Source organism: Chanos chanos, chromosome 3 (assembly GCF_902362185.1).
Source record: "Chanos chanos chromosome 3, fChaCha1.1, whole genome shotgun sequence".
NCBI classification, from domain to species: domain Eukaryota; kingdom Metazoa; phylum Chordata; class Actinopteri; order Gonorynchiformes; family Chanidae; genus Chanos; species Chanos chanos.
In genome coordinates this window covers 53,359,265-53,490,562 of record NC_044497.1, presented here as the reverse complement: position 1 = coordinate 53,490,562, position 131,298 = coordinate 53,359,265, and the positions used below count along the sequence as shown (strand labels likewise).

At 43.6% G+C, this 131,298-nt stretch overlaps 1 protein-coding gene across 1 annotated transcript; it reads left to right on the top strand.

The window, feature by feature from the left end:
* Positions 1-12,750: 12,750 nt before the first annotated feature.
* LOC115807370 (cAMP-specific 3',5'-cyclic phosphodiesterase 4D-like) lies at positions 12,751-123,292 on the top strand. The gene is made up of 16 exons (XM_030768314.1): positions 12,751-12,842; positions 96,327-96,518; positions 98,130-98,192; positions 102,957-102,993; positions 103,845-103,921; positions 104,157-104,206; positions 109,698-109,810; positions 118,823-118,916; positions 119,162-119,337; positions 119,804-119,902; positions 120,030-120,194; positions 120,552-120,651; positions 121,584-121,738; positions 121,830-121,952; positions 122,088-122,270; positions 122,567-123,292. The coding sequence occupies exons 1-16, from the start codon at positions 12,751-12,753 to the stop codon at positions 123,065-123,067; spliced, it is 2,220 nt and encodes a 739-aa protein (XP_030624174.1). The 3' UTR covers positions 123,068-123,292.
* The last annotated feature ends 8,006 nt before the right edge of the window (positions 123,293-131,298 follow it).

Genomic DNA, 131,298 nt, shown 5'->3' with positions numbered 1-131,298 from the left:
CATTAATGTTGACACAGAAAAAACAGAGTAGCTCGTTTTCATCCACAGCACACACAAGATGGTAGAAGAAAGAAATTTTTAACATCATGAGACAATCTTTGTGTGGAGAATTTAATCTGGAAGTCATGACTGTGTCCAGTTTGAACGAGCCAGTGATTAATACCAATCTGTCTTCGATTCACACACACACACACACACACACACACACACACACACACGTCTTTTTGCCTTTGGTTTCTTTTTCCCCTTCAGACTTCTGAAATGTGTGTGTTTTCTGTAGGATATTCATTATATGGGTATGTAAAACAACTGAAAGTGTTGGTCTATATTTTATTTGAAACTCGTCATATTTATGGCTTTGCACCTTATTTGTGTGGAAAGGAGCAGGGTACGATGGAAATGTCCCTGGAAGCAAAATCACTCCCTGATTGAATTCCTGTGAACAGCGCAGTCCGTGCGAGTCACCCCTTACACAATGGACAAAACAAAGCAGAAATGTTCCATTAAAGGATTCTAATGACACTGAATATGTATTATCTTTCATTTTCCTGAAATCTGTCCAGTTCAGTTCAGTTCAATTCAGCTCAATTCAGTTCAGTTCAGTTCAGTTCAATTCGACTCAATTTGGTTGAATTCAGTTCAGTTCAAACCAGTTCAGTTCAGTTATATATTTGTTTAGTTTTTCATCGCCACAGAGGAGGCTTGGAGAATACCAGGTCTAAAACCCTTCAGTGAACAAGGGTCGACAGTGACAAGGAAAAACTCCTTTTAGCTGTAATCAGAACTCAGAAAGGACACCCATACTCATCTATCTCAACAGCCTGGGATTTGATAGGAATGACATGATTCCAGACTGGAATGTTCCAGAAGGTTCTCATATTTGAAACACAAACATCACGTTTAGATCTCAGAGGCTTTCTGAATTTCACATTCTTACATTAGACTTGAATTAATATTTTATGGATTCTGATACAGCCTGAGATTACTCGAGGAAAAAGTGTTGTGAGATCCACAGTTAGATTTCGCTCCATATCTTGTAATGTTACTAAGCCTTTCAAAACTATTGCAGCTGTCTTTTGGGAGTAGTTGAGGGAAATTTACTCGTGTTTAACTTTATAAAGTATTAATGTTTCGCGCTAACATCGACTACTTACTCAAACACTCCAGTCTGGCAACCCCAACCAGATCTGGATGGTTTTGTCCTTCCAGCCATTCAAGGTTTCATCCTGTGTTTGCCACAGAGAATGTTCCTTTGCACCTTAAGCTCGCTCACGGACACTCTCAGACCCACTTTCGACTGGAAAAGGGGCTACGCATATAAAATGACATGTAAATGAACTGAAACGTGGAAAAAAAAAAAAATATTTTGACCCATGTCCGATTTTCTGCATTTTGCATGCTTTATTTCTTCTTCTTCTTCTTCTTCTTCTTTTTTTTTAAATCCAGAACCTGATATGAGATACTAGGGCGAACACATAACATAAGACTTTGGATAAAACCTGGCCACCTCGCATTCCCTTGGCCAAAGTCAAGCCGTGCGTAGCGGTCATAAGGGTGCCCAGGCAATGGGAATATTGGATTTCCTTTCTTGACTGCTGCTACTGTGGCAACTGTGGCAATGTCCCGAGGGCTGTAACATCTTCATGTATGAACCTTTGAGGATGTGAATGTTTTAGTGTTTAAAAAAAAATAAAGAAAAAGACTTCGATCGACGATCCTCAAATAGCACCGACTCGTACCAGGAGCCATTACGGTTCAGTTGACGGCATTTCCTTCATTAAGCAAACTACATGCAGAGACAGCATAGAGTAACACCAGTGTTTTAATATTTGAAAAATCAAAAGGTCCCTCCCCAACATGGCCCATGCCTCTTGGCTGTACATATTACCTTGTCTCTCTGTGTCAAACCAAATAGACGCCTTATTTGTCCGTGATAACAGAGAGAGTATGTGACAGGTGCTTTCAGAATGTAACACAGATATTTCACCTTTTTTTTTTTTTTTTTTCCTTTTTCTTTTTTACTTTCGCTACAAACTCAATCTCGCCTGCGGTGATAGTTTTTTTTGTTTTGAGGACGGAGACTGTGTAGGCTGAAAATACCAGACTTTCTTCCCTTTCTGCCCCAGTAAACTTAATCTTGGCATGTCTATGCCCAGCTGAACCTGCTACATGGTCTGCCTGTTCTCAGCTCTGCTCGATCAAAACTCCCAGCGCAGGCTGGAGAACACAGGGATGTCACGTAAGGTGTCCCTGCTGAGGGGAAAGCATAGTCTGATGTACCATCAGTGCCTGGTTCATATACAGCAGTCTTTCTCTCATTCTCATTCTCTCAGTCACAGTGAATCCATCAAGCCTGTTTAGAGCCGAGGGGTCCGGCTGCACGTCTTTGAGCGAGCTGACCGACAGCCATTTGGAACGAACAGGGAGTGTTTGCAAATTTGTGCCTGAAGTGATGGAACGAAGAGTTGCTTACAATAAATTAAACGTGCATATGTGTGTGTGTGTGTGTGTGTGTGTGTGTGAGAGAGAGAGAGAGAGAGTTGTTTATTTGAGGGTTTTGTGTGTCATGTTTTGTGTGTGGGTTTTCACACATGGTTGTGGTAGCTGATCTCATGATTAGTTTCAAAATCATAACTGATTCCACCACCATCCCTAGCGTTATTAGTCTTTCACTCTTCCATTGCATTAATATCAAGAAGGACCATTATCGTCACGAGCTACGTAAACACCCCAAAGTGTGTATGCAGCATTCAGATGAAAACGAGGCTTGCACAGTGCCCGTAACGTTCATAGCTTTAATTGACTTTTTAAACGAGGAACATGTTTCCCTCTCAATTTGGAATACCCAATTACCTGTGGTCTCCTCAGCTTGCTCCCATAGCAGTCATTTTCGCTGACTGGACTGAGGCCATTACATGCAAAGCCAGTCGCTCATTTTCCCACATTACGACTTTCTTTCTCACGAATCAAGTTGTATCGTCAAGCGATGTTAACGCCCTCGAGCGGGGAGCGCTAATTGTCTGAGTCCACCCTAAATTACGCGGCCTCCTGACAGTCGGTCACCACCGCTGAGCGAACGGAGGAGAAAGAAATTGGGACTGACTCACATGCCTGAGGAACACGGCCAAGACTCGCAGCCGCAGTTGGCAAGAGCGACCGAGCTGAGATTCAATTTGAAAACCCCAGCTTTTGAAAAGCGCCTCTGTACTTTGAGACGGTGCCACCGCTAAGCTAACCGTGTGCAGCATGTGCAAGCCCGGTTACATAGCTTTTCATGAACCGCAGGCTAACTCAAAGAGTGAGTCCTTTTTAATGTAATGTAACATTTGGCGTAATCAGTGTCGTCTCAGCTGTTGAAAACTGGCAGATTAACGTGCAGAATTCTTTTTGGCAATGTACATAAAGGCCGCTTCTCAATATGTGTTCTTCTCAGTACTTGCGTTCTCATGGACTTGCGAAATGTCATCAGTCACGGCCTAAGTAATGTTCTAATTCACAGTTTGCACCTATCAAATGATCAAATGCCCGGATGTGTCCTCGATTTGTGGGTTTTATCAAGGATGCACCAGGAGGTGACTTGTGTGGACTTGGGTATTCAAGTTTCCCAGACTGCATTTCAGACAAAGTCGGGACTCCCGATCTTAACTCCCAAGAACAGGAGCACATACTTGACATACTTTGTATTGAGAAATGGCTAAAGCGTCCTGGTTTTAGCTATAGCGTGAGCCATTTCAGGATACCGCCTTTCCAAAAAGCAAATTCACTCACACTATTTATTTACCACCTGAGGTCTCGTTTTCCATTACTAAACCAAAGCAATAATAGACGTGTAGATCACGTTCCGTCATTTTGAACAGAGTGAATTCAAATGCGCATTTCAGAATGTAATGAACTAGTCTATAATCTAATACGGCCTATCTCTCCGCAAAGAAAAACGTTCTTCAACACCCCCGCAGCTATTCACCCGTGGCACCGACTGTGTCCTAAAGACATATTTAAAGAACGTGTCCAACATTGTGCAGGTTCCTCTTTATTCACTTTCAGCTCGACGGTACCTAGTTTCATGTGCAGTCACGTGTCTAGATTTTATGCTCCCAGATCTGGTAGAGCCTGAACCCATGAGACTGCCCTGACTACGAATGACCCCTTTCATATGTTATGTTGGGGTCCATCAGCATGCAACCCACCCACCCCACTCCCCCCCAAAATGGAGGATGGGAAATTTAAGAGAGGCAGAAGGACAGAGAACCAATACACACTAGATGGTTTAGTAGTAAATATTTTTGATGTATTTCTCTACAGCATTCTGTATGATAAAGATTCAGTGCTAAAAAAGAGAATAGGAAATACTTGGGAGAGAGAGAGAGAGAGAGAGGCAAAGTACTCACTTGACAATTTAGAAACCATGCAAGAGGTACATATTTATGATGTATTGCTTTACCTTGGGCATAATACATTTAAAAGTGAAATGTTTTCTGCCAGAGAAAAGAAATGTTTTGTTCATCTTCAGAACTAGTTGTCAGGGTTTTGTTTCCACTCACCACTCATCATACACAATAACTATTTGCTGGAAGCCCCCACTTCAATTTTGTGTTGTCGGGTCGGCGTAGCTATTGACTTTATCCAGTTCATCATCCTGTATGTCTTCATGTTCCTACACAATATCAAACGAATCCCATGGCTGAGACGGATAGAAAATGACATGGGAAGAGAGAAGTGCCTTTCATGGTTACGCATTTGGAGCAAAACAACAAGAGGGGAAAAAAACAGTTCTACAGCGAGTAACTACAAAGCAAAAAAAAAAGAAAAGAAAAAAAAGGTGCATCTGATGCATGAATCAAAATGTAGCCGGGGGTTTTATTGTGCGTATTTTTAACGACAGGAAATGCTCCGTCTCCTGAATGCGGGGCAAAAGTTTTTTTTTTTTTGTATGTTTTTATGTTTTTGGTTGAGATGTTTGATTTACCACCCCCCCCCCCCCCCCCAGGAAATTGTTGCTCCTCTTCTCTTGATTTTTATGCATTTATCCATCCATCCATCCATCCTTCCATCCTTCCATCCATCCCTCCATCCATTCTACAGTAGCTCAAGACCTGCCCCTCGAAATTAGAGCCTACTTGACTCCCTCTGGTGAGCTGCCAATTTTTAGCGCGAGGGTACTCAGGGAGACTCGCTTTTCTCTCGGAGGCAGGTTTGGAGATTGGAGTGAAGATGCTTGCAGTCTGCCTCATTAACACAGGGCCTCAGGGCCCACAGCACACACTCATACAAATCCGCACGAAATTTCCAACTCTGAGAAGGCAATGGAAGACTAACAAATGACTAAACGGAAAGTGGGAAAGGAAAAATGAGTATCTGTAATGAATAAAATGACAGGAATAAATGGGCGTAATAATTAAAGACATTATAATATTCACCAATGAAAACCGCAGAGCAGTGGTTGTCATGGAATAGTCTGGAAGTTTGACTGAGACTAACATCAATATCAACATTATTAACAGACACAGAGAGACTAAAACTACAGAAACATTATATCATGGAATATTGTTAATGGTATTATATTCTAAAGTTATGATAGGACAAAACCAAATCTCTCATTAAGGATCTTGGGCAAGTAGTTTTCCCAACATTCACAAAAAACGATCAAGCTTATTTTTGTGCTAAACAGCTCAGGTCGGCGGACAGAGACTGACTGTGTGCATGTGTGTCACTGAAGTTCACGTAATGTCCTGTTGAGTCTGCAATATAAATTTGATTAAAAATGATAAGTTTAGTTTTGACATTACAGAGCTCATTAAAATATCAGATTTAACGAAAATGGAAAACCATACGAACAGTTCTTAGATAAAAGCCAATTATCTGCAAGATTCATGTCTCATTCCACCTTATTCTCCACTCTGTCTAAAGCTCAGGGTTGGGCCTGTGTGCCGTTCTTGCTTGGTCCTTTGTTCCCCTTAATAAGAAATACAACTAAAGAACAGATTATTCTATAGATAAAAGTTTACCTCTTCCTGACTTCAGTTGTGTGTGTGTGTGTGAGAGAGAGAGAAAAAGAGAGAGAGAGAGAATTAAGATTTCTTTTTTACCTTTAAATTAAAATATTACATTGTCAGAACAGAGCAGAACGCTGTAAAAAGATTTGCGAGTGCATGTGTGTGTGCGGGTGCACTAGTCTGTATGTGTGTGTGCACTTGTGTTCCGACTTCACTTTAACTCCTAATTTAATCTGTCCTCCTCCGACTTCCATTCCAATTCAGTAGGTATACACTCTTCACCTCCTCTGTCAACCAAGGGCAACCGCTGAAGCTCCTTTTCCTCCTCACCATATGCTCCTCTCACCGCTTCACTCCTCTTTCTCCATGTGTATGAAAATGAGACAAAGGGTCGTGATTTCTAACTAAGGGCTTTATGATGTGTTTTGAGGACAGCAGAATATTTGATGTAAAATGTAAAACAAGTGCTCTGATTCTTTGGTAATTGTGGGTTTAATGGAGCTGGGAGTGAAAGACAATAAATGCCCTTTATCTGCAGTGCATGAACAGAAAAAAAAACCAACCAATAACTGATTGAGTTTAAGTATGCTTAATTTTTAGCAAGATAAAACAAAGAGTCCATCAATTTTCTTTACTTAGAATTGTTTTTTTTTTTAAACACAAGGGTTGTGAGCTGCTATTAATCTCTGTAAACTGAGTCTAAGTCTAAAAACCGATTTTGCAAACTACTATTTGGATTTTAGAGTGAGTCTATACGAACGGTTACACATGAGGAAAATGATCCAAACGCAATACTCCACTGACAGACGTCTCTATCTGTGTTTGTTTCTTCTTTTATTGACTAGGGCCATAAAGTGGGACACTAGGAAACTAAGACCACTTACCGCAAAGGACCATCTTTTAAGATGATAACTGAATATATTAAACAGATATATTTAATCTCTTACTTTTATAATTATAGAAAAGTCATTATAATGTTAGTCATTGCAAAAATACAGTATTGTATTTAAGTAGCCAGTGGTGCTCTCTGCAATGCCTGACCATGTTGGTGGTAAAGTTGATTGTCAGTTCAAGATTATATTAGGGTTGACAGTACAAGCATTACGTCTAGATTAACTTTAGATGGAATCAGTGATTATATAGTGAGTTTTGGACATGCTTTATACTGACTGTATTTTCATAACTGCTTAGTGGTGCATTCGAAGTGTAATTTATGCAGATAATACAGCAGATATTTCGGCCTGCAGCACAGAATCCATTTACCTGTCCAGCCCTGAGACAGCAAATGGCATGTTTTTGACTAGTGTCATTTACATTCAGATGTGTGTGTGTGTGTGTGTGTGTGTGTGTGTGTATATACACACAAACACACAAACACACACACACACACACACACACATATATATACTGTGCTGTATACTGTGTATATGTATACACACACACGCACACTTATATGTGTGTATCTATCTATATCTATATCTATCTATCTATCTATCTGTCTGTGTATGTGTATATATATATATATATATATATATATATATATATATATATATATATATATATATATATATATACACACACACACACACACACACACTACAAATGTCTCAGAATGTTTATATTATGAAATTTAATTTGTATTCTGGGCTCAGCTCCTGTCCATGTTTTTGGTCTTATGAGAAATGAACTGGCTGAGGGAACCTGTGTTTGAGATATGGATTTTCTTTTGCTCAGCTCACTGACTAATTTGAAGTTTACAGCAAACATGCAGTTTTGAAAGTGATAATACATATCTCTTGAAAGTGATAATAATTGTCGCCTTAAAGCAAAACAGGGAAGAAAAGACTGGAATTAAAAAGGCTGTAAGCAAAGTGAAAGGCATGTAAGCAGGACCTAAGCCTTCGCAGTGTTCTTCATTAAATCAGTATTTGCCAGATCGTTAAAAACTCATCCCTTTGGCTTTTGCTATATTACTCTCCAGAACTTTCTGTGTTTTAGGATGTCAATACGCAGTCCCTGAATGCACAGTTTTTGTTTTTGTTTTTTTTTGTAATTGTATGTCAGCTCTGTTGATTAAAGAACTTCATTAACTTCAGACTCTTCACACCAGTTTTTCAGTGCTTTGGTCGTCCTTAAAATCCTCGTGGATACCGGCCCTCCGGGAATAAACTTGAACACCTCTGCTACGGATGCTGCATACGCTAAACACTCATCCTCCGTTTGTGGATTTTTTCTTCATCTAAACCGCCCACACACACACACACACACACACACTTCTCCTTCTCCTCCTCCTCCTCCTCCTCCTTACACAAACAACCACCGCTTTTCCCTAAGACTCCTGAAACCTCTTCTCTTGTTGCCGCCCCTCACCTGTGGGGACTGAGATTTATTTAGGTATTCCACCTAGGAAAGCTGACACCTGCCTCAACTTTGCATCATACGCGTGCCAAAGAAACAAGCACCAACGACAAGTAATCTTGCCAAGCATCCATCGTGTGTGCGTGTGTGTGTGTGTGTGTGTGTATGCGGCATTTGTGTACGTCGAGGCAGAACTGCTAGTTCTGTACAGTTTGTACTGAATGTACTGGCTTTGAATGTCGTACTGAAATTCAGACATTGCCTGTTAGTCATCAGAAATATCCTGCAAAAGCTGTTTCGCAGTGCAGACGCTCGAAATGTTTGTTTGTTTCAAACAGGTTCTCGTACTTATTCGTATATAATTGACTTTGTGCAGGTCAACAATGCCTCCCAGCAGATACGAGATACGCGTCAGGTTCACGATTCAGCCCATTTATTTTTCTGTTTGCTCTAATTTAGGTTGAGAGGAGTGAGCACCTGATCTGTGTGTTTGTTTGTTTTTTTTAATCGATATTTTTCTGGCACCTTCTTGCAGAAACCCGCCAAATGTTCATTTTCGTGTTGGTTGCTGTTGTGTTGTAATAGGCCTCCAATGAATCAGAGGAATCCCCGGAGACGGGCCCGGCTTTGGACCTGGAGCCCTTCCAGGTGCGTAGGCTCTCCAACCGAACTCTGCAGCTGCCCCCCTTGGCGTTCAGACAGGCCGAGCAGTACGACTTGGACCGCAGGGAATCGGAACAAATATCTCGACCTACCAGCTTGGCCATTCTCACTCCTCCTCTCATAGCCATCACTTCAGCTGACACTAGCAGGTGAGAGTACCTAAGTACCTGTGTGTGTGTGTGTGTGTGTGTGTGTGTGTGTTTTCTGAGAGAAAATGCTTATTCTGTCACTCTTCAGGATGTGTTCCTGAGGGGAAAGACATATAATGAAAGAAAGAGCTGGGTTGCTTCTTTGCTGTGTTGTATGTTTGCTACCACTTCTGTTACAATATTTACTTATATCTTATGGTAGACACAGTGTATTCACACTTCAAACACTAAAGTGGTATTTGCGCACTGCACTTTATAACTTTGGACACCCCCCAACAACCCCCCCCCCCCCAGTGGTTGTTTAGTTTACCGCCTTTTTTCTTGGAACATGCCCATCATTTTCTACCCCCCCCCCCCTCACCCCCCAACTCCCCCTCACGGTTATTTCTTCAGCAAAATCTCAAAATATTGCATCGCCTCTGTAGCTGTCCTCTCTGTGTACGTGCACTTCCTAAGTAGATTCGAGCAGCGGTGAAACACAAAGTGAAAGAATGAGTCTTTAAGGACATAGCTTGACATTTTGATCAGTTTTTTTTTTTTTTTTGGCTCTACTGTCCTAGCTGTACTGCTGACTACGCTGTGGTCTCTAGCCTCCTGAGGAAGAAGGCCGTCCCTTACTTTGATGGATACTTTAAAGGAGCAGGGTTGAAGGGTGATCTAAATGCTGGAGGGAGGAAGATGAAAGAGAATTCATTCTGTAAAATATATTTTTCTCCTCCTGTCCATCCTCTTGCAGCAGTAAACCCATGACAAGTGCGCAGAGATGTTCTTTTGAAAGCGATTCTCGCCGTACAAATTCTGCAGCTTACTCTCGCTGTCGTATTTTGTTCTTTTCATTGCAGGGTAAGGTAATTGACTCTCCCCTCCCTTTCACATTTTAACATTTTTGATGATGAAAATGACACTTTTTTTTTTTTTTTTCATTTGTCTCACATGAAGTGCAGTGTTAAGTGCAATTTATAAATGTATGCGTCGAAACATTGTAATTGTCACGTAGGGCACAGTTGCCTGATCTAGAATGTATCATTTCAGGTAAAGGTTTCTGGAAAGGTCTGCGTTTTTTTTTTTCTTTCTTTCTTTTTTTTAACGCCTAGCTGCGAAGCTTAGCCCCCACACACCCACACTCGGACACACATGTTCTTTTCCATTTTAGTGTGGTCTCATTCTGTGGAAGAGTGAAAAATCAGAGACACCCCACTGCTAACAATCAATGTCTTCCTGCTGCTTTTCCATGAAAAAAAGGTGCTTTGGTTCGGTCCGGAATTTTATTTTTAGTCAAGACTTGTCATAAAAATCGTAGTGAGACGCAGTGAGCAAAGGAGAGGAGAAGCTATAATCAAGCGGCATTGACCAGAATTGTAGTACTAAAATCAAACGACAGTTCAAATGTCAGAAGATCAGTATGGCTTTAACAGACGGTGAACTGGCATTTTCACAAGACACCTGCTCTGTCAGGTATTACCCATGATGCTCCATAGTCTCCTGTGGGCCCATTGCAAATGCAGGAACCTGCTCCTTTTCTCTCCTTCTGCAGGACATAATGATTTTGTGCATGGTTGTAGATTATGTCATAACACATGTGCCTGCTTAGACCTCTTAGGGTCTTATTATTCAATAGTTTAATAAATGAAACAAAATTGCATGAATAAAACTAGAACTAGACCTTAATAGAGTGAATACTCGTGTTCAATTTATTATTTTAAAACTCTTTCTGTTCTAGCTGTCATTTTTTGGGGTTGGAAGTCAAATGCACTTTAAAATGAATGATTGGAAATTTCCCTTCAGTTGAGTCTCTCGGTGGATCGTAGATCTCTCTGATTGAACTTTTTTTTTTTTTTTTTTCCCCCACTTCGCCACAAACTGCATTTCAATGAGCGGAGGAAAAGATTTGTGCAGCTCCCAGAAGGGTTTCCTAACATAGATCATCCTGTATCACTCCAAGCTCGACTCATTTATAATTCATCTAACGAGGGAGAGGAGCTGTTATTGAATTCTCTAAATGTAATGACACATTTTCTTTAGACGTGTCACTGATCAAACCATCACAGGTTCTTCATCATCACAGCCATTGGTCTCCCAGCCAGTCGCCGTAAGATGCATTGTTCTCTTTTGTTTTCCATATTTTCATTTTTGCTGATCCTTGTAATTTTGGTTTTGGCAAGGTGCTGTATTCTATCAATACAGACCCTGAGCCTCTGCCATCATGGCCAGCGTTTGTCATTGTGTCTGCTAACTTTTAGCCAGGCACAAACAACTTGACTGACAACCCTTGGATTTGGTGAGTCAGGCTACAGTGAGCTGAAATAACCAAGGGCCTATTCGGAAATGCATTTAGGTTATTGTGCAATCAACACACACCACTTTGTCTGTGTGTGTGTGTGTGTGTGTTTTCAGTTCACTGAAGTGTCCTTACTCTGAGGTTATTGTGCAGTCAACACTCACTGCTTTATGTGTGTGTGTTTTATATGCTCTGTTGCCTAGGGATACACTGGGGCGTTTCCATGTTGGCACTTAAGTGGAAAATAAACAGCATTCACTTTCTTGTGGAATTTTGATAAGTGGATGGATGGATAACACTGTACATGGGTAATACATTCCCAAAGTTATGTCCATAGAGTCAAATCCAATCAGCATTCTGGAACTAGCATTCTATCTAAGGATAGGTTACTGTGGTGGTAAATTTATTTAGAAAGATAAATTTGGAGTCAACAGGCATAGCAAACGTTTGGCTTACAACTTAGTACCATCAAGAGCAACACCGCCATCACTACCAGAACCAGAACCAAAATGACAATATTAATAATTTCAAATAGAACAAGGAGTTATGCCTCTTTGCACTTGGCGGTAATCTTGATTTATTTAGACATTAATTGGGCGTGTTTACAGGGGGCGGTTTAAGATATTGCTTGAAAGCACCGGCGGTGCAGGAAATCAGTTTGGCTTACAGTGTCCTTACCATGAGTCAAAATCAAGGTACCAGCAGTTTGATTGGCTGCCGCCTAAATGGTTTTATCCTGCGCAGCGCAACAGTTAATATACCGTAGATAAGTTAATATTATCTTGAGGATCCAACATCAGCCCAGATTATTAGTTGATTCATTCTCGATACTTTTCTAATTTAAATCTGAATAGTGTCCGTTATTCTTTTTTTCACAACTTGTTAGCGTTGAAGGGTCGGAACCAAAAAGCAGTGTTCTCAAGAAGTTGCATACATGTTTTGAGCGAAAGATTCACGGAATCGACTCCCTCTGTGCGCGTCTATTTGATATGGAACTTGTAAAACTCCTGGCAAAATCATTATTCCAATTCTGAATCACGTTACAAGTCGACCTTGACCTGACTTCTGCGAGCCGTACCCTTTTCAAGATCAGATGGATCCCGCCAGCTACAATGTGACAGCGTCCTACGCTGGCAGCAGCAGTGGCCACATCCATGGAAATGCGCGAGCGTCTAAACATTTGTGGAGGCAGCAGCACCAGCAGCCGCCTCAGCATCCTTACCACAACTATCTGCACAGAGCGAGGGAGCAGTACGGAGAGAGAAAGAGGGGTTCTTCTGACACAGAAAGATACCTGAAAACTCCGAAAATGGATCGAACCTACGCCGTAGACACAGGTCACCGACCGGGTCTTAAAAAATCAAGGATGTCTTGGCCATCCTCTTTTCAGGGATTTAGACGGTAAGCACTCTGCGGAGAGTAGCAGAGAGGGTGTGTGCGTGTGATTTCTGCCTGTAAAAATGAGCTCTGTCTGTTCCGTTCTGCCGAGAACAAACGTTTTAATGTTTTCATAAGAAGTGTTATCGCGGCTTTTGTTATAGGGATAAAACCTTGCCAGCGCGTTTTTTTTTGTTTTTTGTTTTTTTAAATTTTTTTTGTCAACTTTAGTGTTGTAAGTCCGTCTTAACGGAAGTAACTGTTTTGTTCCTTTGTGCGCTAGAATCGCTTTTATGTTTTGGGAAAATGTTGATTCGAAGGCTTTTATCTTTTAGTTTAGTTTTTTTAATTGACAAAATATCACGGCAAGACATTTCTAGATCTACACATAAACGCAGCCTTCTGGGAGAGAGTGAGAGAGAGAGAGAGAGAGAGAGAAAGATTATGTTAGCTCGTGATACAATGCAATTAGACAGCGATGGTCAGTTTGTGAAACATAAGAAAAAGTTGTAGCTTGCTGCATTTGATGACGAGATGGACAAGAGGACACGATGTTATTAAATGTTGTTCACACTCTAAAATGAGCGAGGTTGCGTCCAGTCAAGCCCGGTCTATTGTCTGTTCTGGAGTCTATGGGGTTTCACATAAGGCACCAAGCGGTTATACGCATGTAAACTAGCACAAGTTGGCAATGGATTTGGTGCGAAGCCATAACGTGGCATAGAATTTACACACTTTGATGCTACATCCAAAACATGTCTCATTCAGTTTCACAAATGAAGAGTGAATCACGTGGATCGTTTTCTGATATGCAGTGCGCAGCGACAGCTGAGAAAGACGTGCATGTTTAATTTATGGACTCATCTCCCTAATATGAACAGAACTGGCGAAAAGGAAGTCTAGCCGAGTACACGAGTGAGCTAGGAAAAAAAAAAAATCACTTCACTGAGTAAATGTGATTGCCTTATCAAGACGAATTTAATAATCAGACTCAAAAGGAAGAGATAAAAAAGACGTATCACTTTGATCTCCGTAGGATCCTTTTCAAAGAGACAAACTATTTTGTGTGGCTGTTCACACAAAGCCGACCATAAATCTGAGATGTTTTTCCACCTTGAATTGTCCTCAGCGACACAACCCTTTTCACTTAGACACATAATTAATATAGGTTCATGTCTCTCTCTCTCTTTGTCTTTGATGCAATGCTCTCAGTCACCTCCATGCATGGGAGGAGAATGATCTGAATCCAAACCTGAAGTGCATTTCTCTTGATTTTTTGTTGTTGTTGTTGTTGTTGTTGTTCTCTATCGGTGAGATATAGGTTGCTTCACTATTTAAGCTACACGGTGTAATTTCGTCGTTATAATGAGACGCCATCTTTTTCCCTGGAAAAGACCCGTGAACATTTCGCAGATGTCACAAAATGAACTGTACTTTGGTGGATAACAAGGTGATCTCTGTGTAGCGTCAGGACATTGTCTGTTGGACGCTGGCAACACACTTCGTCTTTGTGCCAAAATACTGTCTAGATCCTGAGCATGGCTCTGGTGACTGTGTAAGGAGCAGTGACTTTGACAGTCTTGTCCCCCCCCCCCCCCCTCTCTCTGGGGGTTTTGTCCTCTGAGGGTTTGTATGTAACAGGACAGGAATGGCTCTGAACTAGAAATGATGTGAAGTGGTTGTCAAGAGGGAAAGAGTCCCCTAATAAAGGAGCAGAGATACAGCTGACTTACTGAAGTGCGCAGATATCGTACTGGAATCTCTCAATTTGCTGTAATTTCAGTAATGTGTTTTCTTTGAAATCCCCATCTTGACTTATCACTGGAATCTCATTTCTGTGCTCGAAATGAAGGACCTCCATAAACTCAAAACCTTTTACACCAAAATGGCATCGTTCTACTTCGTGCGCCTGTGAAAACCTGAAGCCTGGAATTCACAAGGACAAGAGCTTCTTAAAGGAGATGACAGCACCACTGTGTTTTAGATGTATGGATTGGAGCAGAGCAGTGTGTGTGTGTGTGTGTGTGTGTGTGTGTGTGTTTTCAGTTCACTGAGGTGTCCTGACTCTGCTGTTGTAAGCTCTTGGCAATTCACTTGGGTCTCTGAGTGTCCCCTGGAACCAGGCCAGAGCGAGATTACATAAGGCCTCTCACATTAATATTAAGTCACATACATCTTCACTGGAGATCATTGAATCTATCTATCTATCTATCTATCTATCTATCTATCTATCTATCTATCTATCTATCTATCTATCTATCTATCTATCTATTTGTCTGTCTGTCTATCTATCTATTTGTCTCTCTGTCTTTCTGGATAGATAGATAGATAGACAGACAAATAGATAGACTGATGGGGAGCAACATTTGGGTGATGTTCATTTTGATTCTCAGTGAGCAGTGTTTATACAGCTATCGTTCTGATTCTTTTTTTGTGATGTTTGCCCAGTAACAAATGCAGTACCAAATGTATCATTTTCCCTTGATGTGTTTTAGCGGTTCACAGTGTCACCAACAGGGGTGTGTGTGTGTGTTTGTGAGTGTATATGTATGCGTGTGTGTGTGTGTGTGTGTGTGTTTGTGAGTGTACATGTATGCGTATATGTGTGTGCGCACGTGCACGTGTGCGTGTGTGTTTGTGTGTTAGTGCTTAGGAGTCGAGTGTTGCCTTGGGCAGTGGTGTCTCTTTGTCTCAGCGTGCCGAGATGGGTCTTGGTCAGACTTCCCCTGCCACACTAAATACTGCTGGATTGGTCCTGACTCTGTGAGATGACCAATTAGAGAGAACGGCCGAATGAATGGAAACAAGCTTTGAAAATCGGTTCTTCGTGTTCAGCTCGTTTGTCCAGGTCGGAGTCAGTTATCATGACAGCATTAACAGAGAGAGAGAGAGAGAGAGAGAGAGATTTGTGTGTTTAATCATCTAGTGTGTGTTGAGAGAGTCTGTGAAGCACACAACAGTGAGTCTTTGTGAGGGCAGTTATTTGATGCCAACTGTGACTTCAAGCCACTCTACTTGAAAGCCACTCCCTCTCAGTGTCAGTGGAAATCACTGTCTTCTTTTAAAAGCAAACAAACAAACAAACAAAAGAAAGAACGAAAGGCTTACATGTTAGACCTAATTTTTTAGACTGTTAATGTGGTGTTGTTGTTGTAGTGTGAGTGTAGAAAGGAATGACTCTCAAACAGTGAATTTGTTGCATCATTATTCAGAATGGATCGAGTCTTTTGGACTCTCTCTCTCTCTGTCTCTGTCTCTGTCTTTCTCTCTCTGTCTTTCTCTCTGTAATCTGACAGATTTGGAAGTCATAACTTGTATTAATCAGTTCCCATTTTGGTTTTTATGCATCATAGCAGCCAATACATGGGGGAATTGTGTCTCAAACCTGCATAAAACTGTCCTGCATCTTGGCTTTCTTGCCTTTTATTCTCCCATTATAAACCCTCTGCTGTTTTACATATGTCAGAATTGTCTGTCCGTGCTGAAATACACAAGCTTTACGTTAATATTTTTGTTACTGTGAGAGGTGAAAAGGTTAAGATATCAGCATTGTAAGGTGGATTCTATACCACTGTCTGCTCCAGGGCAACATCCTGAACTTGAGTAAATACATTTACGTTGAGCGTCCAAGCTGATTTTGAGTTTTCATTAGCCCGAGTGTTTTAAATGCTCACTAAGCGTTTGCTGAATTGTGCTTATGCAAAACAAATGGTTGGTTCTCAAAAGGTTGTATTGCCATTAATCATTCCAGGTCTACAGCGATAATGATTTATTGAAGTGCATTCACAGACTGGTTTTTAATGAGTGAGCTGTACTCTGGAGATTATTTTGAAAGACTGGCCTTTGTTGTTATTTGTGCACAGTTTAGAACACAGTTCAGTCTTGGGGTTTACTGAGGACCTGTGACTTATGAGAAATGCACTCCCCCACCCCCATTCTTCTCTCTGTGGGGACAGATTTTTAGCATGGCCCTGAAATATACTGCTCTGTAAACACCAAAGCTTCATTAACTGCGGCTGCATGCTTGCCTCAAGAACAATAGCGTTTTGTGACAATTATCGAGGTCCCTGGACGTGTGTCAGCGCAGAGTTTGGCAAGAGGAGGAAGAGCAGGCTTTTGCTGCTAAAACTATGTTCGTTTGTGTGTTGGCGTGTGTGGGTGTGTGTGTGTGTTGTGTGTCATTGCAATAGGTCAAGAGTAGAGTGCACACTCTGTTGGGTAGCAAAAGCAGAGCTAGAGAGTGAATGTTTGTGTGTGTAGGTGAGTGAGTGTGTGTGTGTGTGTGTGTGTGTGTGTGTATGTGTGTGTGTGGGTGAGTGCTCTCTGATGGCTTTTTGGGTAACAGGTTTGGATACCGTAATGGATTTCTAAGCACACGGTCTCATCTGACCCTTTACTGCACGTTAAAAAGCCGCATTCTAATGAACGATCATTATATCTGACAGGGCAGCTCAAGACACTGTGCTGCCTGGAAGACAGCACAGCCCAGAAAACGGGACGCAAAGGGGGGGTCGGGGGGGGGGGGGGGGGGGGGGGGGCGAGATGACCTGCCACAGTCTATGGTACATGTCAGCAGTGCGGCTGCTGCCTGCTTTACCTTTGTACTTGCTCTGCCTGCCCGGTTAAAGCTGGAAACTTTTTCTCCTCTCCCTCAGTCAATACTGAAAACGCGAGGCGTAGAAAAAAAGTGCCCTCAAGTCTTAAAAAAATGACACTTTTAATCACACGACGGAGCTTTATTAATTTCCATATTTCTTGGTGCTGGATTTCAAATAGCTTTTGGGTTTAGGTGAGATTACCCATAATGCATCATCATTACGGGAAGGACAGCTTGAAGAAGCTCTCTATTCTAAATGACCTCATTTTTGTAGCCTCACAAGGAGAAAGCGTTATGTAAATAGTTTACTCCATCATTTGTTAAGGCAGAGCTCCATTTTTTCTTTTTTTTTTTAGATTTTTTTTTTTTTTATCTTCCACGACTGTTAAAGTTTTAGCCTACTATAAAAACAGACAAGGTCACACTCACAGGCGACATTCTGAACTTCTCTCCTGCACTGGGCAGCGTGGGATGGCCTATGGTACAAATAGGCTTTTATTTTCATAGGATGAATAATTAAAAGGTCATCTCAGGGTACGGCCTGAAAAGTATGGAGACCTCTCTCTCTCTGTTCCAGGATAACAGTATAATCTGATTTCTAATGGGGACACATGGTTGCAGTATCTCTCTTTACCCGACACACAACCATAACGGTGTCTTGGCATTTCACTGACATTTTCAAGTTTTTTTTTTTTTTTTTTCTTTCTTTCTTTTTTGCTCAGAAGAATAATTTAAATACCTCTCTGCTCTCCCAAGACATTCAGCATTGCACATTAATGTGAGTAATGAGGGCACTCCCGTATGTTTTAAGAAGGCTCCACTCTGTCTTCCCTTTGTCTGACTGAGTCTCAGCTCGTTCATCAACACCGTATCTCCTTTCCGCAAATTAAACTTACTTCAAGGCCGGAATAAAAGTTCTTCTTATTATTATAACAGATAAAGATATCCGTTCATTGAATATTCATGATCTTTCCTCCAGCCCCTGGCAATGAGCTCTTCCTGCAACCCCCCCCCCCAAAATCGGCTGTGTGAAGCTGGGATTCACAGCTGTAATACCTGAGTGTGGTAATTGCAGAATAGCAGTGAGGAATACTCTTCCCTGTGCTCTTGGGCTCGCTGCCATTCCACCCTGGGCTCTAGGGAAACTTTTCTTTTCTTTTTTTAAAATAGAGAGAGAGAGAGGGAGGGAGAGAGAGAGAGAGTGAGAGAGAGAGTTGTCAAGTTAGATTGAGTTCTCTTCCACTCCACGAAGCTCTTTGCTCATCCAAGATTAAAGAGATGTCTCGTCTGCTTTTATTTAAAGTGGAACATATATGGAAGGTGGCTCTAAGCTGAGAACATAGAAAAAAGGGACAGATTCACATGACAACTACAACAACATGTTCTCTTACACTGAAACCCAGTAGTCCCAGTGAAACCATTTGTGGTGAGGTTACCTCACACAGCACTGGTGTGATGCAAGTGCTGACTGCGGTTGGAAAGACTGTTCCTTACGGAAACCGCTGTCTCACATAATACAAAACCCATAAATTGCTTCCTCGAAGCAGGACCGATTTTTTTTTTTTTAAAAGCGTGGTTTGATTTTACGGTCCTTTAGCTCGTTCTTCACTCTGTTACGGCTTTGTCTGTCTGTGTGCTTGCGTATTCACGTTTAACCTATTTTAGCAAACTATTCTGTGAACCAATATGTTAGCGTGTGGGTGTATGCGCCGGACGCTGGAACGTTCTACTGATTATTCCTCTCGCCCGTCTCATCGGAGCGATAACGACTGCCAAGGCACATTTAACGACCGTGTCTTTACGTTTCTGAGACACATCCACTGTTTGCGGTTCCATCTTGCCATTAGAGTCCCACTAGTACGAGTGCATGTGCGGCAGTTACTCCCAGTTGCACCATAGTAGCTCAGTACGCCGACAAAAAATATATATATATATATTTCACCAGTGACTCACTTCCTCTCCCACAGTTTTAAGTGAAAAAAAAAGTATGTGAACGTACAGTAACTCTCCAAAGCCTTAAAGTATCAGCAGCTCAGACACTGTCAGGCAAATGGACAAACGCACACGTGGACTGACGCTGTGAGGTTTGTTTGCCTCCCGTCTCCCTAGACGATATGTAATGTAAATGAGCCTCATTACGGGAGAAGCAGTAATGTCGGTCATGACTCTAACGCCCCTCCTTTGGCTTCACTGTTTTGTCGAACGCATTATTACAACTATAATTTAATCTCGCATCATCCTTCTAATGGTCTTCGTCACTCATCATGAATACTTACTGTTCATCTCCGGGGGGGGGGGGGGGGCAGCGCATTTTGAATTCCCTCCATTTCTCCCTTGTTTAATCAAATTAAAATGACACTTGAGAGAGAAAGCATTAGAGACACTTGAGTTACTTCACAAATAGAAGTGATTAGAAGAACAATCGTACGTCGAACGCGTGGCGGACGCAAGACTTCGAGACTCATTAAGGAGGGAGGGAGGGAAGGCGGCAGCGGCAGAGGTTAAATTGTTTGAGGTGTTTCAGTATTAACTTTTTGACATGGGGATTAACCAAAGGCGTTTTGGGGGGGTGGGGGTGGGGGGGTGGATGGTGTAACTGAATATATATATATATATATATATATATATATATATATATATTTATTTATTTTTTTAATAAGCCTTCGTTTACGGCAGCGAGGATAGACAGGTTAATTAGTAGCATCAGTAGCCGTAAGAAACGGCGGTTTGTTAAACAAGCACAGGAAATAATCACACCAATTGTTGTTTACACAGTTTGAAATCTTCGGTAATTAAAAAAGAAAAAAAAAAAAGGGAAAGTAAAAAAAAAAAGAAAAGAAATCCTCTCACCTTACTTCAGAGCTCACCCACGCGAGCATATGCCCAGAGCTGCCTCTCTCTCCTCTCCTCCATTTCGGGAGCTGCAGTTTCCCCTTCACACAATTAGAGGTGATGATGGATGGATGGCTGGCTTCCCGGATCCACTAATTGATGATTACATTTCATTGAGTCTGTTAAAACATGGAAATGGGATCTGTCCAGTATACCCAGTGTTTTAGTCCCCGGAGAACTTCCTCAGCGTCTTCTCGGGTTTACCATCTATGCTTCCAACGCTGCGGAAAGATACACCATCGTTCCTCAACCTCGATTAAGCCTTAGGTACTAAGTCATTATCCATCATGTGATTCGTATCTGGAAGGGTTGTTAAGCACAAACAAATGTTTATTATGATCAATATATGTATGTAGAAATTGTAGGCCCGTATGGATAACCAGTAATGGTTCATTTCTCTGACTGTTGCGTTGTTTCCCCTCATCCTCTGGTTCTAAATTACGAAAGATGCTGGCAAAGTGTAATTACTTGCGTTACCTCACTGGTAGATTTGCCAGTGGATTGTCTGGGTTTCGTGTCATTTCTAAGACGCAGTGCAGAACAGCAGGTTTGGGGTTTGGATTGGGGTGTGAATATTTTTGTTCCCATGTTCTTCACTGTGAGTGAATCGGAAAAATAGATTTAGACTGAAGATATGGCCACATGGAACCAGCACTGTTTAGAGATGTGACAGCCCTCATCAGTCAAATTCAGCCGCGAGTCGTTTGAATCTTGAACGAAAATGACCATAATTTGTTTATTGGATTGTAGTTCATGTCTCCGCCGGAATCTGGACGAAAAATGCATGCAGATACGAGAAAAGTTGCTCCTGAACTTTGAAAAAACAAACAAACAAACAAACAAATGAATCAGTCAAAAATCATGAAATATGACTAAAAATAACTTTGAAATATGGTGCACGTCATATTTCCTCAACGTCAACATCGGCTCAGCGTCAACGTCAGCATAGTAGTGTAATATATTCTGGTTTGATCTGATCAGGTTCCCTTTAAACGGGACGTGTCTGGTAATAGTACCCTCATTCACTTCACATCACATATGAATAAATTTTAAACGGCACTCTGCGGAGAGAGGCAACAAACACAAGGGTGGGTTTTATGCGTCGTCGTAGGAGTCGGTTTTAATTTAAACATTTCACATCCACAAGGGCATTTCTTATGGGTCTAATTACTCCTCCTAACTTCACTAACTAAAGTTAATGGGCGGACGCTGGAGGTTTTGAGGCTGGAGGTTGGAGGTTTTGTGTGTGTGTGTGTGTGTGTGTGTAAGTTAGAGTATTCATAATATGGTGGCGGCGTCTGTATATGTTGATAGTTGCTATGGTTACGGGAGACTTGATCAAAATTACATGTTGAATGACTTGTGTGATAAGGGTCATAATGTCTGTGCTCTGTCCTTCATATGTTTATCTTTTTTCTTTTTTTTTTTTATTACTATTATGTATTTATTTTTTATAAGAGCATTCCCCCCTCTGCTAATCGTATAATGAATACGGCAAAAAGGTCTGTCTTTGAATATGCATTCCAACATGTAGTCACATCCATGTGCCCTTTGCACCTTTTCTTTCTTTTTTTTTTTTTTCATTTGGGTCGACTTGTTTATGACCTTTACGTATTCATTCCTCCTTTGGATAGCACGAGCGACTTGCTCTAATTGCTCTTGTCGAATAAATGAACGTGACTGAGTGGTCCAAGCAAAATCAGCACTAACTGAAGAATTAGATATCTTAGCTGTAGTTACCATGCAAATCTCAATGTGGTGTTATCTTAAAGTATCAGGTGTGATTTCTCTCTCTCTCTCTCTTTTTCTTTTCCAAACACTTTGCGTTGGAGTCACCATCAATCAGACTGTAGGCGGAGAGAGAGAGGTATATTAAGCCTGGCCTTGATTTTAGACTCATTTCTGCAATGAAACCTCTCTGTGCAGGCAGCGAGATTATCCTTCAGTTTGCTTCTCGAAATTCTATGCTTTTCTCAGCCTGTAGGTGTTTGAAAGGTGATGAAGAGACCAAGGAACATTTCTGGGTTAATCAACCACATTTTCATTTCCTGAGAATTATCCACCCCTCTGCTGTTTACCTTCCCTGAACATCATTTCCCGTGGCCTGAGAAATGGAGTCTCCTAGAGCCGCGTGTACTCTGTGCTCTTGTGTTATATTTAATCGACACTGAACCCAGATCAGTCTTTGACCTTCGCAGACCGAGCTCATGACCTCGGACTTGTTCTGTCACATTCAGAAACATGGCTGATTTTGGCCTTGTCCTCTGGCTCCTTCTTACTTTTATTTTTTTTGTTGTTTTTTTTTTTGGCTGGGCAGACGTGTGACATTTGTCCAACTTTCTTTCTTTGGCTTATTATGCACTTTGTTTCGTCACCACTTAAAAGCTGATTTTTAATTAAATATGAGACCGGGGGAAACTACTGAATATTTTACCTTGCAAACACGACACGTTTCTCTCACAAACCTCAGACCTGGGGAACATTTAATGTCTCCTAATGATTCTGTTCATCCTGCACATGTAAAATAGCATGATCTTTCTTTCTTTTTCTTTCTTTCTTTCTCTCTTTTTAAAGTAGTCAATTTCAGATCCACCTCAGTGCAGTGCTACTCATTTGCCATTCCAGTCGTCACAGAGAGAATGTGCTCAACCTGACCAATGTACTTTTTATTATAGCTTTCATACCTGATTTCTCTTTAGCATCAGTCAGTTTTAATTCAGAATGTTCTCAGCGTTGGACCGTTTGATTTCAGAATCTGTTCTGGTCTCGTAATCATGCAAAAACGTCTTTTATTTTTCCTGGGTTTTTTTTTCCCTCTTTTAAATTCTGGAATCGCTGAGTGCCACACATAATGAAAGTGCATGTTCTCCTTTGCCAAGCCGAAAGCACGTGGACCCAAGCTGTCCTTGACACACTGAAGCGTCTACAGCACAGGGACAGCACTGACTCATGTCTTCAAAAATGGCTTTTCCGTTTGGTTAGAAACCTATTAGAAAAACCTCATTAAAATCTGCGTAGGATTCTTATGCGCTTTACAGAGGAATCGCGCAACGGATCGCTTTCCGTTTTCGACAGCGGTGACGATGTTGCATTTCGGGGAGGAGAACCACCCCGCCCCCGCCAAAATATAAAATGATATCACTCACTCATTCAGTATGGTTTGAATATTGGAGGCAATTATGTTCTCGGTCACACCATTTTACGTTACATCACAGCCCAAGTCAATTATGGAGGGAAATGATTTGCTGTGAAGTCTTACGTTGCTCGGTATCAAGCTGCTTGACCGTTTAAATCCACTTAGATGTCTGTTAAATGCCTTCTAAGGTCACAACATTTTATGAGTCATGCTTTTAAATGGACAGAAAGGTGTTTTATGAACTGGTCGTTTTAAATTATTCTTTTTTCTTCTTCTTCTTCTTTTTTTTTTTTCTGTTTTGCTATATTTAAATGGAAATGAACTTGCAGCGTTCACAAAGTTAGTTAAGTTAAGTTTCCGCGATTGCACACACACTGTGAACAGTGAGCAGTGAATTTGTCCTCTGCATTTAACCCATCCAACACCCCAGTAGTGAACACACACACCAGACGCAGGAGCAGTGGGCAGCATTCCTTGCGCCTGGGGAGCATTGGGGTTAAGAGCCGTGGATGTTGTGCCTGGGAATCGAACTGGCAACCCTCCAGTCACAAGCCCGGTTCTCTAACCTTTAGACCACGGCTGCCCAAGTTGAGAAAAATCTCACTTTTTTTTTTTTTTTTTTAAATTTTGAATGCATGTGGGCCACAGATTTGGTTATTATGACTTATGTACATCTCTGCCGTCGAATAATATTTGAGCGATTTTTAATGGACATGCTCTCGGCACAGTCTGGATGAGTCATCGTTTATGTACACGCCACACGAAAAGCATTTTCCTAATAATCTTTTTTTACGACTGATTTCTCAGACGTCATGAAACATTTAAAGCTGTTTAATGATTAATACCCGTTACTCAGTAGAGTGTTGCTAATGACCGATGCTCTGTGTTGAAAAGATTGGGAATCACTCAGCTAGGAAATCAAATCAGGCCGAAGGTTGAGTGTTTTTCAGATTTCTTAACGAGAATGTGAAACGCATGTTTCCCTCCGTATTTGTCCAGAGAATCAAAAACCAAATATTGACAAAGGAGTTGTCTCTGTATCACATTACTGTCCTGTGTCATGTATCTGAGCTGGTGAGGGATGATGAATATCTTTTAAAGGGGCTTTTTTTTTTTTTTTTTGGAGTGAAATTGAATTTGCTACCAGAGGGGTGATTGAGACATTCATTTAGTTGATGACAAATTTCTCGTCAGGAAAAACAGGCAGGCAGAAGGAACAAAAGAGGTCAAAACTGTGGACAAAAGGAAAAAAAAAAAAAAGACACGTAAATTAAATCAATATAAAATCCACCCACTCTCTGCACCAGCCGTCTGTATTTCTCTTGAACTGTTTCTGTTTATTTTTATTTTTTTCCTCCCTTTGGGGTCGTACCCTGCATACCTCATGCTGTTATGTCTTCCGGGAGAGGAGAATATTCTAGAACATCGCCGTGGTCCTCAAACAGTTGCTTCCCGGATATGACTTGATAGTGAGGGAAGGTCACATTCTGTAATTCCTATGAATTAGGCCTACTAAAGAACAGCGCTCATTAAGATTCCAATGACCTGTTGAATAGTTTGGGATTACAAAAAAAAAAAAAAAATCCTCAGTTCCACCTCAGACAGATCTTGTAATACCTGTCACATATCAGAGATGAACTCCTTCTTCTTAGAGCGGTTGCTACAAAATTACTCTCAACCGCAAACACGCTCACGAATAAGGCACTTGTCCTGTCGGGGCATCGATTTCCAACATTTTGTTGAGAAATATCAGACAAATATCGAGCAACATATGGTGAATGTGCCGTCTGTCTGCGTGGCAGTGAATGCGCTTAGAGCAGTGACTCCACTTGCAGTCTGTAATCTGATAAAGGATTGTCCGTGTAGCCTCATTTAAACGAATCAACGGAGCCAAATCCCATGTTCAGCGTCGTCGTGGTACCAGTGCGTTTTCGTGTGTGTGTGTGTGTGTGTGTGTGTGTGTGTGTGTGGTGGGGGGGGGGGGGGGGGGTGATATTACTGGGGTTTGAAAAAAAAAGAGCTGGGGGCTAGTTCCCCAAAGCCAGCGTATGCTAACGCTAACACACCATAGGTTCTACCCAGCGGTCTAACTGTGAGGGGGAAGGAAAAAAGAAAACTCTCGACGTCGTAACGACTTTTGTTCTGTGACGCGAGCTGACTCTTCTCTTTCTCTTCCCCATTGGGCTCAATTACAGTATCTGCTCTCCCAACATACACTGTGACAAATGAGCCAAACATGGAAGGTTTAGACCTTTCTGTTTTTTTTTCTCGGGCAGATTGCAGACTCTCAGAGGACTGGAGGGAGAATGAAGGAAAGAACAACTGCCCTTAAGCAAACTGGTGTCTAGCTCCTAATCTGTTCACGATATGGTTACCGTACATGGAACATATGTACCTGAAGACCAAAGGATGAAGATGAAAATTCACTCCAGGTTTTTGATCCGCGCGTGGGTAGTCTCTGATTTCAGCGACTTGGTTTTAAATGATATATAGATGCTGGGCACTGTGCCACAGGGATAATGAAAATGGTGATTATGTTGTTGTTGTTGCGTATCATTGCATACAGGAAGTGTCCCCGACACGATGAACCTTTGTTCAGTCTTTCCCCTGGAAGACAACGTTTATTTATTTATTTGTTTGTTTGTTTATTTATTTATTTATTTATAGTGTAGTTGTATCTGCAATAGGAGCTGTTTGCTACTTGTTTCTGGATGCTGCCTTCCCTAAGTGTAGAGTTGGGTGTTTTTAACTGTACAACAAATACCTGACCCTCAAGCACAATCCCTCCTTCAGCTGAATTTGTTTTTTTCTTTTTCTTCCTCTTCTTTTATGAGCAAATGCTGTTGCCAGCACTCGATAATATCCCTGCAGAAAATCATATCAAAATGTCTTGGCCGGCTTATTGCTGAAGATTCCTCATCTCTCGTCTTTATGAGTGTACAGGTAAAAGCACAGAACCTCATTACATGGTGCTTGTTCAGCAGCTGCAGAACTTCGCCAGTTGAAATTATGATTTTGCAGCGAACGTCTACTCTTTTAACACTCAGAAGCAACAGCGAAAATGTGCGAATATAACTTCTTATATTACACACTCGCTGAAAAGGCTGTCCAAAAACCTACCTGCTCCTTCACTGTAATTAGCTTAAGTAGAAAATGTAGCAATTTCCTTGAATGTCACAGCTGTCCCTCTGAGAGGCTGCGCTGAGGAATCCTACGGACCGGGCGTGGTAATGGTTTCCACACGCTGTGGAATGGATGCGATGTGATCGTTGTCATGTTCTCATTGTGGTGGAGCTGTGAGTTGAGTGGTTGTCGAGGTCAGACTGGGAAATGACACTACATCACGTCAAGGCTGTGGAAGAGAAGAGAAGAGAAGAGAAGAGATGAGAGGAGATGAGAAGAGAGGAGATGAGAAGAGAGGAGAGGAGAGAAGAAGAGAAGAGAAGAGAAGAGAAGAGAGGAGATGAGAAGAGAGGAGATGAGAAGAGAGGAGAGGAGAGAAGAGAAGAGAAGAGAAGAGAAGAGAAGAGAAGAGAAGAGAAGAGAAGAGAGGAGATGAGAAGAGAGGAGAAGAGAAGAGAAGAGAGAAGAAGAGAGGAGAGGAGAAGAAGTGATATTGGTCCGCACACGGGGGATATAGCAGGGAGATCACACTGATGAGAGAACTGCACTTGATAAAACTGTGGAGAAACAGGGGAATCAGCTGGTTCTGCCAGCGTCAGCAACACAGCAGCACACGCACACACACATACACACATATACACACATAAACACACACACACAGGCATGCACACATACACCACTTATACACACACACACACACACACACACACATACACGATAACCTTTCCAGTCCAATTATATTTTCTCAAAATCACCATACACAGTGTAAAATCTGACAATTACATTATGATAATGGGATAGAAATAAAAAAAAGCCTCAGTAGTTTGTGTGGTTGTGCTGTGGAATTGTTCAGGGTGTCTCTCAAGAACAGCTGATTGGATTTTAAGGGAAAACGTGAACAAAAATCAAACATGCAAACATGTTCCTTTTACGGTGCACCCTTCAGTTGGTCACTGCTGTGTCAGGTGCCTGGCTGAGGAATACTGAAGGTAGTTTGCTGATTAGAGTCTTTCTTTACAACAGCTGTCATTCACCCCCCCCCCCCACCCTTCTTCCCCTTCCACATGACCCCCACCCACCCCAACTCTTTGTTCTTTAGTAAATTTAATTACTGGCACACTCTCCTCTTTGAATGAGTAATTCAGCAATTTCTTAGCCTGACTCTTGATTGAGGTGCTGTTGTTAATTTCATACGCTGGCTGAATTTTCTACACAGTACTTTTATGTATTTATTTATTTTATTCAATGACATTGAAATGTAGGTAACTGAAAATCTGAGCTGTGGAGACAAAAAAAAAAAGAAAACAAAAAAAAAAAAAAACAGTGTCTGTAATCAGTGTATGTTTTTGTGAAATTCGACACAGCGTCATTCGTGTGAAATCTGTGACGGTGCAGCTGTGAGGTGGAGAGTCTCTGTGTTGTTAGGCTGTGATGGAACCTCGAAACAAGACTGCAGAGACTGGAGAGTTGTGATCAAGCTTTCAGGCTCATACGCAGAGCGGAGACCAAAGCCATTTTCGCTGTTTTGCATTTTTTTTTTCCTTTTTTTTTTTTTTTCCTTTTTTTTTTTTTTTTCCTTTTGCTTTTTCAACGCCCGGGATCAAGTTTGCATACTGTATTTTTTTTCTAAATAATATCAATAACGGATCTCAGCGGATGTCGAGAATGTATCTTGCGTGATCGCAGCGGGCTTAGGAAAAGAAAAATAAAATGTTGCGTACTCTTCAGTTATAAACTTCCTGCGTGCTACCTGGTCATTAGTTGCATAACCTTAAAAAAAAACAAAAAAAACCCCAAACCACATGTATTTCTTTCGGAGGATGTCAGCTGTGCGATGTCATAGAGGAATGGACAGAGTGTGTCTGCGGAGTTGCTACTGTGCCAAACCACATTTCCATTATACAACAGACTGATTCCTTAAACCACTTTATTCTTCTGCAAAGCAGTGCAGCCTAGTTTGATCACAAGCACCATATGCGCAGATACATACACACATGCATACATACATACATACCATTATGTGGCTCTTGAGTACTGTGTATTGTGATGCAGGCATGAAATATGAATGGTTTCTTTGAGAGCTGCAGAGAGGAAGGTGTTACAGTACCTTCATTATCACATATACATGAGGCAAACCGACACAGGATGTCTCTCACAGCTGCCAAACATGCTTATTCTTCACCCAATTAATACTTACTTGCTACAGACACAATTAATTGGTAGATGCATCTCAATCACAAACATCAATGTTTGTAAGTTGCTGTAAACTAGCCTCTTGATCGTCAATATTTCATAGAATCTAACAGGCGACTGTTTTTGTTTTGTGGTTTGTTTTTTTTTTTACTTTTAAGAGAGTATTGGGTGAAATTTGAATGGCGTCTCTGTTGCTGTTCTGTGTGACAGACAGAGTCTACAATGACAAAGTCAGAGGGGAGCATGAGAAATTAAACAGAATCTCAAAGCAACGTGAGGGTGGAGAGGCTTTCGTGAGCACTGAGCAGATATTTGTCCAGCTTTCTGCTCTGCGTTGGCTTTTTTTTTTTTCCCCTTTCTCTCTTTTTTTTTTTTTTTTTTTGGTGGTGGCCAGACTGTGTTGTTGGAGTTTCTAGCTGTCAGCAGAGAATCTTCCTAATTGAGTTAGAGCTAGAGGAAAAGGTGCATCGTTCCTTGGGGCTAGTCACGATACGTGGCAGGCTGTGTGTTTGCTCTCCTCCCAAAGGGGGGTGGTATGGGGTGGGGGGGTTGGGGAGTGAGAACGGGCTGGGCCACGCGGGGAGGAAGTCAGCATTTCCAGCTGTAGGCTCTGTCGCCGCATTGCTTAACCAAAGCCTCGCGGGTGATCCTCCTTCCGAGCTGAAGGTCAAACTCCACATCCTCAGGATTCATTCAACACCCCAAAGCTACCTACACACACACTGTCACACACACAAAGAGACAGAAAGAGCATAGGAGGGGGGGGGGGGGGGGGTGGGGGGAGAGAGAGAGAGAGAGAGAGAGAGAGAGAGAGAGTAGCGAGGTGGAATCTGGAAGGTTCTTTGGCAGACGCTCTCTCCAAAATAGGTTTCAAAATAGGTTGCTTGAGTGAAAATGGTCTCTTCATTATCGCTGACCTCTTTCAAGGCCTGCGCTCTATTGAGTAGGACAGAGAACGCATTCAAAATGTTTCAGGAATCTAAACCAAACCTCATACATTTCAAATGTACAGCAAAATGTACCAAGCATACTACTCAGTCTCACACAAGCACATGCAAATCTAGAGATACGGTTTGCAATTAACACACAATGCTTCCCTTTTTATCTCATGTTTTTTCATATTCTGTATATACATCAGCATACCAGTGTCTACACATGTTGTTAAATGGATGCCTGAGGGTTGGTCATGGCTTGATTTTGTTGTCTACCTTTTCCATGTTATGGTAATTCAGAACATGAGTACTACATTATAATGGTGTATTGTAATCTAAAACATGAAGGCAGCTGTACATGGCTAAGGGATTGTGAAGCTAGTAGTGGCACCTGGTGAATAAAACATGGAAAGATACAATGTTTCATTACATTTTTGATACAATACACAATGATGCAATGTTTCATTACATATTTGGTACAATACACAATGATACAATGTTTCATTACATATTTGGTACAATACACAATGATACAATGTTTCAGTACTTATTTGGTACAATACACAATGATACAATGTTATTTTAGTTATTTGGTACAATACACAATGATACAATGTTTCTTTAGTTATTTGGTACAATACACAATGATACAATGTTTCATTGCATGTTTGATACAATACACACAGGGGTTGGACAACTGATTGTTGATAAAGGGGTTTTGTCTCTGTTTGACTTTAGAATGACTTCAGTCTTTCTCGGGGTGAGGTACATTACACAAGCTGTGAACTGTGTCTATTGAATATTGGGCTGTTTTTCGTGAATGGATGATGGATGAAGCAAGTGGAAATCTATAGTGCACTCAGTACACCAAAAACTTCTCCTGAAGGTCTGGTTAAGTTGACATATGCTGATTGAAGAAGCCATGGAAGGCATTTGGCTTCATTCTGAAATTCATGAAAGCAGAATCAGGTCACTCTCTTCAGCTTTGTCTGAGTGTGTGTGGGTATTGTCATCTGGGGACATCGTGAGAACATTTATAGACGCCGGTGTTTGCGTCGTGTGGGGTGCACCTGGTGGCCTGAAATGGCTCCGTGTTCCCTGGACGTTATTTTACTATGCGTAGTAATCTTTGGATCTAGCCACTCCCATTGCATGGCTTCACACACACATACACACACACACACACACACGCACACATGCGCACATTTAGGACAGGTCCAGTGCCTGGACTATCAGACAGTAACAAAACCGTGTGAGTTGAGGACATCATTGGACTATCAGGAAATACAAACCCATCTGGATGTTGGAAGAAGGCCTAGAGATGAATCATCAGTCCATCCTCAGATGATGAGGAGTCAAGGCTTTTCTTTTTGCAGTTTTATGAAGCCCACAACTTGGAGTTATTTATTTATCTGTTTGTTATTTGTTTCTTTTCTATCAAGAGCAGTTCACAGGGATTATATTTGGCTCCACGATTGTTTCAAAGACTCATATTCTGGAATTTTTTGAGCAACTGTGAAGCGTTAATCGTTGAACATGGACTTGCAGACACATTTTCTTTTTTTGTGATGCGATTCTTGTGATGTTTTTGGTAAATTCACTTGAAATCCACTTGTCACATTTGTGGCAGCAACACCTGCACTTCAGGCAGCAACTGGTTGTCCTCTTTTGAACCCTGCTAGACTTGTCATGTTGCTTTAGAAACTCCTGTATCAAAGTGTCGGCTGTCAGACCCCTTTTTATAGCTGAAACATATTCAACTGAATATGACTCACCAGGGCAGGTGCCTTTGTTATTGCTACTCATTCACTTCAAAGTTTTTTTTTTTCCAGTTTTTTTTCTTTCCCGTGGTGTCTGTTATTTTGTCCACCCTCTCTGCGCACTCTGAATATTTTGGTGAAATTAGTGATTCAAAGGAAGTATGACTCTCCTATCTGAAAACCAGACACAACTTACATACAAGGGTTTATATATATATATATATGTATATATAAAAAGACTCCCACAATGCCGCTTAACTTCAGCATGCGCAGTGCGCTGTGTGATGTAATGACTGCAAAGCAGAAAGTTGGGGGGCTGAACCCCGGAATGCGAATGCGCACGTGCTTTGTGTCATGCGTGTCCTGTGATTAATAATGAATTCTCACGAAACGTAATGATTTGGATTAGATTTCCACCACGAAATTCAGAACCCTACATCATCTAGACCTACATCGTTTTTTTTGTCTGTAGGCGAGGTGGCCTAATTATCGTCTCTCTTCGTGCCGAGGGAAACATGGCCTTACACTCGGCTGGGCCGCTCCCGGTCATATCCCTGCCTTTGTCGGAGGGAAAAAAAAACCCCATAAAAAAAAAAAAAACTCCTATCTTTTGACTCGGCATCTGAAGGCGGGATGTCTTATTTGAGATCTTGCCTCGGAGATGTCACCTCCGCTCCCCTGCCGGATTGTTCCGCAGACCTGCAAGGAGCAATTAACCGCAAATCAACATCTCTCCCAGCTATGTAACGGCGCTTCCTCCGTGTCTCGTTAAAAACAGGAGGTTCAGAGCCGTAGGTCTGTTGCTTACCTGGCTGTAACAGGTCATTTGCGGTCATGTGCGGTCGCTCTTCTTGCGGCGGTTGAGCTGAGATTGGTGGAGGCCCCTCGAGAGGAGAGTCTCTCGCCCACTAAATCAGTCCACCGTTGCAGGAAGCCAGAGGACACAGGCCAGCACTCAACCAGGACGGTGATTATAGGGAAACTCTGTCACTGACAGACACTCTTCTACATAAAGTGAGGGAAGGAAAGTACTGAAGCGACACATAGCCCCTTTCTGTCCTTCTCTGTAAAGCTTTATATGGAGTTTCCTGTTGTGAACAATGCCATTTGATAGCAGTGAGGGCTAGATCATTTCAAATGGAGGTTTTTTTTTGTTTTGTTTTTTGTGGATGAAATGCAGATCTCTGTTCTGATGTATTAAAAAACGGGGTTTCGATTCGTATAAATGAGAAGCAGAAAAGCGTTTTTCTCGCCAAAAAACGGCCCGTAGTAATTATATCCAATCTGACGACATTTTTATCTCCTCTGTGACTGGATCCATTTTTATGGAAAATAAATATGCTTTCAGACACAGTCATTTGAGGAATCTGGGACGCGAGACGGCCGCATCAATTGCTCCTCGCAGGTGAAAACAGCTGGATTTCGGACAGAACAGTATTTGACTTTGTAGCCAAGGCAACGACATCTTTATTGATTCTTGTGTGTAAAAAGGGAATATTGTCATTGTGTGTGTGTGTGTATGTGTGTGTGTGTGTTTTTGAGGTTGTACGTGAATACATAATGTACAATGGATGCGAGCAGAGCTCCTTTCATCACCTCATTAGCATGTTAGCATTTTATGAATCATCTGAATTTCATGAATATGTATCATTTCGGACAAAGAGAAGGATTTGAATAAAAAAACAAAAAAAAACGTGACGTGAGGACTTCTGTTTGTTTGAGAATGTATCAACAGGGAAAAAAGTCCGCACTACGTCTCAGACATGTGCTCTCTGGTATCATTCCTATAGCACGCAAGGAGGTCGACGTTTGTGCGCATTGAAGTGACAGCAACACACATGAACTACAGGTACAGACTGCTGAACTGATTTTGATTTGTGTTTTTGTTTTTGTTTTTGTTTTGTTTTGTTTCAGTAGTATTCTGCTGCTCTGACTCTCAGGTTTTCTGTCTGTTTGAGTCCTGAATCATGTGGTTTTGCCACAGGAAATGCATGTGAATCAAAACAAATACGCTTCATTTATTGGACTTTTCCTGCGTTTAGTGCCTAATGGCTTTTCTTGATGGTATTTTACTGTTCTGAGTAAGACACTCAGTGCCATGCAAAGCCTGTCCCTCCTTCTCTCTCATACCGTTGGGACTGTGGGCTGTTCTTCTGTGATTGGACCTAATTGCCCTGTTTGTCAAGTGCTGGTCCAGGGACAAGTAACATCAGGATGATGTTGTGTGGGAGAGAACTTAAAATGTGATCGTACTCTGTACCCTGTTGGTCATAAAGGGAACTGCAGCAGTTGGATTGAGGAACGCTGTGAAACGCAGGCTCATTAAGGTCATTCACATATTAGCCCCACTGTGTGGGAAATGTTCAGTGTTGATAAGAGGTGTTTTTTTTTTAAATGCTGTAGAAAATACTACAGGAAATGATGTCAACTGGCCTTAAAGCATTGCTTTGCTCTGTCATTTGTTTACTCTCAGAAGCAGTTCTAGTGAATTCCAGCAGGTGGCGACAAAGACCACTAGGAAGAAAATGAACAATAATACTAATAGTAATAATTTGGAGAAACACAGAGCAGTGTTAGAGGTGGAAAAGTAAGTCAACTCTACCCCAGCAATAATCAGCTTTTAATGCCTCCTTTTCTTTTTTTGATGGTAACTGCTCTGATATGTGTATAGTGCTTGAATTTAAAAGACTTGACTTCTGCCTTTACCTTAGGATAATGTCGGTTTGAAGAGGGACGTTGGGCCGCTTTGCCGTTTGCCTTCATTAGACCCGCTGTGTGTCACTCTTTTTAATTAGGTCACATGTTTCCTGAGACGTTTCCCTTGATCACTGACACATGATTCATCTCTAGTCTACTTTAAACGCAAGTACATTAATTGAGGTATTTGCATAAAACGTTGCGTTCACAAGCAAATTTGACTCTGAGCCTAGCACGACGTGCTGATTGCGACTGTTTTCGACATCCGTTTGTTGTTTGGTTTTGTTGGTAAACATTCCTTTGATGGCAATTTCTTTGATGGATAGAAATGGAAACGATCCCAAGTTTCGCTTGGGAAAATTCTTGCAGTGAAAGAACTGGAAACTTTTGGAAACGCAGGTGTAACATGTATGCAATATCTGAACAGCCAAATAATAACAGGGAAACCAAATGACTGAGTCCCACCATGCCACTCTTTCCAGGTTCACCTGGGTCATGTCTGAGGTCAGTATTGTCACAGAGGTGTTTGATGGCACTGGTGTTGACAGTAGCACAAGACCCATCCTTAGCATTTATGGAGTGATTTTTTTCCTTTCTTGGTATCTCTCCCTTTTAAGCCCATAGTCACGCTTCATGTTTTATTTTTATATATAAAATCTTCTCGACCCTTCACGCTATTACAACACTAATATCCACTCTGTTATAGCGTTTTAAATGTCACCACTTTCCACTCTTTATGAAAATGTCAAATCTTTTCTTAACAAGAATACGTGTCTCCTTATTAAATTATACACCGTTTTTTTTCCGTACACAGCGCTGTGCGTCGGCCCTGTTTTGACCCTGTTTTTTTGGCAGTGTGAAAATATGTCAGATTATAGTCCGCATGACCACCAAGTCTTTTCTGTCACCTGTTACGTAATGTTCTCGGTCTAGAAATATCTCCAGCTTGTATCTGATGTCTCGTCACTTCATTTGGAAGTTAATTTGATCTGATCCCCCCCGGCGTCGTTTGGCAAGGATTAACGGAGTAACGCCGTCCGGATCCCCACAAAGGCCGAGCGGCCAAAATATTTTAGCGGCACCTGTTCTGCATTTCAGTCGCGGCTAAGCCTTGTCAAGGTCACACATCAGCTAATCCAGCGCTGTGATCAAATATGCTAACGGCAAAGTCAAGCCAGGCGTTTACGGACAATTTGGCACGGATTTTTTTTTATCTCCTCCAGGATCATCTTTCTGACGAACATGTTCACACAGTGCGTCTCTCCTGATCAGCAAAACGCTGCCTCAACAAAAAACAACAACAACAAAAAAACCATAATAATAATTTATAAATAAATCCCTAAGATGTGAAACTCTTTTAGCTTGATATTTGAGTGTCTCTTATTTTTTTATTTATTCATTTTTTTTCAAATACATATTGAAATAACTGTTTCTTCTTTTTTTTTTTAATCTGCCCATAATGGAGACAGCTGTAGTCGTCAGTGACCCTTTCTGTCCTCTATGATAATCTCATTATGTCTTCCATTTTAAAGATCACTCCATTATAAATAAACCATGGCCATGCTGTCTGTTGGCCCATCTAACAGTTTTTTGTTTGCTAAGCCTGTGTGTTGTGTGGCCAAAGCTGGGCTGGAGTGAACAGATGAATGAGCGGCAGTGATGAAAGTTACCTTCTCTGCCTGTCGTTACGCAAGCTCTCATGTCTTGACAAACACAAGTGTTCCTTTGCTGCTGGGGGAGATGGTTTATTCAATAACCCGCCGTAATGTGGCCACACTGATGTCTGTTGGTACAGCTGACAAGTGATTCACTCCTGCCCCCCACCCTCTCGTGCACACACCACACGCACACACACACGCACGCTCTCTTTCTCTCTCTCTCTCTCTCTCTCGCTATCTCTCTTGCGTATCGCGTATTCTCCTCCCCAAATCCTGCTCTCCGCCTCCTGCTAACACACACTCACACACACTCACGCACGCACGCACGCGCACACACACATACACACTGATACACACTCCTACCCCTCTGATCCTTTGCTCAGTAGCAGGAGTGGTATGTGGATTGTAGCAGAGGATGGAGTTCCAGTAAGATGCCAGTAGGACGAGCGGAGCATGACTGGGTGACGGCGCCACAGGCTGCACACTGGGCAGGGCTCTACCGGCCTTGCAGAGTGCTTTACAGCTTCCTCCTCTCACTCACACTGCATCAGCGTTGTGGAGGAGCTCACACTCACTCCTCCTCCCTCCGCTTTTCTCTCCTGCTCCTGAGGAGCGCACGGAGGAGGCAAGAGTGAAAAGGACCTGGAGAGTTTTTCTTTTTCTTTTTCTTTTTTTTTTCCCCCCCTCCGTCCATCCGTTCCTGCTCAGGGATGGCGCAGCCGGGCGGCAGCCAGGATACTCTGTCCGTCCCCGCCAAGCCGCTTCACCATGGCGACCACGCCGGACTTAACGAGGACCTGGTGCGGATCCTGCGGGAGAACCTGTTGCAGCAGGAGAGACCCCGGCGTCCCCGGGGGAGGAGGTCCCCGTCCTCCATGTCTCCCCGCTTGTCTCCTACCACCCTGTCCCCGCGTAACTCCCCTCGACTCCTGCGTCGTATGCTCCTCAACAACAACATCCACAAACAGAGGCGGTTCACTGTGGCCCATACCTGGTAAGGAGCTGAACTCCTCTGCTCCCCACAGCTGTGCTCTGGTAAACAGTTTACAACCAAAGGCCGCTCAAGTGGCCAGGGTCTCATGGCTGAATTTTTAGGCTTTTATGAACAAAAGCAGTGATTTTAAAGAGAGAGCTCCATTTTCATAGTCAAACTAAAATTTCCATTGTTGCTAAAACGTTTTTGTGTGTGTGTGTGTGTGTGTGTGCGTGTGTGTGTGCGCGTGTGTGTCCCTCTCCAAATATAATGGACATGCATTGACACCAACTGTTAGTTTCTCCATTTCGTCGCCATAGTGACAACTTTCATCCATCATTCGTATTAGGTATTCAGTCTCACAGAATGAGTGACAAAGTAAGTGTTGTTATTGATTTGGATAATTATGTTGTGGAGCCTTTTTTTTTTTTTAGAGCCACTGAACATTTCTCACTCTACAGATTTTCCCTTTTTCTCCGGGCAGTTAGCTGTCAGTCCTCACACATTAGCCAGCGTTCCCTCGTCGACTCAGAGAACGGGGAAATGACTGCCGGCGATAGAGCGTGACCCCTGACTGCTGATTTGCAGGGGTCAGATGTCTTGCTTATAACACGTATCGATTAATCGAAAAGAATATTCCGCTAGGTCTGCTTGTCGCGCCCCCCCCCCCGCGTTACTTTCGGCGTTCGCGACGCTGCGTTTGGAATGAAGACGGAGCTTCTGCCGCGGTGAAAGTGACAGAACCCGGGCAGAGCGGAGCGCGGGATGGGGGGAAGGAAGACAAGACGGTGCAGCGCAGTGCTTTGTTGTCGTTTTCTCAGAGGACCTGGTGTACTCGTATTTAATCACCCCCATTCTCTGGGCGACATACCGTTATTACCCCAGAGACAAAAGCTCAGCTCTACCGCTCGCATATTTATCAAACTCTTGCTCTGGTTTTCAGCAGAAATTGTTTTTCTTTTTCCTTACGCTTTTCTCAGACCATTTTTGTTCATCATTAAAAAAAAAAAAAAAAAAAGAAGAAGAAAAAAAAAAAAGGAAAAGGAAAAGCTCTCGAGTTTTCAATGCTTGCGGTTCCTCGTGTTCTGGAGTTAGGTGCACGTTGGCTATCGACAAATCACCAGTAATATCTCATCTTAAACATAGCCTGTTCACAGTGAGCATTCAAAATGGATGTGAGTAGTCCAGCACTCCTCTGGTGTGTGGCTGAAATTTTGATCAAAACCACTGAACATGCAGTTTGAAACCACAAAATATCACTATTGCTTGTAATGATAATTTGGAACAGACTGAGGGAGGTTTGTGTTTGATGTGCAGATGATGTGTCTGCGTACAAACTCCTAGGCTTTTTTGTCTGTTTGTGTGTGTGTGTGTGTGTGTGTATGTGTGTGTGTGTGTTGTAAAAAAGAATGTCTGTCTTAAGCTTTTTTTTTTTTTTTTGGTTATAACAAGATTTGAGTTGTAGAATGAAAAGAAGACTTTGTTCTGTGGTGACAGTACATCTGTTTGTACCTCATGCTTCTGCCAAGCGGCGAGATCACAGAACCAATCGTATTCTCTCCCTCCGTGGCCCATGCCTTTGAAAAGGTAATGCCTCTTTTCCCAATACTTTGCGAGATAGCGTTTGATGTTTAAACTCTGAGGATGTGTAGCTCGGTAGAGGGCCTTTGAGAGAGTGAGCGATTAAGGAAGAGAGAGGGAGAGAGAGAGAGAGAGAGGGAGAAAGGGAGAGATGTACTGTGTTTGTGGATCACTACTGTTCCTCTTGCGGTTAATGACCTCCCCGTGGGTCTGTCCATTTAGTTCCTCCGGAAGTTTCTCTTCCCAAACCCTGAAAACATCAGTCCTCACCAAACCGTTGATGTCAGTGCTGAAAACATCTCTTGTTGTTTTTTTTTCTCCTGTGATTTTATGTAATCATACTCTTCATGTTAGATGTACATATACATGAATCTAATTATACCGCTGAATACTGGTACATTGAACAAGGCGTTCGCATTGCTTAATAAGCAATTAAGAGCATGGCTTCATTTTAATCCAGTAAAGTAGAGATTGTTTAATGTGTCCGGTACTGGCATTAATGAGTTGACGGCAGGCTGTAAAAGTTAATGGTAAGGATGTTCGCAGGTGACTTTCCCCCGAGCGCATCAGAGTAAACACGAGGATAATGAGAAACAAACAACATGGCCAGCTGGAGAGAAGGTTCCGGCACGGCTGTTTGACGACCGCTGACAGACTGCGTGTCTAAATCCATAAAAAAGAAAAAAAAAAAAAAACAGCTCTGACCACAGCAACAGACTGTTTGCCTCTTCACTCCGCTCTGAAAAATGCCTTTTACAGGCCTGATGGGCTTTCTAGTGTGTGTGTGTGTGTGTGTGTGTGTGTGTGTGTGTGTGTGTGTGTGTGGAGCACAGACAGCTTGGGGAGCTGGAGAAAAATGTAAATCCATGGATAGACATTTGGTTGGTGACTCAGACCAGAGATTAACAAACCCGTGCAGTCATTGCACGAGACAGCTAGCGCTTTCTACAGTCCTGCCCCACTGCGAGTCTGAGATCACACTTCAGAAGAACATCGCAAAGAGTCAGCGTCGAGTATTAGTAATCGCACCAGAAACTGCCAGCACCAGAGACATAGAACGACGCACAAGGCCCTCCATGCTAGCACACACTGTGAGTTCATCCAGTGCAAACAAGCCATCGACACTTAGCATGTAAGCTAGCTACGTAGCATGCCCCCTTTTTTTTTTTCTTTTTTTTTTTTTTAGTGAATACGATACAGAGTTAAGTCTTCCTCTTAAATCATTTGTTTCTCTCATGGGTTTTTTGTGCATGGTGTATGGTCAATTTCAGAGGCATGAGAGCTGCTGCTGACAAGCCTTCCTGCGTTATTAGCTCTCTGGACTGACTCGTAAATCACACTGACAGTATTCCCAAAGACATACTTCGTTTGGTCGTCGAGCAGGGCCCCCCCCCCGGACGTGCGACGGACATGAGGATTGACAGAATGATCCGGAATGGCCCCGTGAGATTCCTGCGGCTGCTGTGTATTCCTTGGGGTTTTCAAAGCGCAAGAACAAGAAAAAAAACCCCCAGAGAAACTAAGGCAGAAGAGACGCCAGAGAGTGGCATTATACTTATCCCCTACTTTCCTCTCTCTCTCTCTCTCTCTCTCTCTCTCTCACTCTCTACCCTCCGTTCTGCAGTTTTCCTAGAAAAAGAAAAAATAATGAATCCCCATTAACTGTATACATATTTTATGCCGGATTCATCGTGATGTGCGGCATATCTGTCTCGTCTCCCTTCCTTTTTTTTTAATACATCTTTTCGCATAGAAGAAACAGCATTTAAAACGTTAATGTAAAGTGTATCTGTCAGCACCATAGTGGGATATCATCTCTGCATGCTTTCTCAGAGAGAGAGAGAGAGATGGACTCGCATCTGAACTCTTGCCCCCGAGCTGCTGGTTTGGGATTTCAGATGGATTTGGGGTTGATGCGCTGATATTCGAATGTGGATTAACGAACGCGTGGATATGCACCGGCGATGCGGACGAAGGGCCAGAGAGATGAAGAAAAGGTGATCGTCACGAGGGCGGAGTGCCAGGAGAGCCAGGAGAGCCGTCTTATCTGTCCGAACAGAGGAAGAGGGCGTAAGAAAAGAGTCTTGTGTGGCCCAACACTCAAGGCTGCTTCATTTCAATATGAAAGTGCCCAGCTGCAGCCGCTGCAATATTCTCTGTGTGAACAGAACAGCGCTCGATAAGAGCCAGCTCTCCAGTTTCCATCTCAACGTTCAGCTCTCTCTCTCTCTCTCTCTCTCCCTCTCTCTCTTTCTCTCTGTCTTTCTCTCTCTCTCCCATTCTCTCTCTGTCTCTTTTTCTCTCTCTTCTGCTCTCTCATTCTCTTTCTCTCTCTCTCTCTCATTCTCAGTCTTTCACTCGCTCTGTTTCACTGTCTTTGTCTCTCTCTCGCTCTCTCTCACTCTCGCCCCCCTTCTCAGATGCCCATTCAATAGTATTCTTCATAAATATTCACTGTGTTACGGGTTTGTGGGTATGTGTGAGTTTTGCATTATATTCGTATGTTTTTCTAGCCTCATCCATGAGTTGTCTGTTGCGTCACACTTGAATTTTTGTTTTTTCAAGCTGAACACGGTCAATATCCATGTGACATTTATATCCTAGGCAACAGATTTTTCCGGAAACCCTGGTAGCTACGGTCTTTGCCACGAGAGTCGTAACAGCACAGCCTTCTCAGTGGTGAACAATAACATGTCCTGAACAAGCAGGGGGCTGATTACAAATACAGTCCTCAATCAGTCATTTTTATGACACGGCTCCGAGATGCTCCGAGAAAAGATTTGCATCCTGTCTTTTTGTGCCTTGTGACACTGAGGACTGTCACAGCTGTTTACTACATGATTAATATTAATATTTCAACATCAGGTTTAAATTGTAGTATTGTATTCAATGTGTTTGTTGATGTCATTGACAGGTTTATGCTTGTCGTTCGGAGAAAAGCATAGGTTATGGTTGTATATGTAAGAATCGTGCTATTAGTCTTGTAAAGTACACATATCCTAATTGCATGTGTGTGTGTGTTGTGTAAACATGTGTCAGGAAAAACCTGCCTTTGTTCATGCTTAGACAAACATCTCTATGGAAAACAGTACACTGCACACATGGTAAATGTTTTTCAGCCAGAAGTAATTGGTTTTAGCGGTGGAAAAACTGTTTCCCGGCCGCCGTTTGTGACACCTAACTTTAACGTGCGTTTTACAACCCACGTTTTAACCTGTTTAACCATCATTTGAAACTAAATGTGGCATACACGTTAGCTTTTTTTTAAAAACTCTCACAAATACACGAGTGCACACGCACACATATACACACACACAATTAGGAGACACCAGGAGAGAGAGCGAGAGAGAGAGACAGACAGACAGACAGAGAGAGAGAGAGATAGAGAGCATGCGTGTGTGTGTGTGTGTGTGTGTACGTGTGTGTGTCTGAGAGAGAAAGAGAGATACACACACTCATGGTCACAAATAGAAATTGCTCTTGCGTGGTTCCCTCAGGACGTTTCCGTGTCACATTTGCTATCAGACAAATTGAAGTGTCCATTGTGTTCCGCAACATGACAGTTTTGCTCTGTCTTGGGATCTTTCAAGTTAATCGGTTCATTATCTCGCATCATAATCAAGAACCTTATTAACGGAGACACACTTCTACCACTCAGATATGGAGCACTGTTCATTTGTAGTTTTTTTTTTTCATGCTTTGGCCACTAGAGGGACCTAGTCCCTTGCCGTAATAGGGAGATTACTTTTTTTTTTCTGTACCGTTGTGTCAGATATGTCAGGTTGTCCTTTTTACGTCCTCGGAGCAGGATTTGGTGTTTTGGGGGGTTTTTTTCCACATGAGTTTGTAACCTGTCGTCTTGTGGCCTGGTCCGTGCTGTTATACAGTTACACACCTCCTCAAATGACAAGCCTCAGCATGTTTAAAAAAAAACCCAAAACAAAACAAATCTCTGTGATTTCTTTGCTACATCTCTGTGACAGTCACTCTCAATAGTCCAACTTAAACACTGATCACAACTGATTTTTTTCTTTAGCTAATACTGTAAGCATAAATGGCCCTTGCCCTGGTTACCACGATCACTGAAGTGTCCCGAATGCGCAGTCTTTTATCTGACCCCGTTTTTCTGCCTAAATAACGTAATTGCGAATTGTCACTGATTGAAAAGGGACCGGACAATGTTCACTATGTGCCCACTAATCCGGTTCTGTCTCTCCCGTACCTTTAGAGAACAAGATTATTAGGACATGAAAGTGAATTTGTATGCATCAACAGACGTGAAGTCGTGCGTAGGCTCCCTCTCTGGCTAAAGAGCCCGAGAACAGCGGTCTGGGTGGAGAGACTACAATTAAAAATTGAGCTGTGAGATAAATAGATCGGGACTTTCGACAGAGGTTTACCCCCCCCCCCCCCCCATTTTTTGGCCCGTGAATATAAACAGACAACAGATGGCGTATCAGTTTTTAGTATCATCTCGTCCGAGATATGATAACAGTAACGTGAGATAAGACATCAGAGGTCATGAGAAAAGGATTGGTTGGCTGTCCTTATTGTCCTGAGTCATATTTTCTCCTGACTGACTCGCGTTTGTGTCATTAAAAAAAAAACAACAGAAAAACGAGACAACAGAAAAACAGTTTTGTTTTGAGCAGTTACAGCTCTAGCTAATCGAATACATTATTAGCTCTAGCTTAAAAAATTGCTGACTTTTGATAGTCAGGACGCGAGTCTGTTACGAGTCAACCGAAAACAACGTTGTTCTGAGCAATCATTCGTAGCGGCTTTAGCTAATTGTCCAGACGGGCGTTTATCATGCGCTGGTAAACAGCAATAACTTGACGACCACGCGGTGTCTGGAGACCTGGAGACTTGGAGACCGAGCAGAGATGAGAGGTGTTGTTGGTTGGTTCGATTAAACAGGATATGCAGCACTGCAGCGGAAGCTTGATGGTTTTATTGTGTGCCCCCCTCAAGAGGTTTCAGTCAGAACGGATAAATGATTGAGACAGACCATAAACAAGCACAGATATGATTATTACTCTGCTGCCTTGCCAACCCACAATGAGCTGCAACTTTCATCTGCCTTCGGTTCTGTACAGCTCAACGACTGAACAACTCAAAACCCGTCATTTGGTTTTGTTGTTTTCTTCAAAGAACTGTAAAAATCCCTACCAGTTCCCAGCTGTCTAGAAAATTAGCCTAATTTTACTCTTTTATTTGTTTTTTTGTTTTTTTATTATTATTATTATTATTATTATTATTATTGCTTATTAGTACAGCCATCACAGTTGAGTGGACTTTGTGTGTCCCCAGACTGCACAGTTGGTTGTCATGGAGTCATGGTTATGTGAGGTAGTGTTTGTTTTTGCATACTTGGCATTGGGTAAACATTTAGAGTCGTCCGTTGCTGAGGAACTTGTTTGCAATTGGACTCTCAAATTACAAGCTTATAACAAATAAATGGCTTCCAGACTGTAAAGATAATTTTTTGAAGACAAACAAATGTTTGGGTGTCTGCTTGCTGAGCAAACAAAAAAACAACAACAACAAAAATAACAAAAAAAAACAAACAAACATAAAAAACCCAAAACACCAATGACGCATTAACATTCATTGGCAAAGCCAAAAGTTTAGCAGGTTAGTGTGCGATTCAGCGTGAGATTTCAATGAAAATTCTCTCGTAATCTTTCACGCCTGTTGCAGATTTCTCACCAACAGTAGTTGTATCAGGCACGTTCAGGCATGACTGTGTTCTTGTCGACCTGTCAGTGTGTTTGACAATGTGACGTCAATTACAGCCCCAGGAAGCAGTGAACCTCATTAAAACCGCTGAAAGAGTATAGCCGTGCAAAACCCCACACAGTCAGCGAGAGAGTCTAAATGCACTTAGTGACGTGTTGTTAATTCACCATTTGTTTTAAAGTCACCTCATGCTTTTAACAACTACTAATGCAGCAGTCGGGGTTTAAAAGTTCTTAGCCCAAATGCTCCATAATGAGAGAAAGAGAGAGAGGGAGAAAGAGAGAGAGAGAGAGCGTCCAGTCAACCGGCCTGTATTGCTTACATAGCTCTTGACAAACCAGCCATTACCGTACCTATGAACACGAGTATATTTCGACTCTTTTAGTGTCTGTGACCACGTTATCTTTTTAAAATGACCCGGGTTTAATAAAAAACCTCTGACTCGTGTGTTTTGTTAACGAGACGTTGTAATCTGACGCACGTTTCTTTGCAAAACTTTTATTGTGGTTCATTTAGAAAACACTCAAGTTGTTTTAGTTTTGGGGGTGGGGGGGGGGGGGGGGGGGGGGGGTGTGGTTGTTTGTTTGGTTTTTTTTGTCTTTTTTCTCTTCCCCAAGCTTTGGTTGCACTACAGCTGCATGCTTTTGAATAAAAAAAAAAGGCTTAATGAGTTGTATTTGAAAAGATTTTATTTATTTGTTTATTTATTTGTTTGTTTGTTTTAAAGCTGTGCGTTTCGTGGCGTCAGCTGGCGGCTTTGACTGATGCGGCGGGAAACGTAGCGCTGGCGCTTTCTTACGCCCGGCCCCTCTACGCTCCTCTGAGTTCTCCCGCATCGGATTATCGTGTGCTTAGCAGGAAAATCAGATTTCCTTAATTGGCTCTGGCAGTGCATAAAAGGCCATTAAATCGCACCCTTTTTCACGTCTTCAAAGTCGTTCTCCTTTCCCTCCCCTGGCCTTTTGTTACCGCGGCGTTATCATGCCAAGCCGTGCTACAACAGCAGCTTCACTCTCCCCGGGCTGGGCGGGGCTGGGCTGGGCTGGGGAGAGGAGAGGAGAGGAGAGGGGAGAGGAGGGAGGAGGGGAGAGGAGAGGACGGGGGGGGCAGCGAGGGAGGGGTGAGAGAGAGGCTGTCGGAGAGGGACTCACAGAGATCGTGGCGGTGTGAAGGAGAGGGAGAGATTGGCTGACATGCCCAGACCAGGGGGGGGGGGGGGGGGGGGGTTGACGCAGGCTCCGCGCAGCCGTGACGCAGGCAGAGACAGGCGCTTACGCGCGGCCGAGCCGTACGCCGCAGCTCCTCCGAACGCTCGGATCACGTGAAACATCTGGTTCCACTTTTTAAATCGCCATTTTTTTAAAAAAAAAATCCTCCCCTCTCCCGGTTTGACTAATGGAAGCCTGTGCATCAGCATCATTCTGAAACTGTGGAAATGACGCCATGCTTTCAGCCTAGACTCAGCTGGAACGTCTCTTTTCTCTTTCTTTTTTCTTTTTTCTTTTCAGTAATCTTGCTTCATGCAGTTTTAAAGGTGTGGTTTGAGGCATGTGCTCTCATGCCCAAAGCACCGCTTAGGCAGAGGTTTTCATGCCTCAACTCCATAAAGAATATACATGTGATGATAACAAATCGTGCATGTGAGAAACGTAGTGTGTCATTCTCAGAGCGATTTGTTTCGCCTCGGGCGAACTGTTATTCCGTGGATAGTTTTTTGAAAGCTGAGATTCTGATGGAAGCAAGCGATAATCCCACTGAGTGTTTTTTGTGTGTGTGTGTTTATGACTTATTTGGAGGATACAAGTCATAAATGATGGATCATTTGTAAATGTGATAAAACAGGCTTTGAAGAAGCGTATGAAGGAGTTCTGTGGTAAGGTGGATGACAGAAGCTTTGGTTCAAGAGTGACAGATCCAGGTTGCATTTCTGTGTGTGTGTGTGTGTGTGTGTGTGTGTGTGTGTTAGTGTGTGTGTGTGTGTGTGTGTGTGTGTGTGTGTGTACGTGTGTGTGTCTGTGTGTGTCTGTGTGTGTGTGTGTGTGTGTGTCTGTGTGTGTGTGTCTGTGTGTGTGTGTATGTGTGTGTGTGTGTGTTTGTGTCTGTGTGTGTGTGTGTGTGTGTGTGTAAGTGTGCGTGTGTCTGTGTGTGTGTCTGTGTGTGTGTGTGTGTGTCTGTGTCTGTGTCTGTGTGTGTGTGTGCGTGTGCGTGTGCGTGTGCGTGTGTGTGTGTGTGTGTGTATGTGTATGTGTATGTGTGCGTGTGCGTGTGCCTGTGCCTGTGCCTGTGCCTGTGCGTGTGTCTGTGTGTGTGTCTGTGTGTTTGTGTGTGTTTGTGTGTGTGTGTATGTGTGTAAGTGTGTGTGTGTGTGTGTGCGTGTGTCTTTGTGTGCATGCGTGTGTGTAAGTGTGTGTGTGTGTGTGTGTGTGTGTGTGTAAGTGTGTGTGTGTGTGTATGTGTGTAAGTGTGTGTGTGCGTGTGCGTGTGTGTGTGTCTGTGTGTGTGTATGTGTGTGTGTGTGTGTCTACAGCAGCTCTTTGCACCACTCACAGGTCCCCAGAGCACAGACAGGGAGTGTGTCCAGTGGTGGTCCGGAGGGTGAAGACGTGATGGGAGTTGAGAGTCTGTCTTTTACCAGCTGTTTAGACTGTCAGTCTCCAAAATGTATTTTCAAAGCTTTCACCTCAGATAACTGACGGGACCCTGACGGATCGGGGCAAAACCGCTGGTGTTGAAAGGAAGCTTTAAGTGGTTTTACCATATATATCCATGAATCCATATCTTTTAATCACACTAGAAACATATTGGATTTTTTTTCTATCCTTTAAAGCACCTGGAAAGCATTTTATGTGTCTCAGCTGCTCGGATACCGTGATTGTGAGATTCTCAAAAGCCCAATAAGATCGATTCTCCTCTCTCCCTTTTTTTTTTTTTTCTGTAATAAGATCATATTAGGTTGAAAGAAAATTAATTAAAGTCTGTGTACATCCACTCATGAGTTCTGTGAGTTCAGCTCATGCAATATTCAGAAAGCATTGAGCCAGATGGTATCATTCACTCCTTTTGTTGTGAAAGGAAAACAGAAGAGACTACGCACTCTGATGTATCGTGTGTCGTCGCTCATGTGTCAACACAAAGCACACCACCAGCGTAAACTTCTTAATGATTATTTACCTTAATGTCTTCCACAGAAATGTAGGAAGGGTCATTACAAATACACACTATTCTAAGCATGAGTCTAATCCGAGTAAGTGGTTACTGGACTCCCATTAACACTTTTGGCAGTAACCAGTGATATCAATACATAGCAGTGTATAAGGCGGTATGATGTCATAGGTTATATGTCAATACCGACTGCTGTATTAGTCTGTATGATTTAAAAGCTTGTATATCAGTACCTACCAGTGAAATAAGCTATATACTGACATCTTCTGATATATAACGTTACGTGATGTAATAGGTTATATACCGACACCTACTGATATATAAGGTTATATGATGTAATGGACTATATACCGATACCCACTGATTTATACGGTTATATAACGTAATACGCTACACACTGATACCTACGGAAGTACTAGGCTGCATGTTCATGTTTACCAATATAATACTCTGTACTTAGTTATTGTGCCGTAACACAGTTAGGCATTAGCAATGTTTTGAGGGGTAAACTGAAAAGGACATATGTTACTTATTAGTTATGGTGTATGTAAGGTGGACATAGCACGGTACAGCCAGATAATGTAAACGGTTCAGATGTTGGCAGATGAAGCCTGTTTGATGTTACTGCGATCCGTTTCATTTTAATATTGCCCTTCAAGGTCTTGGAAGAGAAGAAGTCCTTCTGTTCCATGGAGGAGACAGAGAAAATAAGACAATTAAGGATTAGGGATTAAGGATTACGAGCTACCTTTGAGAATTTCTCTTTGCCTCTTCTTTCCATTACAGTTTGTCATGTTTTTTGTTTTTTGGTTTTTTTTTTTGAATGAGGGTTGAATGAGGGTTGTCATTAGCTGAAGTGTGCTCATCTCTGTTTTCACTTCAGATAACACAGGAAGACATTAAGACATCACTTATTTTGAACAAGATAATTATTGTAACGTTCTTACTTCATTTATAAAGTGAAGGTTTGTGTTGTTTCTTTCCTGGAAAAAGTAATAGGTAATACATCTACCCAGTGACTTGGCAGAACATAAGATCAAGATAAAGATCTATTTATTTATGTAACCCTAGCCTAATCAGCATATTTACACAGAGCTGGCTTAAGCAATGTCATTTTACATATTATCCAACGCTGTGGCGAGGTAGAAAGTTTCACGAAGAACGTATGGCTGACGGACTCTCACCTTTCATCGAAAAAATTAACAGCTGTGAGGAAGGAATGTCGTTTAAGTTTCAAATTAGGCTTCAACCATAAATCTCAAGTTACTTTTGAAACGTAACTCAAAAAATTCAAACATGTATTTTTGAATTGGAAAGACAGGGAGGAAACATTTCTCATGGACAGAGCTGAGATGCACTGGGGTAGTTTACCAGACTGATTTTTTTTTTTTTTTTACCTACGGGAAAGTTTGCACTTGATGTTCTGGAGATGGGACGCGTTTGCTTTTTGTCAACAATTGTATTGGCCTCGCACGCTGAGAAACACACAAACGCGATTCAGACGAAAAAGAAAGAAAGAAGGCTAAGCGTTTCGAGCCCGGGCGATTCATAAAAAAAGGAGAGTGTAAAACTTGAGTAATCTGCTGTTAAGAATCTGTGGTGAGACTGATGATGTGAGGAGACTTGCAGGATAAGAGCGCCCTCGTGACCGTTGTGCGTCAGAACGCTTTGTGTTTGTTAATGTTTTCTCTCTTATGGCATCGCTGTGTAAACTTCTACTTTCGTTTCACGTCTCTGAGCGTAACAGCAGGTTTTGAGGTTTTGTTTTTCACCATTCGTCATGCGGATCAGAGTCAGAGGGACTTTTTGGTTGTTGTTTGGGGTTTTTTTTGGGGAGGGTATGGGAATGAGGTAATATTGTATAGCAGTTGAAATGTTAAAGTAACAGGATGTCTTACTGCACGCTGTGTGCTTTGGTTAATGACTGTTGTTCTAACTTTACATTCCTCCCAGCACCAACAACTTGGATTTAGAATTCACTTGAGTTACATTAAAACAGAAACATTTAGTATCATAATTAAACCAAAATAGTCTTTTCAAAGAAGTATACAAACGTTTCTGAGCAAACTGAAATGCTTACATATTTTATTCCTATCTAGGACAAACAGACATGTATGTAAAAATGTGTTTCATCGTATAATAGGCTTGACAAATGAAACTTATGTAATACACATCAAGCCAAGGGACAGGACACATCTCCGATACCCTGTCCAGTTTTTGGGGAATTACGTTACTCCGTTCCGATTCCCAGGTTAAGGGAATATTCTGGCAGGTGTAAGCAGGGAGAGGAGCGACTTCGCGAGGCTTTTCCTGGCAGCTGTCATCACCCAACCGTGTTTGCGTGTCTGCGTCTAACTCAGCTGAAACCCGCTCACGTAATTTCACAGGGAGCACGCGAGAAGCAGCCGTTCATTTTCCCGTGTAACTTTTTCATGCTTAGCCTTTGAGTTGGAAGAGTTGTCTTACGGAAGCCGGCCTGTCTTTACCCAGATCCCAGTTCATTCTTTATGCAGATGCTTTCACAGTTCACACATCCCTTTGGCTCGGAATCTTCCGGGCTCTGACCAGGATCCAGCACGCCACTGGGAATGTCAGTGTGTGCAGAGAGGCCATAATAAAAAGGAAAAGAAAAAAGAGGCATGGATGAGCGTTTTGACTTTAAGGGTGGTCAGCTTTGATTCATACGTGGTCCCATATTAAGATAGAAATGACATGGAAAATATTGCTTCAGTGTTCATGTTTATGTGCGTTTTGCAACACAGGTGATTTGGACATCGTATTGTGATCCTGAAAGGAGAATTGAAACGCTGATTTTTTTTGGTGTTTTTTTTTTTTTTTGAAATGCGATTAAGATAATAATTTCCAGTGACATATACAGATTACTCAGGTCTGACTCACGTTATTTGACAAGCATTGGAACATGTAAACACCTTAATCAAATTTCCCCGATGTCTAGTCTCACCGATTTCCTTTGATTTCCGCAGCTTAATCGAATGGTCGTCTATTTACAGACACACGTAAACGGTTTAATCCGACTCCCATATTAATCTGACCGTTGACAATAATCTCGTTATTCTGTGCATGGAAACACAGTCACTGTTTCTTTTGTAATGCATTTATGCACATATTTACCAATTATTTACCATTTCATATCATTTCCAGTGCTCTGAAATACTTTGATTATAATAGTATTTTACATGGTTCTTTTAACCTGTGTAACTGTTGTTTTTTAAAGTTTTTTTTTTTCTTTTTTTGGGTGGTATGGCGGGGGTGGTCACTCGTACTAATGTGTCTCACTCCTTGGCAAACTGTGAATTTGATATATTTTTCTTGGTGGGGGCGGGGGGGGGGGGGTTGTCTGATGTGGACACAGCTTTAATCGGTCTTCCATGGTTTTATATTCCCTCTGACCGAATGCCAGACACAACCCCCCCCCCCCGCCCCTCTCACAGCTCACTTAGTATGGGCTTAATGCAGTCAAATGTCACTGACCTGCCACTCATTCACACTAAACAGTCTGAGTCTGAGTCAGATCTGCCCTGGACTCAAAACACAGTGTGCACACGCTCACTTCGGATCCACAGACCAGTTTACCCATAGACGACACACTACACTTCGCAAACACTCCTCATCTGTCAACCCCCCCCCCACTGATTTGTCATGTGTGCTCTGTAGGAAGCGGCGTGTAACCTTGCTACACATCACACTAAATACATGAGCTTGTCCGTCTCCCTGTGTGCTGGCCTTTGGTGGCACTGGCGCTGTGTTTTGTGCAGAAGGGAGTGCTGCTGGCTGACTGACTGAGAGGAAATTTGGGTGCAGAGTTGGTTGGTGATACACATTATAAATAGACCGGACAGGGGAGGGGGGAGAGCTGGAGGAGGAGGAGGAGGTGGGGGGCAGATCGAAGTCTTTTTTTTCTCTTCCTCTCTCTCTCGTTCCATTTCTCTCCTGTTCTTAAGGAGCTCCTGCTCTGGATCAGCTCTGTGTGATGAGAGGGAAATGGAGAGGCCAGAGGGTTCACCAGCCTCTTCCCACAAACGCATCACATCATATAGCTGAAATATATCTGAAATCCCCCGTATTCACGTGTGCTAATGTAAGCCCCTCCGTCACACAGAGCGCCCGCTGTCTGGGCTTGAGTCTCTCGGCGTGTGAGGGAGAGCGGGCTCTCATGTCAGTCCTCGTCACTCACCACTTCTCTTCTCTCTTTTCTCTCTTTCTTTTTAGGTAAGTAACGAGACTGAAGCAATTCCCTGAGTCTTTACTCTGGGCTCTGGTAAGATGTGATATGCCATTTCTACTCAAAGGTGGCGGTGGTGGGGGAAGGGGGTGTGGTGGGGGAGGGGGGTGGGTGGAGAGGTGTCTGAATGGAGACAGGAGAGAGCTAAAATGCCACATTTACAGACATGAATATAACACAGATCACATGAACAGAGAGGAGATGAGTTCGTTATGTGACGGTATGGTTCAGACTCGTTGAGAGTTGCGTTGAGAGATGCGACTCTTGAGCGGGTCGGAGTTGTATAGGAACCACAGTATTCCCATGAGTTTTCCCCTCTCTGTAACTCAGAGGCCGGTTGAAAGATGACTCTGTCCCCGCATTCCTGGCATTAGCTCTGAAGGCCTTGGGTGTCAAAGCCAAAGCTAATGGTTATTTGTGTAACTGGTTTTTTTTTTTGTTTTTTTTTCCCCCTCTCTCTGGGCTGTAAACTCGTATGGTCAGGCACGTGTCACTCCATAAAGGCCATAACCCACTAAACCCCACCTGTCAAAAACATCTCAAAAATGAGAATCGGAATCCGAGGGCACGTGAATCTTGCACCACCGGTTCTATTTATAGTTGTTGTTGTTGTTTGGGGGGGGGGGGGTTGTGTGTGTTTGTTTGTTTGTTTTTTTTGTTGCCCTGAATCAAAATTCATTTCATTCCAATCTGAGGATGGCTCCCTGAGCTGCTCTCCTGATAAGGAGAAAGAGAGAGAGAGAGAGAGGTTTTTTTTTTTTGTTGGTTTTTTTTTTTCCCCTGGAGTATTACGTAATTCTGCACACTTAACCCTCCCCTATCTGTTCCTCTGTGTCTCCTCACAAGCAGACACACTCACACGTTTATCACTGACAACATCACGCCTCTGCTCAGACTGCGTCAAAAAACGCTTCAGCAGCCTGGTAATAAATTCAGATATGTTTGCAGCCCCTCCTCGACCACACACACACACACACACACACACACACACACACACACACGCACGCACCAGAATCAAATGATACGACATGAAGAGTTCCAGCCCCAGGGCTATTTGTAAAATGAAATGTACACCCGCACATTTGAAACCCCTTTTTCGGCCTGAGCAGTGAGTTGCAGGGGGGAGACGGCACGATATTGATTTGTGAAAAGAGGCCTTAGGGCAGGTTTTTCAAAATGCATGAGGAATAGTCTCGTCCAGCGGTGATATTATTTCGTACGCCCGTGCCAATTTTCGTAGGATATTGAAACATTTAAGTATTTGTCTGTCGATGGTTTTCTTAATGTGCCAATCCATTTTCCTTTAAGTGGAGGCCAGTAAACCCTTGTAATACCAAACAGTTTCTTTTTTTTTTTTTTTTTTTTCTGTCATGAATACCGATGAAGGTCTCTTACAAACCACTCGTTTTTTGAAGGCCACCGATCCCTCCAGTGCGTCTGGTCTCTGGAGAAACCTTTGTGCCCCATTCAGTGACACGGGACTGCGCTGTTGGGCATACTCAGCCACCCCAACCGTTCCCTAATCAGAACATCTCTGATCTGCTCTCTGTGGAAGACCTCTGTGGTATAGCGTGTTCGTACTCTGGCTTGTGTTTACAATTCGATGTTTCTCATGCTTTAATGGGTTCCTCTGGGACAAAGCTGAGTCCCTCCTCAGTGGTTCTCTAAAAAGTCTCAAGTCAAATATTTGTAAGTATCTGAAGATACCAAATTGACTCTGCTGTCAGTTCCATCCTAATTAGCATTTAATGACTCCAGCCTTTTTTTTTTTCCTTACCACGAGCATGTAAGAGCATGCTCCGCGTTACTGCACTTATTTAATTCAACACTTCTTACTTACTCTTGTATTAAAACGACGTCGTTTTTTTACGGTCAAATGGAACTGTGTGGTAGAGAGTATAGAAGCTTATCTTTTGGAGACTTGACAGGACAGTTCGTGTCGCGTCACGTAAATTATTTTCAACGTGACAACGGCTATCAAAACGACAAAACTCAGAGAATGTAAAGAAACAGCAGGTAAACTGAGTCATGTAAAATCTGGGTAATATCTCTCGATGATATCGTCGTTCTACGTTTACACTCAGTCATTTGGCTGACGTTTTTTTTTTTGGTCCAAAGCAACTTCCCAAAGAGCATAGAGAACAGGCCTCAATCGAAGCTTTCTCAACTTTGGTGGAACGGTACTGAGTTAGCATGTGCGCGACATGTTCTATTTTCGTCTTCATTAATATGTTCCGTGACTGTGACGCTATGGGGATGAGTCATTTCATTGAGACGGAGGGAGTCATGCCCTGATTTAGGCGCTGACTCTTTTAATATTAATGCTCATCTCCTTCAGAAATCTCTTCATTCATGTCGCACTGTTCTGCCTTTTTTTTTTTTTCTCTCTCTCTCTCTCTCTCTCTCTCTCGTGCTGTTCTCTGCTCTCATCCTCTGAGGTGGTATTTTCACATGGGTCCCTGTGTGTGTTTGCTGGTATTTTGGTCATCAGTCCTCTCTCATTGCCAGTGGATCTACCACAACCTCAGGAGTGTATTCGTTTGTGTATGTGTGTGTGTGTGTGTGTGTGTGTGTGTGTATGTGGCAGGAAGGGGTGGAGGAGTGTACGTGTGTGTGTGTGTGGAGAGAACGGGGAGGGGCAGGCAATTACGGTGGAATAAAACAACAAATCGTCTTCCCCAGTCAGCTGGCCCGAAGGTTCTCATGAACTAGGAACAAACCACAGGCAAAATTAGGTCTCTCCACCCAGTACTCAAGTGGTCTGTGTGTTCATAAATAAACTAAAGAGAGAGAGAGAGAGAGAGAGAGAGATAGAGGGGACTTCTGAACATTCAGCGTAACAACACTGCTGCACTAATGGAATGGCCACGGTCCTTTAGAGAGAGGGTTCAGTTTATGTCTTCATTGACCAAATGGATTTGCTCCCAGACTCACACTTTACCAATATAGCCAATGTTAACATCTAAATGCTCCGCCCGGTAACTCCTCAGACACCGGGTTTGGATTGATTACATGCCGAGATGCTCCCAGAGTGACTAACATTTGACAGTTCCGTATAGGCCTCACGCCGCCTCATCTCCACGGGTGGCGTCGTGCGGGTTTCGTGCGAACAAGAAATTTGATTGGTCAGCGCGAACGTGTGTGTCGGACACGTACCCGTACGGCCCGTAAAGGAGAGGACCGGCGGTGGCTGTAAAACGACACTGCGCGTCCACTGCCTCTTTACCCAGATCAGCTAGTGAATGATTGATGAAGACAGAGCGCGGCTTCCCTGTGTGGTACGGTTTTGCATCAGCTGGGGCATCTCTGCGTGACTAGCAGAGTTGTGCAACCCCCAACCCCACCCCACCCCACCCCCACCTCCCCATGAGGTCAGCTTCCACTCCAACACATGTCAAGGGATTTCAGAGCTGGGCCCAGAACCTACCAACACATCTAGTGCAGGGTTCTTGGCTATAAAAGAATAACTCTCCTAGGCATGTATGAATTATTGCGAACCGTTAAAACGCCTACAGCGGAGACCACAACAGAAAGACTACATTCACTGCCAATCTGTCCTGCATGCTTTGCAGCAGATCGCTGAGGGTACTTGAACACTATAGTCCTGTTGAAACGCAATGCTAAACACACATCCATTTGACCATATAAAGACGCATCAGCGTCTTCATGACGAATGAATAATTGCTCTTAGCTTTAACTACGTGTAAGGACAAACTCCATATTTTTTGGAAGAGTATATGGCTTTGAGATATACTGTTCGCCCTGTTTTTTTTTTTTTAACAAGGGTTTCGTTTTCGCATATACGTCTCCTGTGACAGAACTGACGTTTTTTTTTTCAGCCAACGTGTTCAGTTTCTCTTGGGTATTTGAAAGTACCCCTGAAGTGTCAGACTGCTTTTAAGGGAGCACGTGTGTGAACTCTGCATAAGACCCGTATTACGTTCGCTCAGAAAGCCTGACGTTTCTAACACCGCATCTCAGTCTCTGGTTTGGTATATCTTGACTTCTTAAAACAGTTCTGTTTTTGTATGTTAAACTGTTATGAGGTTATGATTATGATTGTGTTTTCACAAATACTTTAGCACCTGTAAATAGTTTCGATTTGTTAAAAAAAAGTCTCCATATTGGCACCACATTTATTGGACTGAAATTTACAAAGGCCGACCAAATTCGGTCTGTAGTTTCTAACACTGGTTAAGAATCCTAATATATGCTGTCTAACAGCTTGTGGCAGTATTGATTCAGTCTCAGGTTCAACTGAATTTCATTACTGTAATAAGGACATAATGATGATAATGATAATGGAGAGATTGTGTTCTGATGCTACTACCACGACATCTTGGCCTCTGTTGTCTGACACTCAGACTTAAAGCCCTTAAAGTCCAGAGTGAGATAACCAGGCTTACGGTTACCGGGCAGATTTTTGTCACGGGAGGGGGAACAGAGGCGGTGACACGGGTATCTGGACATTGTCCCTTCGTTCATTATTCATTGGTTGGCTCAGGACCGTTTGAAATGCAGTAAAACCAATACTGGTTCATTTGAATAATGGATTAGTGCTTTGTTTACGTTCTTTGAGTGTTCGTGGGGGTGGGGGGGGGGGGGGGGGGGGGGGGGGGGTTGTGGTAATGTTGCTTAGCGTGGCGTCTTCCATTATTAACGGCTCCGGGGACGCATGGGTCATTTGCTCTGATTAGAGTGCGTGGGTTGATTAGGTTCTGGGACACAGATGCACGACCCTGTACGTCGCTCGCTCACTCATTCGGCGGCGTCTACCTGTTTATCCATTCTTCCCACTATAGCCACCCTGTGTCATGTGGACCCGCAAGTCCTTCACCTGAGCGGGAGATAAAGGCTTGTGTCAGAATGAATGAACGTGTGATCCAATAAAAATCCTGTTTGGAGGTTTTATGGGGCAGTTTTGAGCTCTACATGATCAGGATATTTCAAAGGAAAATGGGAAATCTTTAGTCTCTTTAACCCGACGCTCAAGCTGTACGAACAGGTCGTTTTTACGATTTAGACTTCCTTACAATATCATATATCTACCCTTCCTAAATTTATTGATACGTCCTGGTGAAGTGGTGTTTATCTTTTATTATTCTTTTATTTTACACGCCTGAATGACCCATTAACAGTTCATCACTGGTATTAAATTTGATGTCTAACTCTTAAATCCTGTTACTCTTTTTTTTTTTTTTTTTTTTTTGTTTTATGTAACTGGTAATGAATCTGACAGACACAGACTGTGTTCCCTGTCGTTCGGAGCTCTCCCGTTCTCTCGGCACACAGAACAGGCCCTGTTCTGACAGATGGTTCCGGACTTTGCCTCGAGATGTACACGGTGCATCAGTGATTACACCCATCTGCTGAGAGTCTAAAGCCATGAAGACACTAATGTATCATTTATTATGATTAATAAGAAAAAAAGGGGGGCGGGGGGGGGGGGGGGTGGGGCGTCTGCATATGATGGTATATGTTCATTTCATAAGATCTTTCATAAAAAGCTATCGAGGGAATGATTTTATGTAATACCATACTGATTTTATGTAATCCCATGCCACTCAGTTTTTTTTTTGCCCTTTCAGAGGAATTTAGCTGGGGTTTTTTTTTTTTTTTTTGGCGGTAAACTGCTTTTGCAGGGGATTCGCTCCTGTAACAACCTGTTCCCTCATCCGTCTGACGGTGTTGATTAATGAGTGTGAGCGAGGCTGACGGTGTGTTCCTGTGGAGACAGGGTGTCACGTCTGGGGCTTTAGCAGTACCTGTGGTTGGAGCTCTCACTCTCTTCTGTCCTACTGTGAAGTCACTGTGTTTGACATTTGCTGTCTCCGGTCAGCCATTCCAGAACGATCTGCCACAAATCCTCAGCGTAGACACTGCTGGCCTTTCACTCTGCTCCACACCGTTATATAATCCATGACCAGCTCCGTTTTTAAAAATGCATAAGTCTCGGACTGGTTTTGGAATAGGACAGATAAGGAGAGTCAAGGAGAGAGAGGGAGAGAGAGAGAGAAAGAGAGATACAGATAGGCAGACAGAGACAGAGATTGTGTGTGTATGTGTGTGTATGCTTGTGTTTGAGGGAGAGTGACAGAGAGAGAGGGAAAGGAGAGGAAAGGGAAGAGAGAGAGCGAGGGAGAGAGAGAGGGAAAGAGAGATACAGATAGGCAGACAGAGACAGAGATTGTGTGTGTATGTGTGTGTATGCTTGTGTTTAAGGGAGAGTGACAGAGAGAGAGGGAAAGGAGAGGAAAGGGAAGAGAGAGAGAGAGTGTGTGTGTGTGTGTGTGTTGCTCTGTGTGCTTGTGTGTGAGAGGGAGACAGAGAAAGGAGAGGAAAGGAGAGAAAGAGAGTGTGTGCGCATGTATGTTTGTGTGTGTGTGTGTGTGAGAGAGAGAGAGAGAGTGTGCGCATGTATGTGTGTGTGTGTGTGTGTTTGTGTGTGTGAGAGAGAGAGAGACAGAGAGAAAGAAAGAGAGGAGAGAGCAGGAAGGCTGCTGTGATGTGTTGAAGGAAAGATGAAAGCCACAGTGACTTTTAATGGTATGGGTCTGGATGTGTGTGGTCAGTGCACTGAGTTCAGGGCAGTGTTTATGTGCACTGAGTGCAGGGCAGTGTTTCTGTGCACTGAGTGCAGGGCAGTGTTTCTGTGCACTGAGTGCAGGGCAGTGTTTTTTGGTGCACTGAGAGCAGGGCAGTGTTTCTGTGCACTGAGTGCAGGGCAGTGTTTCTGTGCACTGAGTGCAGGGCAGTGTTTTTTGGTGCACTGAGTGAAGGGCAGTGTTTCTGTGCACTGAGTGCAGGGCAGTGTTTCTGTGCACTGAGTGCAGGGCAGTGTTTCTGTGCACTGAGTGCAGGGCAGTGTTTCTGTGCACTGAGTGCAGGGCAGTGTTTTTTGGTGCACTGAGAGCAGGGCAGTGTTTCTGTGCACTGAGTGCAGGGCAGTGTTTCTGTGCACTGAGTGCAGGGCAGTGTTTTTTGGTGCACTGAGTGAAGGGCAGTGTTTCTGTGCACTGAGTGCAGGGCAGTGTTTCTGTGCACTGAGTGCAGGGCAGTGTTTCTGTGCACTGAGTGCAGGGCAGTGTTTCTGTGCACTGAGAGCAGGGCAGTGTTTATGTGCACTGAGAGCAGGGCAGTGTTTCTGTGCACTGAGTGAAGGGCAGTGTTTCTGTGCACTGAGAGCAGGGCAGTGTTTCTGTGCACTGAGTGCAGGGCAGTGTTTATGTGCACTGAGAGCAGGGCAGTGTTTATGTGCACTGAGAGCAGGGCAGTGTTTCTGTGCACTGAGTGAAGGGCAGTGTTTCTGTGCACTGAGTGCAGGGCAGTGTTTTTTGGTGCACTGAGAGCAGGGCAGTGTTTCTGTGCACTGAGTGCAGGGCAGTGTTTCTGTGCACTGAGTGCAGGGCAGTGTTTTTTTGGTGCACTGAGTGAAGGGCAGTGTTTCTGTGCACTGAGTGCAGGGCAGTGTTTCTGTGCACTGAGTGCAGGGCAGTGTTTCTGTGCACTGAGTGCAGGGCAGTGTTTCTGTGCACTGAGAGCAGGGCAGTGTTTATGTGCACTGAGAGCAGGGCAGTGTTTCTGTGCACTGAGTGAAGGGCAGTGTTTCTGTGCACTGAGAGCAGGGCAGTGTTTCTGTGCACTGAGTGCAGGGCAGTGTTTATGTGCACTGAGAGCAGGGCAGTGTTTATGTGCACTGAGAGCAGGGCAGTGTTTCTGTGCACTGAGTGAAGGGCAGTGTTTCTGTGCACTGAGAGCAGGGCAGTGTTTTTTGGTGCACTGAGTGAAGGGCTGTTTTTTTTTAGGTGCACTGAGAGCAGCAGGCTGCAGGCTGTGGGGTGGGAGAGGTGCCCACATGGTCATGCAGTTGACTTTCTCCTGCATAATGAAACAGGAACTCCCTTCCTGAAGGCTACAACCATGACGTCTCTCTGAAAAAATATGCCATAGCCAGGGGAGTCCGCCATGAGAAGAGTTCCAGGGTGTGTGTGTGTGTGTGTGTTGGTGTGTGCGTGTGTGTCTGTGTGTGTTGCGTGTGTGTGTGTTTGTGTGTGCGTGTGTGTCTGTGTGTGTTTGTGTTTGTGTGTGCGTGTGTGTCTGTGTGTGTTGCGTGTGTGTGTTTGTGTGTGCGTGTGTGTCTGTGTGTGTTGTGTGTGTGTGTGTTTGTGTGTGTGTGTGTGTATGTGTGTGTGTCTTCCTATCTCCTTGTCCTTGTGTTTGCATGTGCTTATCAGTTTTTGCTGCCTGGAGGAAGAGAGTGAGTGACAGAGACGCCCAGCCGAGGGTTCGGTTGTTGAGGCTCTGAGGTGGGGAGTGAGGGGTGGGTGGGGTTAGCCTATGTTGTGCCTCTTGAAGGAATTGTTCCCCTGTTTATCTCTCTCTCTCCCTCTGCCCACAGGGACATGTGGTGTACCACGAAGGAAAAGCACAGACCTCTGATACCATTTTCCCCAATTGTATTTCTGTCCCAGGTTCAAACATAGAACTGCTGGTGTGTAGCCAACTGCAGAGAGCGGCCAAAATGCCTCGAATGTCATTCTGCCACTTTAGCAATGTGTGAAGGCATCTAACTGGCCCCGTACAAAGCCGTTCCAGTGCTAAGAGAAATAGATTAGTGCCCCTTTTCTGATTGGCTGTTGCTACTCACAGAGCTTCATACTAGAGATTTTGTTCATGTCCACAAATATAATTATCATGCACCGAATGTACTGCTAGCTCTTTGAACTCCGCATTCCGTTGTTTTAACCAGCACCTTCTATCAGCCCAGTGCCACAGTGAGTGAGTGAGTGAGTCTGGCCCCCTCTCCTGTGTCTTTGTGCCTCTCCTCTACGTTAGCTGGGTTTTTGGTCTATTAAAAAACAGTGAGTTTGTTTTGATTGTTCATCTTTTTTTCTTTTTTTTTTTGGTCTGTCTGGGAAAGTCTCCAAGTATTCTTATTATAACGCATTCCTCACGAGGCACAAATTAAGATCTCCTTTACTGACGGGGGCGCACTTGGAGGTGACTGGATAAGCCTTTTATCCATTTTTGGCAAACTCTTTCTACCCTCTTGCTTTGCCGTGTCGTCAGGCAACTATGTGGAAATTCAGGTCTCTGCGACACAATGGTGTGCAGGGTTTCAGATGTTTTAACACACAGGTCGTACCTCTGAGGGATGGGTTGAGCTTAAGGCTGAGCTTTCTCTCTTTTTTTTTCCTTTTCTCTCTCTCTCTCTCTCTCTCTCTCTCTCTTTTCCTTTTTTTTTAACTTTTGGTGAAGTGCCAAGACTTTGAGTACCCTTGTCTAAGGGCAAGCAGAGACTTGGTGATGAAGAAAAGTGAAAGCTAGAGGTGTGAAAGATACATGTTTCCATTCCTCCTGCTCCGGGGCGCGGAATGATGTCATTGCCGCACACCCACCAGGCAGCGCGTGTGTCCGTCCATCCGTCCGTCCGTCCATCGGGCTGTCACAGCTGCCTCCTCTCTCACTCCTCCGCGACCAACGCCGTCCCACAAACCAGAAAACAATTCGCTTTGTTTTTTTGTTTTTTCCCACGTCTGTTTGTTTACCAACACTCTGACACAGCAGTTTGGTTCTTGCTCACCCAGATGTGACAAACTGACTCCAGCACAGAGATCTCAACCTGAAACCCACAGCCAATCAAAATCAGTTACATTTCGATCACAAAGGTATCACTCAACCCATATAAGGAATACAGAACTGTACTTAACTAGGACTGTGAGTAATCTCAATGGCTTTGTGGCCTCAGCGAGGGTCCGGTAAGGAGCAGATTAGGTCAGCGCGTCTCTGCAGTGCATTGTGGGCGTTCGCCCCGGCGCTTTCACGCTGATGTGAAGTGACGGTTGGCAGCAGGCTTTCGCTCGACTGCCGCAAACCGAATGTGACATGAACGCCACGCAGAGAGAGCCGTGCAGAATTTCAAATCAGCACGTGTGGTCGCCGGGAGAGAACGTTCCGTGCCGCGAGGCCGCCTCTTCAAACCGCCGCAGAACCGCGCTGAAGGAGAGGGATAGCGCGGCTTACGTAAGAGAAGTCGTTTGATGAAAAGACGTCTTTTGAAAATCTTGATAAGCACATAAGCCTCGCAGCATTTGGAAGGCCTACACCGTCACGCATCTTGCTACGGATCTAAAATAACGATTTTTCTTGTTGTCGTTGTCGTTGTTGTTGTTGTTGTTGTCAACTTCGTTTTTTGTTTCGGCGACTGGATTTTGTGTCAGTCCGGTCAGATACAGGCTATTCCTGTAGTCGGAGGGTACGAGTAGGCCCTTAAAAAAATGTTCTCTGCTTTTATCAATCCCTCTGTAACGGTAATAAACCGTTGATTAAACGCAGCTGTTCCCTCTGTGTCTATTCCTATCTCACTGCTTAACAAACACACCAACCTGACAACCATGTGCTTGTGTGATACCCGTTTTGTGACGTTGCCAGATTGTTCCCCCTTGTAGTCAAAGGATTTGTGTGTCTAACCCTCTGCTCAGCCACCCTCCGTAAACTTCGACGGCTTTGTGTCGAAGGCCTCGTTTTAATGACGCGTGGTTCAACTCTACGAGCTTAAGTTTAGCTTTTCTTTTTTTCTTTTTTTTTTTTCTCATTTTTACGTGTAGCCACATTAAAACATTGACAGTACTTGTAATAACACATTATGTAGAGTGTTATATGTTTTTCATTGATTTAAAATATGAGGGGTTTTTTTTCTGTGTGTTTCACTTCAATGTCACATCAGTCCCTGATAGCGTTGATGTTGTATTTGGCATAAAATCGTGTTTTCTCATGTCTTCAATCCTCAGTTCATTGAATAATTGAATTATGTTATGTAGAGTAATCTGTCAGTGTTCTCTTCATGCCTCTCACTTAGGGAGAGGGGGAAAAAAAAAACCCCCCCGAAAAAATGAAGATTGAAGGTGCTTGGTTTGACAACAGAGATAATTCCGTAAGACAGGCATAACTGCAAAGTTGTCTGTTTATAGTTTTTGTCCCTGTCCTACAATGGAATGAGCAAGGCATGCCGGGGATCTTTGCGGGAGGACTTGTGGCGGCATCGCTTTCGCAGAGCCAAGCTGGACACGCACGGTACGCATTCCCATAGTGCTCGCTACGCGCTTCTCCTCCCAAGCTCCTTCATTTCTGCCGACAAACAGAAGCACACCGCCTGACAATGGAGAAATGACACCTTTTAAAGGCTTTGTGTACTTTCCCGTCCGACTTGTTTAAGTATGTTTTCAGCCACTTCAACAATAGTCAAGAGGGGCAGGATTTTTAGCATTTAGGGTTTTTTTTTTTTTGTTTGGTTTGGTTTTGTTTTTGTTAGCTGTCTAGTTTCCAGCGAGTCTTGATTTGACTTTTGAATTGTTGCCTGTCCCAAGCCTCCCTCAGGGCCCCCTGTGCGAGAGCACACCGACACTCAGTCACTCAGTCTCTCTCTCTCTCTCTCTTTCTCTCTCACTCGCGCACACAAACATGCACACACACAGACACACACACACACACACACTCTCCGCAGCCAGCAGCCGGCTCTGCAGAGCAGCACAGCGCTGTGAGCAAGTGGAAGGAGTCGTAAGAAAAAACCCGGAACACGACTGAGCGAACGAGAGAAGAGTCATCCTGGCGTGAAAGAGAGGGAATAATTACAACCTCAAGCTTGGAAAGAGTGACTGAGAAAGAGAGAGAGAGAGGGAGAGGGAGAGGTGGAGGAGTGTGACTGTGTGCCTGTATGAGAGAGGGAGAGAAACAGGGCAGTATTGGTGAGAAAGTGCATGTGGATGAACACACGCTGTGGTGTTGAGAGAAAGACAGAGAGAGAGAGCTGTGCACGCCCGTTCTGATGGACTTCTTACTTTACCGTCACTGTCACCAGACCCCCCGGGCAGTGGCGCGGGCTCCAGCGTGATGCTAACTGACAGTTTGGCAGGTTGGATCGGCCGTCTGAGGCAGGGCACGAGAACACGGCCAGCCCTCAGATGACATACGGCTGTCTTTCCGCACCGGAGCTCTGTTTTTCCCTTTTTTTTTCTTTTCTTTCTTCCTTTCTTTCTTTTTTTTTTTCTTTTCTCTTCCTCCCTTAAGGCTGCTCCTCCCTGCCTTGGGCGACCAGGGCTGAATTAATCAGAGCTGTCTGTGCTAAGGAGATCAATAGCTTAGGCGCTCTGTACACAAGCGCCCTGTTGTCGGACGACGGCAGCAAATCGGGAGTCACAGACGGGAGCAAGCGTAGCCCAGCCCGGCCCGGCTCGGCTCGGCTCTTAGTGAGCCTGACCTGTTGTTGTCGGGTTTTGTTTTTTTTTTCTTTCTCTCTTTCTTTCTTTTTTTTTTTTTTTTTTTTCAACACATGGCATCTGAGCTCACGCATGGACTACATCACAGCAGGAACCCCCGTGTGTCTCCAGGCGTCCTGGGGAGGGAGGCATAGAGTTCTCCTCTGCAGATGAATCTCCTCTTTTTTTGGACGACTCGGGAAGATAGAGACGGCGTGCGCGTTTCCCTTTGCGGATAATAATAATAATTAAAAAAAAAAATAACGGAAAAACAAAAAAACAAAAACAAACAAAAACCAAACACACAAATAGATCGTCTTCACAATGAGGATGTGCCAGAATGAGTCAGATGACCAAGTGGGAAATATTCTAAGAAGAAAAACGATGGATTTACCTTTTCATGGAAGTCCTCTTTTTCTCTTTCTACTCTACTACCATGGATTAACCCACTAGCACTGGAGAAAGCTGGGACCAGCACAGGTGGAAACGACTTGTAGATTCTGATGCAGAAATACGTCTTTTTTTACTGCCTTAAAAATGTACCGCAGAGTGTATGTTAATGTCATTCTAGATTCATAGACAGAAGATTATAAATCATTTAAAAAAAAAACAAAACCCAAAACTGTTATCTAGTTGTTATGGATTAAAAACATCACAGAGAAAATGGACTTTGCCTCTGTTATACGTAGATCTGTGTGTTCGAGAAGCCTTTACAGGACTTCCGAAGAGAAACAAGAAAGGAACATGTAACGTCGGCATCAGAGCTATCTATGAGGATTATTTGTTTGTGAAAAAGAGTCAAACAAACCACATATTTGCTTAAATGAAGTCCGGCCGCCCATACGCAGGAAGAGAAAAGAAAATGATGCAGGTGAACAACTTTCCGTTCAGGAGGCATTCCTGGATTTGGTGAGTGCCTCTATTCAGCTGACAGCCTGTGACAGGAAAAACAGGATACAGAGTGTGTGTGTGTGTGTGTGTGTGTCTGTATGTGCGTGTGAGTGTGTTTGTATGTATGTGTGTGACTGTGATGACGTGGCTTGTATGTGCACTTTGAAAGGCCGGGTAACCTTGGACAATGTCACACATTATGCCCAGACAAACCGGTCTATTGTCTCCAGAAGCAGATGTATGAGGTATTGAGTCCTGGTTGGGTGTTACTCAGACCTTTTGCTGGCTCTCTGCTCCAGCAGTGTGGTAACCACAGGCTTAAACATGGTGAAGTTAAGCCGGAGTGAGCAGATCAGGTGGAAGCCGGTGTGACGGAGGGAGGGATTGTGTGTCACGTCGTTCGGCGACGTTCGCCGGCGGCCCGGGCCGCGGCACGGGTCAGCGGCTTTTCCGTTTTGGTTTGACGGACCGGGGCTCCTGCCACGGGCTCCTGTCGCTGTCACCTCACTGGGCTTCACATGCCGCACATGAGCAAAGAGGAGCACGACACCTCCTCAGGCTGCTACAACCCTGCCCCTGTTCTTAGACACACTCCAGCACCTCCCTCCATTCCCCAACACACACACACACATGCGCACACACGTAAATGCATACATACACACACACACACATGCACACACACACATGCACACACACACACACACATGCACACACACACACACACACACACACACACACACAAACATGCTCCTCTCTCTCTCGCCCTGTCTCTTTCTCTCTCTCTCTCTCTCTCTCTCTCTCTCTGTATCTCTCTCCCTTTGTGGGTCTTTCTCTCTCCTCTGTTGTGACCTTTTCAGTTCTTATTTTTCCACATTACTTGTTTTTTCCCTGACTCTTCCACATTGTTGCTGTGTGTGTGTGTGTGTGTGTGTGTGTGTGAGGGGTAGTTTAGCTGGTCGGTGAGCTGTGTCGCGTCATGCAGTCTGCAGCACATTGTTATTGCTCGAGACCACTCACTCCCTCATTCAGACGCAGCTGCTGTCAGCAGCTCCCCCGTGAAGAACAGACACCTCAGCCGTCACCCCCCCCCCCACCCCAAAAAAAGCCAAACCAACCAAACAAAGATAAAAAAAAAAAAAAACCCCAACAAGCAAAACATAACAGCCAAGCATACAAAAGTCACAACGGCTCTGAATCAAGTGTGAGAAAAGATGCCTTTGGTTTCCCTGTACTTCCTGTGTTCTTTTCTTCAGGCTCATGTGCTGAGAGACACACCAGGGTTTGAACCATTCATCACGGGTGACAAAGAATTTGCCTCTGTTCTGGAGGATAGAACAGAAACAACAGAACAGAGAAACAAGAATGCAGTGAGTGTATATATATAGAACGTGGCGTGGTCGAGAAATGATAGTACCCATGGCGTGTCTGCTGGAGCGACTAGCCAAAAAGAAAAGAAGAAAAGAAAAAAAAGCAAAGGGGGGGGGGGGGGGAGGGCAGCAGAGGAAGACAGATAACGAAAATAAAACACGGCCAACACCTTTTCTGTTGCAGTGGTTTTCTTCAGTTCTGCAGTTATCACTGCACGTGCTTCTGAATCAGAGACACTGGAGGATGCCACGAGAAACAGAAGGACACACGTCTCCCGAAAGACCCCACCCCCCCCCCACCCCGGCCTCAGAGGAGCTGGCAACTGTGGGGCCATTACTAACACGGGTCAGTCGTAAAATCGACATTTTCCTGAGTCGTACTGAAACCATAGCGATGTATTTACGTTAACTCGCCCACGTTCACGTCGTCGCAACCCCCCCCCCCCCCCCCCCCCCCCCCCCCCCCCCCCCCCCCCCCCCCCCCCCCCCCCCCCACCACCACCACCAACAGCTCGCCCCTGTCGAAAAATCGTTTTTTAATTCGTGGAAATGTCAGTGTTGCTAATTGCTCCACCTCAGTGTTTGCCTGAGCTCCATCCCCTGTGTTTTAAAGAGTCATTATCAATCATCAATGTTTGGAAAAAAAAAAAAGACTGGTGTACAAGACAATATCCTGTTTTTCGTTTGTTTGATTGTTTTTTTTTTTTTGGTATATACTCTCTTTAAACTGATGGCTCTGTTCCTTTGAACGTGGACTTGGAGCCAACAGTGAGTTTATGTGCCGTGTGAGTTATGCCTTCGCCAATAGAAAGACAACTGTTTACAGACAACAGGGTGGAGCTCGTCTCTTCTCTAGCAGATCCCGACAGATTCTCTGTTTAACCCTGCAAACACAGCTCTGACGCTTCTGCTCTCTCTGTTGCAGTAATTTGGTCTGGAGTGTCTCTGTTAATACCACCCTGGGTTTTTCAACATATTGGAGATACACTGTTTGCAACTGTTTGCATTTGACAAGTCAAGACAAGCAAACATCGTATGATTGTCTCTCCTAGAGATTTTGGGTTTTTTTTTTTTTTTTTTTTGTAAACCACAAAAGTCTAATTGCTTTGAAATCAGCGAATGCTTGGAGACAAAGACGTTAATTGCAGATTAATGCCCCGAGTGTTTTGCTGATCTAGTCAAATTAGCCTGCGTCACCTCAAATGAAAACGTCTGGTGGAACATTGAGGTAGTGATCAAGAATGAACCGAGCAGAGAAGAATTTCTTAATCTTAACTTCCAAATGTTTCTATTTACACTTTACCACGTGAGACCTGCACTTTTACAGTTGTACTTTTTTTTTTTTTCTTTTTTTTTTTTCCAAATTAAGAATTAGATTCTTCCTTCAAACCTTAAAGACAAAAGAGAGAACTTTAATCCGCAGTGAAAAAACAAACAAAAAAAAAACGAGTTGCGTCTTTCTTCTCCACACAGCCTTGTCTCTGTCAAACAGGTTAGGGGACGAGGGGCGAACGGCAAATCAGTCACGAGTATGAAAAACCGAGCACCCGAACACATGACGTGCGACTTTTTCCGCCACAAACAATCGAGTTTCTCGATTTTGACATTCCTTCTCCCTTCGGTCCGACGTCTTTGCCGCAAACCTTTCGCTCTTGACGCGCGCGTCAGCAGACGAAGAGGCATGTCTTCGGTTACGGAGAGTTTCAATACCGCGCAGTTATTCTGGATTAAGAAATATTTTCATAGAGGCTATGAACTTCAAAGTCTAGATTAAGCAGAAATGTCATGGGGCCTGCTGATTGAAACTAATGAAATAGCTGAGCTATGGACGGCAGAAAAGTTTAATTAAGTTACATCAGCGAGTAAGTGGAAACACATGGCGGTTTTACGCACTGTGGGGTTCAAGAGTCCACGGTCAGAATGACTTTCCTGATCATCTTTAAACTCTTGAGATGTAAAGCTCCTCTCCTGCACAAATAACATCCTTGCCTCCAGTATCCTCTAGACCATTTCCACTAAATGATTTTCTTTGACCTTGCTCGCCTTTGCAGATCTGCAGGTTTGAAACCTATCGCAAAAACCATCGCTTTTTGCTCAGGTTTTTGTGTTCTCGTGGAGATGGTAATCTTGTAATTCCTTATCTTGTGCTCTTGGCACAGTGCAAACAGAAAGAGCTATATTCTGAGAATTTTTTTAATTTGGCATTAAAGCGTCTGTTACTGTTTGCTAGATGTGCCAGTAGTGTCGCTATCAAATTGAAAAGGAGATTTAACTTTTTTCAGCTCAAGATGGTTATGTCTTGGCCTCTCCACCATTTTGTGTGAAAGAGCTCTGTGTTTGAAAATGTACAGACTGAGTTTTTTTTTTTTAAGTGACCTTTCAACCTCTCACATATTCCCTTGGGTTGGCTCTAATTGACCCAATTGGATAGTGCACCAGAGCTGTGTGAGAAAATAGCGAAGGCCAAGCAGTGCACTCTCTCCTTAGGCATAGTTCAAATAAATAAATAAGTAAATAAATCAGTAAATAGATAAATGATGGTTATGTGGTATAATGATGACCAATTTAAGCCATCTAAACAGTGTCGAAGAAGCAAGAGGGACTTGTCTTAGTGTGTAGCCTTTTTTTTTTTTTTTCCCCACAGATGTTCGTGATAGACAAAATTATATTATTTGTCCTTAAGGCATGAACTATTGGCTCAGAGAATGGTGCATAACAGCTAGTGTAGTGAAAAGCCCTAAAGGTTTACGTGTGTGTGTGTGTGTGTGTGTGTGTGTGTGTGTGTGTAACGTGGTGAAGATGTTGTTCAGAGATGTATTTTAGGCTCCTTCACATTAGAGAGATCCACAGTGATGTCAACACCAACTTTGATGCGGTTAGCATTAGATAAAAAGGCGTATCTAGAACATTCTTGGGGTTTTTCCTGCGGCACACATTTATTCACTGTGTCAAGTTTGAATTTTTAATTATAATCTTTGATGTATTTTTTTTTTTTTTTCTGATGATGAATGACTTAATGCTGTGTTCCTCCGGGCTTTCCCCTGGAGGCCTGCGCATTTTAAATGTCTCTCTGGTCTAACACACTTGATTCAGCCAATCAGCTAATTATCAAGCCCTTCATTAATCGAAGCAGGTGTGTCAGAGCACGAAAAACGTCCGAAAAAACGTTCAGAACCTTGGCTCCGAGACGCACCGTCGTGACGTCCGCGGGCAGAGGGAATAATGAAATTTCTGTGGAATTTCTAGCGCATGAGGTCCGAGACGATGAATCACCTTCATTCGGTTTCACGGTCTATGTTACCCATGAGGCCCCAGTGCTGCTCCTTCTGGAACCTTCTCTCTGTCGTGACTTTAGCCCCGTGTCCTTCGCGGGGGGAGAGGTGGAGCGCTGCGATGAAGCCCGTCCAAGGCGCGGATTACACCCCTGCCCAAAATCCAGAACGTTCTCTGGCTCCGCTATGGCTTCGGATATTCAAAGTGAACAGGAGTCACAAACTTTCCAACAGCCACGACAATAACAGGCAGTGCAGTTCATACAGCCCGCCTCTATGGCTCTCGAAAATGATCATACTTTCCACTCGAAAACAAACAAACAAACAAACAAACAAACAAGCGAAAAAGTAAAGTAAAGCGTGCGACCTGTAAGGCGACAGGTCTTAAAACGGCTTAATTCACAACGTGCTTGGCCTGCGCCGTGAGTCATAACAAGACTTTTGGTTATGATTAGACGCTGATGCTAAATGTCATTTGACACAGATGCGGACGGGGACGGGGGGGGGCGGGGGGGTTGGGGGGGGGTCGTAAAGAATAGCATAACGCCCGTCGTGTCATGTGGCTTGGCCCACAGGGATGAAATGTCATTGGCTGAGTTCTGTTTCGGTGTGTGGGGGTTTAACAGCTCCTCTCTCTCTCTCTCTCTCTCTCTCTCTCTCTGTCTCTCTCTCTCCCTCTCTCTCTCCCTCTCTCTCTCTCTCTCTCTCTCTTTCTCTCTCTCTGTCTCTCTCTCTCTCTCTCTCTCTGTCTCTCTCTCTCTCTCTCTCTCTGTCTCTCTCTGTCTCTCTCTCTCTCTCTCTCTCTGTCTCTCTCTCTCTCTCTCTCTCTGTCTCTCTCTCTCCCTCTCTCTCTCTCCCTCTCTCTCTCTCTCTCTCTCTCTCTCTCTCTCTCTCTCTCTCTCTCTCTGTTATACACTGATGGGGAAGCATTTTCATGTGTTAACACAAGCCACTGAATGCATGCAGTATTTATTTTCAGTCCTGAAAATACATATTGGGGGTATAGTGCATTAGTGCACTGAGTCTTAGTGCTGAAGTTGAGCTAGCAAAGGTTCAAAGAAATGTGATGGAATGAACTAAAAGAAGAAAAAAAAAAAGGAGAAAAAAAAAATCCCACGTATTCTGAGCAACATCTGCCATCAAATCTCATCAGTTGAAGCTGTTTGATGTTTACATAATACATAAATCACATTATTTCTGGATGTATCATTAAATCTCTTGCATTCCCATCGGCTCATTTACATTCTTGGCCATTCATGGTTTTGATTAACGCATCGCTTCATCATGTCTTCACACTTCTGTTAAATTAGATCACAAGTGCATCACGCACAGGAATTTCTTTCTTTTTTTTTTTTGTCCTTCCAAACATTTGTCAACAGTTTCTCACTTTTCTAAAATGTTCTTATTCTCACACTGATTCTCGCCGTCTGAAACGGCCTGATGAATGTTTTTAAGCCGTGGCCTCTCGGGAGAAGTGCGTCCCAGTGAAGACGGAGCACGACACTCGTGGGGCCGTATTTCTTAAACAAGTCCCCAGATTGATTCCAGCTGGGACTGAGAGGAGTCCTCTCACAGTCTGCCTCACGTGTGTATACGGACGTCACTGCTGGCCTTTGCATAGTTTCACAGTTTGGGGTTTAAGGTGTGTACGGGTGTGTGTGTGTGTGTGTGTGTGAGCACACACGCATGTGGACCAACCACATCACTCTGACGGCTCTTTATGTCTCTGCTCCACGTTTCAGTGTCCCAGAATGCAATGGGCCTTGCGTCTAAAGCCCTCGTATCGTTTTCCACAAAGTTCAGGCACAGTCGGAATCAGTAGGTCTTATCTGCTCCTGCCAGCCAGGCAGCACCACTGGACTGAAAGGACTACATTTCACTTCATCACTAGTCGCTAGAGTGGCATCGATTCAGAGATCTGGTCAAAGACTGTGGAATACTGGACAGATAAGCAAGAGACAAACAGCACCAAACAGGCCCCCCATCTCCTCTATACAACACCAGATTAGGTTTGATGTGAAATATGCTTTCACCTTCCAGCTATGACACCTGGTTCCTGTGCTTAACAGCAAGGCGTCCAAAACTACTTCTCTCTTTTTTAAGAGATCTTTGCTATTTTTGGTCATGTTGATTTTTTTTTTCTTGCAGTTCCTATCCTGTTTTTGTTCAAACATAGTTCTGCTCATTTGATGGTGGATTTTTGTGGGATATGCCATGTGCCTTTTATATTTTGGACAGGCAGGTCTTCAGCCGCGTGCAGTTAGGTCCCCTATAACGAGCTGTTTCCATGAAGTGTGTTCTCAGTGAATTTAAGGCAGAGCAAATTTCCATATGACGTCAGCGACCCACACCTCCCCTGCCACAAGTCCTCCCTGGAGATAATGGAATAAACTCTTACTTTGTTAAATCCACAAAGCCCTTTCCAGAAATGTCCTCCCAGAATGACTTTAGCAGCACTGTTATGTCTATGTGCTGTTTGGTTTTTTTTGGTTTATGTCAGACCAACTCTGATGTTATGAAACGTTAATTTTTTTTTGTGTTATGTTTTAGATGTATCACATCGAATTTGTGGTTATTTGTTTTGACTTTGTCTTTCTGTTTAGTGTCTGTCTTTACACAAATGGGCTCTATAGTTACCTGTCGGAACGTAAATGTGGTCCCTCCGTTGGAGGAGGCTGTGATCAGAGATTCATTGTATGTCTCTGACCTATAAAGGTAGCATTTTCGAAACTGAATAGCATAAAGGGCAAAATACGTGTTTCTCTTCACAGATCAGGAACAGCCTCAGGTCAGGTATAAAACTGCTGCAGTGTGTTCTGAATAAGCTTAAGGCAAAGTCTTTCTGCTCTGCAAAAACCCCTCATCCAGCAATATGAACAGGTTTACAGGTGGTTACCTGAACCCTTCATCCAGTAATATGAACAGGTTTACAGGTGGTTACCTGGACCCTTCATCCAGTAATATGAACAGGTTTACAGGTGGTTACCTGGACCCTTCATCCAGTAATATGAACAGGTTTACAGGTGGTTACCTAAACCCTTCATCCAGTAATATGAACAGGTTTACAGGTGGTTACCTGAACCCTTCATCTAGTGAGGTTCAACAGGTTTACACATGGTTACCTGGACCCTTCATCCAGTAATATGAACAGGTTTATAGGTGGCTATCTGAACCCTTGCTGGCACTGGTAAGTGCTTAATTTTGTCCATCAGCAGAAGTGATTTGGTGGAGATGGTTTTTAAGCTTTAAACTGTATTACCCACTCTTTCTGTGGAAGAAAAAAAAAGTCAACTGGGGAAAAAGAAAAAAAAACAAACAAATGAAGATTAATAGACGAGACGTATTAAAATGTTTCCACGACTGCAATTACTTGCCTCGAATGATTTTAAAACAGACCAGGTGTCTGGGACGCCTTTAATTCTGTCTGTGCGGTGCATTTATTTAATTTTATTTGACTTTTTTTCATGATTCCTGAGGGAACTGGATCTAAAAAAAAATTTTTTTATACCATTAAACCATGCATGTTGCAACACATTCTTGCATCAGAGATCCATAAATAAGATTATTTAATTGTTAAAAGCAACAACAACCAAAAACAAAAAAACAAAACAAAAACAAAAAAAACAACAAATAACAGTGATCAAAACAAAAAACAAAACAAACTGCCGAGCTGTGCAGGGCTTTGACTGAGTAAAGCATTGCCTTAATTAAGATCCGTGCAAACTGGGTTACTTCAGTGTTAATTCAGCGAATTTCCGGTATCAACATCAAAGTGCCTTGTGGTATAAAGGCTCGGTTTGTTCAGGCTTATCGCCGGAGCGGGGATTAAGCTGCAGTGATCTGGTGGCAGGCACACTGCATCTTTGCAGGCTTACGTTAACGTGTAGATTTAGGAATGCTGTGACGCTAGCCGTGCTTTGTGGGTTGTTTTTTTTCTTTCTTTTTTTTCGACTGGAGGAGATCCTCAGTGGTTTACCTGGGAGGCAGGGATGTCCCCCTCTAAGCCATGTGTGTGTGGGGGGGGGGGGGGGGGGGGGGACTCACACCTCTTCTGCTTTAAGCTGACCTGTGAGGTTAGCGAGTGACGTAGTGAGAAGGGTTTGATAAGATTAGGGCTAGCCTCTCTGAGACACAAGTGACTAAACCCATTAGCACAGCCCATGTGCTGGCTCTGGTGCTGACGTGGTTTTACACTCTGTAATGGTAATCCAGACACTGCATGTGTGTGTGTGTGTGTGTGTGTGTGTATCCCATGCTGTAAAAAACCAAGCCTTACTATTGTGATGTGGACAGAGACACCCACTCTTTGTGGAATGTGAAAGTTTCTACAAGATCTACACCGAAATAATGAAACATGAATGTTGAATAATTTTCTCCCAACATACATGTAAAAGTAAACTTTCATGAATGATTTTTAATTGGCTCCCCATTTGTCCTGTTTGTAAACGGGACCCCATTGCCAAATGTCTTTGTATTGCTGTCTTCATATGAAACCTTATGAATCCTTTAAATGTTTGACCGCACACAAACTCACTCTAGTGCTCAGCTATATAAAGTATGGGAGAAACTGAAGTGGATTTCTTTTTATTGCTGTCCTCTGCAATTAAACAAACAAACAAACAAAAACAAAAAAAACCCTGAGGCTCCTGTTTGCACAGAGGAGTGACTTCGTTCTTAAGAGGTTCTTAAGATGTTCTTAAGATGTTCTGAAGTTTTTCCGATTTGCTGAAAACTTAAGATGCTGATATTTCCCTTGCATTGACTAAGGGAAGTTTTTAAAATCTGACTAGAAAATGATCCATGGGACATATTACTATCGTTTTGAGTTAAGGTACTTGAGCTAAGGCAGGAATACTCACCACTGGCCAAATTCCTCTCTTGATTTGCTTCCTCTGAAAACGAAACGTCCTAATCCATCATTGTGTCCAGTCCTGCAGAGACTCTGTAAAAGTGAATTTGGCAATTAATTTAGGGACACTGAGCCTCTCTTACCAGCCTATAAACAATACCGAGCTATGTTTTCTTTCAAAATGGCACATTCCCCGTAATCTTTAGGAAATTCTGCAAGGTCAGATGAAGGTCAATGAATGCTAATTAGCTGTTTATTCACCTGGTTGATGTGATTTATCGTTATGGGGACATTTAGGCCCAGATGTTTGGTCTTTTCTTTCCCTTAAAGGCATTTGGAAGTGAAAACACATAAATTCACGAAGAAAAGACGTGGCGTCCCCCAGGGAGCTTTGTAATAATTTCCATCTGGGAATGTTATTCTTAAAAAACATTCCCAGATGCAAACGGATGGCAGGAAACAGTGGTGGCAAAAGGAGCGTGGCTTTGGTCCCGCGCCTGGCAGGGACCGAAAACAAAGTGGCCCTGAAAACAGAGGGGCATATTTTTTTGGGAGATCACCAGTTCTGTTCATACGAGGCAATATTCACGGAACAAATTCGATATTTTCTTTATTACATTTCTTCGTTATCGGCAACGAAGCCCATATTTTTTATGAGGTCAAATTTACTTCCTGTCATTGAAAATTGAATTGTAGGAAACTGCTTAAAATTAAAAACCGTCATGTGAGAAAGGCAGTCTGGCTGGCCTTCAAGCGACGTGCAATTAAACGTCCCCTGAGCGATCCCTCCGAGCGATTTAGTAAACCGCTCACACCGGTGCAGGTGTTCACTAGAGAAGCAAAGACTTCACTGTCACATTCGATTTCCTCAGATTCAACCTGTTCATTCAGTCCCCCAGTGCCAGGGGTTGGCCACGGACGTAGACCTGTCCTCAGACCGGGCGAACGTATTTAAGGAACAGATACGATTGTAATGCTTTTTATTCTGGTTCTTATTTTAGAATCCAAGTCTTTTAGAAATCTCTCTGTTGGGAGGGGTCGTATGTAGGAGTTTAACAGCTTCAACAACAAAAAAAAAAGATTAGTAATAGCCAAGTGGATAACAGAACAGTACCGGTTATGTATTTTTCAGCTCAGGTGTGTATATTGTCATATGTCAACAAACAGACTCCGCCCCATCTGTGTCAGACTGTCAAGTGGCGTGTTGCTGGCACAGCACAGAGCAGGCCATGGCGACCTGATGACAGCAAGCAAGAGAGAGTGAGAGAGAGACAGAGAGAGAGAGAGAGAGAGAGAATTAGTGGCTGCAGTCTCCTGTGACAGAGATCATTAGAGGAGTGAGACAGAGTGCGACAGAGAGACTGAGGAGTCCAGACGGCGAGGCGGGCTGGTGGAGCACGCTGCCGACAGCCTCCTCCCAGGCGATTGGCCACATGGCTGTCGCTAATGAAGCCTCCGGTTGGAGGGGAATTTATTCCTCTCATTAGAGGGCGCAGCCGGCAACGCCGCGCCCGACGTCTCCGGGACGAGAGGCGTCTTTCTGCTGCACCGTCTTTTTAATGAGTACCACTTAGGTACACCGGAGACAAACCAACAGTCCTTTAATCGTAAATGAAACAGTTCGGGCTTTTGAGGGGAAAATAAATAAAGGAAGAAGTCGTAAGCAGGGAACTGTACTTGGCGTCAGTACTCTCTCTCTCACCAGCAGCTTTATTTCCAGTGTTTTCTGCTCTCTCTCTCTCTCTCTCTCTCTCTCTCTCTCCAGGCACGTGAATTGTCCGTGGAGCACGTCAGAGTGTTCCCAGCTGAAAAAACACTCGCTCCATACTGTCGCACGGTGAATAACGCTAAAGCTTTTTAAGCGCCTTGATGCTTAACAGGCAATACTGTGTAAGTGTTCAGATGCGTCCCTCTCACACATAACTCACATGTCCCTGCTGAGACGTTCCTGGAGTTTCTCCCAAAGAAAGTTCCAATGTATCTACTTCTCTGTGGCCTCATTTTAATCTGTTTTGTGTTGGGTGGGTTTTTTTGGGGGGTTTTTTGGCTCTGGTCCTCCAAACCCCATCCTTTCCTTTTTTTTTCCCAACAGGAATAGAAAGTTTACGTTTTCCTAAGCTTCAACCCTCCTCTGATCAACTCTTGAAATGAGTATTAGTATCAACGCAACAGTGTTACTTGGTTAATAACAATTCAAGTGAGGTTGATGTGTGTTACAGAACTGGCTTTTTGGTTACACGCTACATACTTATAACTTACAAGTCAATATGTTCTTCAGAGTCATGTTTTGTTTTGAGGGTTTATCTTTGGGGTGTGTGTGTGTGTGGGGGGGGGAGGGAATTTCCAAAGTTTGTGAAATTCGAACGTTTGAAACCTTTTATAAACCGGTTCTTGTAACAGGAGAACACCAACTGACAAGATGAAAACAAAAGCTGAATTACCTAGTCCGCAGAACGTGTATCAGGTGGCCATTGACGCAAGCGCTGAGGAAATGCTTCCGTAACAGCTTTTACAAACAGTAACTGTAACCTTACCTGTTTGACCAATCACAGCTGCTGGTTTTGGGCACCAGCAAAGCGAGGCCAGCGAAAAGACCTCATAACTGGTCTTCCTAATTCAGGCCTTATAGGGTGTAGTCCAGCTGAGCAGAGATAGCATCTCTGCTCAGAGAAAAGAGCACCAGGGTATAATATGATCCTACAAAAACATTCCGATGGTTTTTTTCCCCCAAAAATGATATTGAGTCAATAGACTTCGGCTGTGGGGTTTTTTTTTTTTTGGTTTGGTTTTTGTTTGTTTGAGAGAATCTTTTGGGATATTTAAATCCAAGGCACTGTTTTAATCCCCCCCGCCGTTTTCTGTTGATGTGTTGCTTTGCATTGGGCGCCTCACTCGACCAGCACTCGTAAAATCCTGCACAGTGGTACGTGGATGAGCACGGACTTGCACATTTTATCGCGCTGCAGTCGGTTTTTCGTTGTCGGCTGAGCTTTCTGTTAAGATGCATCCATTAGCATATCAGACTAAGCTGATGTTGGCAGGAGATCTGGCTGACTTCAAAAAAAGAAAAAGAAAAAAAAAAGGCGTACAATATTGTTAGCTGTTGAACGCTGACATCATTGCTATGTGTTTAGTTCTGCTCCTGCAACTACCTGAGGAGACCGCGGTGGAAAGCGTCTGGTTACAAGTGCAGCCGTGAGCCAGTAGGCTGTTCTCGTAGGTGTTGAAATAAGTTGGAGACAAATGGTTTGCCCACTGACACCTCGATGAAATCTGTCTCCATTAACTTATTGGATAGCGAGAGCCAGGAGGTTTGGCCGTGTAGCTGCTGCTCCTTCGCAGGCAACCTGTTGCGTCCGAACTTCGAGTGGCGTCGGGCACTTTTCTCACACGATTTTTCTGGCTGACAGCTGTCTTTTTTTCATTGTCCTTTGTATTCTGCTCCATTTTTAATACCCCAGTATACTTAATGTTACATTAAGAATCGCTCAGTATTTACGTTACGGTCTGAAAGTTCACAGTTTCACAGTATCTCAGTTCACAGTTTCAGAGGCTTAAAACATGTTACCCCGTGTCCCTTGTGACAACTGCTTTATCTGTTTTTACCAAGAACAGTGACTTCATGCTTGAGCAATCCAGTTTTCAATGTTTCATGGTTGTTTTAAAGAAGGAAAGATGAAAGTAACTGCCAAAATACCAAGGAAACACCAACATTAAAAAAAGTCACTTAACAGGGTGTTGGGACACCGCAAACCATCAGAACAGCGTCAGTGAACCTTGGCGTTGTTTCTACACGTCTGCAACTCTACTGGAAGGATGCATCACAGTTCTCCCACAAGAAATTCCATCATTTGCTGTTTTGTTGATGGTGGTGGAAAAAAAAACGTGTCCCAGCCGCTAGCCCAGAATCTCCCAGAAGTGTTGGATTTGGTTGAGAAGCCGGTGATGGAGCCAGCCATAACATGTGGTTTATGCGTTTGTTTGTTGTTGGTTTTTTTTTTTCAGTAGACCACTGCCTTTGCACTGCTTAACTCGTAAATGTGTATTTTTAGGTGTAATGACGGGTTCACGCTCTGAAGGTCTGTCTGTAATATTCATCTCCGTGAATTTCTGGTCAGATTATATTTGATGGAATCACTTGCTCACACCCTAGACTGATATTTGCAGCTGTTTTAGATTTGCTCTTCCTTTGATCTCAGATCAGCGTGTGGATATCGCTGGAGGGGAGTGTGTACCTTTGAGCCCGAGTTAACTCAGGCTGATGGTGTCTCTTCTGTAGATTTCCATGCCAACGCCACCTTAGGCAGTCATCTGTGTGAAACATCAGGTTGAGCAGTCGACGTCACTCCAGCTCCTGCCAGACGTGCCCCGACAGTCACTCCTCTTTCAAAATCATTGAGATCTCTCACCCTCTAGCCATGCTGGGCAAAGCAACGGGGGTTGACTAGGCATGCCCAAGGTTTTGATGTGACCCTAAGCGTGATTAGATGTCAGTTGCTCGATTAGCTGAAGAACCACGCCTGCACGGAAGCACCTGCTTTCAGTACACTTCATTTCCCTCATATCAATCTCGTATTTCCTTTATTTTGGCCTTTACTTCTACCTACCATAGTTCATCGATTTAAAGTAGTTTAAAACACTTCAGTTCTTCAGAGCTTATTTTGCTAGCTTATTGAGCTAGATGTGAACTGTGTTCAGTCAGAGGAAGAGAAGATTAGTTCTTACAGTGGCAAAGCTGTCACAAATCCCGTCAGCTCACCTGGCTTATCTCCACCATGCCAAACGTCAATCGATTCTCCAGTTGTGACGTTCCTCTTTTAAATAACCTCCGAAATCATATTACATCCACTCCTCCAAGCTGCGATGGGTCTTTGGGACTGCCTGGTGCAGCCATTCTGCCCCGATATTAGCTTCTCGAAGGGGCTATTATTTTTAATAGAAATTTTGCGAGATTACATCACCCCCCCCCCCCCCCCCCCGCCCCCAAAGCTTTTCATCAGCCGCCATGGAAACCCATTCCAAGTCCTGAAGTCCTGGGTGAACCATGGCGCGGGGGCAGGCAGAGAAATGTGAACGCCATGGCAACATGGTGGGGCACAGGTGGCGTGGCCCATCAGCTAGATGTGGGGGCTAAATAAAGAACGGAAGGAGAGGCGATCGCTCCGCCGGCCCTCCTCCCTGTCCGTGGATCTATGGAGACTGAATTAGACGAATCAATAGAGTGGCTGACAGGGAACGGGGAACCAGTTCTCATTCCACAGGTCTCGTATGGACCCCCCTCCCCACCCCATCCTCCCCACCCCATCCTCTCCACCCCATCCTCTGTCCACAACAACGTAGTTCTTTACCTATCACTCCTTTTTATTGATTTTCTCTAGTTGTTCACTCAGCCCTTGTGAATTCTCCAGATTGTAGATGCTAATGCACCCCCCCCCCCCCCACCTCGCAATTCTGGAGCCATACTTCACGGCTATCGTGTGTATTAATCTTGGAGCATATGAAACGATTTGTATAGAAGAATTATATTATAGGAATCACATTATATGGAAGACTGACTTGTGGCGGGATTGCTGTTTTGTAAAGGGGGGGGGGGGGGGTGGGGGGGGTGGGGTATTCAGGAAATTAGCCCTGGGAAATGTGTGTTTCTCTGCCTCTTGGTACAGCTTTGGTTTTTAGAGTACACATCTCCCAGAATAACTCATTATTAAATTGTTTGGTATTCTTAAAATATCTGCAGCTTGCATGGCTGTGGGGGGTGGCACGAGGGGGTACTCTGTGATCATATAATGTCAGAACATAAATGTCACTGCCTATGTTTAGCTATTGTCCACCGCTCAGTGTAATTACACACGTAGTACAAACAGTACTGGAATGGTGGTTCCCACTGTTGTTTCTCTGCTGTGCATTGGTGCAGGCATTTGGGCGTCTTAGACCGCCACAGAGTAGCTGTCAAATGTGGTCACAGTTCACAGACTGCATTTTCATTAACAAATGATCTTTTGAAATGAAATGCATGAGAGACTATGTTGATGGAGGTTGCGAATGTACTGCACAAACATGAGAAATTTGTTGCGGAGCCTGTGACCTCTTTGTTAGTAGTTTAATGTGTAGTTTAATGTTTTTTTGTTTTGTTTTTTTTAATAAAACAAAGAACAATATTGTTGGATAATTATGCGCCGACTGGCGTAGTACTGTAACGGGAGAAGAAAAGATGAGAGAGACGTGTTTGCAAAAGAAGAGGGTCATTTAAAGCTTTTCCATTTCAAACGTCTGACTGAAGATAATGACGGTTAATTAGCCCTTCCTTTGCGCTCCACGTGCAGTATGTGTTTATTAAAGTCAGAGCTCTCCGTTCGCTCACGGGGTCGTCCGCAGAGAGAATATACCCACAGCTCGGACGTGTTCAGAGGGCTCCAGCCGAGCAACGTGACGCTGATGTGTGGCTGTTTCTGTGATCAGGCTTAAAATCGCTGTGGTATGCGGTAACCAGCGGTCACCCTTCATGTGATCTTTCGGATGATAGGGTTTTTATTTATTTATTTATTTTTGGGGGGTAAACCCGTGTTGCTGAAGAAGACCGGAACTAAAAGAAGGGATGTGGATCTGCTGTCCTCTTGTGGAGGAGTAGGGGAAACACATTTCTCTTCTTCTTCTTTTTCCTCCTTTTCCTGCCTTCCCTCCCTCCTTTCTTTATTTTTCCACTGAATTGCTAAACAAGGCTGGAAAAAAAAGTGCTTCTTGTTTTTCCAGGATTATTAGAATGTTTTGGCGCATGCATGATTAGAACACAGAGATGTTGCAGTTTATAAAAAGCCCCGTTGGACGAAATGATAAAGGGTTCCAGCAGAATGGGATGTCACTATCTTTTGGTCAGATAGTCATAACGACCTCTGCTGTGGTGGATCAGAGTAGCAGCAGTTGCATCCTCAAAACGTGCTGTCATAAAGGTTGTCCTGGCAACGGTCTTGCTGAGTGTTTTCAAACTAACAACAGGATGATGTCCTTTCCTTCTCAGCGTGCAGGGAGACAGCCTGGACCTTTCAGGATTGGCTAATGCATGTAACAGGGCAGCCTATCACAGGTTTGTGTGCTGTGATGATCTCAAGCATTTTAGTTTGTGTGGAGCAAGATTGCTGTCCCCAGAGGAGGGACTAGTTAGTGCCAAGCCTTGTGGTGTTTCAGTGACAAAGCCAATGAAAATTCAGGGTTCAAACAGGATGTTTACAGCTTGCTACGTGGGTTCACTTCTCATTTACATACTGTTGGCCTACTATCTGCGTAAATGCACGCAAGCGTGGCTATCTGTGCCATTTATCCGTGGCCACATTCTTACAAGTCTATGTCTATATAATTCAGTTCTTTCCTGTTTTTCTTTTTTTTTTTTTTCTCAATGTTTTTACTGACCTGTCTTCAAAGATACTATTTCACCAGACTACTGCTTACCCCTATGTCAGCTTATAAAAATGTGTAGTATTTTAACTTTCTCTGTACGGGCATCATGATTTTTACTATCAGATAATAAACCATCAACAATCTGACGTTAAAAACAGTATCAGACCAACCAGATGGGAACGATGAAGTCATAATTTATCTCCTTATCAGTTATATGAATTAGTCATATTTTTTTTGTTTATTTGTTTCATTTTGTTTTCAGTTTTTTTTGTTTTTATGAATAGTCAAAGTGAGTTAAGCTGGTGAGTCAGACACTGACATCTGCCGTGGTGCATCCTGTCCTGGTGGTTCCCTAGCTCTGGGCCACAGGGGAACAACCTACTCATTTTTTTTGTTGGGTTTTTTTTTTGTTTTGTTTTTTTTCCTCAGTCCATTGGTGTTTTCAGCAGTTTCTTTCAAAACCTCAAGCGTCACTTTTTTCACGTCTATCTCGCCATCCTCTCTTAATTCGAAACTTAGCGGTTTCGCCGTGTGAGAATGTCAAAGACTAAGTGATAGACATATTGCTGATGCAGCACCCATAAGGGGGTGTTAGACAAGTATTTTGAGAGCTATGGGAGGCTGCTGCATATCTACTGTGGCTTCTCCTTCTTCTTCTTCTTCTTCTTCCTCTTCACTCTTAACCAGCTGCGCTCTGTCCTCCCGAAAACCGGTTGTTGGGCTTCTTTAAATTGATGCCAGATGAGCCGGGAGCATCCTGCACCTTCTCCATCCCCCCAGCTGGCCCCAGCCCCTTAGTCTCATGACCTCAGTGACACTCATGGAGCCTCCAGCCCTGCTCTATATTCATAAGAGAAGTGTCATGTTGCCCTGGTCTCTATGAGCCTTTGGGTCTGAGTTTTTGTTTTTTGTTTTTTTGTTGCTCTGAGGAGCATATGAGAGAGGGGCTATCGCTATCGCTATTGCTAAGTTGTCTGAGAGTTTGTTTTGTTGAAGATGAGTCTGCCTGCTACCGCAGAGCTTCTCTCGCTGGACAGGGTCGCTACACAGCGATGGGTGTCAAACAGCGGTTCACCGTTTGCCACCAACAAACCCATCGACATCAAAGCCAAGAGGAGATGGTAATGTTCGATTACACCCAGCATTAGACCAAGGTTTTACAAGTGTTTCAGGTTACCTCTGGCTCGCCTAACCTGCGAACAATGACTGATTTGATTTCTCATTTTGTTTCACTGACAGTTTTAATTGGTTCGGTCGTCATTTGTGTAAGAGAGATGCATATGGGGTGCAGACAGAGCATGTCTTCGCTGTAGCTTGTGACCTCTTCTTCATTTTGTATCCTTCCTGTTTAGACCGTGATAGAAACTTTGCGCTCAGCCTTAAAGGGCTCTGCTGGTTAGAAGGTCGTGTTTTCCACTATTTAAATGAAAATTCTCGCAGTTTACTAAATGCAGTTCTCTAGCTCCTTCAAAGGACATTCATGGACTATTGGCTGAATTTAAACCTGGCTGAAAAAGGATGATAGATCCAAAAAAAAAAATGTTTTATGTGACTGCTACTTGAAACTGTACAATCTGTCTTGTGAGTCTCCCTTTAGCAGAAAGTGATGTTACAGAGAAGCAGAACTTAAGAGTCATTCTGAAAAGCTCTGAAGTTAATGGAGGAGTAGAATAGGTTTATTCTATCATCTGTTGACTTTAACATGTTCTGTATGTTTGATCAGGATCAGAACATGATTGCCAAAATCAGTTCCTCTCTGTGAAAAAGTAAATCAACTTTTAATTGCTGAACCACGCAAATTTTGTTCTTCGAAAAGTGATCAATTGGTTATTTCCATATTCGAGTTATATAACATCTGCCTAACCCTCCTTAAGCTACAGTTTGATTACAGATACACACAACCACGTGGATGAGTTTGAACTTTTGACAGAATGCTGGCAAAGGGCTCAAGACACCTGTCAATAAACTGCAACACGAAAACTTGTAAATGCCAGGTGTAATCTAATTATGTCCTGTTATGTCCAGTGCAAAGCTGCTTAACTGACCAGTGTATGTGCTGAGTCGGCCACTTTACCACAGGCTAATGGAGACCATGCAATCCGGCCGCAGAAATGTCAGATTTCTCACCTAAAACAAACTTTCTAGATCTTTTACAGTTTTACTCAACAAACAGCGACTACACAACTTGATTTCATAATGGTGAAACAGATCATGACCGTATAATAGTCAGACAGTTATTATAATAACTAAATGCAAATAACTGACGGCATTAACAAAATATCAACGTTGGTTTCGTGCCCAGTGATTTTTTTGTTTTTTATATATATAACAGCAAAGATTGTCCTCTGTCTTCATGACATGTCACTTTTTAAAACGTTTTTTGTTTTAGTTCTGACTATGGAAACTGGTAAACTAGGCTTCTTGTTCGTGTTAGCAGTAGGGGACAGTAGGAGATTTAAAATAAAAAAAAATTTAAAAAAACTTAACTGAACTGAAAGGCCCATAGCAGCTAAGGTGAGCTGTAAAACTGTGTGAGGGGGGTAAGGACAGAGATGTTGGCTGAGGTTCTGTGACTCATAGTGACCGTTTTCTTGCCAGTACGACTTTACTTGGTGATCTGCAAAAGCCTATTAGCACCGTATTACACCAGTTCCTAAGTTCAACTAAAGGTATTTAGTGTAACGTGAAGCCAAGAGGCCAACCTGATAATAAACAGAGAGAGAGAGAGAGAGAGAGAGAGAGAGAGAGTGAGAGAGAAACAGAGAGAGGGAGACAGATGGAGAGAATGAGAGGAAAAGAAAGTAAGTGAGAGGTTGTAAGTCAGCTATTTCTCAGCTGAACCAACCTGGGCTTTATGTCCACAGTTAAATGTCGTTTTGATAAGAGGTGTATGTGAGAGAGATGAGATCTGCCCTAAGATATCCCTGTCACCCCATAGGACCTCCTCAGTGTGACTTGCTCTCTGGGCATAGTCGTCATTACAGTGCCTGACTCCGGGCCTTGAGTTTGTATGGCTACACAGTCCCAGGGCCCGGCTCTCTGTGGGGTTTTCAGGAGAGATTTGAGTGAACCCCTTGAGCTGATGCCTGTGGCCCAGTTGTGATGGAGGGAGAGTTTGGCTGTCATACAGCTGTATGCCAGTTGTATGTTTGACCGAGTCTGGCCAGCCCCGGTCAAAGTGTAGCGTGTACTCCAACGGATCATTTAGTGGACTTAACCAAAGCCTGACTTCTGTGTGCAAAGATAAACGTAGCAATCTTCTGCAAATGTATATGGACTGTCAACGTTTATGTGCACTTAATACAGATTGATTTTAAAAAAGAAAAATCAATGTGATGTGGTTAAGGCAACTCCTCCAGATTATTCTTTAGTACTCAATTGCTAAGGCTCAGTAAACATGACTTATATCTTAGAGCTTTGATTAGTCAGATAATGACACTTCCAGGGTCGAAATATTGTTATAACTTCTAATCTATCAGATTGCAGCTTTGTCTGGATTTGAACAACACCGGGCCCCAAAGACCATTTGTCCTCAGCCTTAAACACTTAAAATGAAAGCAAGACAAAGCTTGAATCTTGGAGAGAGCTGTCATCTTGGCTTAACAGAATCCACGGATCATTATATGACCAGTAGAAAACTTTAGCGGTTTTTGCAGCTGTGCCCACCCTGTATAACCCTGTCCTTGCACGACAGTTATCTCCAGTGATCTTAGAGGGAGGCCTTTTTTTTGACGTCCAAAGTATGCGAAAGAATACCTCAGTAAGCCTGAAGCTTTTTGGATCAAAGTGCTGCAGGCTGACGAAAGGAAAACTGAATTGTTTGACTACCTTCCCTGCCGTTAAGCAGCAGAGTTGATCTGTTATGCTTTTGGGTTCCATGGCAACAGACGGAACAGGAAATATTGTTCAGGTGTGAGGAGGAACTGGTTCAGTTGAGTATCGGCGCATCCTAGAAACCCGATATTCCTGGCAAGTTCAAGAAACTGAAACCGACAAGAAGTTTTGTTTCTAGGCGAGACGAAGACACAAAAAACAGGTCTTGAAATGAACCATACCATAAATGGCCATCGCAGCCATGAACGACTTGAATATTTTTGAAAATCTGAGGGCAAGATTTCGAATATGAACTGCATTCGAATAAACGTAAGAATAGTCTTGAGCTGGAAAAACGGCAAGGAGGAGTAGGAAAAAATTCCAGAGTCAAGAATAGAAAGACGTTAACAAGGCAGTATATTTTCTTTATACGGTCAGCAGCTCGCGGATGTAGCCTCACATAGTTTGCTACAGGAAATGGTTGGAAGCCATTGCGTTTGCCAAAGAATGTGTTACTTGCTACTAACACACAGGGTGCCCTTTGTGCATGTTCTGTTCACACTTTTGAATCATTATTTTTTCATTTGTAAAAGGGGCAAATACATTGAATTGTGCAAAAAAAAAAAAAATTTGCAAGAGGATTTTTCTTTTTCTTTGTTTTTGTTTTTTTTTGTAGAAGTGTGCTCAGTTCACTTAGATGTTCATTGAAACATTGGAACCCATTGATTCTAATTTGGGCAGGGATTGCCCCAAACATTATGAAACAGGCCAACAATAGCCAGGGCTCATCTGTCCACCTTTAGGATCACAGAGAGATTTTAGAAGGCTGAATCAGAGAGAGAGAGAGAGAGAGAGAGAGAGAGAGAGGCCTTATCCGAGAGAAGTCCCAGGTTGAACTTCATGTCCCTGAGTCCTAATAAGATTAAGGGGAAAGGAAAAGAGTTGGGGGGGGGGGTGAATGGAGGCCAGGCCAGAAGGAGTTGTTTAGCATGCTTTGCTTATGTGGAAGGGGTGGGGAAAGTAAGACGCTGTAGACATCAGGAAGAGACACTCGAACCACACTGCGTGGTTCAGACTCAAGCTTCTCTCAGGGAGGGACAGAGCTTCAGTGCCCCCATGGATCTACAGTGGGATCCCACGGGCAAATTTATTGCCCCCGGCATTAGCGCAGTCCGAGGAACAAAGAGAAAACGCCTCCTCAAATCCTTCAGGTAACCTCTCTGCATATGCTTTCCTGTCTTACTGCGGTAGAAGTACAGAGCTAGTTTTCAGCTCCCTGAGCTGTCACTGGTCTGAAACAGCTGACTAAGCCTTTTTTTAATACAGCATATTCAGTGTGTGTGTGTGTGTGTGTGTGTTTGTATCTATGTATACATGTGCATGAGAATGAAGTGGTGCCAGATTGTCTTCTCAGTCCTGCTTCCATAAGCTCTGAATGCCTTAATGAGGTGAGCTGTGAGGTACATAAGCCTTACCCCCCCCCCCCACTCCACAATCAATTATCATTATTATTATTTTTCACACTCACATTCGTATAGAACTGTTCTAAGATGTGTTACCACAGTTCCATTTAAACACAGGTCTGTTTTGTTTTTTTTTTCGCCCCAGGGGGTCAAATTCTCAGTGATTTAAATCACATCTTTCAAGGTAAATGTTGTCTTTCAAGGTAAATGTTGTCTTATGTGAACAGGAAAGAAGAAGATTGGGTTATTGGTTATCTGCGTGCATAGTTGGGTGGATATAATGATGCACTGTCTCTTGTTTATGTATTTATTTATTTATATTGGAGAAGAAACTGTTTGTCATTTCTGTGAAACGTTCAGTGAGAACAGTTGCAACAGAGCTGAGAAGTGTCTTGTGTGTTAGAGGAAAAGAGAAGTTGTCTAAAAACGAGACGGTCTACCGCGGAGAGACGAGGCGGCGTGTCATCACTATTTTACAGTAAATGCATGTCTGGGACTGGGTGTCAATGACATTTCTCTCCTTTCTTACTGTCTTTGACATCAGCTCCCCCTCCGTGATTGATCAAACATGGTAACAAAACCACATTATAGACGATGTGGTATGTCTGGGGCACTGACGAATTAAAAGAGAGAGAGAGAAAAAAAAAAAAGATCTGTTATATTGAAACAGGAAGTTGCTCTTGTCACAGTTTGGTTTTGAGTTATTGCTCGATGTGTTTCTCAAGTAGACCTCAAGTATTACGACAACATGTATTTGCATTTGGTACTTGATGCACTAGTACAGTAGTAGGTCTTCTGGAGTTTAAACATGGAATTTGTTCGAATAGAACAGAAACCAGCCAAATTAATCTATGACATTACCATGTAATCTCTAAAATAACTTTTTCACCTATATTATCACAAGTGTATAGCCAGGTGTAATCAGCTTGTGGACTGACAGAGATGCTATGGTTTGTGCTTGTTTTAAAGCAGTGTTGTTGTTGTTGCTTTTTTTTTTTTATCAATTTGTCTTTCCTTCACTGTAATTCAATAAGCTGGACTGTTTTCCAGTTAAGTTAAACTGTGAAACGGTGATTTCAGGCCTCAACAGCAGAGGGCGTTGTATTCTCTTTATACGGTCAGTAGCTCAGGGACATGGCCACAGGGCTGCTCGGGCCAACTGACAGTGTTATCCACAGTACAGAGTTTAAACTTTGTCAAACTCTGCTGTGCTGGGACACTTTAATAAAAGATTTGATCTGCCCTTTAATGCTAAAAGGCCTTTTCAGACAGTGACCTGTAAAACACTGCTGTGATAGCCTGCTAACGTTTTAACTTTTATCCCGAGCGTGGCTAGAACTATGTCGTGCTGGGTGAAATAAAGCTACCACGTTTTGTCATGTGACCCTGGAACGCAGTCACTCTCCTTTCCTCCTTCTCTCCCTCTATACATCCCTCCAGAAAAAGCTACAAATGATTTACGCTTCAATACTACCCACAAGGCAAGTATGTGCAAGCTGCATGAAATCATCTTTGAAAAACTCTGCTGTCCGCACATTTTTTTTTCTTTTCAGCCGGGGTATAAACCACAATTACTTCACACAGAAAGCCAGGCAGCAACAGCACTGAGAATAGAAGATACTCAGTGTACTGCTTATCTTACTTAAAAATAGAAACTGTAATTATTTTTTCCAGCAGTTATTATGTGTGTGGTGTAAACTCATTAGCCGATGTATGTTCTGAGCAGCGTGTTCATGGCATGCTTGCTTTATACCGGACTGTTGTCATTTACTGACCGTTTGTAAATTATTTCCCAGTAAATTTCGGTGTTCTTACGGAGAGTGTTATGTGAACGTAACAACACCTGTGAGCGTGCAGCGGCGCGCGTGTTTTCCTGCGTCTGATGCGCGCTTATCCTTAGCTGATAACATTTTTCTTCCCGTCCTACTAAAGTTCTGTCTGTTTTTATTCACGATTTAAGACGGTTGATTTAAGTAGTTGTAACAAACCATTCTATTTTCCCGTCTCTGTTTCTTTCCTTATATACTTGTAAGGCTTTTTGAAACTTTAGCAAATCTTTAAAGGCTGTGGTCATGTGATTACCTTAAAGAGCGGTGCTAGTAGTTGTTTATTTTTTTTTTGTTTTGTTTTGTTTTTGGTTTTGGTTTTGTTTTTTTTTTCACTTTAATCGTTGGTGTATTCTTGTGTGGAGCACAGATGGCCAATCTTTTGCTCCCGTGAGTTGGTGCCATTATTTTGATAAGGCATCACGCTCCATCTGAAGTAATTACTTTAATTAATCTGCCTTTTCGCTGACCCTGACTGTTGTCTGTCTGGCGCCGTAATGTTGGATAATGAGGGAGCGCTCTTTGCCTTGCCGATGTTTTAATATTGCGGGCGCTGGGATGGCCCATGCAGCGGGCAGGCAGGACTCAGATAAGGGTAGAAGAGTTTAGAGGTGGAGAGAATGCTGCTGAAAGCTTCTGACGTCGGTTCCTGCCTTATTCATCGCTCACTCGCCGTTATTAGATCAGATACGGTCTGCTGGAGATCGCTTCACACACGCACACACACACACACACACACACACACACACATACACACGCGCATAAACCGTCTCTTCGGCTGTACAGGAATTCAGAGGTATTTGGTTGGAGAGAAGGAGCATTCGTTCCTTCTCATGATGCATTCACTCCTTTACAGTGTTACACCCTCTGAAGAGGTTTACGTTAGAGTACTCCATTTAACTGCAGCGTACTCAATTTAACTAAGGCTGAGAGCATGTGTGTAAAAGCTGTCTTAAAACAGCTCATGGTCATTTTAGACAGATGCAGAGGCATGCTCTCTCTCTCTCTCTCTCTCTCTCTCTCTCTCTCTCTCTCTCTCTCTCTGTCTGTTTATTTGTTTGCCCCCCCCCCCCCCCCATCACCCCTGCCCCCTCCCGTTTCATTTGTGCCCGTTCCTCTTGGCTTGTCATGGTGTCAGAGCGATCACGTTCAGAATTGTTTTGCGTGCGTGCATGTGTGTGTGTGTGTCTGTGTGTGTGTGTGTGTGTGTGTGTCTGTGTGTGCGTGTGTATATGTGGCTACATTTCGGTTGCCCTCTGTGCCTCAAAGCGGTACAGAAGTGGGCTCTGACGCTGTCACCAGCTGCAACCCCCTCCCCAACCCTCAGCCCCCTCCCCTCCTTCATTCCCCAGAGCCCTTAGTGCTCCCTCCCTAAGATACAGCACAACGCAGACAAACACGTAGACAGGGCCTTCAGGGTGCCCCCCCACACACACACCCTCCATTCCCGAGTCACTAACTGTCCAGAGAGCAGAGCAGTGAGGAAAGAGGAGGAGAGAGAGAGAGACAGTGGAAACACGAGAGTGGCTCCAACAAGCGCTCACTCAATCCACAGACAAAGAGAGAGAGAGAGAGAGAGAGAGAATGCGCAACGAATAGCACAAAGTCAGAGTGAAATCCAGAAGCTGAGAACAGGAGAGAGAGAGAGAGAGAGAGAGAGAGATAGCAGTGAAGGGGGAAAGGGTGAGTAGTTCATAGTTTGCTGGGCTCAAAGCTGGATTTACTGCGAGTTCCAGAGGAGGGGAGCTCCTCTGTGAGCATGCGGTGCCTAGCCTGAGCAAAGGATCAGAACAGACGTGAAGTAGGGGAGACCGAGAGGTGTCAAGGAGGAAGAGAAAAGCCCGCGGTTCAACATGAGCATAGTTCTGAAACCGCGGTCGCGTTCCACCAGCTCTCTGAGGAACACAGAGGGAATCTGGTAAAGTTTTTTGTTTCTTTTTTCTCCCTCCTTCTCTCTCTCTCTCTCTCTCTCTCTTTGTCATCTCTTTCTCTCCCTATCCCTTTAAACACCTACTCATGTCTTTAACCAGAATCTCTCTGTCTGGAGTCTCTGTCTATGAATATTCAAATTCACGTAGCTCATGATTTTTCCTGTGTAAAATATTGAACGTGCAGATTTACAGTAGGCGGTGATTGGTTTTAATCTGTGGTTTAAAAGTTTGCAGCTTAAAGTTTGGAGCCGGCTCTGATTTTTGCAGGGGATGTGATGCTTCTTGTTAAACTGTTTGTCTTATTTTTGGACAGTTTAGGGAACTAGTTTGTTGTTACGTTTGTCGTTTGTTTTCTCTCTTGGATTCCTGAAGTGCAGTGGTGATGCTGGGTGAAGTTAGGCAGCTGAAGGCATAAAAATATCTTTGACCAAAGAAAGAGATGCCTCTCTCTCTCTCTCTCTCTCTCTCTCTCTCTTTTGACTGCAGTTGGTTTTTCTCACCCTGCTTAATCCTGTCAGTTGCACAAGGACCAGAATCAAGTTTCATATACATGAAGAGGGAACAGTCTCTCTCTCTCTCTCTCTCTCTCTCTCTCTCTCTCCCTCCCCCTGTGGCTTTACATAGGATTTTTCTCTCATTCTGTTTCCTGCTGTTTCACACCTTCTCAGTCTGTCTTCTTAGGAAAGTCCTTCCTCAGTGCTATTCTGATACATGTCAGCAAATGAAACAAAGGACTTATCCCCACTGTAATAAAACAGAGGACAAATGAACAGTCTTATCTGTGTATTGCACAGCTGAAGCTGGACCTGATCAGTCGTGCAGCATGGGGAGTTTGGAGCAAAATCTGTATAGTAATCACTTCTGTGTAGTGCAGTACTAGTTTGAAATGTGGGAGTTGTATGAGCATGTGTGTGTGTGTGTGTGTGTGTGTGTGTGAGTGTGTGTGTGTGTGTGTGTGTGTGTGTGAGTGTGTTTGTGTGTGTGTGTGTGTGTGTGTGTGTGTGTGTGTGAGGGAAGCGTTCTAAAGCAGATGCACCAGTATGCTCCAGTTCTCTCCATATGGCTCATTGTTCGCGTTAGCCAGGCTGAGAAGTTGAGTCCGTCACTGCCTTGACCTGGAAACAGATGACTTCTACGCCATAGAGTAGTGTCAGCTCGGACCACGTCACCAGACAAGCTCTCTGCACTCATGTTTTGCTCTCCCAGCTCTCTCTCTTCACCAGAGACCTATCTGGGGATGACCTCTGTCAAAGTGGGCCAAGGGCATCTCTATCTCTCTCCCTCTCCCTCTCCCTCTCCCCCTCTCTCTCTCTCTCTCTCTCTCTAACTATAACTTTCTCTCTCTCTCTCTCTCTCTCTCTCTTTCTCTCCTGTCCTCTCCGTGTGTCTTCATCACCTTTATAAATAAACTCTTTTGTCGGCTCCTTGCTGGCAGTCAAGGGCCAGGCCACCCTCAGCCCAATTAGACTGGGCCCTTCAGGGGGCTCCTGGGCCCCCACGGTGCGTCAGTTCTGCGTGCGTCTTGCCGAGCGTGGGTCACGAACGTCACCGGGGAGGTACCTGCAAGAGTCCAAACTCTTCTCCCTTTACGTCTCTCAGGGCTCACGTGACTCCGCCTGCACAGTTTGTTTGGATCTGGGACACGCGTGACGTAAAGCCACGCACATGACGTCAGGGAGGAAAAATGATGGTATCTGGTCTAGATGGAGCGTTGTGTGTGTGTGTGTGTGTGTGTGTGTGTGTGTGTGTGCGTGTGTTTATGTTTAAGATGTAGTGTCTTCATCTCAGCGGAGAGCGAGAGAGAGAGAGAGAGAGTTAGTTTACACTTTTAATTGATCATGCTGCAAGAGCCCTAGTTCTTCAGTAATTGTCTGAGACAAAATGTTTATAACACAGAGAGTTGTGGTTTTTCCTTTTAAGTACTTAAAACCTGCAATGCCTCACTCAGCTGTATTGACCGAACGGTTTTTAGTGAGATTTGTGTCTGTTAGTATACTTACTAATCCCAAAACAATTCAGCGCTTTCAACGCCAAATTTGCCAAAATTTCAAAACATGATGCCTTGGTCTCATTAGTAAACAGCCTCCTTTTGTTTGTGCTCTTTTTAAGGGGGGGGGGGGACTTTGTGTTTACGTAAGAGGCTAATAGACAAAACCCAGCAAATGTTACAAGAAAAGCACGAGTCTTAACTCAGCCCCTCGTTCCACCTGGCGATCATGTGTGGAGCATTAGCAGGAAGTCGGTCAGAAAGCACATTCTGTGTCAGAGATGTTGGGCATCAACGTTTTTAAAAGTGTTGAAAATAATAAACAGGCACGATGATGACTTGAGGTAGCTCTTTTGTCTTTTTTGAACAAAAGGTAAAGTATACAGCAAAAGCAGAGAAGAGGTCATCAGAGGCACTCAGACAGAGTCTTGATGGTGGAAGACTAGACCACAAGGTCTCACACACACGCACAGATATACCCGTGTAGCCAAGGGCCTTTGACCTTGACGCCCATAGATAATGAGAACTTCTAACCTGTGGGGCATGTGCGTGAGAGGAGTGACAGAAAACAAATGCATGTCTAACACATTCCATTCACTTAACAAGATATAAACCTGTGATCGTGTTTTACCAATACACTAAGAGTCCGGAGATGTCCGGTGATGGTCAAAGTATTCAAAGTATTCAGCTAGGCCCCACAGAGGTGGAGGGGAGGAAGCCCTGCTCCGGCCCTCATGTGTCACTGTATGGACAGTGATGTGCCGGTGAAAACAATACTGCATATCTGCTTTCTTCCACATGCTTCTCTCTGCGTTGTTCGCCCCAGGGGAGATCACAATACACTGGTGCAAACATTATTGGCTAAGTCTCCAGTATCGCCACTCCGCCGGCGAGCTCTCTCGCTCCGGCGGAGTGCCACCTTTCAAACCAGCACCTTTGTGTGATCTAAAGCAGATTTGACTCCTTTTTTTTTTTTTAACTGAAGTCTAAAAAACAAAAGGGTTGAAAAGAAAGGAGAAGCGTGAGTTTATGTTCGTGTGCGTGTGTGTGTGTGTGAGAGAGAGAGAGAGAGAGAATCCGTCTTTTTGCACGTTTGTGGTTGCATGCGTAGCTTTCTCTGCGTGTGTGTGTGTGTGTGTATGTGTGTGTGTGTGAGGTGTGAGAGAGAGAGAGAGAGAGAGAGAGAGAATCAGTCTTTTTGCACATGTTTGTGGTTGTATGCATAGATTTCTCTGCGTGTGTGTGTGTGTGTGTGTGTGTGTTTGAGAGAGAGAGAGAGGGAGAGAGAGAATCAGTCTTTGCGTACATGTTTGTGGTTGTATGCGTAGCTTTCTCTGCGCATACGGAGTAAAACAGAGAGAAGTTCATAGCGGTGACCTTTCTGACCCCTTGGCTCTGTTTTTGGAAGAGGACCATATCGGTTTCTCGTTGTTTGCTCTCTGACTTGTGTGAGGCACAGTGGGGCATTTAGAGGTGCCACAGATCTGCCAAGCTAATCAATTCCTTGCCTCAGGAATTCCTCACGCTCATTGGATGCGTTCAACAGAGGGAAAATGCCGGCTCGTTCTGATCCGTACTGGAAGCTAGATAATGTAACCGTTAAGCCAAACGCTGTAAATCAAAGTATTCCATATCTGAAAGACAGGGACAGGGGATTTACTCTCAAATCCGTATCAATAAAAGGCCCCCGTTTACGGGAGGACACTTCACAAGTTTATTTTTACGCCTCCGCTTAGTGGCGTGTATTTACAGAAGCAGAGGGTTGGCTGAGCGTTAGGGCCCTGGTTTTTTGGAGCGCGGCTGTCGCCTCAGCGCAGACAAAGACGGATGAGCTGGTTCTTGGCTGCCCTTTTGGGCCATGGGTAGGTAAAGAGAGAGAGACAGAGAGAGACAGAGAGAGACAGAGAGAGAGAGAATTGGGGTTGGGTTTGTAATTCTACACTACACAGCATTTGTTTCTCTGCTTCAGCAATCAGGTGGGTCTCAACAGAGCTGCACTGAAGACAGGTCAACCCTGCAGACAAAAGCTTCACTCTTTGTACCGCTGCTCTCACATCACAGGCCAATAAAGAGCATTGTGTGGCTCCTCTCTTTAAAAGCACAGGACACAACCAGCTTTTAACGATGAGGTTTCAATAGCACTCTCTTCTTCATCCAACTGAACCGAATCTTTCGGCCTGAGAGTCAACGAGCCGTAGGTTGTGAACTGTGTTGCGAAATGTCACATGTAAGAAACGTCTTTTACATATTAATTAATAACACACGGGACACTTCAAAAAGTGCTTTATATTTTTAAGAGAAAATGATATATGGTTTATTTTCTGGAACCTTCTCAAAGCTTTAAAAGTTAGAAATAAGAAGTAAGGTCAGTAATCTGATAGAAGCCACAAGATCAACATGGCTAAATGGGTGATATTTCTGGACTTGGGTGTCCGTAGATTGTCACCTTGCAGAACCGTTTTGTCCTTTTTAGGCGTGGAATCGGGAATCGAAATGGGATTATCTGTAATCAGAGACTGCAATGTGTCATTGCTCTCAGAGTTGGGTTTTGACCGTCCCTGGAGGTTCCTGGTTTGTCTCTCTTTTCCCTGGAAAGTTTCTTCTCCAAGACTCCAGCTGTGAAATGGAAAATGTATAATGCGTATCGTAATTTACCGAGGCTTGCAGTCAAGTTGTTTTGATCTGTTGAAACAGGTTTTTTATTTAACGCCACTTCTAATAACAGATACCTGTGGATTTGGAGGGTTTCCAACAAGCTAGAGCTGAACAAAACACACTAACCTGAGAGAGAGCTGACATACAAAAAAAAAAAAATTCTCATCTTCTCTTAGCTCTCGCTTTGATTTTATGCCCATTTTATGGCTTGGTAAACCTTGTCTCCGGTACAAGGCTAAAGCTGGTTTGAAAATAAAGCAGCAGCAGTGGACAGTCTTTCAAGTCAGCGGTCTTCCTCCGTGTGTGTGTCGTCACCATGAGGCGAACTCAGCGTTGTGAGGGAGGAGATTAGCCGATTTACGTAGTGGGTCACCTGCGAGTCATCAGGGAAGGGCTTAAGAGGGATCAAACCCGGTGACGATCCCTTAGGTACGGAGCGAGAAGACGTCACCCGAAGGGGGGAACCCCTGGGTTTCCATCATCTGTTTTCGGTTGAGGAGGGATTATTAGCATATAATCTGACGTGTCAGGCAATCCCCAAGACGCGTAAAAGCCCCGCCCCCTTCCCCGCTTAACTCAGCTCTGGGCCGGTAAATGAGGTAAAAACCCGTTTTATGACTGGTGTGAAGGTTATCTGCCTCTGAATACATTTGCATCAAATCACTCAGACACAGAAAGAGAGAGCAGTCATGGTATATTGGTTGGTATTTTCACAATTTGTTTGTCTGTTGCTGCTAATAAAACGGTAATAAAATGGTGTTTTGGTGTTGTCATCTGTAAGGGTTGTGTTGTGTAAGGGGTTGCCATATCTCTTGAACACAGTTCATTCTTCTGAAAAGTTCAGCTTCTCAGTTTACACCAGCTGGTTCCCATAAATGTGACACTTGGTGACAAAACATTCATGGGCTGACAATAAATTCTGTCATTTTTATTTTTATTCCGTCGTTTTCTTCCCCTTCTTTTGCAAAAGCAGCCTTTTTTCTTTAAAACTCATCATTCATCACCAGCTCATAACGTGCCCTCTTTCTTTTCTCCTTTCATCTCTCTCTCTCTCCCTCCCTCTCTCTCGCTCCCTCTCTCTCTCTCTCTCTCTCTCTCTCTCTCTCTCTCTCTCTGTAGCTTCGATGTTGACAACGGCATGTCGTCAGGCAGGAGTCCGCTGGACCCCATGACAAGCCCAGGATCAGGACTCATCCTGCAGGCCAACTTTGTGCACAGCCAGAGGAGAGAATCCTTCCTGTACCGATCAGACAGCGACTATGAGCTGTCGCCCAAGTCCATGTCCAGAAACTCCTCCATCGCCAGTGACATGTAAGTACGCAGAGAACGCGGCTTCGTGAACACCGGCGACCTCACACGGTTCTGTTTCTTCCTGTTCTCGCTCCTGACCCGGTAGACCACGTTCCTTAAGGAAAGGACCAAACCCCTACCTTTTGTCTGCTGTAATGGTACGGTCCAGCTTAAAACTGTTAGTGAGTACACTCCTAACATAATGCCTCCACACTTAACCTAAAACTGAGTTCATTCCATGTCGACAAATTGTCTTCATGGTCATTGGGTCATGTGCGCTGATATATTAGGGGGATTAAATGGAAGTTTTTTATTTCTTATTCCCAACCCCCACCCCCCCACACACACTCAAACCAAATAACGAGGCCAATATCAAACCAGTATTAAGCAGCTATTTCAGAATTACAATTCTGAAGAAGCTTTTAAGATGCCCTTGAGAATAGCCAACGATCATCAGGCGGTAACTGGAATGTTTTCTCATATTCAATGCCACAGTCAGATCTGTGCTGTGCTATGCTGTGGGAACAGAACCTTTTGGCCAAAAATCAGTTCTGGTCTCTGAGCACTGATCTAAAGCTGGTTTTCAAATTTTAGTTTTGAGTCAATGGCCTCATGAACTCATGTGCACTCACGTCCCCAAAGCACACTGAGATTAAGGACAGAAACAACAGGCAAGTCAGACCTGTGAAAAATGTCAAATATCTGTATGGTGAAGTAGAGGTCATAGCACCAGTCTTCTCTGGAATCTGCCTGTCGGAATCAAATCACTGCCCCTTAATGCAAGTGAGTATGAGCGGTGTGTGTGTGTGAGTGTGTGTGTGTGTATGCATGTGCGTGCATGTTGTATGCACTGGTGTTTTACTTCCACATCATTCTCTCTCTCTCGCTCTCTCTTATACACCCATACACACACACACACACACACACACACACGTTTGTCTCTCTAATGTAGTAATGCCTCAGGTGCCTGCCTCTCTCTCTCTCTCTCTCTCTCTCTCTCTCTCTCTCTCCCCCCCCCCTCTCTTTTTCTCTCTCTCTCCACAGTTCTAGTCAGTAATGTAACAGAAGGGTGTCCTATCATACTCTTTGCTCTGTTGCGGCATCCTGTACATCATTCCTCGGAGAGGGAGGAAGGCTTTTATTCCTGTATTATTGCTGGAAAATGCCGCTTGTGCGTCGACATTTTTACACGCACAATGTCGTTCTTGCTAAGTGTTCCTCATGTGAATCATTTTAGTCTTTTACTGTTGCACCATAGTCTAAATCCTTAGACTCTGTAAAAGCACCGGCTATGGGAATCTCAAAAATAAAGCCGTCTGTGTTCTTCTTCTTCTTCTTCTTTTTCTTCTTCTTCCTCTTCTTTGATTGGCAGGTAATGTTGTAACTGTGAGTAAATCAAAGTCAAAGGTTTCTCTGATTGGACTCCAGATGAGCACATTAGTGTTTGATGATGCCGAGACCTCCTGGTCTCTCAACACAAACAAACACACGCGCACACACACACACACACACAAAAGGCCGAGTGTCACACGTCTGAGACCCTGTGCGTGTGTGTATGTTTGTGTGTGTGTGTGTGTATGTATGTGCGTGTGTGTATGTGCGTGTGTGTGATGACTGTGTCCTTGTCGATAGGAATAACCACCTGCAGAGGCCAGGCCTGGTCTCTCGGAGGTCTGAGCCGGTTATTAGTGGAAAGTAAGTGAAAGCTCTGGCCACTGCGTCTCTGAGAGCAGATTTTTAGTCGTGCTGTTACGAAGGCATGCTGTGCTTGTTTCGTTTTGTTTTTTTTTCTCTCTCTGCCTCGCCTTGCTTCACACTACACATAAGCATCTCGATTTCACATGCATTGAGAATAACAACAACAACAACAGCAAAACTAAAACCCCACCCCTTTCCCTGTTAATGCACAGAATGACCATTCAGCACGCCCAATCAGAAATAGGCATCGGGGACATAGACTCAACGGGCCATGGGCTCGTTCTTCTCCTTCTTCTTTTTCTTTTTTTCCTTTTTTTTTTTTTTTTTTGGTTTTTATATTAGTATCACTTGTCCAGAGTCAGCGGGCTCATTTGAATGGTTGGAAGTTCTGAGCATTAAAAACACTGAATTCTAAATGTGTGCACAGGCTCTGAGGGGAATGTTGGGATTGGGGAAGGGGGCGGGGGAGGGGCGGGGTTTGGGACTTGAATGACGACAAAAAGCTCCAACCTGAGACATGTCACACTCACAGCACGTCTGTGTGATGAAACTCCATCCTTGTTCTGATCTTACATTGCATGTGACACCAGATCTGCCGCAGTAGAGACTCCTTTTTCCCTAACAAGACCACCCTCCACCCTGAATGATTTGCGTTGAGTTTTCTGAGCACCGTTGACAATAACGCTCAGGCTGATTTACGTAGTTGTTTGAGATGCAGTTTAACACTTCTTTTTTGTTTTTGTTTTTTTTTAAGAGGACGAGAGATTGGTGTAGAATTTGCATTGTGTTTGGCTGTCCTGTCAATCCCCCCCTGCCGCCCTACGAGTAACCCCGACTGTTTGGTGTCGGCTCGTGACTTAAAACGACACGTGTGACTGCCACAAAAGTGCAGCTATCTGTTTCCAACAGCAGGTGGGGACAGACTTCAAATCACGTTGCTGCAAGTTTTGCCTTTAAGAGAAGCAGCGGGTTCCTTCTTGGATCGGACGCCTCGGCCAAAACCGTAACGCGGGGCCCCTCCGCTGAAAAAGGCTGTGGCGTAATCGTGTTTATGTGAATAACAGGAGAGAAGATAGTGCATAAGTTCGATGCTGACGCTGGAGAAGAGGCCGCTGTATCACAGCGGATGCCCGCAGCGATTGCTTGTCCTTCTTTTTCTCCTCTTTTCGCTCAGACTCTCCGAACCTCTTCTGCCTGCCCGTTGAAACTCGATGAGGCTGTATGCATAATGCAGAGCCCCTTTGGGAGATCGGGTTGAAACCTCACCCCTTTCAATCCTGGTACCACGCCGCTCGAGGCACGGGCAAAAAAAAGAGAGGAAATATCGGATGAATTCCTGACATAACTGATACGACCGGAATCGCTCTTTGGGAAGTGTGTGTAAAAGGCTGTGGCAAACTGAGCCTGCACAAAAGCCTTTTCATTATGGTTATCAAATGACTTACCCGGGCAGTGTTAGTTTTCTGTATCACAGGGAGCGAGGGACTTCGTAATGCTTTTATTTTTATGGGGAACGCTACCCAGAATCCTTCACCTCAACCTACTCCAAATACTTTGGCAGCATTCACTGGAGGTGTGGTGCAGAGCCCTGATAACTGTCCCAGTTAGCCATAGTTAGCTTGCCTTTCTCTGTAGCACTGTCAACAAAGTGCTACACACACACACACACACACACACACACACACACACACACACAGGCACGTACTTATTTACGTCAGTTAGGAGAAATGCACTCCAAGTTTACTCATACACTGTACTGTCATCTGCCTCCATTTGCTTGTGTTAACTTTTTAGAGTGCTTTTGTTACACTCTTAGTATCCAACATTTAAGGGTATTCACCCTGTAATTTTAAAACTACAACTTACCACAAAGAACAACAACAAGATGCCAGCAACAGTAGCAGGTATTCTAAAATGCCAACGGTTCTGATGATAGGGAAAGTGCAGTGTTAGCTTGGTTCTGTGTGGTGGCGCTGTGACAGGCTTGAGATGAGTTGGAGTCTCTTGGTGGTTAATGTTATTGTAAAGAAAGCAGGGGTTGTTTTTACGTGGACTGGCAGAGCACTTGGTCTATGTTTAGACTACTTTATGTGCCACTCATTCCATACTTGTCGTGCGTTGGAAGGAGGCATGTGATACCAGACGCTCTGTGCCGTTATTAACCTTTCGATCTCGGAGTGTGTGTGTGTGAGAGATAGGGCTAGCGTTTAGTGAACCGCCCGTCAAACGCGCACACACACGTGCGCCCGCGCACAAACCATCCGCCGGCTCGGGGTCTCTCTTTCGGACGCGCACAAAACACAAACACGGACCATGCGTGTAATAGGACGATTCTTCAGCGTGCCCGACGACAGACGGAGACGGTACGTTAAAGCGTTTGTGTCTTTGGGGGATCCGGAGACCTCCTGCTGCGTTTTTTTTTTAACCCTCAGCACGGCTGAACTGAGCCCCTTGCTCCACAGCTTGTCTGCTCCCCCCCCCCCCCACCACCACCGCAACCACCAACGCATCTTCCGAACGCCCGCTCCCCCCCCTGCTCTGCACCGTGCACTAACAGCTGCTGAAGTCCGCTCTTTCCCGGCTTGGCTAAAAAGCTCTGTGCCCTCTTATGTCTGGGCTCTTTGAATGCACTCTGCGTTTGGGTTCATGCAAGGTTCTGTTGGCCCGAGCATGTGTCCGGTTGTGGCGGAATGTAGCATTTTACACGTTACGAACGAAACTTGAAGGCATTCGATAAGAGTATCTCTGAATTTCTTTGTTTGTTCTGTACTGTTTGTAGCCTGAGGTGTTTTTTTTTTTTAACAGAGGTACTGCTGAATTGCCCTTTTAAGGTCATTGGTGATTGACATGTGCATGTTTTCCTTATGTGCGTTTCTATGACAACGCAGACACACCTCTAAACACCATCGATCTGGTTCTGTATCTTTTCTCTCTCCTTTGTGCTGAAATCTGGTTCGTGTCTGTTGTCTCCTTGGCAGATGTTTTGAAATCCAAAACTCTTGTTTAACATCTGTAAGTTTTTGGCCACGGACTATAAACAATCATCAGTTTTAAAAAGAAGTAAATATTTTTTGGAAGCCATGGAAGCTGCAGCGGGCAGTCAGTTATTTCAAAAAACTATTATTCTACTTACGTCTTGGTCTGTGCCCCAGACGTAAGGCTCCATTCATACAGTCAAAACTCAAAACACCGAAATAATTTAGAGCGCCTTGAAGTGAAAATTCAACTTTCAGTTTTTTCAGTTTTTTTGGACTAATTCTCTGTCCACGTGGAGGTTTTGCATCTGTCTGCACTGACAGATCTTCCATCTCTATGCTATTCCTCACCACTTTAAAGCATTTTTACCGATAACTTGCGTCTAAAAACTTGTATAACTAAACGTTCAGTTAAATAATTAAGTGAAGTACAATTGCTGGAAAATATGTTTCAAGTCTGAACAAACACTGCAGAATTGAATAACTTCATGATTTATTGTTGTTCATTCAGAGGATATAACAGTAGACACAGCCTCTCCCATACTAAGAACTTCAAAACGACGGTAACGAGGAAGTTCTTTCTAAATTTAATTACTGCAAACATCACTGATGTGCTGCAGCAAGGATTCCCAGACTGGCCAAACAAGGGTCCAGTAAAGCTCCAGATTAGCAGTGCGTGAGAGAAAGACTTAGTGAAAGATGGGATGGGACGAGGGGGAACGCTCAGAGTAGCCTGCAGCGCTGCGGCTGTAACCCCGTCTTTGTAGACGTGACCTTTCTGAATGTAAAGCTGAGCAGCAGACGTGTGCAGGACAGCAGTGCTGACAGACAGGACCGACCCGTTCCCAAAGTCCAGAGATCACTGGAGCACCAGACACCTTCCAGCAGCACGTACCTCCTCAACAACTGTTCTGTCTCTATCTCTCCCCCCCCCCCCCGCCTTTTCTCTCTCTCTCTCTCTCTCTCTCTCTCTCTTGCTCTTATGTCTCTGTCTGGAGAATGTCATGTTACTTGTTCTTGTGTATCTAACACTAAAGTGTATAGTTGTGTTTGTGAGATGGACAGCATTAGGGTTGATATGGTGTTTAGAAAGGACACTGAGTGTTCGGATAGGACAGCCTGCGTGAATCTCGGCGTTCTGTTGCCAGAATGGAGTGGTGGATGTTTACTTTTGATTTTATCATAGACTAAAGGGCATGAGTTGAGTTTGAATTCCGTGTCATGTTGCATAAAGACACAGAGATATGTGCCATGGACCTCGTGTTCCTGAAGAGGTCCAGAGAAGCGTCTAGAAGGAAGACTGCTTTGGAAACAAGTCAAACTTCAGTGGTGGACCCCCCCCCCCCCCTTCCTTTCCACATCGTAGTGCTAGTTTACATTCACGAGCATAAGAGCATTCAATTTCAGCAGTTCACACCTCCTGCATTGTCCCTTGTTCCACAGACAAACCATATCCAAATATCTTTTTTTTTCTTTCTTTTCTTTTTTTCTTTCCTGTGGAGTAAATTTCTCTTGCGTTTATCGTAACACTCGGATTCATAACAGTTTTGATTTACCATGGAAGGTTTGGAAAACTGGTTCCTTCCCCAACATTTGTTTCTCTTCGTGATATGGTTCTTTTGTGGAAACAAATGCATGCAACATTTCAAACCTGTACTTAACACAATAGGAACACCACGTAGCCCCCCTCTCCCCCCCTCCCCCGAATGGTGTTAATCAGTTTCAAAGAGTGTTTATATATCTCTTTTTTTCTTTTTATTTACCTGTTTTTGTCTGTTTCTTTCAGCCATGGGGATGACCTGATTGTCACGCCGTTTGCGCAGGTTAGACCGCTCCTCTTAAACACATATACTTTACATGTGTAAACCCATACACTTTACACGTGTAAACCCATACACTTTACACATGTAAACCCATACACTTTACACGTGTAAACCCATACACTTTACATGTGTAAACCCATACACTTCACATGTGTAAACCCATACACTTCACACGTGTAAACACATACACTTTACACGTGTAAACCCATACACTTTACACGTGTAAACCCATACACTTTACACGTGTAAATCCATAAACTTTACATGCATAAACACATACACTTTACATGTATGAACCCATACACTTCACATGTGTAAACACATACACTTTACACGTGTAAACCCATACACTTTACACGTGTAAGCCCATACACTTCACATAGGTAAACACATACACTTTACACGTATAAACCCATACACTTTACACGTGTAAACCCATACCCTTTACATGTGTAAACACACACTTTTACTGCACAGACTGATAATAAATGTGTCACTGCAGTTTCAGCATCTTTAGAATTTTAAGTCAAAATTCTGACTTTTCAAGGCAGCTCAAATTACTTAAAAGTCAGTTTTGGTTTTTTTTTGGCTTCTGGAGAATGTGACTGTTTGCAGGTGGGCAAATAACCGTGGGACACAGAATTATTACTCATATATTACACTTCTTCATCGTTTCAGATGTTTGCTTGTATAATTATCATGTAACAAAGATTTGATCCTCAAGATATTCTGTTTTTGTCTCTCTGTTTCAGTTTTTGTTTGACTTTTGATGTGCTCTGGTTTTGGGCAAGAACGAACGACAGCATTAAATTTTGATTTTGAATGTATATGATCCATTTTATCATTTGTAGGTGCTGGCAAGTTTGAGAACTGTCCGAAATAATTTTGCTGCATTAACCAACTTGCAGCAAGACAGAACCTCGAACAAGTGAGTCTGTCTCTCTCTGAGTGTGTGTGTGTGTGTGTGTGTGTCACAGAAAGATTGTGTTTGGGTTGGGGTCGTGTGTGTGGTTGTGTGTGTGTGTGTGTGTGTGCGTGTGCATTCATGTAAAAGGGAGTGTGTGTAAGTGTGTGTCTTTGCATAAAAGTGCTGCATTCTCGCAGGATACAGAGACAAACTATCAGTGAAATGTCAATATCTCTATTGTCCTGTTCACCCATAGACGGTCTCCCATGTGTAACCAGCCGCCCATCACGAAGGCCTCGTTTACGGGTAAGACTACTTCTACTCCTCATTGCCTCATTGCCTCCTCCCCACTATCTGACAGTACTTCAGATCAACGTTTCTCAAACTACAGCCCGCAGACCGGCGCCGTGGAGACTGCCAGGTCCCCACCCCCTTGGCTGAACTTCCTGCTTTGAAAATAGTAACATTTTATTCAAGATTCTAGGATATTAAGCGTTCCCGCCCACGAGAACATTCTAGAATCTTGAATAAAATGTTACTGTTTTCACCTGGTGAGTGACAGAGGCACTGAGCATACTTTGACTGGTGCAGCGGCAGGGCCCTGCGGACTGGCATTTTCCTCCTTGGTTTGAGAGACGCTGCTTTAGACTGTGACCTGTTCTCAAAATGATTTAACAGTAGTTTACATTGTCGCAAACACGTTACATGTCAGCTAGTCTCAAACTTCTTAAACAGTGCTTTAGTTCAGACCTGCCGCAAGAATTCGTCAGTTTCTCATCCCTTTCCTTAATCTGTAGCTTTGACTCATGAAACCAGTATTTGTAACGTGACCACTGTTCCAGTGTCTGTAGTTCATTCATTTGAGTTTCATATTTGGTCATATCCAGGTTCTCAGCTGCCTTTAGTGTAGCCTCATCTCACTCTGTTTTGGTGCCTGGGTGCTTGTTGTTCCTGCCGTGGACCCTAGGGAGAGACAAAATGCTTCTCTGACGCTATATTTTCCTCTTCTGCTGCCCCCTGCCAGCCAATGTGAATGTGGCTGTCTTTTTATCTTTTCTTATTTTTTTTTTATTTTTTTTTTTTTAGCCATATCTTGGGAATGCGATGAATTGTGGTTGTTGGGTTTTTTTTGTTTTTTTTTTTAGGAACGCAGATTTGTATTCTTGCTTATTTACCAGTCCTCTTGCTTCATTTTCAAGTATCGTGTATTGGCAGTATGAATGGACATTAATCCCTAAAAATTCATTGTGAGTGGAGTCTGAATATGTTGCTCTCTCCACAATCAAAAGAATGCATTATTTTGGTCTAAGCCTCTGGTTTCACTGGTCATTCTCTGGTGACACCACTTAAACCAACGTGTGAAGATGTTTAGACCCAGTATCTGCTGTGCACTCCCCTTAAGCAACAGGATAATGCCCTACACATGCTCTACGCCTGCGTCAGCATTATGCTGTGGTCTGCAAGATGATCCCGTCAGATCACACACACACACACACACACACACACACGCCGTCCCCCGGAGAGACGCACAAAGATCCTCAGCCGCAGAAGTCTCCAGCTGCATGCGTGTGGCGGTATATTTACCTGCACGTACAGAGTGCCCATGAGGTCGTGTCACTTCATGTAACGTTCCTGTGAAATCAGAGCGCCCCTTCATTGCGCGGGATGTTGCGGCGCGCTAATGGCTAACCGCGATCCTCGAAAAACCCGGGCAGTTTACATCCATTACCAGGCTCAATCAATGCTGTTCTTGTGCTTGATGGAATCTGTCAATAAAGACTGATTAAGCACATTTTAAAGGTGAGCTATTTATAGAACCTGCTAAGAATAAAGAGGTCCCACCCCCCTTGACCTGACAGCGTTGCTAGGCAACCGTGATGTTGGGATGTCTGGAAAATCGCGGCGAGATTTGATAATCTCGCAACGGCAGCCAAATGAAATGAAGGGCTTTAGAGAAGGGCCCGCTGGCAGAGACGTCTCCGTGGTTACAGCTCGTTTTTGGTTTTTGTTTTTTTTTAGAGTGGACGAGTTTGTCCAGCTGTTTCTCCGTGGCTGACGGCTAAACGTTTTTCATTGTTTGTGTGTGTGTGTGTGGGGGTATGTTTGGGTGAGAAAGAGTGTACCCAAGGCCACTGGCGGGGGGGGGGGGCGATTGGTGAGGTGTTGCTATGTTGTTCAGGTGCTGGCGCACACATACGCTGTAAGGCCAATGCCAAGCTCCATGCGCCACGAAATGCTTGATCAAACGTGTCAAGTGTCACGCATGACTATTTTAGACCTGATTCGTCTCTCGGTCTGTATGTTTATATCACTTCAAACTATTTGGGGGGGGGGTGGCACTGGCAGTCGGGGAAACTGAGCAGCTCAGGATGTTCCTGAATAATCTGTCCCGAGCGTGACTGCTTCAGCCATTTGGACGTTTAATTATAAGGTGGTTTTGTGACGTCTAGGATACAGGATGCAATGCTGTTTCTTGCTGGCATCCATAACTGAATAAATGCCATTTAGTATCACATAACTCAACGTAAGCCAAACAAGACTTTGAAGTCAGGCCAGACTGGTGAGAAGTGTTTCAGTGACTGGGCCGTATCCCAGTTTCACTTCGGGGCCTCCTTTCTTTGCCTTTTTCCTTTCTTAAGGAAGATTCTGAAGATTCTGTAAGGCACTCGTGTTACATTTGTATGATGTTAGCTTCAACACACTCAAACCTGACGGAATTTTAGTAACTTTACTATAAAAGGCCACAAGGTAAAGGAACCATGTGAGAGAACTGGAACAGGGCCCAGTCCTTGGAATGCCTCAGATGCTTATTTGACGGGGGTTTGTTTAACAGAGGTAATTGTGCAGATGTCTGAGAGGAGTAGTTGCAGACCTTTTGTCCACCGAACGGGGGGTGTGGCACAGGCATGCTGTCTGTCTCACGTTGTCTCGTGGAAGAATAACTTGACTAAAGGGTCATAGTTTAAAAGTCTTTGTTTTGGAACGTCTGCGTGGTTTAGAATGTTTTGAATGCAGCATTCCATTTTCACCAGCTGCAATGTTCACAGTAGAGGATGGACTGTTTATTGTTTATATACGAGTTTGTGTTTACATGTGTGTGAGAGAGAGAGAGAGAGAGAGAGAGTGAGAGAGAGGGTCATTGGAAGTCCAGTCCAGAGTTTGGATGTAGCCTGGCTCTCCTCTCAGCCGGAGCAGTCTCAGAGGGGCTGGCCTCTGGTGTCGCACCAAACACGAGAAGAATGCGATTGACGTCAGAGGAGATGTTGTCAGCAAGGACGGCGGACCCCTGCTCTTCAAATCTCCACTGAGTAAATGCAAGGCCCTTTGAAAAGAAAGAGGGAGAAAAAGGGAGAGAGAGAGAGAGAGAAAGAAAGAGAGGAAGGGGGGAATGTCACATGATGTGATCAGCTTTTTCTATCTGTCTCTCACATTTGCTTCTCTTTCTCTCTCTCTCTCTATGTCTCTCCCCCCCATGTTGTCTTTGACACACTGTATCATATCAGGATTTTCTCCCCTGACCCCTGTCACCCACCCCTCCACCCCACTCTCTCTCTCCACTCATTATGTTGAACAAAGGCAGAGCTGACCTAGCATGGAGCACTGCTCCACAGTGAGTAAAACAAGGCTAAGGAAACACTGCGCATGGCTGTGATTTCACACACACACACACACGCACGCACGCACACACACATACACACACACAGATTCATGCACGCAAACACACACACACACACACACATTCCGGGCAGCTTGCTGAATGCTTTTCAGAGTGTCATTCAAAAGGTTACACCATAACAATAGAACAAAGGCTTACGGGCAAGGGATTTTGTATGCCACAAACGTAAGCATAAAAAGGGGAGGCATCCTGCTGAAGGGTTTACTCAATATTCCGGATTATTCATAGCCTCTGTGCGTATGACAGAATAACTGCTGTCACAATAGAATCTGTCAACACTGTTACGCTTAGTCAGTGCACTTTGCAGTGCGGGTGTCTCCTTTTTTGTTTTCGTAAGGGCCAGCTGAAACAGCCAGTGACGCACTCCGGCCTGGGGTTTAAAATGCCCCGATCAGTACTGCAGCCGCCGTCAAAATCTGGGATTACTCCGAAACACAAGCGTGGACTAGGCGAGCAGAGCGGATGCACCACTGCATCATGCCCCAGTGAGGGGTTTTAATCTGTAGGAATAATCTGTTGGAATTAACCCACGCGTAATCCTTCGTGGCGCATTGCCAAGAACAAATATGTATTTTTTTTTATGGTTACGATTTCCACCGCCCACCAGACGTCAACCCATCCACTAGGATGGAGACGCTGAAACGTTACAACAGTCAAAACAGTCTAAAACGTTGTCTGCAGATGTCATTACTTTTATGTAAAATAATTCTTTTATCTGTTTTTGCATATTAAATGATTATTCTATGTCCTGAAACATTTAACACTTGTCAAAATGCTTCAGACGTATGTCTTTCCCCCGAGGAGTCCCTGTATCCTCCACATAGGTCTGTGGAGATTGTTTATTTTTATATTTTAATATTCATATAATATTAAACAATAACATCTGCTGAGACGTGCCTTCCAGTCTAACACCATCATCATATGTAGATATCACTAAAGTATTAACTTGTAATATTTTTGTTGGTCTTAAATTAATTAAATTAATTAGCATCACATTCAAGTTGAAGACCTGAGAACATGAGGTGTATGTTTGCTGAGGGTATTTCATGAGAACAGAGAGAGAGAGAGAAGGAGAGAGAGAGAGGCATCTTTGCTCTCTGTTTCGCGTTGATTAACTCCAGTCCTTGACTTCCAGTCCGGCTTTTCACAATGCCCCTGCGTCGTGTCTCCAGCTCTTTAGGGTTTGTGGTTTCATAGGAAGCCGCTCGTGTTTGTGTAAAGCAATGCCTCCTAAGTCATGTCGCTCTAGCTAAGGCTCTGCTCGGCCCTGTTCAGAGGATGCGTGTTGTTTTGCGTGCGCGCGCGCGTGCGTGTGTGTGTTAGTTTGGACAACACTGGCGTGTCAGCGTTCCAGGACCACTCAAATAGGAAAGAAAGTCATCGGCTTCTGTCACGGATCCATATGGGGGTCTCCTCCGTCTGTGGAAAAGGGGGGCGGGTTACTGGCTGTGGAGGATAGGAGACGCGGGGGGGGGGGTTTCTACTCTCACACTACTCCTTTGTTGAACCAGTGCTGACAGATGAGCTGATTCTCCTTCCAGCTCCTTCTTTTTCTACAGATCATCCAGGAGTTTGGATGGACCACTGTTAAAGCCCCGTCTGTCTCTGATCTGCTTGGGGGAAAATGGATGTGTTTAGGCAGACTGGAGCATTGCTTTGTATGGATCGTTGAGAGCTTCCCTCTGTGTGGGATTACCGGTGCATGTTGTCGTTTGGTTTGTTTTCGTTTTGGGTCCTGCAGACCATGGATGTCCAGGGCTCTCTCTCTGCTTCATTGGACTAACATCAGAGTGTGACACACGCACCAAAGCTCTGTTTTTTTCTCTCTCTTTTTTTTTTTCTTTTTTTCGAACTCCTTCACCGTTGTAGAGCGCGTCAGAGACTAGATGGAAGGGTTTTAGTATTGGAAGCAGCAAGTCCTTCGTCCTTTTACCCCCCCCCCCCCAACCCCCCGCTGTGACTCATAGGGGAGTCCTTTTCACCCCAGCATGAAGAGTCACCCATGCATGCACACTGGGCATCCAAACATGGCTGTCTATGAGGTGGATGAGGCGCAGGAAGCTTCGGCGAGCCCTGTCAAGCGCCTGAAAACTGACCACCCGATTCCCTGTCTCCCTCCAGAGGAGGCCTACCAGAAGCTGGCCACCGAGACCCTGGAGGAGCTGGACTGGTGCCTGGACCAGCTGGAGACGCTGCAGACCAGACACTCCGTCAGTGAGATGGCCTCTAACAAGGTAAGGCGGACTCTGAGTCATTCAGTCTACTTTTTTACACCTGTCACGTCACGCTGTTATCTGGCAGTCTCTTAAGAGAGCCAAGGCTGGGTATAGATCTTAGACTCAGGAGAGGGGGTTTCCCTCGCTTAAAAGTCAATGATGCTTCCCAGGAGTGAACAGGTGATTGTTTGGCTTGGGGAGGGGGAAAGAAAAAAAAAAGACAAAAGGACCCAGCTGTCCCTCACAGCAGTGTGTTTGTTATGTTTATGTGTTACGTTTTGAGGCAAAACTAAAATGTCCGCCCTAGGGATGCGGTCTCAGTCAGATGTATACAAAACACATTTATGTGCTGGTTCTGTTAGCATTGGCCATCGGCTCTGTTAGCATTACCCATCAGGTCTATTAGCATTACCCGTCAGCCCTGATGACATTACCCCTTAGCTCTGTTATCAGCATTTTTTAGCATTACCCATCAGCTCTGATAGCATTACCCGTCAGCTCTGTTAGCATTACCCGTCAGCTCTGTTAGCATTACTCACTACGTCTGCGAGCATTACCCATCTGGCAGTTATGTTGGCAATGACTCCACAGATGTCTTTCCACAGCCAACATCAGCTTGGTCATCTCCTTGAACATTAATACAAATGGGACTACTCTGTGACATCTGGCTGTCAGTCCACTTATGAGAAAATGTAACTTTTTCTGCATGGGGGTGTGAGTGTGTCTGTGTGTGTGTGTGTGTGACTGAAATGGAGATCAGATTGCTGTTGTGGATCTCTTAGCATTCCAGCTGTACAAGTCGAGGTAGCAGGAGTGTTGTAGTGGTGTGTATTGTGCAGTGGTGTGTGGTCTGTGAGATTTTCTGGCAGTGAATGGGACAGAAGGTTGTGTGTTCTAGGCCAGGGCTCTGACCCCCCCCCCCCCCCCACACACACACACCACAAACACTGCGAACTGATTTTACTGACATAACACTTAACATGCAACAGTTATTCCCTGTTGTCTAGTGTTCATCAGTTGCTATGTTAAAGCTGAATGTAAGTGTTCATCCAGAGTCTAAAGACTGGCTGCAGCAATGTTGTAGAGAAAGACATTGAACTGAAAAGGTGCAGTGGCAGTTAGCAGTGCTGGCTTAAGTAACTGGCTTTAGTTTTCACTCCATACACTACTCAGTCTCGTGGACATGTTCATAGATCCTCATGATAAAGGTGATGTGTATGTGCACACGTGGAATACGGGCTGCTACGCAAGTCTCTTTGGTCTCTTGTGTGTGACTCACCTGTATTTATGCAGGAACATTTGAATAAGCACCAGCAGTCACAGGGTGTCTGCTGATAGTGATTTAACACAACAAGTGTCGTCTTGGGTCATGTAAACACATCTTTAGTGTTTTGTTTTTTTTTCTAGGCCTAATCCACGCTTGTCTTTAACATGAGAGTACTCAGAAGCACCACCCTCTCACAAAACGCAAGCGTTTGAATTCATTCCCGAAAATTTCGAAATGGACGCTACAGCAACTTTACCCTGTTCCGTTACTGTTAGTTAACCTTTCACTGATCTCTTACGTTTATCTCTTATGTTTACGTCATTGCCCTCTTAGGCCACTCTTAGTAAATGATTTTTATCAATGTATTTTGATAAACTAATGTGGAGCAGGCCTGCACTGTCCTTATCCCAGTAGCAGACTGGGTTTACTGGCTGGCTCCTTATGTAAGTTTGCCCTGAACATGACCAGGTGGCCCCTTCTTCTTAAAAAGCATTGGAATGAGCTCTTTCTAGGAACAGATAAGCTGAACCAGAGGCGAAACACTGACTTCTTTCTCGACGCTCCTCTCCTCTGCGCTGAAAACCTCATTGTGTAGTAGTGGGAGTGGGAGGTGGCGGTGGGGGGCGCACACATTCTCTTTCTGTCTGGGCGACCTGGCATGCGGCCACAGGCGTTGGCATGCAAACACAGATACGACCAGACAAGACCTCCCTCAGCACGCTTGATGTTTTCACTGTTGTTCGACTGTGACTCGCAGGAAAACAGCAGTCGAACGCGGTAGCGTTTAAAGTTTTTTTTTTTTTTTTTTTTTTGATGTTTTCTTCTTTAAGACAGCCATGAAGGGATTGGACAGCTGCGGCTGTCCGGGTCGGTCACGTGACTTTGAACAATGGTCTCTTCAGAGAGAGGAAGACTCCAGCCAGAAGGTGTCAATGTTCTACACATTTTTCTTTTTTTCCCCCTGGATTTGTTGTTCACTTGTCCTTCATTGTTCAGCGTGTTTACGGTATAAGGCATATGGAATTGGGCCAGAAAAGAAACCACTAACATCTGTCAGTTTCCTGTGAAAGCCATAGTAGTAGTAGTATTTATGTATTCGTATGTTTATTTATGTAGTCATTGAAGTGACGTCATCTGTCCCTCTGCCCTGTGGGTAGCTTGTCGGTTGGGAGACTGTTTTTCTGAGTATGTTTGACTGTCACGGTAGTAAATTTCTCTGAACGATTGTGTTGTGTTTATTTGGCATGCCATTTTCTCCACTCGTCCAGTGACTAACAGACAGTATGGTTCTTCAGTCTCAGGTTAGTTTGCAGTGTGAGCTCTGTGATTCGGGCAGAAGCCTATGCCTCACTTAGTGGGCAGAGTTTAGTCAGAACATCATCCTTCGATGACTTTCCATGCCCAGAATGAGAAATAAGAGAGACGTGAAGAAGCAGACCGCTACCTGAAACGGCAGACAGGGACGCGGGTCTTGTCCAGGGTGTGGCCGGGTGTTATGAGGACGATTATTGGAAACAAATGTTTGACTTGTAGCTTATCGTCAGTGTTTGATAAGCTGACACAGGATTGTGTTTAGCAAGTAACAAAATGTGTTAATCATCGCCCCGTTCTACCGTAAGCCAAAAGACAAATCCAGTTTCTTCGGTTCTGTTTAGAACAAATGAGTTGATGAATTGATTGTACATATATGTCTGTGTGTGCATGTGCATGTACACACATGTATGTGTGTGTGTATTTGTGTGTGTGTGTGTGTGTGTGCATCCATCACATGCCCAGACAACAATGTTGCATCTGTTAATGTAGATATATTGATGAAACATGAAACATATTTTGGATGAAATGATCAAATTAACATTTGTCACTATATGTTACTAGTTAATTATTGTATCATAGTATTATTATATACAATGATAGAATATGTGATATGTAATCATCATTCTTATTATTTCATTATTTCTATATGTTTGTATATTTAATATCATATCATTTAATGCTTATTAATCAGTGCAGTTAGAATAATAGGCGCGTTTGTCTCACAGCAGACTTGACTGTGTTGAATTAGTGATGTTTGCTTTGATTTTTAAGTTGGTCCCCTGTCCGTGTTCCATTTAGCTCACATCCTGTTACGTTTAACCCTGCCTGTGAAGGAAACAGTCGAGCATTCCTCCTCTGCTGTTTTCCATTTCATTATCAGCCACTGGTATAGTCACAGAAATGTGATAGTACTGTGTGTTGGTAACAGAGATATGCTGATATATGTCAGACACATACCAAAAGATTATCTAAAGATTATCTAACATAAATAATCTCTTTCACAGTCATACAATATCCCCAAAGCATTGTGCTTCACTCTCATCTGCATATAGACATGTGTCTGTGTGTGGGGTTTTTTTTTCCCCTGCATTGTACTTCATAATGTGATATCTTGTGAAATCGTGACACACTGTGTGAAGCTGTTTCACTGCAGAGGACAGTGGTGTATGTCTGAATTTCTTTCAATGGGCTTCGTGACGTTGAGTTTCCCACACCTACAGAATACATGTGACTGACATCTGGCTGCTGCTGCGAAGGTATACGTGTTTGTCTAGACTGCGAACAACAAAACTATTCAAAAAGGGCCTGTATCGAGGAAGGAAAGGTATTCTTCATGACAGAGTGATCGTCCTCTGTCAGCAGTGTGGATTTCGGCCAATCCCTTTCTCGGCTTTATCAGAACGACAGCTCAAATGTGTTTTTCCAGTGGATGCACAGGTGGCTCAATAATAATATGTTATAAGAGCCATGTGTAAGATTCCCCCGTTTCCCTTACTGTCGTTTATGTTGAAATGAAAGGAACTGTCTATCGGCGCCTGTCTGAGAATGGATCAGTATGTATTTAGGTTTCCTTCAGGACAGAATCATTTGACAGTCGACGGTAAATTCCCTCAATCGTTTCGTTTCTTACAGCGTTTTGCGGCAGAACGGACCAATCATAGCCCTCCGTCCTTCAGGCCTGCTCTGCGCTGAGCCAGCCTGCCTTGTGTTTGTTTTCCAGAGTGCTGAGAACAGTCCTGAATCACCAGCATAGGTCTGCCGCGTTGCATGCTTATGAGTGCCGAGCGCATGCACGCACACACACACACACACACACACACACACACACGCTCACAGCAGCACGCCCTCCCTGTCACTGCGCAGACAAACAGGCCCGAGCAGGATCTCACATGCCTACCGTCGCCATGGTGATGCAGACAAATGCAGCCCCTGCAGTGGGCTCAGAGGGAAAGCACAGGCAGGGACCAGTCAGGGCTGAGCAAGAGGGTTTCGGTTCCCCGCCGCTGGAGCGGGCCCACGAAGAGCCTAGAAAACGACCCGCTCTGAAAGACAGGAACGGTGTTCGGGAGCGTTCGTGTCTTAAGGCACACGGCCCGGACAAGAGAGGTCGTTCTGCGCGTCATAGTCGCACATAAGACAGCGGTGAAGAATATGAGCTGGCCTCGTGACTGCCTGAGGAGTATACGTGACTGAAAGGAGACGGCTTGCCAGGTGTGAAACACTTGAGCAAGTGTACCCCGTCGATGTTGCAATGACTTCGAGGGCCTGGCCTTATTAGTTTAGGAATGTAACATGATCTCTGTCCACTAGTGCCCCATTTTAACCCCTGCACTTTCACCCACTGTCAACTTAATGTGTGTCTTAACTTTATTATTGTTATTATTATTATTGTTGTTGTTATTATTATTATTATCATAATCATCATCATCATCATCATTATTATTATTATCATTATCATTATTATCATTATTATTATTATTATTATTATTAGACAAGCATTTAAAAAGGCATTATCTTCACCAGGTCTCATCCTTACTGCGTTGTTATTGTGGTCGTTGATATTGATGTCAGAGCTGGATGTAGCTAATACCTAGTCATTAAACAAGGTGCCATCTAAAATCATAATGAATACATTCTTTCAGCTTGGTATCTATCGTTCTGAGCCTTTAAATAGACGCAACATCTCACAAACCTTAATCCGAACCTGAGTAGGACACTCCATTAAATGTCTCTTACTTCGTCTGGCCTGGAATTCACTTGTATCGTGATATTTTTGATAATTGTGAAACGGACACAGACACCTCCCCGCACGGCATTGAGATCAACACTCAAAAAAAAAAAAAAAAAACCTCTATGAAGTTTTTAAAAGTGCCACACCCAGTGAGTTCTGAAGTCGAGAGCTGTCAGCGTTGGGATGGAAAAGCTTAGAGGGGAAAAAAGGGTGGGGGGGAGTGATGTGGGGGTGTGGTGGAGAAAGAGAGGCATTGACTGCAGGGGTCTCCTCCCATGTCTGTGACTGATGGAAGCCAGCTGCTGCCACACTCTTGGTCCACCTCACAGAAGCAACCCCAAAAGAACGAAAAGCCGCGTAAGACTCGGTGTTTGGCTGACATTCGGCTTTAATCAAACGCACGCCAAGCCCAGATGAGTTTAATCATAACCACAGTCTCATCTGGAGACAAAAAAAAAAAGAAAACCAACCCACAAGCACATTTCTGCCCTCTCTGTCCTATATCGTCTAACGTTTCCACGGTAACATCAGAGTTCTGCCCAGAGTGGCCTGAATAGTGATTAACTAGTCTCTTAAAATGAGATTCCAGTGAATTACATACAAAAACCACATAAAAAATGATTTTAGTTATGTGTTTATTTGCAGTTTTCCCTCGTAATGCATTTTATAGGTTTGCTTTTTATATTAACGTGTTGAGCATATTCCGACGTAATTGTCAGAGAAAATTATGAACGTACAACTCGATCAGCCACAGTGTTTATTCGACACGTTTTTCGTGATTGCCCTTTAACAGAAGAAAACACTGAAGCAGGGCTTGTAACAGTGGATGTAACAATATGCTAAGTCCAGATGTGTTCGAAACATCACTTACTTATAAGCAGATTACAATGTAAAACTGTAATGGACAAGCACATAACATTTTAGTTAACGTTTAAGTGCCCCCCCCCCCCCCCCCCCCCCCCCCCCCCCCTCGGCCCTTCACTGACTTCACGTTTGGGATGGAAAGGACAGAGCGTGAAAGAACCCAGTGGACTGGAAAAGGAGGCGAGTCTGTCTGCAATTACTGAGAAGCTAGTGGGACTGTTTTGGATTGTGTTTGTATTACGAGTGAGGTTTAGCGTGCGTTAGCCTCGGTCGCTGCTCCAGAAATAGCAGACCTTGTGAAGATGGAGATGAAAGGCTAACAGACTTTGGGGTGTGGTGCGCGTTGACTTCAGCGCTCCCCTCTCCGCGCAGAAAATGAACAGGCTGATATCTGTCATTTCTCTCATTTGCCGAGTTCTGTCTGTGCTGAAAAGCGTGCGTGCAGAAAGATTTTGCATGAAGAACTTGTCAGGAACCAATCAATGTTGCAGCACGGGCGATCCATCCGTTCCTCTCATCCCGAAATATATTTGTGTTGAGATGGATTTGATTTAAGCTCTTATTTACATTAATGAATTATGACACAGTAGAGATGGGCCATTGTACGCTGCTTTAATAAGGACTCTTGTGATGCTTACATTTGTTTTGTAAATGTTCGCCTGCGTGCTGAGATCATGAAAGCTTTTATTGGTCAGGCTAGATGAAGGCAAGAGGTGGGCGGGGTTGAATAATGAAAGCCTAATTACGGTCCGCTGCTTTCATTAGCATAGACACTCTCCGCTAAGAGGAGGAAGTGTCATTAAAGTTCCCCTCTTTTTATTCGGCTTTGATTCGCACGGGCTGGAATGCCACGCGCAATTTAAATGCGAGAGGGTTTCACTTCAAAATGAATTATACATGTCAATATTAGCAGAGATGTAATTGTGCCGCTGAGAGAGGAAAAACAATATTTTTAATTTTATCATTACTCAGTCAAAAAAAAAAAAAAAAAAGCGTAATGTTATTTTAATCACTTGCACACTAGAGTAGAGTTTTGTAATGTTTGTCTTCTATCCATAAACACACATGTATATGCATAAATATGCATAAACACATAAACATACTCCCAAAATAAGATGATAAATCTGGTTTGTTCTTTGATAGCTTAAGCTTGCTGTGTGAAGTCTTGTAAGATGATTGGGCTGTGGTTCATTGTGGAAGAGGTTCATCCTGAAAACGTAGGTGAAGGCGCCAAGGTTCCCGGCCCATCGGATTACGACGGCGGGGTGTGCCTTGGCTGTTGGGAGACTGATGAGATCTGATTGGCTGGTTCATGGGCTCGAGCTGCTTTCGTTTTATGTGAGCAGCCCCATATTTGGAAGGTGTTGACGGTGCTGCTTCTTCTCCAGGAGCACAGCATCCTCTCTCTCTCTCTCTCTCTCTCTCTCTCTCTCTCTCACTCTCTCTCTCACAAGCCATTTTTATCTCTTCACGTTCAGTCAGCCTCTTCAACCTGGTTCTCCGGATCTCTCTCTGTCTCTCTCTGCCTCTCTTAACACTGCTGCGCGCCAATGAACCCCCAGCCCCGAATCAGATCGTACCGAGGCGTCGACGCAATACGTGATTCCGTGGATCGCACATTCTCACCTTAACAGTTGGATTTCACAGAGCCCGGTTGGATTTTTTGGCTCATAGGAAAATGCCTGAGGCCAGTTATTTGCGGTCTGTCTCGTGGGGGTATATAAAGGTATGACGTCTCCTTCTTTTCTTCTTGCTTGAGGAGCACAGAGTGTCTGGTTCCTGGTTTGCAGCCGGCTGTAGGTGAGGGAATCCTGAGAGGTGTGCCGGCTGTGTTTGGTCCGAGCAGGTGTGCGCACTGTGAGCAGGGCTTTGATAAACCTGAAGGAAATCCATTCACAATAAACCTACTGTACATGGCTCCGGCGATAATCCATTCCTGTTTGTTGGACATTATGGGTGTGTGTGTGTGTGTGTGTGTGTGTGAGTGAAAGGAGTTGTTCTGTTCTGCTGTACTCATTTTTGACGTGGGTGGGTGAAATAGGATACATTGTGTGACATGCCATATAGAAAACATACGGAACAGATTAAACGTCTGACTTGCGGCCGAACGCTTGTGTGAATCCTTGCGTGTAGCCTGGTGTTTGCCAAAGGCTTTCGTCAGTCTGAAATGATGTGCTGTCCCGGCTGTGGCGTTTGGACAGCGAAGAGTTCAGGAAAAGGCAGTAGGCACTGCTATAATATGAGGAGAACATGTCTCTCGTATGATCTTTCCCAGCCAACGCTAGCAATTTTGTCCCTGCACTGCACACGAGGAAGCCCCGAGAGGAAAATGCATTGTTACATCGCATTGAAAAGTGTCCTGAAAATCAAATATCATCTTCTTAACATTTTTTCTCGACATGCAAATGATATTACTCTATCCATGTTTATGTATGTATGTTTTTGTTTATGTCGTGGTGGGATTAACTTTTTGGAAATTATGTGTTGCCGTATTATTACTTTTTGGAAATTATGTGTTGCTGTATTATTATTATTATTATTATTATTATTATTATTATTATTATTATTATTATTAATACATGTGTTTACCTTAGTAAATGAACTGTAAGACAGTCCGATCTGATTAAATGTTCGCAAGTTCAGCTGAACTTGTTTTAAAAGATGTGCTTTGCTTTTTTAGATAGAAACATAATGAATCAATAATTCATGACACTCAGGGCAATAGACGTCATCGGATTACGGACAGACAGCAGTCTAAATAAGTGCTCATCAAGTTACTCATCATCGTCACCATCTCTTTTCCCCCTCCCCTCCCTCTCTCTCTCTCTCTTTTTTTTTTTTTTTTTTTTTTTAGTTCAAGAGGATGTTGAACAGAGAGTTGACCCATCTGTCTGAAATGAGCAGATCTGGAAATCAGGTCTCCGAGTACATATCCAACACCTTTTTAGGTAAACAGGCGTCTTATGCCACTCCCACATCGTTTTAAATGCCTCACCAATGCTGTGACGTCACAGTTTTATAACGGCAGCTGTTATGTGACCGTTACGAAAACGTGGTGGTCTGTCTGTCTGTCTGTCTGTCTGTTTGGGTTTTATAGTTTTTTATAGTGTATGTGCAAAGGATTTATGCTAATAACCTGTCTTCCATTCTCTGCTCTGCCCTGTTTTCCCTGCTCAACCCCCCCCCCATCCAGACAAGCAGCACGATGTGGAAATGCCCTCCCCCCAGACGCAGAAGGAGAAGGAGAAGAAGAAAAAGCCCATGTCTCAAATTAGTGGTGTGAAGAAATTAATGCATAGCACCAGCCTCTCCAATTCCAACATCCCTCGATTTGGGGTCAAGACGGATACAGAGGACTCCTTAGCCAAGGTGAAATGACCCCCCCACCCCCCACCCGCCCCAAAATATCCACCCTCACCCTATTCTTGATTAGTTTCTCTAGTATCCATTGAAGCACTCATACCCTTTCAAAGGAGAACGGACCTTTGGAGGGTTGAGTGGAGATTGGGTTTGATTTGATTACATCCTGTTGCTGCTCTTTTTGAAGAGGGACGGCATTATGACTCTGTTTAAAGATGTGGGGATTTCTCTCAGAATTATAAGAAAACCAATATAAAGGTCCAGAGCCTTTTGCCTCTCCTGGTTTCAGTGTGTGTATGTAATAGAACAGATGGTAAATCGTAACCTTATGGAAGTTCATCTAACGTACCATGTAATGTTCTTCATTCAAATGCATTTGTTCAAAGGAACGTTTGATGGAAAACCCTGAGGATGTTTCTCTTAAAAGTGAAATGTCTATGAACACTGTTTTTGTCTCTTTTTTTCTGTTGTTCAGGAACTGGAAGATATAAACAAATGGGGCCTTAATGTTTTCAAAGTCTCAGAATTTTCCGGAAACCGGCCGTTAACGGTGATGATGTACACCATTTTTCAGGTAAACTTGCATCAGAGGGGAAATACCCAACAGTACCGCTCAAAACCTCTCAAAAAGTCTGTTCAAATTTTAGCGCTCGTCCGTCTGACGGTCTTTTTGTCTTTCTTTTTCTCTTTCTCTCCTCCAGGAGAGGGACTTATTGAAAACGTTTAAAATTCCATTAGACACTTTTATAACCTACCTGATGACCTTAGAAGACCATTACCATGGAGACGTGGCGTATCACAATAACATCCACGCTGCTGATGTCACCCAGTCCACGCATGTGCTGCTGTCCACGCCGGCTTTAGAGGTGAGAGACAGTCATGGCATGGAGATGATGAAGAGATGATAGAGCCCCGTGTGTAGTACCCAGCTGCAGAGCGCTCAGTTATAAAGGCAGCAGTGGTGACGGTTGAGACGTCATCTCAGTTCATCTGAGTTGAGTTTAGTCTCGGATTACCATAGTCTAGCGTAGTCCAAATCTCAGGTCAGCTTAGTCTAGTTTGGTCGAAGTCTCAGGTCAGCTTAGTCTAGTTTAGAACGAACAGATGGAGATCTATTTTAAGAGGTCTAAGCCTTTTTTTTTTTTTAAGAGATATGGTCTTCATAGGAAAAAAAGCTAACTGAATATTTTCTCTCTCTCTCTCTTTCTCTGTTTTGTTCACAGGCTGTGTTCACAGACCTTGAAATTCTAGCTGCCATTTTTGCCAGTGCAATCCACGATGTCGATCACCCCGGTGTCTCAAACCAGTTCCTCATTAACACCAGTACGTGTCGTTTTTCCCAGTTATTGTGGAGTTTGAGACGTATGTGCGTGTGCATTGTGATTTTGACTGGATGAATCTTACAGTGCGCTACATCATTACAGTTAATAATCTTCTCCAGCCTAATAGGCAAATCATTCATGTTTTTTTTAACGTAACATCAAGTACATTCATACAAAGCAACTTTCCACACGCACGCTGAGAAGGGGAGAGCTGGTCTCTGCTCACTCCTGTCTCACTCCTGGCTGTATGCGCCCCCATGCTGAGCGGACGTAGGCAGATTCCTCTGGTCAGACCAGCCTGCTGCAGAGAGGGGATTCCCACTCAGCTATGAGTCACTTAAGGGAAAAACAAAGAATTTCTTTTTAATGGAGGTGAAAGGGTTCAAACGCTCTTTTCGAGAGACTGGAGCGTGCGCCACGCAACGACGGAGTCGTCCTCGATACCGAATGACCTCGACCCCTCCTTGAATGTTTTATCTGCCCCATCGGTTACGTAACCGTAATATGACATAAGAGGAATTACGATATTATGCGTCAGAAATAAAAAATAGAGAGAGAGAGATTTTATCCCGGTGGTGGGTTCGCCCGCTTGTCTGTCTGAGCCTAAGAGAGATGCTGGTCATGGGTAAAGACGGTAGCAGAGACAGATGTCCCTTTCCTGCGTCACTGTCACTAATCCTCTCCTGACAGTGACGGAGTCCTGCCGCTGACACAGCCTTTAGCCGACTGCACCTCAGCGGGGCTGTGCGTGAAGTCCCGCCTCTCCCAGCCAAAGCAGCTCAGCCAACATAAGGCTGAGACGTATAGACACAGCAAATGGAACACGGCCCAGAGTAACGCCAAGCTATAACAGAAGCTGTGTGTGTGTGTGTGTGTGTGTCTCTGTGTCTCTGTGTGTGTGTGTGTGTGCGTGCGTGCGCGTCTTTCTCGCAGACTCCGAGTTGGCTTTGATGTACAATGACTCATCGGTACTGGAGAATCACCACCTGGCCGTGGGTTTTAAGCTGCTTCAGGAAGAGAACTGTGACATCTTCCAGAACCTGACCAAAAAACAAAGACAATCCCTGCGGAAGATGGTCATTGACATTGTGAGTGCTGACTTATGTTCGCCCTGACGGCCTAAGCGCTCGGCCCGGGTCATTTATCAACACGCAGTTCATCGCTGTTCTTTTGTTTTAGGTTCTAGCTACTGATATGTCCAAACACATGAATCTCCTGGCTGATCTGAAAACGATGGTCGAAACAAAGAAAGTGACCAGCTCCGGAGTTCTCCTCTTAGATAATTATTCAGACAGAATACAGGTAACATCCTGTTACTTTTGGCAAAAATATAAGTGGTTGTCTTTTTTTGTGTTTTTTTTTTTTTGTTTTGGTAGAATTTGACAGATTCCAATTATGTTATACTTATTCGTGATGGGTTTTTTTTTTTTTCTACAGGTTCTCCAAAACATGGTGCACTGCGCAGACTTGAGTAACCCCACGAAGCCCTTGCAGCTGTACCGACAGTGGACGGACCGCATCATGGAGGAGTTCTTCAGCCAGGGTGACAGGGAGAGGGAGCGAGGCATGGAGATCAGCCCCATGTGTGACAAACACAACGCCTCTGTGGAGAAGTCACAGGTACTACACTGAGTCAGCGCTGCTCTCTACACATTAAGAAAGTGATGCGTATATTGGAAAATGGGGCCGTTACTCCTTAGCACAGAGAGAGAGAGAGAGAGATTATTTTTGTCTGGCTGAGCGTATCAGAGTGTAGATAAAGAAGATATTACAGCTGTTTCTACTGAAGATAGCAACATAGAGGAAACAAAGACAGGCCGTGACAAGTCTTTCTGATCTAATTCTGCCAAAGATTGACATTACTTCTTATGTGTGTCTTGAGGCGTGGGAACAATCTTGTCTTTTCTCCTCCTCAGGTGGGCTTCATAGACTACATAGTGCATCCGCTCTGGGAGACGTGGGCTGATCTGGTGCATCCCGACGCCCAGGACATTTTGGACACACTGGAGGACAACAGGGAGTGGTACCAGAGCACCATACCCCAGAGCCCCTCTCCCGCCCCGGACCAGCCCGAGGACGGCAGCCGGCCCGGCGGGGCGGAGAAGTTCCAGTTTGAGCTGACCCTGGAGGAAGACGGCGAGTCCGACACGGAGAAAGACAGCGGCAGCCAAGCCGAAGAGGAGGAGGACGAAGAGGAGGAGGACGAAGAGGACAACAGCTGTAGTGACTCCAAAACTCTTTGCACTCAGGATTCTGAGTCGACGGAGATCCCGTTGGACGAGCAGGCAGAGGTGGAGGTGGAGGAGGGCGAGGAGGGTATCTCTGAAGGGCTCTCCACGGAGCCCAGTATTGTGGAGGAGGAAGAGGAGGAGGAGGAGGAGGAGGAGGAAGAGGACAGACAGGCTGCTAATACATAGCAGTGCGCCAGACCTGAACTAACTGCCATTCTTCTAATGGCAAGGGGAAAAGAATGATAAGAATAAACGAAAGAAAAGGAAAAAAAACGATTCATGATGATAAGTTCCAAAGCGTACGTTGCACTCCACAACTCTTGGCCACTCCTCACTCTCAGAGCTGCCTGCAGAAGGGAGAACACAGAGACTCGAATTTGTCCGTTTTTTGCACTCAGGAATAACTTTTAGTCCATGTGGGGGTTTTTTTTGTGTGTGTGCTTCTTTTTAATTCACTTTTTGAATTTTTTTTTTTTGTCTTTTTTCAGCCCTGTTTGAGATGAGCGTTCGTCAGTTGCCATCTGGTCAATATTTTATTGTTTTTAGGGTGGGGGGGGGGGTGTCCACTCACTCCCCTCTCTCTCTCTCTCTCTCTTTCTCTCTCTCTGTCTCTCTGCTTCTACCCCGGCACTGGGCAGACAGGCCTGGTGGGTGAGGCCCGCGGGCCGGTCCGACAGTGCAGAGGAACACATGCAGCTGTGGACGGGGCGTGAGAGATGGGCCACAGAGCGATTTTTCGGCTGAAAAAGGCCCTGACTTGGTCACGTGGCGAGGAAGGGAGGGGGGCGGGAGGAGAGAGAGAATGTGTTTTTCTACATTACGTCTTCCTTGAAACCTGACTGAAAGAAAAACGAAACAAAACAAAAACAACAAATACACACACACACACACACACAAAATTCAATGCTGTCATGGCCTCTTAGATTTTTTGTATGATTAAAATTGTAGAATTTTTTTTTTTTTTTTTTTTGGGTAGTACTTTTGTTGACAAAACAGCAGATGATGTCCAGGATCCTCCTCAGTTATAACTCAGTTATAATCCTATTGCTTTTTTTTTTTAATTAAAGAAGTAATTTGAAAGTTACTATGAATTCTCCTGTTTGGGATTGTGAGTTGTGCAGTGTTTTGGATTAACGCGTTGCTCACATATGCTCACAGTTCCCAACCATCATTGCTCAGTGTCTTTCCTCATTGTTTGAAAGCCTTTGAGTTCTCCTTGTAATAGGAAACCTGGAGGAGCATGGGACTGAGTGGGATATAGGACAATGTTAAAATCTGTGAAATACCTCCATCCTCCACAGTAACAGTGATGCTAATGATTCTGTCCCTGTGTGCTATGTTAGCTACAGCCGCGCTGCCATCCACTTTACTTATATGTCACAAACCTCTGTCCTCGTTTTTTTAGCTTTTTAAAGTTCATTCAGTCACATTTTGCTCACAAAACCATTCTGAGGCGATATTATTATTATTATTATTATTATTATTATTATTATTGAGACACTGTAAGTAGTGGAATGCTCTACTATTTTGCAAATGCTAGTAGCATCTTTTCGGTGAAAAAAAAAATATAGAATTTGTTTAGGCAAGTGACAAACATTACGCCTTTTTTTTTATGTATTACTCGTGGATGACAATTTCTCTTCAGCAAGTAAAGAAGGCTGTTTGCTTTGTTTTGACTCAGCGTCCAAAGCAATGAAATGTGAATTAGGATGTAATGGTTTTTTTGGGGTTTTTTTTTAATACTTTGCCCAATGGTTTGAAAATGCAGCAGGAACAAAGCTGTGTTTGACTGTACTGTCCCTATTGTCTCTGGCTCAGTTAACGGGTCACTTCCTGTTGACTGACCTGAACTGTCTCCATACTGGCCCTTCCCTTTCTGCTTTTCACAAACAAAATGTGAATGAATCGATCGGGAGTAGTCATGTGACTGTGTTTTCAACAGTTGCGTGACTCGTTGTCGTGCTCGTCTGGTTTTATGAGTCGAATTCGGTCGTCTTTGAACGGAAACTAAAAATCGAGTGATTTTTCTGTGGATGTTTTTGGGGGGGGGGGGGGTGTTTTCGTTTTCTTTTCTTTTCTTTTCCCCGCCGAGTCGAAACCTGACCACAAGTCACTCTTTTTACCACTCTTTTACTTTCAAATCGCTCATCATTCGCCTTGCAATTTCTCCCTTTCTGTCTTTCTTTCTATCTGTTTTTTTTTTCCTCATGGGGTACATAGGCTTCATTGTAATCTCTGGATATTGTTTTGCTGTTTTGTTTCATAGCTGTTGAAATATACCACCTCTATGAATAATATTTCAGACACAATTGTTAACTGTTTTAGGTTAAATATTATTATTACCTGCATATTTTACAATGAATAGCATCTATGTGGTGCAATGCCTTTATTGATAAAGTGAATTAATATTTGTAATACAGTAATACCTGTAATTTTAACACATGCGGTGTATTTTGAGGTATGTAAAATATGACTTCTATTTTTTTCGATTTGATAGATGTTTGGTTTCATAGGGAGTGATTAGATTATGACAAGACAACGTTCAGAAACTTGCTTTTCATGCCAAAACCTCACATCTTTTTTGGGACTTTGCACTATGCGACACACAACACTCATTCAAAGTGGCTTTTCATTTCTTTTTTTTTTTTTTTAAAGTCAATTTTAATGATAAATGTGGTTTTATTTATTGGTTCATTCGTTGTACAGGTCACTGTTTTGCCGTTGTAAGCCAAACAGCACTGTAAGAACCCGAACTGTGTAGCATTGGCCTCATGTCAACTTGCAAAGCTACTATGACTTCTCTCTGGTTAGGGTTGAAAATATGTAAATAGAACAAACATTTTTGAAAACAGTGAGAGGAGACGAAAATGTTCACCAAAACTTGAATCTGGCTTTTAAGTAGTACTGATTTATTATCAATATTTTTATTATTTAATTTTTTTTTTTTTTTTTTTTTTTTTTTTGTGCCATGTTTCTTTCCTCACCAGAAGACCTTACCTGTTATGGATTTTTGTCTTTGTCTCTGTTTACAACCACATATTTATTATGTTGTATATACTGTAATGTTTGTTGTAAATGATATTTCTTAATATCATCCCGTATGGCGATGGTGTTGCTGTATTTGGTAAATTCTTGTTGAGAGAATGTTTATTGTAGATATTATCCAATGTAAAATTGATATTCTCTAAAAAAAAAAAAGAAAAAAAAGAAAGAAAGAAAATGAAAAACTGTAGGAAGAGGAAAGAAAGGAAAAAAAAGTGTCACCTTAAGAGTTTGTTTATGAAGAACCAGGGGAAAGCCAAACAATATGAAAAAAAAAGAAAGAAAAAAAAAAGAAAGCCACTGGCATTTGGCCCCGGGGCTGTGCCTTAAAATTGTCTTTTTATTTCTCTGTCTCTCTCTCTCTCTCTCTCTCTCTCTCTCTTTTCTGCATTAGAGGGCAAATTCTAGGCTGGCCTGTTTTACACACACACACACTGCTGCTCGATTAAGAGGGCACACCAATGCTCTACATTATAAGCTAAAGCTTAGAGAAAATATTTGCTTTCAACGTTTGACTGCAGTTTATAGGACGCGAATTGCGCAAAGACCAAATACCACTGTTGTTGGCTGTGGGTTTCAAATACCATATGCCAGGGGTGTCGAACTCCGTTTTAGCCAGGGCCAAATTGGCGCTTCTGTATACCTTCAAAATGTAATTATTATTTTAGGTTTTTAACATTTGCTCTTTGTTTTGTTGAAACTCATCACGGAAAACAAAGCTGCTAGCACATGTTCATGCCGCTGAACATGAAGAGTACAAGGACAAGTTCAAGGCCGAGCCGTTGCACTGAGACAGTTTGGTTAAAGTCGAGGTTAGTGATAGCCACGGTTGGAACAATGCAGCTCAGTTCTGTCTGATCAGTTCCGTCTGAAGGTTGTGTGCAGTGCTGTCCACATCGGTGGTAAAAGGTCAAAAGTGTATTTCTTTACTTTGAAATCAGCCAGTGTGCAAGATTCACATGAATTGTGCTTACGAGTGTGCTGTAGACCGTGAGACAAAAGGACCGGCTATCTCCTATAGCTGGAAATTCGTGTTGTCACTATTTAATTTGAAGAGCTTCATCAAAGTCTCAGATCTCTGTTCTTATCAACTGCACCCCGCTATTTCTTGTTCGGTGTCCTAAAATGCTCTGTTACGTCATACGAAAAGCTAAATCACACATCCCCTTTTTACTTTACAGCTCGAGCAAGTGTTGAAATCGGCCGCGTGCAAAAATGATGAGGCTCCTTTTTTAGTCTTATCGCTAGTTCGGCGTTCTTCACATCTGCAGTGGCATAAATTATATAATTTCATTACTGTCAAGTTTTCTTTACGAATGAGGTGCACTGACCTCTATCCGAACAAACATGTATTCTGTCTTCAGCGTCTTTTGAAATTGTCTGCTCTACATCAAGTTTTTTTGGGTTTTTTTTAGTACCTTTTCTCCTTCATACTAGTCGCATTAAAGTCGTTAGCGCTAGAGGTCAGTACGCGCTTGAGTTGTTGATACAGGTTAGGGTTTTGGAGTTTGGATGTTAAACAAACGTTAGAGCAATCTTGGCAACATGTAGAAATGATGCTTATGAGGTTCAGAATGCTATGGGTCGTGTCCCTCACGTTTCGGATATGTTCGTGTGTGTAATCTGCGCTAAGATGGCCGTGAGTTTGACACCTGTGCCGTATGCAATACAGTGGGACTTTGCAATAGACTCACACTTAAGGCCCCGTTGGAAAAAAACAAACAAAAAACGGATGGCCCTTAAGGTGCTGACAGGCCGTCTCTCTGACTTCTCTTGTTTTCGTGCTGTTCTAACCTGGGTCAGGTACTGTCTCTGCTACCTTATTTCATCCAGCCTTGTAGATGTGCTTGTGCACTTAAATGAAAAAGTCTTTAGAATATGTATGTTGAAATAGCCTATTTTCTGACACGCATACTGTAGATTTTAGCAGCCCTGGACCAAAGCCATTTGTGGCTATTATTATTATTATTATTATTATTATTATTGTTATTTTTTCAGTGTCATTAAAGGGATACATGATACTTATTTTATTTGGTTATATCTTTAAATGCCGTTTTAACTTCACATGGCGATTATTTCAACAAACTCCTTGTCTGTTACAGTCTGATGGTACTGTAGATCCTGCTCTAAGCTTTCAGTTTAAAGAGTATAAAATCGAAAAAAAAAAAAAAAGTTTTATATGCAACAGATGAAATAAAAGCATGGGTTGATTCTGCCTTTGTCTTTATCTCTCGCTCTCTATGTGTGTGTGCGTCCTTTATCAGTGATGTTAAAAAAACAAATTGGGTAATTTTAAGGTTATTTTATATAGTTAATAGTTAAATATAGTTACATATGCACATATTTTAGCGTATGCACATATGCAACCATCCCATGTGATGTTTTCCACAATATGAACTGATGTACTTAAGGTGAGTGGTGAAACTCCTCTCTCTTACACCCTTATAGTGCCATCTTGTGGTAGTCTATGAAAATTGCATAACAATACACTATTCTCAGCTTTCCCCGTCAACAGTATATACCGTCGGTTGCTACGGTGACTCAGCAGGAGAGAATGACATGGATCTCCACGGTGGAGAGGAGATTCATTCTCTCTCGCCTCATGCTCCGGACACTGGCCTCTGATCATCTGATCGTCGCCCGTTTTCTGTGCCGTCCTCTGATTCGTGCCGTTTGCCTCGTCACTGTCCACAGACTTGCGGTTGTTTGGTTCTCAGCAGCTTCTCCGCATGCACCATGCAGATGGTACAACTAGAGGCAATTGGTGGTGGTGGTGGTGGTGGTGGTGATGGGGGGGGGGGGGGGGGGGGGCTATTAGTAGGATGAGAAAAGCTTGAAGTAGGAAGAGGCTGTGAATTGGCACCAAGGTGCACCACCTCGTGGCACCACCACCCTGGCCTTTCTTGCTGGCTCCACAGGGCATGTTGCCTCCACTTCCCACAGTGAAGCTGAGGCGGAGACGCCCATCAGGATCTTTTGGCTTGATCTCTGCTCGTTCCTCTATCCTCTCCCAGAGCTCCTCCCCAGAGTACCAGGGCAAACGGGCTGGGGGTTGGATGGAGCTCTGCCAGCTATGATGCACCAAGCATCAGTCATCATTGCCAGTGTGAGTACCCCAGCCAGGCACCAGCTGAGGACTGTGGCGTTTCCTGCCCTCTTGCTCTTCCATTGACAGCGACCGCGGTTCCTCTTTGCTGGTCTCCCTTTTGACGCGTCACCTGAGGCACCATCAAGCTGCTCTTTGGTGATGTTCAGCATCTTTTCCAATTCCCTTATGATTTTGATCACAACGCTGGATCAGTTTTCACTGGTCCTCAGTGCTGGTCTTAAGACACCGTCCTATGTCTGACATCAGTGTGGCGCTAGTTACAGAGAACGACAGGGGAAGAAAACTGTTCTTTTAGAGTAGCTCGCTAGTTCTCGCCAGGGGAGGTACTTAATTCTGGACTGGGCGCACACAATGACCGTGAGACATGAACTTCTTAACCAACACATCCCACAGACACACACAGCACTGACCGGAAATAAAACAATATAACCACATTATCATTCAACAGAAATCATTTGGACTGATCCAGAAACAACCACAGGAAGATGTTAAACGTTCTACTCCAAATACACATTATTACAGCACAGGCTGGAAGGAGCCCGCTAGCACTTGCTAACCCGTAAAGTAAAGAGGAGAGCACAAATATTTGAAAGAATAGAAAAGGAAAGGAAGAATATTTGGCCCATCACAGGAACAGAAATTAAGAAAAATAAATCCTAAAGGTTGGAGAAGCGGTCTTGTGACCGAAAGGTCACCAGTTCAGGAAACATCCATGACTGAAGTGCCCTTGAGCAAGGCACTTAACCCCCAACTGCTCCCCGGGCGCTGCAGCCTGCCACGCGGCTGGCCACTGCTCCGGGTATGTGTGTGCGCGCTGCTTGGATGGGTTAAATGCAGAGTCCAAATTTCCCCTCTGGGATTAATACAGTATCTCAAAAATAAATAAATTAAAGCAATAAATAAATAAAAAAAAATATTCTGGCTACTTGTTAGTGTCAGGGAGTATATCTCATCCAACACACTGACTGAAAAGGCATAGAATCCACAATATTCCCATTTTATATTCTTTTTCTTTGAACAATTTATGTAGGAGCTCCGGTAATTATAAGGTAAGACATATTCAAAAGTGAAAATCAAATGGGTGTCAATGTATGACGCATGCTTATTTGTTTGACCTGTGTACTTGCTGTGATAGGAACATATCAGTCATGTCTAGTTTATTAACCGTGCAATATGGGTCAAATTAATGTTGTAGAATTTTGAAAGAAAGGCCCTGTCCATCTGTTGTCTTGTGTTATTAATGTTTGACTTGTGAAAGCACCATATCAGTCTCTATACCCAGACTGTAGTCATATCTTCTCATTCTGGAAAACTCACCTGAACGCCAGGCCTATGGGGAAAAAAAAGTCACTGTCGAATGTTTGTGACTAGCTGTCATCTTGCAGCTTAAACTACACAGACTTCATTTACTATTTATGGTAATGCCTTGCTCCTGATGAAAGGCTGGACCATGCAAGGCTCATAAAACACAGTTCTTTAATTCTGTCATTGTTCTCGTGACAGAAAATAAAGCAATGCGTATGATCATTCCCAGTGTTTTGCACATAAGATTATAAGATTACAGGGATATAAGACACTTTTGGTGATGTACAAGGTACTCTTGGAACCAGATCCAAATATTTATTTGAATAAATATTTTTATAGATAGATAGATAGATAGATAGATAGATAGATAGATAGATAGATAGATACACACACACACTTTATGATCAACTCCCGAAGTGAGGAAGTGGTTTAATGTTAGAAAAAGCCGAGTATATACCCTACACAGAAAGGGGGGTCCCACGCAACTTTCAATACCTCAAGATCCATGAAAAGTACCTGTAATGGTCAGTAGGAGGCAGTCCAGTTACATAAATATACTGTCTGTAGATGATGTTTGAGGAGGTGGGTTTGGTCATCCTCAGGGTTATAGTTTATACACTATGAGTTTGAATTTACCAAACTTTCTCAGCAATACATCCTAGTTTTCATATAATGACACAATGAACCAATCATTTATCCGTATGTAACTTTAATTTATCCCACACAGCAACTTCCAATCACAGCCCCTCTCAGTCACACAAACAGACTGTGTGGGAGAGGGAATACCGCAGAACAATTTAGTGTATTTATAAACACACAAACATTAATAGTTGTACATTTGGCACACCATCAGAGGAACCAGTTCAAGAGTAATCAAAACAACATAATTGTAAGCCACTGCAGAATGATTAAATACTAAGGTCCTAGCTCTGTCGGTTATTCGGAAAGATACGAACAGTTA

Bases quoted from the DNA above. Each gene is read 5' to 3' on its own strand.
- LOC115807370 (XM_030768314.1), top strand. From the start codon at position 12,751: ATGGATCGAACCTACGCCGTAGACACAGGTCACCGACCGGGTCTTAAA. The intron at 98,193-102,956 runs GTAAGTGAAAGC...TGTTTCTTTCAG, and splicing joins GAGCCGGTTATTAGTGGAAA to CCATGGGGATGACCTGATTG. The intron at 118,917-119,161 runs GTAAACAGGCGT...CCCCCCATCCAG, and splicing joins CATATCCAACACCTTTTTAG to ACAAGCAGCACGATGTGGAA.